The sequence below is a fragment of the Mesocricetus auratus genome, unplaced genomic scaffold, assembly GCF_017639785.1.
Source record: "Mesocricetus auratus isolate SY011 unplaced genomic scaffold, BCM_Maur_2.0 Super-Scaffold_100006, whole genome shotgun sequence".
NCBI lineage: Eukaryota > Metazoa > Chordata > Mammalia > Rodentia > Cricetidae > Mesocricetus > Mesocricetus auratus.
In genome coordinates this window covers 99086108-99228771 of record NW_024429190.1, presented here as the reverse complement: position 1 = coordinate 99228771, position 142664 = coordinate 99086108, and the positions used below count along the sequence as shown (strand labels likewise).

Here is a 142664-nt window from a genome sequence, read left to right as displayed (position 1 = left end):
AACCATCGACAAAGGAAAATTAGTTTTCCTCAGTGGAATCTCACCAGGTATATAAACCACACTTAAGGGTAGGCCCCAAGCCCAGTAGATGACTCACACAAAATTAACTCAACGGATTATTTTTGTTATTATATTGCTTTGTTTGGGCATTTTTAATCTTACTGATGTCTTGCTTGTATATTATAGTTTCTGATTTTGTGTTTTTATGGGTTTTGGGTTTTTGTGTATCTGTATGTATGTGTGTGCATCTGTGTGTATGAGTGTATGTGTGTATGAGTGTATATCTGTATGTGTGTATGTGTATGTATGAGTGTATGTCTGTATGTATGTGTAAGTGTGTGAATGTGTGTGTATGAATGTATGTCTGTATGTGTGTATCTGTGTGTATGAGTGTATGTCTGTGTGTGTGTATATATGTGTGTTTCTTATGCTTTCTCTTTGTTGTTGTTGTTTTTATTCTACTTTTTTATATTTGTCTGTTTTCTAAAGAGAGAGGGGAGTGCACAGAGATGGGTGGCGAGGGCTTGGGAGGGGGTGGGGAAATGAAATTGTGATCAGAATATATTGTGTGGAAGTTTATTTTCTTTTTTGGAGTTTGTTTTGTTTGTTTGCTTAAGACAAGATCTCTCTGTGTAGTCCTGGCTGTCCTGGAACTCGGTATGTAGACCAGGCTGGCCTTTAACTCACAGAAATATGTCTGCCTCTGCTTCCTGAGTACTAGGACTAAAAGTGTGTGCTACCAGGCCCCAGCCACCAAAATTCATTAAAAAAAAACTCACTAGGATTGGAATGTAAAAAATTTAGTTAATAAAAAGCAAAACCTCAAGAACCAAGCCGAGCTCTTTCTCCTGGTTCTAGCCTCCTTTTCTAAGAAGAGAGACCGTAAGGAGTTCCATCGTTTTCCATAGTTCTGTTGCTCTAGAACTGGGCACAAGATGGCAGTGGGTAATGGGTAGATAGCAAAACCACTGTCTACATACTTTAGACTTCAGAGGCCCAAACTGAGAAGCAAAGGCTGAGAAAGTGCAGGTCAGAGACATCTTTAAAAAGAAAGGTGTGTGTGTGTGTGTGTGTGTGTGTGTGTGTGTGTGAGAGAGAGAGAGAGAGAGAGAGAGAGAGAGAGAGAGAGAGAGAGAGAGAGAGAGAGAGAGAGAGAGAGAGAGGTTATGTAGAAGGCATGGAACACAGAATGCCCCCAAGGTAAAAGGCTTGTAAGTTAGTATGGCATGTAGGGAAGAAAACCACACAGCCTACAGGTCTGCAGCCCATTGTCTCTGACCACATGGGCAGAGACAATGGCCCTTCTCATTTAGTGAGCACCCTTGGTGCCCCACTATACCCATGGAGCAGGCTGCGGTTTCCACTATGGAGTAGGAACCCCAGGCTGCAGCTGACAGGGATGGGTCCACACCAGACCTTTTACTCTGGATCTCTCCCTGAGCCTCTGGATGTGCTCATCACAAAGGCCTCTGTGCTTCTTCTGCAGTGTGTGTGAGGCGAGGCCTAGCCCCAGACCCCCATCCCAGGAGAAAGAAAATTGTATTCCAATTCGAAGGCTCAGGAGGTATTTCTGGGCCAATTAAATCAGAGAGGCTGTTCTCGCTAATGTGTAATTGGTTTTAAAGCCAACAGACTCGCTGAGCTCTGGATGACAATATTTAAGCAGCACTTTGCCCCCTCCCTGAGTGGTCCTTGTAAACCATGACCACAGCCTCATGTAGCTGCAGCTGCCTTCTGTCGGCTCCCTCCTTGGAAGCAGTGCCTTGGCTCTAATTGGCTGCTGGGGATAAATATTTACGGGGCTGTGTAAAAGAGAGCATCCGCCTGTGAGGTCTGTTCCCAGGATTGCCACACAGTGCCCAGGAAAGCTGGAGGGCTCCGGGGGCTCTCCAGGCTAGCCATACTTCTCCTACAAATTGACAAGCGCTGTAGTCTTCCAGACTCAGGGCTGAATGTCTAATTAAATTTCCAGACGACGATAATGGTGTTAGCTCCTCCCGGGTTCAGGAGGCCACAGTTTCACAGTTGGATGGGGAGGAAGGTCCTCTAAGGATGAGCAGACCCTTCTGAGGCCCCAAGTTCATCTTCAGACTCCACCCTCCCCACCTGTAATATGCACCTCGGGCTGGGTAGCTGGGTGCCAGGTGCCCCCAGCCACTACCTCTAAGGCTAGGGCGCTGCACACAGAATCGTTATTTCAAAATGAAAGGCAAAATGAAAACTCTGGCAAAGGGCAGAAACACCCAGGTTGAGGCCAGAAACAAAATGAGGAGCTTGGTGTGTGGCTGAGGCTGATGTCTGAGTCAGTGGGTTCCAATCACAGCTTCACTCAGAAGGCGACAGTGTGCTTTTTAAGTGGAACCCTGGTCCTCTCCAACCCCACTGGAAAATCCCTGAGACTTGGGAATTGGTAGTCATGTATTTTTTTCAGCAGTGTTTGGGAGGGTTCTCGGGTCATCAGCTAACCTCACTGCGTGGCTTGCTGGGCCTCAGTTTCCACCGCCTCCTAGGCTGTGGCAGGCCAGGTGTGTGGCTCTACATTCCTTCAGGATGCTGTCTGAAATGTTTCTCCGGGTATAGCCTGGACACCCTGGCACCAAGGCCTCCTCGAGGACTGCTAGTATTGGCCCAGCGACTCCGGGGCTACCAGTGGTACTGCCCAGAGTATGGTGTCTGAGTGAACTTGGAAGGGGAAACATTGCAGGCATAGGAAAGGGAGGGACTTTGCAACAGGCAGTCTGCTCCCCTGAGTGGGCTGTGCCTCCAGGTGGTCTCTGGATCCTCATGAGCCGCACTCAATGTCAGGGCAGGGAGATGGGCTCATTGACCTGGGAGCTCACAGAGAGGCCAGTTCTAGTTGAGGACTATGTAGAGGGTCAAGGAAGGGTTTGGAAGTAGAAAGGCTGGCAGCATAAAGGGCTGAAGTGTCCAAGCTCCTGCCCCACTGGCTCTCAGCTGGCTGCAGGGGACTCATTTTGACTAGAGGGCACGTTTTCTATGAGCAGTGTCCATGGCCAGCCCCCTCTACCGGGCAGCGAAGCCGAGTGTCCACCCGTCTGCTGGACAGCACCTCCCTGGCCCTGTGCCAGCACATGAGAGGGAGGTGGGGCTCTCCGGCTTCAGCCGAGAGGTGGATCTATGACATCTGGAAACGGCTCAGTAACAACACTGAGTTACTTTGGCCAGTGACAGCCAGCTGGCAGGCTGCAACTTCCTGGACATTGCAGACTTAGGGCCATAGCTGCCGATGGCAATTCCTCTCATTCCCCATCTTCATGCAACCCCTAAGAGCACTCAGTCATAGCTCCCTGTCCTTTGTTACTTCCTGAACAATTCCTACGGCTCTTTGTGATGGGCTAGTTCCCAGCACAGCTAACCCGCCTGCGAATGCTCCATCCTTATGCTTCAGCGGAAGCCTGATGCTCCTCTCAAAGGTTCCTACCCTGTGCCCTGTGACAGGACACTACATCCATATATATCCAGGGCCAAGCTGGGTAGGTGCTTCTCAGCAATCCCTGTCCCTCCTCCCCTTCCATTTGGATCTAGAGCCTGTAATTATTTTTACACCCTCCACTGTCTCTCTGTAACACTGTAACAATCTCTTCCCAGCCTCTTATCTGAGTATCCCATCTTATCTGAGTATCCCATGTATCACCGCCCTCACCCTTTCTACTCTCATCCTCATTCCCCACAATTTTGTGGATGAAGCAGCCCATATCCTCTCCTTTCTATTCCTGGGCCCGCTCATCTCTGGCAGGGCAACCACAGCACCCATCGGGAACTTATCTCTATTAGAAGCACCTAGTCTAGAAGGCGCTAATTAACTTAAATGAGTTCTCATTAGCATAGATCCTAATCCAATCCTAATCCTTTAAAAGAAGCAGGAGGTTAGGACACAGACCCACACAGAAGAATGACCGCGTGGAGGCACAGGTTGAAGTTGTCACTCACAAGGCACAAAGAGAAAAGAGCCCTGTGGATCTCCTGACGGTGGTCTCCAGCCTCCTGCACTGTGACACAATCCACTCTGTTGTTAACCACAGCCTGGGGCACTTTGCCTTGGTGTCCTGAGCACACCACTATAGCAATTTGCTCGGATCAGATTCCGCTGCTCGCCTTACCAGTCTCCTGGTTACATTCAACAACGCTGCTAAGTCCAGGGGCTCACCTTTCCTGAGTCTCAGAAGTGGAGCTGTGCGTGCGTGTGTGCGTGCGTGCATGCATGCATGCATGCATGCGTGTGTGTAGGGACTCCTGTAATAATGCTAAGGAGTTTTCACTAAGATTGTTGATTCCCAAAACCCTCCTGTGTGGGCCCCAAAACAGTCAAAAAATGTCCATGTCCAGAGGAAGTTTCCTTCCCATTTCCCAAGAGGCTATTTACATATTTCTTCAGAACCCCACCCTCACTTCTAACTCACACTGTAATTCTGCCTATCCCTGACCAGAAGCCAGCCTGGGAGCCTCCTCCAACTCCACCATGGCAGCTGTGGACCCATGGGGACGGGTCTCAGACCTAACAAAGGTCTCCTGCTATCTGCCTCCGCCTCTGCAAACATCTCACACCCTCTCCCCCGGCAGTTTCCTCTCGCCCTCCCCTCCGTGGCACTTGCCTGCCCACACCTGTGTACTTGTCTTTCCCACTAGTGTCGCTTGCCTGGACCCTGTGCTCTTCCAAAATCGTCCTGCTGTTCTGCTCTCTTAAAAGTGCCCGTGTTTCTGAACGGTCACCCACACTTGCCGGATCTGGCCACTGACCGCTCCATCAACAATTCCCTGCTGCTGCTTCTACCCACATGTGCGCTGGCAATTCCTACCCTCTCGCCATAGCCTTAGCAAGCTCACGGACACCGCCAAGGGTGAAAAGCTCAGCAGCTCCTCCTTGGACTCTCCACAGCCTTCCTTGTGGCTGAACGCTCTCCCCTCCCCCCTTCCGTCTTTGACTCAGCTCCTGGCTCTCCTGTACTTGCCAGGCTATTTCTCACTCCCTTGCCTTTCTCCCTTGACCCCTGAGACCCTGTTCTGTCTCTAGATGATCTCATCCAGGCCCATAGCTTTAAATATTACTGAGGTTTTGATGCCTCTCTCTGTCTCTGGAGCTCCAGACACATAGATCTGACATGACACCTCCACTTAGATGACTCAGGGTGCCTCAAGATCTCTCCATTTTCAACCCCTTCCCCATCTCAGTAAATAATCCCAGTGTCCACTCGGTGGCTCAGATAAGAAGCTCGGGGCTCTTCCCCCACTCCCTTTCCTCCTGAGGACTTCTGCTCTGAGACCTGTCTAGACGTCGGAATCTTTTTATCCCCACTCACTCCTCGCCCATGCTGCCGTCATTCTTGGAAACAAATACTTCCTGAAATGGCTTCCCATCTCCCCTCCGCCGCTGTGGTCCTGGGCGCCCTTCTGGGAGGAACTGGTTTCCTGCTGTGAGGAGGACACTGCCAGCGGTGCTAATTGAATTAATTGATTTGCCCAAGGGGAGGTGTGTGTGTTCCCTTTCTGTGGAACTTCCTTTAAAAACAGCACTTCCATTGAGAAAGCCAGATCAAATGCCATTAGCAAATTAATTCTGATTAGTGCTGCCCAAGCACTCAGACCTTAAGGCAACCCCATTCAGTCATCTTGGGCCTGGCCGCCTAATAAAGTGGAAACTATCTAAGCAGCAGAGGCGATTATTTTGATGCCTGTCTCCATCCCCAGAGGGAAAAAGAGTAGGATGTGATTTTGCCATTGTCTCCTGAGGGAATTAACTACTTCCAAATTCTATGTTATTAATTCCCCAACACGGCAGTCATGTCCGTGAAAACAGATTTGGGCCACACATTTCTGCAGCCGTCTGTTTAGGACCAAGTATTCAGCAGGTGCTCAATATTTGGATGAAAGAATAATTAATTGGTAAGTGGCAAATATGTCTGCACCTAGTACCCTTACTAACCCTTCATCGATTTATTTGGTGTGTGTGGCTGCTCGGCTTCTGTGCTTGGCCTGGTAGATTGAAGTTAAACCAAACAGGGCCCTGTCCTACCAGACCTTCCAGATGGCGGCGGGGAGGCAGAACCTTGACCAAATGAGAGCAGAGCTTCCTTCAGCATGGCAAATCATTCAAGGTTAAAAATGAGTCAAGGGGACTGGGCTCAGGGCATAAGAGCATTTACTGTTTTCAGAGGACCTGAGTTGGCCCAGCACCCACCCATGTATGGTGGGTCGTAACTGCCTGTAACTCCAGTTCCAGGGATCTAATGCCTTCTTCCCATCTCTATGGATACCTGCACTCATGTGTCCATACTCTCTCTCTCTCTCTCTCTCTCTCTCTCTCTCTCTCCCTCTCTCTCTCTCTCTCTCACACACACACACACACACACACACACACACACACACACACACACCCAGGAGTGAGGGAGAGAGTAGAACAAATCTTTAAAAAGTGGATCAAGGGGGCTGGAGTTGACTCAATGATTAGAAGCACAGATTGTTTTTCCAGAGGTCCTGAGTTCAATTCCCAGCAACTGCAAGGTGGCTCACAACCATCTATATTGAAATTTAATGCCCTCTTCTGACATGTAAGCAGACCACTGTATACATAATAAATAAATAAATCTTTTTTTAAGTGGATCAAGGTGACAGCGTGCTGATAGCAAGGAAGAAAGCTTAGGGAGGGCCTGAGGCCCTGACACCAGAGTTGAGCTCGGCATGGTACGGGGCCGACCAACTCTGGCGGAAGCGCTTTCTAGGAAGAGGGCCTAGAAAGGTAAACGCTTATCATCCGGGAGCCAGAGCCCTGTATACCTGAGCAGCACAGGCGTCCTTGCTCACCAGCTGCTCTTGTGATTCCTAGGACAGGGCACCGTGTCCCCACAATGTGACCCACCTCGTCCACACCAATCTGTCTGCCTAGATGGCATCCTCCGCCCACCTGCATCTCTCACTCGCCGTCTCCCAACAAAGCCTTTCAATCCTGTTTGGAAGTGTTCCTTCTGTTCTCCAAAGCCCTGGGCCATTCACGTGGCACCTGCTCTCCTGTTCCTCAGATGGGTAAAGATGGCATTCCTGTGCCCCTGGGCTTCCCCCCAGGCCTCCTTTCACGGGTTGCATGGGGCCAGAGGCGTTGTCCTATCTGACTCTCACGCCCCAGGTGTGTCTCCTCAGTTACACAGAATCTGAGTCACTGCCTGGTCCTTTGCCACCCCTAGCAGTGAGCGAAGACTCCCAGAAGTCTGGTTTCTAGATACGTGACGTCCAAAGGAGTCAAGAAAGAAATGGTTTCCTTTCAAAGGTGGCTTCTAAAGGTGATTAAAGACTTAGACTCAGCTGGAGAGATAGTTGAACTGATAAAAATGTTTGCCTTGCAAACACGAGGACCAGTTTGATTCCACTGAACCCATGTAAAGCTGAATTAAAATACAAACATTCGAACGAACAGCAACAAGAACCCCCACCACACTGGGCATAGTATAACACACTTGTAATCTCAGCATGGGGAGAGGCAGAGGCAGGTGGATCTCTGGGGCTTTTCTGACCAGCCAGTCTTGCTTACTTTCTGAATTCCAGAACAGTGGGGGGGGAGGGGACAACACCCAATGAATGGCAGCTGGAGTTGTCCTCTGACCCTCATGTGTATCCATGCGTACACGTGCACCCTTGTGCACATGAACATGACCACACACGAGCGGGGTGGGGGTGGGTGGGGGTGGATGGATGGATAGCTGTATTTCTAATTTCACATGAACAGGAACACACGGGGCGGGGGCCGGGTGGGTAGCTGTATTTCTAATGGGGATGTTTAGAGGCTTCATAAGAACAGCCAGAGGAACAGGTGTCAGGTTGAAAATGAAAAGTCCTAGGACTAAGAGGCCAGGCCAAGAAGGAGCCAGCTATACTCCCAGACTGGGGCCCTACCAGATTCCCATCTGCCTTATCTTCCAGGGACTCGAGTCTCCAAATGAACACTACACAATCCACCAGTAAAACCCAGCTGCTGGCTGTCATCAGCACTGGTATACCCAGATGACCCACAATTCTAGGAATCCTTTCTTTCATGCAGAAAGTTAGAATATCATTCCAGAGAACGCAAAGGTACGACAGGCCCCTTCTGTTTCGAGGGGCCTCCCGACTGTCCCACCCTGAGCTGGAAGGGAGTGCTGAGCTCCCCACTATGGCTGATGGAGACAGAAGGAGCCTATGGGCGTGAGGATGAGATGGAGACAGAAGGAGCCTATGGGCGTGAGGATGAGATGGAGACAGAAGGAGCCTATGGGCGTGAGGATGAGATGGAGACAGAAGGAGCCTATGGGCGTGAGGATGAGATGGAGATGGGCTGGATGCTGCAGCTAACCTTTTAGGAGGACTGTCCTGGCCTTGGCCCACTCGCTCCTCCCGTCTGAAGTCAGCAGGCCGATTGGAGGTAAGCGTTCATCCTCGTTGGACGCCATTTTGACTATTTTTCTCAACTGAGTGAACAGATCACCCTCACTGAGACGGCGGAAATTAATGACAACGTCCAAGACAAAGAACTGTGGGGAAACAGGTCAAACACATCACTTGTGGCAGCCAGCTCAAGGCTCCAGGCCTTCACGGAGCCTTTACAAAGCTCAGGCCCAAGGTTCCCGGTGTGGTTAATGTTTCCAGGTTGTCTTATTTTGGAGAGCATCCAAAACTGTTAAATGTACCCTACTCCAAGCTCTCCCTAGTATGGGCCTGATTAAACCTAACTACAAGAAAGCCTTTTCCTACCTCCCTCCCTCTATCCTTTCCTCCCTCCCTCCCTCCTTCCTCCCTCCCTCCCTCCTCCCTCCCTCCCTCCTTCCTCCCTGCTTGCCTTTCTTCCTTCCATTTTTTTTGTGGTTTCTAGTGCATGCAAAACCATCGTGTTTGCAGAGAGTCAAGTGACTGGTGCAGCCACTGTTGGAAGGCTGCGCCCATCAAATCTAAAAGTGCGTGTCTATGACTCAGCAGCTGCACTCGTATACGCAGAGTTTAGCCTAGGGCTTAGGGAAGCACATTCATGTGTGTGGAAGAATATGATGGAGTGTGTGCAAATCGGACTTTTTTGTATTGGCAAAACAGTAGAGAAAGCCTGGGTGTTCTTTTGGAATAGAGTGGGTAAGTAAAAGTGTATTGTACAATGAACTAGAACAAGCAGCTACAGACAGCTGTGGGTATGGATCTAAACAACAGCAAACAAACAAAGCCAGCACACAAAATGCTGGGTGTATCTGTGCACACACACCTGTGTGAGCATGAGCTTGGCACACATGCCTCGTGGATTCTGTAATTGTGAAAGTCAGGGCCTTGGACTTGGTAAAGAGTCTCTCTCTTAGCACAGCCTGCTGCCTGCCTTTCAGCATATGGCCATGAGGGATTGCCCCACCCATCACCCTCAGTGAAGTCTGTGAAGTCTGGTCTATGGTTGTTTCTAGAGGCTTGGATAGTGTGTCGTATGGAGGCTGAGAAATGCTGTTTGACTTTCTTTGAATGAAGATGAAGAAAGGTTTCACTTTGTGGCTGGCTGGTCTCCGTGTCAGGTGGCTGTGGAGTGAGTACCCGGGTAACCTTTCAGCCTGAAAACAGTGGTCACAGCTACCCTCACACGACAGACATCCCCCAGCTCTCAATGTACTGACATGATCCCGGGAAGAAAACATTAGACACCAGGCAGACAGGGTGGGTAGGGTGGCAGGGATGGTTGTCAAACTCAGGCTGTCAATATAAGAAGTCAGGAAGACCCCCGAGCCCCCACTTTTGCCACAAGAAATATTTTGTGAAGGATCAGCATACATGATATGTAGTGTGGTGGGCACTGAGAGGGGTCGGTAGTCTTCATGCCCATCTTCTCTTGCCATGGGGACCCTTACTGGGCCTGTGGAACTGCGCCTGAAAACCTGAACTTTAGGATACAGAGCCTGACGTTGGCAGTTGGTAGGACTTGGAACCCTTCTTACACACACCAGGAACTTCCCTAAGCCTCACTCTCTCGCCTGTCAATGGAGACTCAAAGGCATCCTCCACAGGGTCATTGTGAATAAATACCAAAGTGAAACTAATAAATGCAGGCTCCTGACCCACAGTCTTGCATATGGGAGGCCTTCTCTGATCTCATTCTGCCCATCCATCTAGTCTCCAGGAAGGGCATGGACTATAGGGAAATGAGAAGCTGTGAAGGCGAAGGTTCATTAGATGCGTCTCCAGCCTGACTTGGCTTCTCAGGGATAAGAACCCTGGAGGTGCATTCCATAACTGAGTATTCTTTTTTTTTCTTAAAATACAGCTGACAGAAAGAAATGGATTGACTGAGTAGGGAATCCTATTGTGGGGGGGGTGTGCCCTGAGCTCACTGTATGACTCAGGAAACCAGCCTGCCCACTTGTGAAGGAGCAGGAATGGATGGGCACTATGTGCTCCATATATGTACCACTGTGTGTTCTACACCCTCTCCAAGTCTGAGAGCCTGTGGCAATGGGCCACTTACCTGGTTGCAGCAGGCCACAATGACATGCTCAGGTTCGGGCATGACGCTGCTCTTCTGGGCCACCAGTGTGTCCTGGGTATGGCCAGGAAGCCGGTAAGAGGAGAAGAGCCTGTAGTACTGCTTCATGCAGAGGGGCTGCCCTGAGAGCTGGCCCTTGGCCCAGTCAGTGGGGAGGGAGCGGCTGGAGGGGGAGAGCACAGAGAGGCAGGCAGGCGTGAGGGGAGGGAGGAGAGGAGGCACTGGGACGGGTCTATGGTGACCTTAGTTTTCCTTTTCGAAGGCTTTTGCAACGAACCCGTGGCTATGTGCGTGCTAGGCAAATGCTCTACCCCTGGGCTACGACCCCTGCCTTCTTGTGGTCAGGCTAAAGGCACGGCAAACGTACCACTGCACTGTGGCAGAGCTCTTCATTTTGTGAAGTAAGAACGTTCCGTCTGTGGCCCATGGAGCACCTCAGAATCCCCCACATCTCTACAGCTGCACCCTCTCCCCAGCCTCAGGTAACGCACAGGTAATGTCTGCCTTTGAGCGCCCTGTGCTCTGCTTACACCAACCTGTTCTTGGCACGCCTTTCCCTCCACCCTCGCACTCCATTGTCTTCTAGAAAACCCCTCCTTCAAGAGCCAATTCTTTTGTTTTGTTGTTGTTGTTTTGTTTTGGTTTTTGAGACAGGGTTTCTCTGTGTAGCTTTGGAGCCTTTCCTGGCACTTGCTCTGTAGACCAGGCTGGTCTCTGAACTCACCGAGATCCACCTGCATCTGCCTCCCGAGTACTGGGATTAAAGGCGCGTGCCACCACCACCTGGCTAAGAGCCAATTCTTTCTTATGCCTTCTTGAAACCTTCTCAAAGTTCAAAGTAGAAAGTTCTTCTGTCCTGTGGCTTCTGAATGGTATGTCTATTGTTCTGTCTATCCATCCATCCATCCATCCATCCATCCATCCATCATTATGTTTGCTGTCATCCATATACCCACTGCCAGTTTATCCACCAAATGTGTCAATTCATTCATTTATCTGTTTCTCCAAATATGCATCCGTCCACTACCACCATGTTTCCATACATACATACCTACAGACAGGCAGACATCATGCATCTATTCCTCTACCATTCAACCGCCCACACATCCACCATGCATCATCTATCTACCCACAGATACATCCACCATCCAACCACGGCCATCAGGCATCCATCCATACATCCGTCTATTGTGGAATATCGTTTCAACTGGGCAAAGATGTGTTTCATTTGTTTATGCTGCAGACTATTACTTTAACTGTGTAAAGGTGTGTTTGTACTTCACTTGTTTAACTATGTAAAGATGCATTGTATTTGTTTCACCTTGCCTGCCTAAGGCACCTGATTGGTCTAAAAAGGAGCTGAATGTCCAGTAGGTAGGCAGGAGAGAGATAGGCACCTGCCAGATAGAGAGAATAAATAGGAGAGGAAATCCAGGCTTGAGGAACGAACGAGAGATGGAGGAGGACAGAACCAGGGAGATGCCCAGGGCCAGCAGCCTCCAGGCAGCAGACGTGAGAAGCAGGGAAAGTAAGCTATACAAAAGGAAAGAAAATTTTAAAAATCCCTGAGGCAAGAAGTAGATAAAGAGAAACAGTTTAAGTTAAGAAGCTAGTCAGACACGAGCCTAAGCAAGACTGAACATTCAAAACTAGTAAGAAGTCTCTGTGTCATGATTTTGGAGCTGGCTTGGTGGCCAAAAAGAAAAAGCCTGGTAAGTCCATTTCCCTATCATGTATCATGTGTCTATACATGCTCTATTTAGTCTCAATCCATCTTCTGTCAATGTGTCTATTCATATACCATGATCATGCATTAACCCAGTGGTTTTCAACCTGTGGGTCACAACCCATGTGGGGGATCAAACAACCCTTCCGCAGGGTTCACCTAAGACCATCAGAAAACACAGACATTTACATTATGATTCATAACAGTAGCAAAATTACAGTTGTGAAGCAGCAGTGAAAACCATTTTGTCATTGGGGGTCACCACATCATAAGGAACGGCATTAAATGGCTGCAGCATTAGGAAGGTTTAGAACCACTGCATTAACCCATCCATACACCTATCAATTCACTATCCATGCACCCATCCACATGCATGTATACATTGATCTTATGTATCATCCATGCATCCATCCATCCATCCATCCATCCATCCATGCATCCACCCATCCATCCATCCATGCATCCATCCATGCATCCACTCATCTATCTACCACCCATCCATCACTAATTCACCATGTATCTGTCCTTTGTGGGTTGAATGAGACATGTTCCACCATGGGTTCATGCACTTGAACATTTGACCTCAAGGTGATGGCACTGTTGGGGGGGGATTATAGAACTTTTAGGAGGTTTAGAAATATATCATTGGGGGTGGGATTTATGAATTTATAGCTTCCCTCTACTTTCCTGAGCTCCCCCAACTCCTCTCTCTCTCTCTCTCTCCCTCCCTCTCTCTCTCTCTCTTCCTCCCTCCCTCCCTCTCCCTCTCTTCCTCCCTCCCTCCCTCTCCCTCTCTCTCCCTCCCTCTCTCTCCCTCTCTCTCTCATACATGCTGTTCAAATGTGTTCAGGCAGCTTTCTCCTTTATGTGGCTGTCTCTTTTCCATGCCTTCCTTGCCATCATGGACTCCCCCTCTGAAACCATAGGCCAAAACAAACCCGTTCTTCTGTGAGTTGCTTTTGATGGTGGCATTTTGTGACAGCAACGGAAAAGGAAGTCATTCATCTGCTGCTCTTCCATGCACCCATGCACCCACCATCCACCCACCATCCCTGTAACGACCCACCACCCGGCAATTCATCTACCACTCACCCCTCGGTTCAGCCATCCGTCCACCATGCCTGTGTGCACGCATGCAGTTGTCACCCATCCGTCCACCATCCATGCTTCCATCAAGTGTTTATCCATCACTATCTGCTACCCACTGAGCATCCAGTCACCTACCCACCAACCCATCTACCTACTGGCCTGTTCCCCACCCACAAACCCGTTTGCTCTTTTGCTCTTGCGGCTTTCAGATTCTGCTGGGCACTTCTATGCCAGACACTGTTCTGAGGTCTGGGGAAGATAATGTTAAACAGACATGATTTTCCCACTCTGATAGAGTGTGGGTCCTGGGATGTGTTGCTGGGGTGAATATCACAAATTGGCTATCAGGAGAATTTCAGGTAGGCTGAGTGGCTGGCAGGGGCAGGAGTCCAGGGCTAAGGAGATGTCTCATGAAGGCCTTGCTTAACTGAGCCGAGCCCAAAGCGTTAAGGAGCCTCCAGGTAAGTGGGCTAGGTGGAGTGCTCACAGCACTGCCACACAAAGTGAGGACACTGCATGGACATTTCATGACTGAACCCTGGTAAGGTGAGTGCCAGAATCCAGAAGCATCTGTAGCGATGGTGGGGATTTTTTGCTAACTGAATTCAGTACTAAACCATACAATCTTATAGCTTGCACCTTGGTCAACTTTGTGTAGTAGTGACTACTTTTTTGTTGTATTTCACAAAATTTGAAAATAAAGACCCTTCTCCGGAGATAGTTTGAGACTCACCAGTGGGTCAGTGGAAGGCAGAGTGAAGGCAGCAGGTTTGCAACTGAGTGAAGAGTGAAGAGAAGGCTACGACAATGGCAGGGACGGCCCCGGACTGTGGTGGCAGGGATGGCCCCAGACTGTGGTGGCAGGGACGGCCATGTCGGCGGCTTATGCTTGGTGCACGCCTCACCCATGCTAAGCACACACACCATCACGGAAACACAGCACTGGCTTTTGTGTGTGCGCACGTGCATGTGTGTGTGTGTGTGTGTGTGTGTGGTTTTGTTTTATTTTGTTTTGTTGTGTCCTGTAAGTACTGAAAACTAAACCCAAGGCCTCACCCATGCAAGGCAAGTGTTTTAGCACTGAGCTATATTCTCAGCACGCCCTGTCCTGTTTTGTTTTTTTAATGGCCTAGCTTCCGTAGGGAGAGGACCAATGTCTGTTCCAGGAAGCACCAGGAGGAAGGCTATAGCCAAGGTGGGAAAATAATGTGGTCCAGCTAGGAAGGATGTTTGGGAGCCAGCTGGGGTAGGTGGTAGCCGCTTCTGAGCACCATGGATGTCTTGCAGAGAGAAAGAGTGACCACAAGAGACTCAAGGATCTACCAATCCAGTTGTACTATTGCCTGGACTAAGAAGGCAGGAACCTAGCCTCTTCCCCTCTTCCCCAGAGAGAATGTGTGTCTGTCTTAGCTTCCATCCCAAGGTTGGCTAAACACCGGCCTGGACGCACACAGAAAGAGAGTGAGGGCTACCCCGTGCTGTCCTTGTCCTTCACTCCACTGCTGTGTGTCGTGGATAACTCACTCACCCTCTCTGAGCCTCAGTTTCTTATGTATGCATGGGACACTGCTGTCGCCCCTCCTTCCCTCCGGCCCCAGTGGCTCTTTGCTCTGCCCAGTGTCCCTAGTGTCCTGGGGCTGACTAGGAGGGGACCTTCCTTCTAGAAGTAAGGAGAACTCACTGCCTGCACAGCCCCCACCACCTCTAGGAGTAGCCCAGGTTCACTAAGCGAGGGTGGGCGTGTGGGCACTAAGGCTCAAAGTGTGGAGACCGCCGTGAGTCCTGCTGGCACGGTTCAGCTCACCACCGCCTCCTCCAACCTTGCTTCCTTCTCCACCCTTCCTGGAATCTCCAGACCCAAACTGTCTGATTCATGCCACAGCAGTAAAGAGGGGGCTGGGAGGGAGGGGCACTTTCAAAGGTCAGAGAAAGGCAGCGATTACTTAGGAAAAGGAATGCTTACTGAGGGCCATCCTGATGCTGGGCAGCCCGCAAGGGACACCATGCAGCGGGACGGGACGAAAGACCAACTCCCCGACCCTGGAGCTCCCAGCATCTCTCGGCAGGGAGGCCGATGTGGGAAAAGACGGTCACGCAGGGCCCTACCCCCTCCCAGGCTGGGCACCCAGCCTACCTGTCCACCAGAGCCTTGTAGCTGAGCACACCAGAGATGAGGCTGGCTGCAAACCTGCAGGGAGATAAGGAGGCTCCGTGAGCCAGCTGCCCTTCCCCCACCCCAGCCCCACTTTTCCTGCTTCCTTCCTAACTTCCTCTTCCCTCCCTTTCTCCTCCAGCGCTCTCCCTGCTCCTCTCTCTGCTTCAGACACACCTATCTATCGCCTGCCATATGCCAGGCCCCTGTGTGTGCTAACGGGATGTGGGTCGCGCTGCCCCTCCCCCAGGGCTGTCTCGGATTAAAAATGGTCTTTCGGTGAGGACTGGGAATGGCTTGTCTCTGGGGGCCGGGAGAGGAAGCCAGAATCACCTTGAGGAGGAAGAGGCGCCCGAAGGAAGGCACGGGGAATGAGTGGCAGGAAAGGAAAGGTGGGGGGTGGGGTTCCCCTGGGCAAGGCCAGCCCTGTGGCTGGGTCTTCTGGGAAATACAGTCTCCCCCGGGGGCAAGCCTGCAATTTGGATCCTTTTAGTGGCTAATGAAAAGGAAAGTGAGTCCTGCGAGGAAAGCCTCGGGGACCAGTGCCAGGGGACAGCGCTATCTTAACTGTCCGTGGATGATGAGGCCCGGCTTGATCGCACAGAGGAAATGCCTCTCAGATGCGATTTGGACAACTGTCCTCCGAATCCATCCGTCCTCATTCTTTCTTTTAGAGGAAAGGGGGCAAGTGGGAGCTAGTCCCGGGCTGTGCTTGTGCTCACCCCATGGAGACATGAAGAGGATGAAAACCCGGACAGACTCCAAAGAGGAGGCCCTCCTTTCCCGCCCCTACGGACCACGCCCACCATCTCAGCGCACCTAGAGCCCTTCCAGCGGCTCACTGAGCTCTGAAATTGCAGCAGATGGCAGCTGTGCAGGCAGGGACGTCCCTCCTCCAGGAGTCTGTCTGGAGCAAGGCTCCCGGGGACACAGGGGGACTCTCAGGCACCTGGAGCAGCATGTCCCAGCCAGTGCTGCTTTTAAATGACAGACAGCTCATCGGTCCAGCGGGGTCAAAACCGCTGTGGGGATCCCCACGGCCCCCATTAGTGCCACCAAAAAAAATGTGTTTGGGGCAGGACTGTGTTCATTGCTGAATGCTACCACGCCTAACTTCCCTCCTGGCCTGACGGTGCCCGGAGCTAATGTGTTGTATTGCTCGGCCCCAGCAAGCTCCAGCCAATGCACAAACTCTGTTCTCTCCTTCCTGACGGTGAGGCCAGGCCCCACATCTGGTGTGGGTTCCTCTGATGCACATCCAGGAGCACCATGGCCTCACCTTAGCTGGTCATTGGTGTCTTGGAAGTGCTGCCGAGCAAAGATCACAGCTGGGCTGGAGTTGACCGGCAGAGCCAGGCGATTATTGAGGTACATGTCATTCAGCCAGTATTCAGATACCTGCCAGGGAGGACAGGGGAGGGGGGTGCATGAGGTCATCTAACCCTACACACCCCTCCTAAACCATGCTAGCAGAGGTCAGCAGTCCTATTCTGCCTACCCTGGATCAGCACACCCATCCTCTGGATAGATCATTCATTCATTCATTCCCCAAATGCGCTAAGCTCCAGCTATGCGCTAAGCCTGCATCTTTCCAGTCCTCCAAGCCCCGCCCCTCATCTGCACCCCACATTGTCTCCTTTATTGCTTCCTCTTTTCTGATCTTTAGTGATGCACCCCTGCACTACCCGTCCTTGTTGAGCCTCAGACCTACCTGTCACCCCACTCTGCCTCCAACTAAGCTGGTCTCTGTCCCAGTCTCCCCCGTCCCTAGCTCTGGGCCCCATCTCTCCCGTCTTCCCATTCGCTGTCCTCTTTTCATCAGTCTTCTGCCTCTCTCCTTCGTGGCCACCCAACCTGTGCTGCCAGACCGTTCCCATCCGCCGCCCAACCCCCATCCCACCGACCTATCACCCTCACCCACATCCCCTCATCTGCCTCCTCCCCGCGCCAGGGACCTCTTGTCAGCTTCTGTCCAGTAACCCTTACCCAGTTGGCTGTCTTCTCCCGTCTCTCCAAGAGTTTTTCTTGCAGGGTCTCACCCAGCCCACCAGGGGCCCCAAACCGCTTCACAATGGCCTGGCTCTTCCTGAACTGCTCCTCAGGGACCAGGTGCTGCATGCATTGCAGGTAGGTGGCCAGTGTTTGCTGCAGTGGGGGCACTGGCAGTTTGGGTAGGTCCTGGAAAACAGGGTTCATGGGCGCTCACCCCCTTTCCTTAATGTGGTCCATACCTGCTGTTGAGTCAATGCCAGGACATGTCCCATTCTGTCCCACCCACTCCCCATTCTGTCCCACCCACTACCCATTCTGGAACCTGCTTATTGGGCTTAGTTCAGCAGAACTGTAAATTGAAAGTCCTTCTTTTGCTGTCCCTGCCCCCGCACTGTACCTGGGTCTCAGGAAGGCACAGAATGCAGCCAATAGGCCTGGACTCACCCCGCACCTGCTGATGTCATCAGACAGGCCTGGGTTCACACCCTGACCCTGAGGTTGGCATCAGACAGACCTGGGTTCACACCCTGACCCTGAGGTTGGCATCAGACAGACCTGGGTTCACACCATGACCCTGCTGTTGGCATCAGACAGGCCTGGGTTCACACCCTGACCCTGCTGTTGGCATCAGACAGGCCTGGGTTCACACCCTGACCCTGAGGTTGGCATCAGACAGGCCTGGGTTCACACCCTGACCCTGAGGTTGGCATCAGACAGACCTGGGTTCACACCCTGACCCTGAGGTTGGCATCAGACAGGCCTGGGTTCACACCCTGTCCCTGAGGTTGGCATCAGACAGGCCTGGGTTCACACTCTGACCCTGCTGTTGTCATCAGACAGACCTGGGTTCACACTCTGACCCTGCTGTTGTCATCAGACAGGCCTGGGTTTACACCCTGTCCCTGAGGTTGGCATCAGACAGACCTGGGTTCACACCCTGACCCTGCTGTTGGCATCAGACAGACCTGGGTTCACACCCTGACCCTGCTGTTGGCATCAGGCAGGCCCAGGGTTCGCACCCTGACCTTGCTGCTGATCGATGTATGTCCTTGGGAAAGTCTCTCCCTCTGCCTGGGCCGAGTTCTTCCTGTGACAAATGATCCTCTCACAGGAAGGAAGGGATGACAGATGGGAATGTGCTCTCAGCACATGAAGGATGGGTCTGGGATGAAAGATCATTGGTGAGATTGCTGACTGCTGGTCACTCTTCGTGTAGAACTCTTCCCAGCTGGTGCTCCAGGGTCTGAGTGCTCCCTGGACTGGAGGACTGCTCTTCTAGAGAGAGCCGAATGGGTGGAGACACGGCTTCCTGGGCAGGAGCTGTTTCTGCCCTGTGCTTCTTGTTCCATGCTTCGAGGTATGAAATCCAGGCAGGGGACTGGTTCCATGTGGGGACTAGAGTCAGGTTGGGGACAGTAGAAGTCTTTCTTGCCCAGATCTCTCCAAGCCTTGGGTCATTTCCACCCATTGGATACAAACAACATATCTTCCTACCTCATGGATCCCAAGAAAACAAATGAGAAAAATAACCCACTCCAATAAACATATATAAGGTTTGGTTAACTGGCCTTATCCGTCTAAAGGGAATCCCAAGAAGAAGCCTGCGGTCTCTGGGCTCCAGGTGAGGTGTGTCAGAAAGGAACCCCCATGGAACCCTACCACATGGGCATTGCCTGCTTCAGTTAATCAGCCATGGTTGACTAGGGGTCTTGTGTGTTTGTCTCCAACATGTTACATAGGCAGGGCAAAGATTTTTGTCATTACAGATGAGGAAACTGAGGTCCACAGTATGGAGAGACTAACTCTAGGACTCTAGGTCACGAAGTAAATTTTTTTTTTTTGGTTTTTACAAGACAGGGTTTCTCTGTATTGTTTTGGAGGCTGTCGGTCCAGCCTGGCCTCGAACTCACAGCGATCCGCCTCCTCTTCCTCCCGAGTGCTGGGATTAAAGGCGTGTGCCACCACCGCCCGGCCACGAAGTAATTTTAATTAATGTATTTTTCTTCCATCCTATCCCTCCCTTCATGTCCCCTCCCCTCCTTTCCCCTTCCCTCTTCTCCCCTCCCCTCTTATCCTCCCCTTCCCCCTTCTCTGTCACCTCCTCTCCCTCCCTCCCTGCCTCCCTCCCTCCCTCCCTCCCTCTCAGACCCTTGTACATGCAGGCAAGCACTACTGCCGAGCTCCACCCCCCACCCCCCCACCCCCCACCCCACCCCGGTCACTTCTCCTCCTTTCTCTGGGGATTTTCCTCTCCTCACAACTTTTCTGCTTTCCCTTCTGTTCCCCTCTCTCAGCCATTGATGACAGAAAAGCCAGATCATCGCTTAAATTGTTGGCACACAGCAGGGTTCCTTTCTTCAGGGGTTTCTTGTCTGGAAGATGGTGAGTGGTTTCCATAGGGTAGCCAAAGGCTCACCCGTCCTGGTGGGCTGCTGAGAGCACCTGTCCTCTCCTGAGGCTCAGCCCTGGGTGGGGGCAGGAGTACTGACGGGTAAATACTGTCTGCTGCTGTCTCTGGGGCTCACTACTTTGGCTGGAGGAGGAGTGTCAGCACGGACTTCTGGTGCTGCTGTCCTGGGGACACTACAAATACAAGGGTAGGTCTGGGCAGTGTCCCAGGTCCTCTAGCCCACTTCAGGCAAGCCAGGCCAACCTCCCCTCAGCCACTCCTGTTCCTCCTCTTAGATTTATGGGGGTCTGTGTGGATAGGCCGGGTGGTGGCCTGGCCAGGAGTGGTGGCAGGTTTGACTACAGTGTCTGGGCTTTCCCCTGTGCTGTGGCACAATCTGGGTGAGAGGGAAGCGGTGATGGGTAAGATGATCAAATCTCAGCTCCAGGTGTGCTCCCTCCTCTGACGGCTGTGGACCTCCAGCCCTGTGAAGACTTGCAATCCTGGAGCCCACATATTTCCTGGGAGGCTCCTGTGAGCTAGGTCCTGGACTGGTCTTAGAGACAGACGAGAAACAGAGTCTGCCCTCCAGGCAGCTACATCCCGAAGTAGGGGAAGAAGAGGGACGTGCCATGGGCTGCAGCAGCAACAGCGTGGTCAGCTTGAGGTTGGGGAAATATAAGGGGCAAGGTCAAGGGCAGAAGCTGGAAAGTTCTGACAAGGGGGGTGGGGTTTGACAAGAAAGGTGTGGCAGAGGGCCTAGCACATGCAGGGACTTGAAGGGAGATGCTCTGCTCTATCTCTGCAAGGATAGCTGTAGCAGGAGGGAGGGTGCCTTCTCAGAGAGGCTGCCCAGGGAGGGTAGTGTTGTTTCAGACCGGTGGAAAAGATGATGCTTAATGCTCTTGGGCTGAACCGCTGGCAGCAGTTGAAGATGGGACGAGCCAGCGATTGGGAAGGGGGTTCAGCCTTGCCTAGGCAAGCCCGTTGGGCTTGAAGCCATCTGAAGTAAAACTTGGGGTACAGTGAGGTTGGGAGGAGGTGAAGGAGATGATGCCTGACTGGTGCCATGGGTTCCCCTTGGACCTGAGACTCAGAAGTTGTCTGCATTCCCCAGCAGCCCGAGGCTACGACTCCTCACTTGACCCACAAGGTAATTACGAATGGGATGAAAGCCTGGTGCCTCTGCCTCCATTTTGAGTGTGTTCCGTTTACTTTGGGTGAGACTCCTGCCTGATTCTGCATGTGGGCATAATAACCACTCAAGGACTACCTGTCTTTAAAAACAACAACAACCAAAGAGACAACAACAGCAATACCTAACCTAACTCACCCCTCTACATGGGTGAAAGTACAAGGATAAAAGGAATTTAACTTAGCCCTGCGGTGGTGGTGGCGGTGGCAGCAGCGCGAACCTTTAATCCCAGCACTCGGGAGGCAGAGGCAGGTGGATCTCTGAGTTCAAGGCCAGCCTGGTCTACAGAGTGAGTTCCAGGACAGCCAGGGCTATTACACAGAGGAACCCTGTCTCGAAAAATAAAACAAAACAAAGAGAAACCTAAGCATCTCTCACGGGTTTTCCAGTGCTCCGGCCCCTCCAGTCATTGCTCTAAACACCAGTTATTTTGCATTCCCAAACAGCAGCATCCGAAGCCTTAGAGAGCAGACAACCCTTCAAATCAGGGCAATTATCCACAATAAGGGAGCTTCCCTCTGGGCCAAGAAAACATTGGAAACCAAACTGCCTCCCCCAAATGGTCACAGTAGCAACTTCTGACTGCCTTGCAGAACCCTAGCTGAGATAGTGATCCACCAGACCACATCTTTAGTCTTGACCATGACTGTTGGCCTCCACATATTCCTGCTCCTTCGCTGATTCTTCCTCTGAAACTTGCAGTTTATGGCCATGCCTTGAAGATAAGGTTAGGGTCACTGGGCCTCTTTACCTACTCATCTTCCCAAAGTGTCAACTGATTAAGTCTCTTTTCTCTACCTGTTTTACCAATCTTGCCTCCGGAATTGATATATTGAGGACAGATGGCTTAGTCTAGCCTGTAGGAACTACTAGAACCAGAACTGGGGCTTTTCCCCTAAGACCCCAGTAGCAGGGTACTAGCTCTTCAGGCCGGATCGCACTCATCTGAAGAAGAGGACGGGACTGCAGTCTGGCCTTCTGCCTAGGAGAACACAAAGTTAGGGAATAATCCAGGGACGAGTGCCACTCAAGACTGTTCTGGAAATAAGAGTGTGTGAGAGGAGAGATCAGGGATCAGACACATGGCTGAGAAAGTTGCTCACCAGCTCCTCCTCACTGCTAGAAGGTTTTGCAGCCATCTTTTGGGGGACCTTTTCCAGGATGGGCATCTTGGTGATTCTTGCTCCGGAGTAGCAGAGCTGTAGACCTTGAAGCAAAGGAGAGGCGGCATCACAATGAGCCATTTAGGCCAGAATGAATCCCTCACCTCCCATAGCATCACCTCCACACCAGAAGGAAACAGAGGCTGACACTAGTGTGCAGCGAACTCAGGGTTGCTATGACCACCACCTCAGACCTCAGCCCTGGGCCCCTGACCACAGTGACCCCTGTGAATCCCAAGGGGGGAGAGTGAATCCCGCCTTGAGCCACCAACCTGATGGCTCCCATGAAGCTGATGTGACTCAAGGCTGCCTGGCTATCACTTGCCCGCTCCCAACCTTCCAGGGTCAGAACAGCAGCTTTGCTTCACCTGGAACTCAACTGGTGCATGCTGTGCTGGCCTCAACTCTTACCCAAAACTGTAGCTCCTCAAGGGCAAAACCATACCAAACTGTGCTCATGTTTTTCTGCAGGATGCCTGGCCTGGGTCTGGTATGGAGTAGAGAGGATGTGAATTCAGGCCCCCGTCCCCCATCCTGTGTGTGTATGAGTATGTATGCATGTGTGCTTGAGTGCCCTCAAGTCTTCTAAGGCCCTGCATTCTGTGTGACATTCTGGACTGCTAGAGGACCACAGTGGTGACTTGGGTAGTCTCTGGGCAGCAACCTCCAAGGGCAGGCACAAGGGGACTGTGGAAGGACATGATCCCAAAGAGTAGGTAGTCAGGACCTCTAGGGTCTCCTGACCTGGGAAATTAAGACAATTTGGAAGGTGCATTAGAAATAAACTAGGCTAGGAAGAACACAGGCCAATTTTTTTCCAGAGCTGTGGGGTACATCTTCTGCTCCACTAACCCAAAACCTGCACAGATGCAGTCAAGATTTCTACCAGCCTACCCTTTAATCTCCCCCAAGAGGCTAAAGCTGATGCGTAGCCTGTTGGACCACACCAGCAGCAGCCTCACTGAGAGTCAAGCTCAGCCAGGTGCTGGTGTAAGGCTCTGTTTGTCTTGGGGAGACACGAATCGGAAAGGTGGAAGGGCCAGATCCAAGGATGGAAAAGTCTGGGAATGCCTGGCTTCACTGGACAGAGAACATAAAGGCCTCGCAGGATTTTACAGTGCACTCTCAACACAATAGTCCTTGAGCCCAACTGTGTCCAGAAACTGCCCGTGAACATGTACGTGTTTTGTTGATTATTTTGAGGGTTCAGCCAAGCCAAGGTCAAGCTGATAAAGGCTCTACAGATTATTCAGCCAATGCCACCTCAGTAGTGGGAAGGGGAAACCACTGGCCAGGCCCCAGCCACTTCATATTTTGGAGAGGAGAATGGACTCCTGCCAGCTGACATTCTGATGGGTATCCCCTCGTCTCCCCCAGTCCCCAACTCCTTACCTCCTTTACCCAGAGTTAGTGAGTTTGTATGTGTTTGCCTTCCTGTGCTTTGGTACCCTCCCATCTCTGCTTCTGCTGGCCTGGCTTGTGGGGTCTACTGGGAGAGATCTCTGCTCTGTCATGAAGGTCCAGCATAAGTCTGACCTGGCTGCCCAGGTTCTCTCTGCTGCCACTCCTGTAGAAATGCTACCTGCCCCGCCGGCACTCCCTACCTTCCCAAGAATGGCTGGAGAAAACTGGGGCCCAGGGATGACAGCAACAGCCCCTAGTATTGAACACCAAAACCACAGATCTTGGGCTTGGTAGACGTTAGGTGAAGTAAAAACAACGCAGGTGGGCGGGTAAAGATTAGGGGAGTCCCAAACCCTGATAATGAAGCCCTCCCAGACCAGGCATCCAGGAAGCAGAATCCTACAGTCTCCTGGATGTACCCCGACGACCACTGGTGCCCGGGAAGCTGAGAGTCTCCTGGGAGCTGTCCCTCCGTGGACAGCTCCTCCGGAGGGACAGTGCCTGAATCCGCAGCGCACCAAGGCTCAGCTCTTCGCGCCAGCGCAGGGCTGCTGCCCAGCGCTCCTCACCTGCTCTCCTGGGCTGTTCTGCGCCGCACTGGCGCTACTCCACACCAAGCAGGGTTGGGCTGGAGGCAGCTGTGTGAGCCAGAAGGACCAGAGAGGGGGGTGGCAGCTTTGCCAGAGATTGGGGCCGCCGCCTAGCTCTGTAGTAGAGCCTCCAACGACGTTGCCGGGTCCCAGCAGCTGCCCGACTGACAGCAAGCAAACCAGCCCCACCTCTCTCAACTCCCTCCCCTTCCTCCTCCCTCCCCTTCTCTTTTTCCCCTCCCTGGTCCCTCCCTCCTTCTCTTCCACCACCCCACACCCCGCCCTGCGATTCCCATCTTCTGTCCTCAAAACCTGCCTCGGACAGCTTCCCGGATGAGTTCGTGTGCTGGCATCGCATTTAGACCCTGGAGAGGGGCACAGAACATTGTCCTACTAATGCCCATAGCCCCACCCCAGCCTCCCCCCGGTCCCCACGTTACCCCATCTGCATGGTCTCCTGTGCAGCTGCTAATGCAGAACCCGGAGTGTTTGGATCAAAAGAAATTCTGCCCCTCCTAAGAAGCTAGACCAGGCTGGACCCTACTGCGCCCCTTTAAAATATTGTAGTTAATGAGTTTGTTGGCCATTCTGGCACCTCCCCTCCTTTCTTTTACCACCCCATCCCTTCAGGATCTAGAGGGAGGGAGGAGGATCAAGGGGACACAAACTTGGTCTACTCTGATGGCAGTCAGGGGTTGTTTGGGGACTCAACCAAAGGCCCGCAGACACTTCTCCCAGGCAAAGTGCACCCTCATTAATATATGGTATATATCTCACGCAAGCAGACTCATAGACAAGGACAGACAGACAGACAGACACACATACACACACACACACACACACAGTATGCACATACAGCTTACCCTAACCCACTCCTCTCCATGGACAGGCAGCAGGACCCAGGAATGAGAGCACTGCCTGCAACCCTTGCCTCCCCCGTCGGAAATGAAGGGTGGGAAACTGCCCTGACATCCCCGAATGGATGGCCGCTTTCATTTCACAGGGCAGGCTAGGGATCGGCACCAGTTCCCACATCCACACTCCTTCCCATCTCCATTCGGGCTGCCAGAGACTGAACAATGGCTCTCCCATTCCTCAGGTAATAGAGCTGTAAGGAACACTGTCCCCAGGCTGGAGCCCTAAAAGCCGGGCACTGCCTCTCCCTTCTCTGCAGAAAGTAGCTCCCTCCTGCTCCCTTCTTGACAAGATGAGATCCTGGTGTGTGGGGAAACCACCCCGTTCAGGCAGGGAGAGCTCCTGGTGCCCGCTGTGCTCCAAGGCCAGGCATATCTGCAGGCTCCCTCGGGTGGAACCTCCGGGTGCTGCACTAAGCTTGGAAAGGAGGGACTGTGTGTGTGTGTGTGTGTGTGTGTGTGTGTGTGTGTGTGTGTGTGCGTGTGCGTGTGTTTCTGGGTATCCATGGGGGAGAACCTTATTTGAGTTTCTTTTCTTTTACCAGGCAGCAAAGGAGCCTATGGGCTCCCATTCCTCCTCAGCCCTGGACTGAACCCGTGAAAGCCAGGCCAGCCTTCCCTCTGCTCAGGTTTTGACACCACCCATTCCTCATCAGTAAAGAGACGGCCTCCTCGGATAGATATGGTTTATTAATTCAGGCCGGAAGCACCGGGGTGCAGCAGACCAAGTTTGGCACTGGAAAGATCCGCAGGAAGGGACAGACAGTTGCATGGCTATTTTGGGGTGCTCGGTGGGTGATTGGCGATCGCCCGTACACCTCTTCACCTCTGCCAGGAGTCTAATAGCTTCTCATGCCTCCCTGCTCCATTCCCTCAACAGATAAGAGAGAGTGTAAGGGGGAGGGGCGGTTAGATCGAGATGGGCCACGGAAGTAGGGATTCCAGCAAGGGAATTCGAGACTGGGGAGGGTACTAGGGTACTCGCTGGAGGAGGTGGATCCCAAGTCATAGTAGGCCAGTGCTCTCGCAGAATGGCCACCTTGACCTAAACGGGGAGGGTAGGAGGCCTGGAGGTCTGCTAGCTGCGAGCGTAGTAGCTGTAGTCATCCTCGCACCCATCAAAAGGGCCAGGCGGGCTGCAAGGTTCGCCGCCGTCCGTGCCCTGCACCGAACGCTCACGCAGGCGCACCGCGTCGTACAGACCCTGCGGCGGTTCATCAAGCAACACGTCGCGCTCGGACCGCGAGCGTGTAAGGAGGCCCACATTACGCAGGAGCAGTAGGACCGGTGCGTAGAGCAAGTTGGCCAGGCCCATGCCAAGGCTGAGCTGCTCAAAGCCAAGCGAGTGAACGATATGGCCTGCCACTATGGGCCCGAGCGCGTAGGCCACAGAGTAGGAGATGTCAGCTATGGCATAGACGCTGCCATAGACTGATACGTGGCGCACGTCCACCAGGAAGGCGAGCGTAGGTAGCAGCGCCGTGTCCACCAACGCGATGCCGAAGCAGAGGCCGCAGAGCGAGACCACTAGCGGCGCGAAGGAGCGGCAGGCAGGCACGATGCACGAGCTCACGCCAATCACCGCTAACCCGAGAGCGCCGTACAACCACTGCAGGTGCGGGTAGCGCGCCGCTAGGCGCACTGTGAGATAGACGCCTAACACGTGCGGCACGAAAGCCGGCAGCCAGGCCATGCCCATCTCCCACTCGGATGCCGCCATTGTGTGCTTCATCCACGTGGCTATGGTGGGCTCGAGGAACGCAAGGGGAATGTTACAGGTCGTGAGCGCGCCGGCTACCACAGCGATGTAAGGGTCCAGCATGAGGCGGTGGATAGGTGTGCCCACCGGCAGGTTGGCCCGCGCTCGAGCCGCAGCCGAGAAAGGCTTAGCCACCGCCAGCAGCAGCAGCGCGTCGAAGAGCGAGACGGCAGCGAGCACTAGAAAGGGCACACGTTTGCCGGCGAACTCGTAGAGGATGCCCCCAAAGGGTGGCGCCACCAGACTTCCAAAGCTGATGAAGGCCAGCGCCACGCCCAGGGCACGGCTGCGCTCAGGCTCCTCGGGATACTTGTCGGCGATCATGGCGATGCCAGACGTGTCCGCGAAGGCTGAGCCCAGGCCCTGCAGACTGCGCGCAGCGAAAAGCGTGGCATAGTCCTCTGCAAAGGCAAACATGACTGTGGAGGCGAACATGACGCCCAGGCCAATAAGCAGCGGCACGTCGTAGCTCATGCGATCAATGAAAGGCCCGCTCAAGGGGTTCACCAGAAGCTGCAGGATGGCCTTGGAAGCAAACAGCACCCCTATCTTCACATCTTCACTTTCTGTGGGGTAGCGAGGCCGCAGGATTGACCGGCCAGACCCGGCAGCCGTCGGGGACGCCGAGGTGTTGGCCGAGTAGGCGCTGGCATTAGCCAGAGTGGGCGGCGGCAGGGTGGGTTCCCACACCTCCGAGGCCAGCGTAGGGCTCTCGCTGCCCCCTCGCATGTGGGCGATATAGTCGGGAACAATGGGGACGATGACCATGTACAACATGTTGTCCAGTAACAGTGCAACGCACACGATGACCAACACCAGGCGCCGCTGCCTCTGGGGCTCTTGTAACGCGGCTCCCACCGCTTCCGACAGCTTGGTGGCCGCCGCCCGGGCCTGACCGGTTGGTGCGCTGGGTTCCATGCCCCCACCCGCTGCTCTTCCGAAGATGCCTCTGCTGGAGTCGGGTGCCGGCGTCCCGCGGTGCAGAGGCTAGGGTACGGGACTTCGGGGGCGCGGTCCTAGCCGCGTAGCGCCCCCCTGTGCTTCAGGTGGCTGCGGGGCTCATATCCCCGAGCTCAGAGAAAAGCAAGGATTGTCCCGCGCGGCGCCGCTGCTCTCAGCTGCTCCGGGGACCAGTTGCGGCTGTTGCAAGTGCAACCGCGGAGGCGGGCAAGCAGAGGGGTTGAGGCGGGAGACCGGAGGCGCGATGCCCAGAGGACGCAGGAGCAGCCCCTGCAGCGCAGAGAGGCCGAGTGCGCCCGCCCAGGGGCATGCTGCCGCCGCCCGCCGTCTCTCCAGCCCGCCGCCGCGCTCCCCTCCCCGCGCGTCCGCTCTCGCCTCTTCCTCCGCCGCTTCTTTTTTTTTTTTTTTTCTCTCTCTCTCCACTTGGGGCTATGACGCGGTGAGTCTCGGCCCCCGAGTGGTGCCCCGGCCACTGGCGTCGCTCATGCTAATACGACGTCGTCGGGGCGGGGGCCGGGGGCGGGGCGCGTCCGGGCAGGGGTCCGCTTTCCCAGATGCGCCTAGGCTGGAAGCCAGGGGAAGGTGGTCTTTGGGAGCTAGAGTCCTAGACAAGCCCTTAGGGATGGTTGCGCCGTGGGAAGAACCGGTTCTCAGTCCCCCCCCCCCCCCCCCCCCCCCAGTTCTGGGACCCACAGGAGTGAGGCCCCCGTTCTTCCCCTACTTGGTAGAAGGGGTGCGGCAGCTGGTTCCCCGCAGCCTGGTGGGAGACGGGACAGCCGGGGGCTCTAGACCTCCTCCTCAGCCTGGACCTCGGCGCACAGCGGGCACGGAGCCCCCGAGGTGAGCCGTGCTGCCTCCATCTGTTCTCACAGCTGGAACGCGCAGCCGGGACCCCGGGGCACAGCGCGCGCATCCCCCCCCTTCCTCAACCCCGCCCCCAGCCCCTCTCATCCACTCCTCTGGGAAGGGAGGGGGAAGGCACAGAGACTTCGGGGTCTGATTTCGACCCACCTGCCCTTGGGCGGAATGTCTTGGCCGAGAATTCCCGACTGTGCGCGTGTGAGGATTGGAGGGAGGAGTCGTTCCCCGCACCCAGGGTCCTGGACGTCAGCGCCAACCCTTTTTGACCTCCCCCTGCCTGGATTCTCCCTTTCCGCTTTCCCGTTAGCCGGCCCCCCTTCCCCTCCCCAGCCCCGCCTCTTTTCCCTTCCTTTCTCTCCCTCTCCTCTTTCTTACTCCTCCCAGGTCCTCTTCTCTCCAGACCAAGCCCTCCCTCGGCTCTTGCGAGCCTCCACCCACTTTTCTGCATACCCTCCCCTCCCCCCCAGCCGCCTCCAGGCCCCGAGTGGGCTCACAAGTGGTGTGGTGCTGCTAAGAAGCCCTGCGTGGAAGCCTCTGGGACTCACGTGGCAGGGCCTCCACAGCTCTGCTGTCAGTAGAGACTCAGGAAGGCTCACCTTCCTTCCGGGAGGGCTGGCTGCACAGGCTGAGACTCCTGGTTTGCAGCCTACAAGCTGAAGCAGATCAGGCTATGCCCTCCGCCCGGTGTGTCCTCAGACGAACTTTGACCCTAGATGGCACGTGAGGCCCCTGTTCCAGTCTACAGACTGGCAGGAGAGACTGGAGGGGGTGGGAGCTGATGTTGAGATTGTACTTTGTCTTCCGGAGTCACAAGAGCCTTCAGATAGTTCTAGCATTTAGATCCCAAGCTAGCATGGGATCCAGCTTCCCACCGGGAAGGAGGCATCAAATCTGGGCTCCCCCGGAGTCAGACAGGATGACTTCCAGCTCTGCCACTTACTAGATAAAAGTGCCAAAGGAGCTATTGTTTCCTCCTTGTGTTCCACTGTCCCTCTATTTGTCTGTAAAATGGAACGGGAGTGCTCACAGCTTAAGGTGTGGTACGCGCATAAGGAGTCATCTTTACTTGTTAACACCAGCATTTGCTGTGATTGTCGAGCGTGGGCTGCCTTACGTTCATGTCCTGGGGGGAGTGTCCAGTGAAGAGCAGGAGCACCCGGACTCTCTGGCGTATCCCTCCGATATGGTAGGCGTTGTGAACCTGGGCTCTGTCTGGGCTGGTGGAAGATACAGAAAGAACTGGAAAGTTGGCTTCTATCCTTAAGCCAGCTGCAAGAAGAGGTGATGGAGACCAGAATGTCAGGATGAGAGGCAGCAGACTTGTGGTCCTCTCAACCCATGCACAGGTACCCATGAGAGGAAGAGAAACTCAAGTGTTTAGGCTGCTGCCAGCACAGGCTCTGTGAGGGATCTACTGCCCCTTAGATGAGGGAAGGAGCCTGAATATGGGGACAGCCATGGCTGTGGATGGCACTGGGCAAGTCACAGCTCCTCCGTGGTCACCTGGCCTCTGTTCATTAAGAGGTCACCAAAATACATATTGCAGAAAGTGCAGGAAAACTACTTTAAATGTTATCCCACACCCTGTATTCATTGCACACTCTCCAGAGACTAGTTTTCCCTCGGCTTGCTTCATGAACTTTTGTCACCTGCCTGGCCTTCCAGATGCCTGAGTTTAAGAATCCTGAGCTCTTCTGACTTTCCTCGTGGCTTTTAAAGAGTATCCCCCAACCTAGGTGACAGTGATTGCTTATTCAGATGTTGTTGCTCTGCCTGAATAAAATCAGGACACAGGATGAGACTGGAGGCACACAATGGAATCTTCCAGAAAAGAAACTTCCCAGTGCTGGCAAGCAGCAGACCTTCTCTCCCGTCTCTCCAGCCCACATAATAATCCATAGCTGTTCCCAAGAATGAAACCAGTTCATTTCGGAACTCACAGCTGACACTCCGCTCCGCCGTTCCTGTATGGTAGAATGTAGACTCTGTGTCAGGGCCGTGGATGGGTATCCTCTTCCTTCATCCTCCCCCAGTGCTGACACAGTGGCGATGGTACCCCCCCATAGGAAACCAGGCATGGAGAAAGAAGCTACTCCCTTGCCCGAGATCTCTGGCTGTTGAGACCTGTTCTCATCGCCCTCTTACTGCCTCTCTATTCCTTGTGTTTCATTATGCTTGTGCTACTCCATCAGCAATGGGCCACGCCTTGGCAGGGTGAGGGCAAGAGGCAGATAAAGACCGACCCCTTAAGGATCCCTAAATACCATTCTTTAGCTTCCAGTTAAGAAGGCAAGAGCCTTTCCATGTGGGCTGGGGTGCAGGGGTTACAGGTAGGGGAGGATCCCCTTCAGCAAAAAGCCCTCAGGACCAGAGAGCATCCCTCCTAGGAGGAACCGCTGGAGCTGTCCGTGGTGCTGGCCAGCTTGCTGCCAGGCTGCGGCCTCCAAGGGCTCCATCCCTGCTGTGTTTCTGTGCCTGCGGCTTCTTTCCCTCACCCCGGTGCTTGGCAAACTCCTTTCCAGAGACTCTTGCATCTGAGCATAACTTATAGACAAGAGGAAATTTCCTATTGATCCTGGAGGGGAAAATGCAAGCATTCCCCTCACCTCCTTTCTCAAAAATGTGGAAATGGTTACTACAGGATACATACATTGTGAGTTGACTGAGTGGAGGAAGGAGTTTATTTATTAAATCTGTAAAAAATGAGCTAGCAGTGTACTAAGCATGTACTAAATGGTTTGATCGCTTCACCAACATTCATATTGCCTTTCTATAGTCAGGGACACTGCAGCGAAGTAATGCATCCCGGTCAGACCCAACTCCCATGTCCATCTCCTAGTGACAGGGCCATCCCGCTGCAGCAGGGTACACAGCACAAGGGACTCGCCACACGGTCTCAGGGATCCATGCTCCCTCCCCAGTGGGAGCTGCATGATTACCTTGAATGGCTTCAGACGGCTTGGTGGGCTTAGTTTGAAAGAGCAAAATCTGTTCCGTTCTGGCTCAGTGCCAAGGGGAGCTGAGTGGAGAGTGGGGAGTCTGGGGAGAGTGGAAATGGAGTCACAGTGCACCAGTGCCTTCTTGAGGTCACGAGTCTGTAGGTGCTACTGTGGAGGGATGGGTCAGCCTGTCTTGACTTCATTTCTGAGATGGCCAAAGGGGCCGCAACAATTCCAGGTCTTCACCATTTGTGGTTCCCTGGAGAAATTCATCCCAGAGATGGGAACTGCTTGGGTATCTGAGAAGAAGCAGGTTGATGTGGTGGTTGGCAGTGTGTGGGCGGGGTGCCTAACCCTGATTTATTATTTCTTTGTCTCCGTGGAAGCACTTAAGTGCAGGCTTAGTTCCAATGACACTCATGAGCTTCTGGATTCCAGCACTGGAGGTGGGGGTGGGGTAGAGTGCTCTTAGGCCTCACTAACCCCTTCCCTGTGTGCTACAGCCTGGGGACGGCCTCGGGGCTTCAGCATTACTTAATTAATTTAGGCTTCCACAGCCACGTGTTCTCAGATTCAAAAGAACAGAGTGGCCCGTGTCAGCCTTTCCCGGAAACCTGTGAGTCTGGTGGCTGGAAGCCAGAGGACTATGTGTCTGCCTGGCTGCCCTTGGCCAGCCCATCACAATATAGTGGGCACAGTAGAGAAAAGGACAATGTCTCCTTTACTGTGAGTAGACCCGGTCTGCTCTCTACAGCTCCCACTGAAAGGACCTGGCCGACTGTGGCTTGTTGACTTATGGATGCCTCACACGCATTCTGAAGCCTGGCCTCAAATCGCCTTGGTTTTAGCCCTCATGTTTACCTTTCCTTTCAATTCAATGAGTCCCTCAGGTTCATTTCCCTCTTCTAAAACTTGCCATAAACAACAGTTCTCAACTTATGAGTCTCAACCCCTTCGGAAGTCGAACGACCCTTTCACGGGGATCACTTAAGAACAATGGAAGACATAGGTATTTAAACCATGATTTATAACAGTAGCAAAATTGCGGTTATGAAGTAGCAACAAAAATAATTTTATGGTTGGGGGGTCACCACCACATGAGGAGCTGTATTAAAGGGTCACAGCGTTAGGAAAGTTGAGAATCACGACTCTAGACTCCCCATCTTCCCCAAGGCTGGAACATTCAGCAGCTCTCCACGGGCCCCTTTCCTCCTCACCTGGCCAAGTCATACTTGCCCAACACCAAATTTACTTACTCTGTCAAACTTCAGGCAAATCCCCAGCTTGTCACCAGAGCCCCCACACCACCTGCTGCCTGGACCTAGTTTCTTCTCCTGGCACACTGGCCTTCCAGCCGTCCAGTTCTGGGACTTCCTTAATCAGCCCGGCAGCTCACACTCACCCGCTGGTGAGTCAGCCAGTTTGCTGTCATTAAGATCCTGGAACTCTCAAAAATGACCCTGCCTCAGCTTCCCAAGTGCCGGCATGTTGGGAGCTGCCCTCACAGCAGCCGGAGCTCCTCAGAGATGGGCTCTGCCTGTTAGGGACTCTCTACAAGTATTGGCCACAGCACTTTTCATGGGAGCTGGTGTGTTAGTGGGTTTCAAATCCACCTCTACATTCATTGAAATGAAAATAAGCCATACAAATAATGGGGGAATACATTCTGCTAGTGGGAGTCATAACATTATAGATATTTAGTGCCCCCGTTGCCACTACTGTTTTATGTGCATTTCCCAGCCCCTTCTAAGCTTCTCAGTGCATAGATATGAGCTCATATAAAATTTAACAAGCAACATTGTGTTAAGTATATTTTAATGTGTGTTGTTACATATGTGTCATTCTGGGGCTCTCTCATTTTCTACTAAAGTCCACTTTAGTTTATACAAAGGGGGTTTTGCTTTCTCCCTTGCTTTAAAGGTTTATTCATTTTTATGTACATGAGTGTTTTGCCTGCATGTATGTCTGTGCACTACATGCATGACTTGAGCTCATGGAGGTCAAAAGAGGGTGTCAGATCCCCCGGAACTGGACTTACAGATGTTTGTGAATTGCCTTGTGGGTGCTGGAACTGAACCCTGGTCCTCTGCAGGAATAGTAAGTGCTCTCAACTGTTCAACCATCTCTCCAGTCCTGAGCTCCATCTTCTTAGCTGCTATTAAACTCTGTGTTTTTTCTTGTAAAAAATATTATTAATTTCCCACTGATGTCCTACCTATAGATTCGCCTGAGTTTTTCCTGATTTGCTGATGTTACAGTGTTGCAATTAATGTTTTCCTCCTCTTTTTTTTTTTTTTTTTTTTTTTTTTTTTTGGTTTTTACGAGACAAGGTTTCTCTGTATTGTTTCGGAGGCTATCGGTCCAGCCCGGCCTTGAACTCACAGAGATCCGCCTGCCTCTGCCTCCCGAGTGCTGTTTTCCTCTTCTTGTGAAGATGTTTCTCCCACCGAAAAACAAATTGCCTAACCCAGTAATCTATGCGCATTATTTCATTTTATTTCTGTTTTTTTAAATTTTATTTATTTAAAATGCCTGCAGGCCAGAAGAGGGCACCAGATCTCATTAGAAATGGTTGCGAGCCACCATGTGGTTGCTGGGAACTCTTAACCTCTGAGCCATCTCTCCAGCTCCTCATTTTACTTCCAAGACTAGTCTCTTGTGTAGGTTGGGCTGGCTTGGAACTCATTCTGCAGTCCAAGCTGGCCTTGAACTCAGGAAGGATACCCCTGCCCACACCTCCTGAATGCTGCCTCGCACCAAGCATGTTTCAGACTTCACAAGAAATTTCCAAATTGCCTTCCAAATTGTTGCATAAAGCTTCACCCCCCAAGCCCATGTCAGCGCCGGTGCTTGTTCTTAGCAGTCTTTTCCTTTTGTCAGTCTGGTGAGAGAGTGTCATTTCAATCATTAAATGCTTAATTAGCTGAGAACCCTTTCATATGTTTGGAGGCCATTTGCATTCTTTTTTCATCTGTGTGTGTGTGTGTGTGTATGTGTGTGTATATGTGTGTCTCTCTGTGTGTGTATGTGTGTATGTGTGTGTATATGTGTGTGTCTCTCTGTGTGTGTGTGCCTCTCTCTGTGTGTGTCTCTGTGTGTGTATGTGTGTATATGTGTGTGTGTCTCTCTGTGTGTGTGTGAATCGCCTGTTGTTTCACTTCCTTATTTTTTTCTTTTAGGTTGTCCTTTTCTTCCTGGATCACAGGATTTTTAAGTGTGCCGTCTTTGCCCTGGGCATGCCCATTGTAGATGACAATTATTGCTAAACCTTCGCTCTAGATTTGGCAGTTTATACTGTTTTTTTTTTTTGCACAGGGTAAGTTAGAGTGAATGTGAGGCTGTTTGCATCAGTTAGAGCCCTAAGCGCCTCTTTGACAGGAGACAGTTCAAGTTCCTTAGCTTGATGTAAAAGTCCTCTATCTGATCCACCCACTGCCCGCTCTAATGCAGTGCCCAGATTTGATTACTGATTCTATCACATTCTGTCTCTCTGGAAAAACTTGCTTAAATGCTCTGGGTTTAGCATCTGTAGTTTTAAAAACCTTACAGAGCGGCTCCTTCTTTCCACAAGCTGTTCCTTCTTTGTGTGTGTGTGTCTGTGTGTGTGTGTGTAAACCTCTGACCTTGCACGACGTACTCAAGCTCACCAAACCTTACATACTGTTTATACAATGGGTGCATTGATGGTGCTCACAGAGTCTGCTACAGAGGCGCTGAGCTCACAGATGCCGTCCGTCACTCCTGCCTTCCTAGATGGCTTAGACTTGATGACTCAGTGTCAACCTCTGAGTAAAACTGATCTTCCTTTGCGTTGTGACCACGTGCCTATCACTGTGGGGATCACAGTATGCCACATCAATGTATACCATTTGCTCTAATAGACAATCACCCTTGTAGTGGGACCTAAGGTAGCTTAGCCTGGCTCTGTGGCTGGTGCAGAGCGTCCTCAACAGATGACTGTGGAATTTGCCTATTTCAAAAGCAATTAGGGATTTCTCATTTTGCCAAAGTGCTGTGGAGCCTTGAATAGACTGGGCAGGGGGCACTTAAGGAGAAGATGGCATGTCCCTGAAAAACAAATACCCTGGGTACATGGTGAGAAAAAGCAGGAAACATCTCCATAGATGGACTGTCGGGGAAAGCTAAAATATCAACAGGAAACTGCATTCTACAGTCTAGAGTTACCTTTGTTGGGGAAACAGAAGATAAACAGAAGCGGCCAGCCATCTCTCCTAGATTCCAAGACCTGCTGTGATTGGAAAAGAGATCTGATTAGGCACCATTGCTTTCATTTTTAGTATTGAAAAGTGTGGATTTAGGGCAGGGACTCTGGAGAACAGGGCCATGAGTCCCTCCATGTCCTAGAAGTGTGTAAATATCACAAGAACAGTGCAACACAGTGGGTTGGGTAATACTCTGAGCAGGTAGATAATGACTATCTACCAGCTATGTCCTGTTAATGTGGCCATAGTGTGAGATTGTCTGGGTCCTCTGAAATCCCGCTCCTCCAAGTATAGTCAGTAGAGACATAAGGATTAAGCTCCCTCTAGTGGCACGATGGTGTTTTGCAAAGCCTGCGCCTCATGCCCATCATCCTCACTGCAGCCTCTGAGCTGGGAACAGAATCCAGAGAAGGCAATTTTTCAATGAGTCTGGTTTTCTGAATGGCCTTCCAAAGGCCTCTGGCCGTGCCTTGTCCAGGCAAGTCCACTGAGAAAGAGACCAGCAATGGGAAAGACCCCAGCCGTGACCAGGGCCAGCCTCGTAGAAGATTTTTCCCTTACAGCTTTCTGTTGAGTCACCCCCTGGGAAGTTAGTTCCGCAAGGAACGTTTGACCAAGTTCAGATCAGCAGCACAAGTGTGGAGCACCAAAGCCACAGATGGTCTGACTTGCCCACTGTAGCTCAACTGCTTGGTCCTGTGTCCTTAGTGTCTTGGGATTTCCTGGGGTCCTCTGTGGGCTTCCCTTGATGTCCTCCTGGTCCCCTGTATGCAGTCTTATGGAAGTTCCAGCCAGCAAAGACTCAACCAGGCAACCAGAGAGGCCAGAAAACTTTATTTAATTTGTACATAGGCTGGGAGCCAAGCTCTTGTTTTGGAAAAACCCAGCAAAGTCCCATAATTTCTCGTAGCTTCCAGAGGCCCGGGTAACAGTTTGGCCTCCTGAGAGTGGCCTCCGTGTCTCATGTCTACTGAAATAAATTTCTATCATAGTTAGGTATGTTTACAGGAACAGCAAAAGCAGAAACAAATGTTTTCAGGTAAGTTTTTAGTAGGTAGCAATAAAAAACCTTGCAAACCTTTGTAGGGAACAATTTAAATAATTGTTTCCATAGCCACCAGGATTGATCCCCCCCCCCCCCCCGTTTTCACTCTTCCCCTCAGTTGCTTGACCATACCTCTTATTATTCCACATCTGTTTGTGCAGTAACACTATTCCTCATTTTAAAGTACAGAGTCCTTCTTGGTCAGCAAAGTTAAGCCTCTTCTAGTCTGGGAAACTGCCTCTGCAAAAGAGGCTACCTGGTCTCTTATTGTCCCTGGGCTACCTGTTCCATGTCCTGCATCACCCTTGTAACCAGCTGTTGATAGTGAATCCCAGAGAATGCCAGTCCTCCAATACCACTCTCTATTTCCATGCTATTTCCAAGTCCAGCCACAAAGATACAACCTGGACAGCTCTTCTAGTGCTTTCACATGCTCCTGGCATGGCGATCAGCTGGGGCATCCCAAGAGGCAGAAAAAGTCACTAGTACCTGTTAGGCTAAGATTTGACAAGCTTGGGAGCTGCAAAGTGGCATCCGGAAGCCCTTATGTCTGTCTATCGCATTCCAGGGCTAGGGAGTACAGATATCTATGTGTGTGTGAGCAACACTTGGATGTCAGACAGCAAGGGCACCCTACAGCGGGACAACATATGCCTTCTGGCTGTTGGCTGGAGTATAACATTTTCATCTGGAAACAGAAATTCTCACAGAGGGTAACGTCACGTGAGTTTTTAATGACGTGGGTCTGCTAAGTAGAAAACAGGTCAATGGGATTGTAACCCTGCTGTGTAAAACCTGAACAAGCCCTGCACAGTGTAGGACTCTGACTGGCCCAAGAGTTTTAGAAATCTGCTTTCATTGGGATGTAAGGCTAGCAGTCACGATGTGGGTATGAGCAGTCTTCGAAAGGCCTGAAACCTGGATGTATAACAAGACATCAACAGTTAGAGAAAGCAAGTCATTCCTCTTAGCAACCTTACTAGTTCTATATAAAGCATGGCTAGCATTATTCTCCGTGTCACTCTCCAGTCTCGGGGAGTCACGGTGACCAGTCCTACAGAAAGCAAAGTGGCCAGTATCACCATAACTCCCAGTGCAGCAAGGTGACATCAAGACCCCCATTACCGAACAACCAAATCAGGTTCCCCAGGGACCTGTTAGCTTGCTGGTTTGTCACATGAGCAGGGCTGCCCGGTACAGACTAGCCAGTTTCCAGGTGTGACTAAGGTGATGGCTACTCATTGTTTTGGGATGGTGACTCGGAAAGGTCGGTCTGGCTTGGGTTCTTGCAGTCCAGGTCTCTTTTTTCCTCTGCCATTTTAACCCATAAACGGCAGATCCACGGGGTAACACCTGCAGCTTTAACGGAAGTGGGAGCAACCAAAATCCCCATATGAGGGCCTGCCTTTCCTGGCTGTAGGTAGACACTGCTGTGTTGAATTGAGCCGAGGTCATGATGTCCTACAGCAGGGCAGAAATGTTCTCACAGAGAAGAAAATTGTTAGAGATAAATGATTCTTTATATAATCTCATGTGGTTGAGTATAATATCCAATTAAAGGACCATATCTAGCATTTAATCTTTGCTTTTACTTTCCTGTTGGGGATCTAAAACAGTATCGATGCCCAAAAGTAATCACTTGTTTTTGTTATCTGGCCTTCAGGGGTCACTTGTCCCTTCTGGGTCCTCTAACCAGTTTCTGGCATCCTCTGTCCAGTGTTTCAACTATATAACTGACCATCAAAGGCCTTGCTGGACCACGGCTTCCCTTGGAAGTATTGCGCAAATTACTCCTCTGCATTTTGTAGACTGGACACTGGTTAGAGTTCACCAGGTGGGAGCCTCCTACCCAGGAGAACAGGTGAGTCCCCACAGTTACAGAACTTGTCAAGAACTGTCCCACAGTCCCCTGGGACCTACCTGACCTTGGGGTGCAAGGGGAAAACATTCTCCCTTTTAGTCCCTCCATAGGGAAGAGATGCTTTTTTGTTACATATAATATAGAATTTCTCAAAGACAAAAATTCATTGTCTCATGACTTAAAATGGTAGACTGGGATTAAAACTGTATTTATTTCAAGCTGCCAGAAACCATATTAATTTTAATCTCGTAAGTTACTGGATTATAGGTGCCGCGGTTAGCGGCTGCCCTGCCTCCTGGTCCCTCTAGACTCTTCCAGGCCATTCTCACACACGGGGGCAGGCTTCTCAGACAGAGGTAGGTTAAAGGGCCCGTGACACAGCTTCCTTGGTGACACAGCTTCCTTGGGGGCCTGAGGACCTAATGGAGGGTTACGATGGCAGAAAGTAAAGAGGTGTCGAGTGAAACCAGAGCCGCCTCATTCTGAGCAGGACCCAGGGGTCCCCAGAGGGAGAGAGGCCACAGTGTCAAGTGACTCTGCTGTGTGGAAGGAAAAGAGATCGACGGGCCAGGAGCTCAGCCCCGGAGTTCAGAGAAGACAGACTTCAGGGAAAACAGTGAACCTGCAGGCAAGAGTGACCCCCAGGCCTGACCTTACAGATTTCCCCGTGTTCCCTTCCCATGTCGGTGATGTGAGACAGACAGACAAGATGAGGAGTCTCTTCCAGAGAGAAAACCGTTCAGCTACTCATCTGTCCTTGTCTCTTTATGGCACTTTGCCCATGCTTGGCTATAGTAGACTCAGTTTTCCATGATGCGCAGCCAGACTTTAATCTGGTGCCACCCTTAGACCATATGCATTCACCATGGTATTTCAGACGAGCCCTCATGAAATCCATAGCCTTATGGAGTCCTTTAAGGGCATGCCGTGGAGCTACAAACTTGAACCTGAAGTACAAGCCAGTGAGTCACACGCTCATTCAGAGGTCAATCATGTTCCCTTGCCCCTTTGGGAGGCTCCTGACCTGATGACCCTATAGTGACATCTTTATGATGTGATCAGGGCCCTCTTCTACCCCAAGAATGGGCCTGACTAGGACTCAGGGATTCTGTGCCTTAACTTATCCTGCAAGTTCTTCCTGTCAAGTTTGTCCCTCTCTCTATAGTGAGTCTGGTCAGGGAGGTCAACTGTCTGGAGAGTCAAGTACTGAGTCAGAGTGCTGCTTCTGAGGAATGCCAGGTAGTGCTTAGCACCTTCACTTGAAAGCCCTCACTCTGGCCTGACTGAGATGTTGTTTCCTCAGTACAAAGGGCCCGTGTGACTGGAATCTTGCTGGGGCCTCCAAATTATATTATGGGAGTTCCAACCAGGAAAGAAAACCATACAACCAGAGAGACAGAATTCTATTTGCATGCAGGTTGAGACTCCAAGCTAATGCTTTGGAGAGATCCAGAAGCATCTCATAATTTCTTACAGCTTTTAGAGGTCAAATAACAGTGTGGCCACCTGAGGGTGGTCTCTGGGGCCTGTGCTCACCAAAAGGAATTTGGCATGTTTGTAGTAACAGCAAAAGCAGGATCAAACATTTACAGGTAAATGTTTTGCAGGTAACACACACACACACACACACACATTTGTAGGAAGTAATAAAAACAATTTCTTTCTTAACAAATAAGATCTACAGTATAACTATGGGAATAGATAGCTATGGGAATCACTCCTTAATGAAGTTTCTTTCTGGTCTTTGCCTTCCCAAGATAAGGGGTAGGGACTTTAACAAGTAGCAGAAATCAGCACTTACGTGAAAACTTAATCCATTCTACTTCTGCAAAATCCTGTAGTTTCTGGGCAAAGATTTTCATTAGGTTAACATAACACAGAGTAATAACTTGATTTTGTTAGGTGCATGCATAGGAGTACAAGCGTAGGGGAACGTGTGGAAGGCAAACCCAAGCACTGAAGGGTAGAGACAGGCTGGTGTAGGGGTGTGTATAGAAGGTTCACCAGCTGGCCAGACTGCTCCATCCCCAACACAAAGCAGTGATGACTGGTGACGGTTCACGAAGCTGGATGACTCATAGGTCAGAGGTCACACTAGTGATGCAGCGGTGATCCATCGGAGGGAGCAACAGATCACATGCCTGAAGCGTGGACTGTTGTTGGTGAGGAGCTTTGGGTAGCAATGTCGGCATCGTGGTCCAGATGAGTGCTGTCCAATGCCTGATATCGTCCCACTGTGTCTGTAGCATCTAGTACCATTCCTGGCACATGTAGAGGCTCGCACAAGGAGGAAAATGTCCAGGATTCTGATTCTTTCTTGTTGAGGGTCTAAGTAATTAAGCCTACCTAAAGAATCTGAGTGCTTACACTGTGCCCACATGGCAAGAGGTCTCTGCAAGGCTGATGAACTGATAGTGTAGGGGGTCTATCTTCTAAACTCCTGCTAGCATTAGGCATGTGAAAACGCCCCCATCTAACTGGAATGAGAGCCTGGTGCAGGACAGCCCTGATGGACCTTGACCTTGACTGTACAGATCGGACACAAGTGTCAAGTTCCACTGCTAGACTTGACCCATGGGGGCTGGACAGAGGAAAGACTTCTCTGGAATGGTGCTAGAGCTCGGAGTGGTGACATGGGCAGGGACTGAGATTTTGTACTTGGAGACAGAAATGCAGGCATAGCCTGGTTCCCACACACACAGAGGCACTCTGATTCATATGAAAGCATGTGCCTAGAGCAATTGTTTACTGGCAATCATGATGCGATTGGTTAAGTTTCATTTAAAGCTAGTGTCTAATCATGGTGTGTCCATCCATCCATCATCCATTCATCCATCCATCCCAAAGGAGAGTGCCTGTCTCCCAAGCACCTGAGTGTGTGGTCCAGTGGGATGTGGTTGACCATTGGTTGGCTCCATGCCCTGCCAGGCAGCCTCTCAGAGTAAACTGTCCGTGGATGTGCAAATGACAGGTGTGTTTCCTCATTTGAATTTCTCAGATGCCATCTGGTAAGCAGAGCTCATGACCTGGAACTCTGTCATTGATCCCAGATACTGAGTCAGTTCCAGACTCCCTTGTGGAGTGTTCAGTCGGCATGGTGGCTGATTGGTCCTGACACCCTCTGAGTGAGTGGACAGAGAACAGAAGGGTCGTGCTCCTGTGGGACTGACCCTTTTAAGTCACCCTCAGAGAAGGGACGGGATTACTGAGAGTGTCCAGAGCTCAAGAGGGACCCAGGCAGTACCCTACAAGGAAGGTTCCCAAGAAAGGCTGGCCCAAGCTGTCCTCCCTTTCTATGAGACCCCTGTAGGAGAGATTCAGAGGACCCCCTGGTCCTGAACTGAGGGCATTTATACAAAGAGGGCTGAAGAAGAAAACTCTCTCCTAAGGGGCAGAGTTCCTCCAGTCCTCATTTTAGATTGTTTATGCTCTCAACAGAGTGGCTCTTTGATATTGTCCCCTGGCTCCTGTCCCCTGGCTCCTGAGCCACCACCCTCTTGGATAAGGCCTGGCCTCAGGGGGTTCTGCCCGTGTGAGCTCTTTGAGCAAATCAAAATCAGGGGCTCCTTGGGCAGCCACCTTAGCTTTCTGGAAAGGAGCCATTGGGCCTGGCTCCCCTCTCTAGGTTTGTCCTCTACCCCCAACAGCCAAAATGGGTCTCCTAATGGTGCATTTGGGAGGTCTGGAGACCCCAGAAGTCGGGAGATCCTGCAAAGCCATCATGCTTCTGCCCCAGCCACCAGGAGGAGGGCCACCATCGGGTCTATCCCCAAGGGTAAGGGCCAACAGGGTCCCTTCCTTTGGCATCAAGAATGGAGCCAAGTGCTGTGACAAGTGAGCTTGCCTTTCTCCTGAGTGCAGGGAGGAGGAACGAGGAGGGCATGGCGGCCTGGGCCAGCTTGTGGCTGATGTGGAATGAAGGACACCATTTGAAGATGTGTCAGGGCAAGGGAGCACCAGACCAGCTAGCAAGACAGTTAGAAACCCGCTATCCCACGGGGACCGTGCATGCCAGGAGGATGCTCTGAAGATCAGGGAGGCAAAGGTGATTTGGAGCCACGGGGAGGGGAGTGCTGCTTACCACATGGGCCAGGGCAGAGCCATGCCAGCAACATCAGCAGCACAACCAGCACTGTGCCTCGTAAGTGATCGGGACCACCCTGTGTGGGAGCCTCAAAGATCCACAAATCCCTCTTGGAGACTCTGGACCTTCATTGATTTGGGGATGGGGCACCTTAAATGTTTTAGGGAAATAAGTTGTGTATGTACAACATGTAGTATACCTTGCATACTTCCCCCACAAGATTTGGGGTAATTCACCTAAAATCAAATGCTTGATGTGTATGCAGAGAAGTGGACACTTATTCCTATTTTGGAAGCTCAAGAGTGCATAAATAGACTCATGTCATTTCAGGTCAGGTTTTGGCACCAAATGATGTTTAAGTCCAGACAGTGTTGGGAGCCATGAGTCACAAGAAGTGTCCCGGCTTCCGGTGCCTCTTGAGTTGGCATTGCAGCTAAAGGGTTGCTGGTCTGTACCGTCCCCACACAGGGATGGAGTGAAGAGTAACTCAGCAAAGCAGGCAGAGCCGGGGCACAACGGGACTAACTGCATTGTGGAAATATTAAGCTGCACAAAGTAGGGGTGTCCTGTGGTATTTTATTGAGGGAGAAGTCACTTACATGAGAAATCAAGAAAGCCGAGAACCAAAGGTCGGCACGCTGCTCTCTGGGATGCAACCGGAACTCAAAGAGCTCATCTCCTTCCCCCCAAATCTTTTATCCCCTCGCCCCGTACTTTCTACATACCCGGGACCACGCCCAGATGGGCGTGGTCAGTGCTATGGGTACATAACATCTCTCCCTACAGAACTGTTTTCAGAGACCCCTTCCTCCATGTCATGAAGATAGAAGGCCATCAAATCTACCCATCATCTAAGAGGGCTTTGAGACCCCAGTATGAGTCTATCCTGCTGACCAACAGTGATCAAATTACTCAATAAAGACACCAGACACCTGTTCTTAGAGCCCAGAAAAGTTAGCTTTCTCCCTTTACCGGAGCAGAAAGATGGGAGGCACGCCTGGGACCTGGGACTTCCTACAAGAGGAGAGCGGCAATCCTGCAGGTCTGAATAGAGCACGGAGAAGGCCCACGTGAGCAGGGCTTTAGGAAAAGAGTCGTACTAGGCAGAAGCCAGTTGGGTTCCAGTCCTCCAAAAGCGCAGTTATATCCGTCTGCCATGCTGGGTCCGAGGCATCACCGAGGCCTTGACAGCTGGGTAGGAACTGAAACCACTTCTCCGAGCCTTGGTGCCTGCTGGCTCCTCCAAACGCCCTCCGGACAGCCCTCTCTGGCCATCTGTGGCTTCAGAGAACAGAATTTCTCAGCACGACGTCCTAGCAGCTTTCCCCGTGTCCTGCTCCAGAGCTCCCAAAGCCACCTGCAGGTTTTCAGTAACTGTCCCAGACCTTGAATGTCAGAGCAGCAGAGGCCAGCAGAAGAATCAGTTTTTAAGCTGAAGCAATCATCTTACGGGAACAGGCACATCTTCTCAAGTCTTGGTGTCACTTTGAACAACGGAAGCTTAATGCTCAACCACACTATAGTTCTTGACCAAGATTGATTCATTCTGTGTCCTGCTGCTCCCTGTCCCAGTTATTCCTCTACTTAAGCCAAAGTTAATGTCATTCCCCCAAAGATGGCTTGGAACACCTGAACTCCTTATTCCCATTGTGCCCACACTGACTGAGGCTCCCTTTCACACACTGCTCTTCTCTTTGGCTGGTGGACTGTGACAGGTAGCCGAGCTTAATCATTTGGGACTCTGAAAACTTAGGCTCTTATCTGAAAGTCCAAGTAATACTTCATTTAGAAGGGGAGGTAGCATCCTGTGTCCCACAGGTCCAGCCAACTAGTGTGCTGGTTTTCGTGCGTGTCCTATACCCTGTAGACATTCACACCTGTCACCCAGCTTCACAAGGTCTGACAAAATGGACATATCGGTCCCTAGACTGCCAGGCATGGGAACACACTGTTTCCTGAGAGAAGGGGAGACATCTCAGGAACCTACAAGCGTTGCCAAAACAGCTAAAGAATAGCAAGAGCATGGCTTTGCTTCTGTTTTACAGCTGAGGTTTGGTGATTTGGGCAAACCCCGCCCTAAGTAGCGGGGCTAAAACTAGGGTAGGTCCGCCTTCCTCAGAGCAACGTTCTGTCCTCTTCTGGTAATGCTGTCAACCAGTCCCCAGCCAGCATGGGTAGACAGCCCACTTTGGGCAAGTGCTGGGGTGGGGGAGGGGATGGGAATGGGGGCACTGGGAGCCACCAGACATTTGGAGGAGGAACCAAGGAAGAGATGGTTGTATATGAGGGCCAAGTCCAGACTTCTGCTCCAGTCTATTCGTTAGGATACTATGGAAAGAGAGAACTCCACGGAGGGTAACCTTCAGAAGGAGTCAAGGCACAAAAATACAGAGCCAGACTCCTACCCAAGATAGAATGACAAGTCCACCATTAGGTAGTCAGGTGTCAAGGCAGAAAGGGCTGTAGGCTTGAGGGGAGTGGCCACATCACCCAGGCAGGAGGACTCGGGACTCCATCCTTACCCGTCCCTAGCCTAGATGAGGTTCAGCATAGCAGGCAGATTCTCAGAGGGCTGGCTGCATTGTTTTTTTTTTTTTCAAAACTAAGCCGTTTCTTGGCTGGGCAGAGGCTGTTGATAAAGAAATCCATAGTCAATTCTGAAGATAGTGCTTGGTGATTCTGGGGAAAACCAGAGGTGCTTGGGAGTCTGGGAGAACCTGGGTTTGAGACTTTGACAGTGCCTGGGGAGGACAGCGCCACTGCTAGTCTTTAGTGCCACCGTGTGGTCACAGTGGAGAATGACAGGTTTTTCCTTTGACTAATAAGTGTCTGCTCACCCAGTTTCATTTTAATCTGTGTTTCATAACAAGTAAATTCTCTTCCTTGTATGTTTCCCACTGAATACTTGATTTATCCATAGACTTTACATCCTTGTACAACTTCAGCCTCCGATTTTTCTTTATGTATGATTATTTATCCCATTCTGGCAATTAAAGTTGAATCTATGCTTTTAAAATTAACATTCAAAATAAGGGGTTTTAGTGTTGGGTTGCCTTTAATCCCAGCACTCGGGAGGCAGAAGCAGGTGAATCTCTGTGAGTTCAAGGGCAGCCCGGTCTACAGAGTGAGTTCCAGGATAGCCAAGGATACACAGAGAAACCCTGTCTCCAAAAAATTAAAAAGGGGGGGGGGCTTTAGTGCTAATTTCGTATGTTCTTTGCTTGTATCTACCCTCATTGTTACCTCTTGTCCCCATTCCCTTCTAAGTTGTTGTATTCACTGTAATTGGTGCTATTTGTACCATCTCTTCTTTCTCCTCCAGGTAATTTGGTCAAAATCAGAATCTCAGAAATGTAAACCCTGTATTTGAATTCAGGAATTCCTGGTTTTCTTGAAAAGGAAGCAAGTTTCCACCTGCTTTAACCCCTGGTTATAGAAGAGGTTTGGGGCCTGAAGAGACCTGGGCTGTCTCCCTCTGGGCTAGCCTGTGCTGTGTTTTCACTGAAGCATAGCCACAGAGATTGAGTACCACTGGGAGACTTTACTCTGATTTGCGCAGGTGAGTGTGGGACCCTGCTCATCCTGGCTCCCTCAGCACGCGCACAGGTAGAGTGCAGAAGAGCCATGCGGCTCTGGTCCATGGGCTGTGGGACTTGCTTGCCACTTATGCAGGGAAACAAAGGAGTTTTGCCTGCATCCCTTCCTGGGCAATTGGACCAAGCTTTAATAACCCTTGGGGTAATGTTGCAACCTCTTCCCCTAGGGAAAATGTGTGGGTCTACAGTGACAGTCCTTAACCCTACCTCTGCTTATTCCCTGCCCCCAGGCAGAATTTCAGAATGGGAATCTCTATGTCTTTACAGAACTCACTCTAGTTGGCCCAAGAGCAGAGCAGGGACTGCAGGAATGAGATTCCACAGATGTGCCTCCTCCTCTGTCACAGCAGGTTTGCAGATCATCTTTGAGAAAATTCCCAGGTCTTGATGTGCCTCAAGGAAGGACATGTGAAAGACTAAGCAGGCTTCTGTGTACAGTAGGGGAGTCATTTGTGCTGTTATACAAAATGCTCAAGGCTAGGTCTTTTCATAAACAGCTCACACTTGTTTCTCAGAAACTTACTTAAGTGTTAGACACTGGAATGGTCCATGATAGATGTGGTGTCTGGTAGAGGCCCAGTCTCTGCTTCCAGAATTATGCCGTTGTAGGTGGCTTCACGCGTTGGAAGGCATGTAAAAGAGGGCTCTCTTAATAAAAGACAGTTAATTCCATTAGTGAGGGCAGAGCTCTCCTGGCCTCACCATCCCTTACAGGTACCACTCCTTAATACTGTTGCATGGAGGATCAGTTTTCAAACCACAGCAAAGGCGCTTTCCCCAGAGCCCTCTGTATAAGCATCTTCATACCCTTTGGGGAAATGGTAGCTCTCAATGCCAAACCATAAAAGTTGAAAATTGGCTCTGGGTCACTTACCTTTGAGCTCCCGAGCCCTTCAGTTTCTGCAATGGGGGCATTACTTTCTGGTGTGACTTCTCTGGGGCTACCTGCCTCTGTCTCAGACACTGACAAAGCTTGAGATCAGGGTCAGGGACCGAGGTCACCCTAAGCAGACGGAAAGGCTTGCCGGGCAGTTGTGCTGTGTGTTTACCTTAGAACATCTCTGAAGTTTTGTTTGTTCTTTCCAAACTTGTTTAAAGCTTCAGCACTTTTATTCTTTTAAGGGAGTAAATTCTGAAAAGCAGTGGGAGGGTGGTGTGGAGGGCACACTGGGGCGTCTTTTAGAGGACTGGCCTTGGCACCTGCCTGTGTTCTGAGGCCTCCTGATGGAGACTTTATGCATCATGAATAAAAAAAAACAGAGACAGATATTGGGGTTCTTGCTGAAGATCAGAGAAGCAAAGCGGCCATCCACTAGAGAGTTCTCACACCTACCAATGCTCAGACCTAAGGAGTGATTGCATCTCCAGACTGCTCTCCACCAGCCCTCAGAGTGTGTCTTTCTGAGACTGCACTGAGCTCCTTCTAAACTCTCTAGTACTGGCATTAAAGGCGTGAGATCTATTAATCTTTCAGACGGAGTCATTCTCGTGTAGTCCTGGGTGTCCTTGAACTCAAATCCATCTGCTTTTTATCTCCTGAGCCCTGGGATTAAAGGTGTGTGCCACCACTGCCCAGTTTCTATGGCTGTGGCTAGCTTTGTGTTCTGATCCTTCAGACAAGCTTTATTAAATCATAAATAATATATCACCAGGACTTCATCTTTTTCTCTTTGACCCATAACCTTTTCTAGGTCATTCTCAGCCCAAATGTGGGGACAATAAGAAATTTCTGACCCTATGAGCAGCCTAGAAAGTCATTCCCAAGGGACAAGTGGGTCTGATGGCTGTATTGTCGAGGGGGCCCTCATTTTGTAGACCCCTGCCTGAGTGAGTGTGTTGGGTCACTCCGCTTTGCTTCTGAGATCTCCAAGTCCTCCTCCCTTCTCCCCTTGTATGTGCTCAAGCATAAACCATGTGCTATAAACCTTGTTACTTATTTTATTTTGTTTGGGAGAAAAGATCCAGTGTCAGTCTCACGAATCTGGATTTCCACCCGAGTACATTGTCAGATGTCAACAGCACAAGCAATGTGCTAATGTTAGAGCAGGAATTGACAGTGGGAATTCGGGTTTGCGGGGCTGGTTTGTTTTGATCTTTGGATGAATGTGAAGACACCTTGGCTGCTGTACCACAGAGCTGGGATGCTGAATTATTCTCCAGTGTGAGGAAGCTTCCTCTGTGAGATTCAGAGTCATGTCTAAACCGAAGGGTGGAGGGAGGAAGAGAGCCTTCTTCTCTGCTAGCTTCCCCCACCCCCACCATCACATCTGCTGCCTTATTTTTTAGGAGGTTTATTTATTTATTATGTGTATAGTGTTCTCTCTGCATGTTTCCCTGCAGGCCAGAAGAGGGTACCAGGTCTCATTATAGATGGTTGTGAGCCACCATGTGGTTGCTGGGAACTGAACTCAGGATTTCTAGAAGATCAGTCAGTGCTCTTAACCTCTGAGCCATCTCTCCAACCCCAGCCCCTGCCCCTGCCTTATAAACCAAGTCCTCACTGTGAAACTGAACACTGCAAGTGTCTGTACCTGGGCTTGCAGGGGCATCAGAAGCCTTCTTCCTGACAACATTTTTTTTTCTTCCATCCTGTAGCTTCCTAATTAATTTTCGTGATTTTTGTAAAATTGTAACTATCCAAGTTCTGCTTCCTACACTTTAAGAACTTTAATCTGAAGTTTAAATTGAAGACGCTGTCTGTAGACTTACCACCAGCAGATGCCCAGCTGCTGTGACACATCCTTGAGTGTTCTCTAAGAAGAGGATGCTGGCCGTCGCTACAGCTTCAGCACCTCCTGACTTCTGATGCTTGATTCTCTTTGCTGATCTCAGCTTCCTGGATTCTCCTCTCTTGGTCCCCTCTCACCCTTTTCTATGTAGGTGCTACGATGAGAGAAATAACTTTTGTCCCCCATTTGCACACCACATGTGCATGTCAAGTTTTATCATTGCAATTAAGAGTATTTTTTATTTTTTTCCTTTTCCTTTCTTTTTCTTTAAGTCTGGCTTTCCTTAACAATTAAAACAATTCCATTCAAAACAAAACTCTCTAAATCCAACCAGACTGGTTGCATCAGTATTAGAATAACAAAACAACAGTTTTCATGCCAGGCAGGGGTGTTGCACACCTTTAATCCCAGCACTTGGGAAGGAGAGGCAGGTGGATCTCTGAGTTTGAGGACAGCCTGGTCTACAGAGTGAGTTCCAGGACGGCCTGGGCTACGCAGAGAAATCCTGTCTGGAATAAAGAAAGAAAGGGAGAGAGAGAGAGAGAGAGAGAGAGAGAGAGAGAGAGAGAGAGAGAGAGAGAGAGAGAGAGAGAGAGAGAGAGAGAGAAGCAGAGTTCAGATAAAAGGCGAGGTCAATTAGCCAAGGAAAGACAACAATTATAAACATGTACAGCAACATACAGAACACACAGGAGGATATTTTATTGCAGGGTATATATTCTTCTCAAGTAGATCTATAGTGTTTTCTGGAACACATCATATTTTGGGTGAGGAATCAAGTCACAGTAAGTTTTAAAAGTTTGAAGACTTACCAAGTGTCATTCCTGACTGTTTCAATGAAACAGGAGAAGGGGGAAATCACAAAGGTCACAAATAACATGTGCCTGAAAAAGCATGCACTTAACTAAGAGATGCCCGAATCACAGAGAAACTAGGAAACACTCACAGATGAACGAAAGCATTAACACAGTGTACCAAAGCTCACAGGGTGCACAAAAGCAGTGCTCAGGGTCAAATGTACACCATGAATACACACATTAAACAGGAATGGGGCGGGGGGGCGGGGGCGGGGGCGGGGGCCGGGGCGGGGGCGGGGGGCGGGGCTCGGCTAGCAACGTGCTTGCTGCACAAGTGTGAGACCAGAGTCCAGAATCCAGCACCCACATAGGTGTGCAAGGTAAGTGTGAGACGGCCCGTCTGCGACTCTAGCACTCAGAAGGAAGAGTCTGCGGCCCAGTGAGCAAGCTGGCTAGCGGCACTAGTTGTACCAGTGAGTTCCGGGTTCAAATGAGAGGTCCTGCCCCAACACATAACGAAGAGAGTGATTGAGGAACGCGCCCAGAACAAAGACGAGGGAGAGGCTGGAGCAGCCTGCACTGGCTGGAGTCCAGACAGACTGACAGCGGAGGCTAAACCAAGAAAGGCGAAGAGCTGGGATGGGCATGAGACCAAGCCAGCAGCTCCACGATGTCACTGCAGAAACAGCACAAGGGAACTGGGCTGTGGCATCGTCAGTTCCCAGCGTAGCCAATGTTCTGGGTTGACTCTGAAATCTCAAGACCCACTGAGGTCTGAAGACCTCAGACACTGCTGTGTGCTCCTGACTGCGGTCTTTGGCTGTCACAGAGCTCAGGCATTAGACCAACTTTGGAGTGTCAGAGAATTCAAAGCAATGTGTGTAATGTATTCGGATTCTCTGGTTTCTCTAACTTTGGAAAATACAGTGTGGAATCTTATTTAGCCAGGCAGAGTTTTATTTGCATGTCAAACGTTAAATGTCACTAGAGCTTTTTTTTTTTTTTTTTTTTTTTTTTGGTTTTTACGAGACAGGGTTTCTCTGTATTGTTTTGGAGGCTGTCGGTCCAGCCTGGCCTCAAACTCACAGAGATCCGCCTGCCTCTGCCTCCCGAGTGCTGGGATTAAAGGCGTGCGCCACCACCGCCCGGCTCACTAGAGCTTTGAGGGGAAGCGGGTGGAAGAGGAGAGTGAAATAGGCACTGAGGGGAGAGATACGTGATGAGTGTTATGTCACAGAGAACCTGATTTGAAAAGGCTAATTTATCACCTGATTTAATTATCTCGCTGTCTCTAGATCTGCTGTGCATATGCGCTCTCTCTCTCTTACACACACACACCACAGAGTTAAGTAATTAAAGTTCATGATTACAAGTGCATGGTTTGTTTGTTTTAATTATTATGGTTTGTTAAAAATGGGAGACGTGATAGAAACCCTTGGAGCTATTTTAAAATACTGCCATTCTGCTTCCTCCCTTATAAGTGACCCGTGACTGAAGCTTCACTCAGAAGTCTCTGCTGAGCAGCGGCTGTGGAGACGGGGCTTCCCTCGGTGAAGCACGCTCCTGGTATCCTACTGAGCTTTTGGTCCACTGGTGAAAACTCTGGCTAACAGGAGGACCTTTGCCAGCTGTCTTCTCCCTTCCCATTTTTCTCTCTTATTTGATCCATCCTGGCCTCCTCCACCGACTGCCTCCCAGTGCCTGGTGCCCCCCGGTGCTCCCACCGGGCTTTACGAGAGATCCAGTGCTCTGCCTACCGTAAAGCCCTTGGCTAATTGGGAGTGGCTCACAGTGCTTCCAGGTGGCTTCGAAAACATCTGGCTTCACTTCCCCTCTTCCCCACCATCCATTCATCCCATGGCAGGTGGCAGTGTCCCTCTTACCAAAGCCATCCAATGGTTTTCTATTAATTCTAGAAGAAAATTTAAACAATGAGGACTCTGTAGCTGTGCCCTAGGTATATGTCAAGTTGACACAAGCTATAGTCATCTGAGAGGAGGGACCCTCTAATGAGAAAACGCCTCCGTAAGGCTGGGCTGTAGGCAAGCCATCTTCTTAATTGTTGATTAATGGGAGAAGGGCCCAGCCCATTGTGGGAGGTGTCATCCCTGGGCTGGTGGGTTCCATAAGACAGCAGGCTGAGCACAGCATGAGGAACAAGCCAGTAAAATCGCCTGCATCAGCTCCCGTCTCCAGGTTGCTGCCCTGTCCTGACTTCCTTCGATGATGAACAGGATGTGGAAGTGTAAGACAAGTAAACCCTCCCCCAAGCTGCCTTGGTCACGGTGTTTCATCACAGCAACAGGAGACGAGACTAGGACCAGCTCGAAGACACCGTGTGATCCCATCACACCCATGTCTCCAATCATTTTTCCCATTCCCCCTTCCTCACCCCACTGCTTCCCTCTGTTATTGAATTCAGTGCCCTCCCTTGTCCATGGCTTTACTTCCTGCAGTCATTACTCACTATAACTCATGCTTTAAAATATTAAGCGGATGAGTCTAAAAATAAACAATTGGTAATTCTTAGGTTGCGGCCATTCTGACTGGCTTAATGAAATCTTACTTCATACTACTCTGCCCCATTCAGACATAAGTCATCCCTTTGTACAGTTTATATGGGCTGTATACACTACCCATTCATTAGTCATTTAGTAGCCATCTTGGTGATCGATCAGATCATTTGTCATGGTTTGGTACAGCCCCAGAGCCCAAGAACACTGATGCTGATAATTCAAATATATCAAAGAAAAGCCGTGAAGTGCTTGGTGTAAGGAAAAATGCACAAGTTTTCAATTTAGTAAGGAAAATAAAAAATGCTGCTATTGTTAAGATGTGCAATACAGAGCTGAGAGTTGGTGGCGCTCGCCTTTAATCCCAGCACTCGGATGCAGAGGCATGTGGATCTCTGTGAGTTCGAGATCAGCCTGATCTACAGAGCGAGTTCCAGGATGGGAACACTGTCTCAACCCTCCACAAAGTGCAATACATGAAGATATTGAGAGTGATAGTATATACATATAACATACGATATTACCCTAATTCTATTTTACCATTAGCTATACTGTTAATCCCTTGCTGTGACTAAATTCTGACCTAAGCTATCATACGAAAGTATAATAGGATGCAGACTGTTTCAGGCACCCACTAGGGTGCTGGGACACATTCCTACAGACTGCGGGGAGGAGCCTCTCTGTCCATGCCTCACTAGAGCTTCCCGGGCTGACTTCCTCTTGGTGATCAAGCCTCACTTGAAAACACACCTGTCAGTAGTTTTCCTTCACTATGCTATTCAAGTCCCCTCTAGTCTGACTACCTAAGGTCTCTCTGTCGTCATCACAGCATCCGTCACTGTCTGGCCTGATTTGATTGCATTTATTCACATGACAGAGCAGAGAGAGGTTGTGTTGTTGTGACTTGCTATTGTGCCCTCAGCATCAAGACGGGGTGAGTGGGCGTGGCGAGGGGGGGAGGCATAGCAATCACAAGTCACGGGACAGCACCAGAGCGAGGAAATGGTGGCTTGGTGATGTTAGGAAGGCTGCACGTTGGCACCTGACCCAGGACACCAACCTGAGTGTATTGCCACGTTGGTTCCAAACCTCCTGCTCTTTTGACCATCACAGAGGGAGAGTCCCTTTGTGAGGAAGACAGCACAATGGGGCATTCTTGCCAAGGGCTTTCAGGGTAAACCAGGGTACCCCATGCCAGCACTGCTCAAGCTTCCCTTAGTGTGACTATCAGTCTACTTCCTGTTGCTGCAAGATGGATGTAGGACTCTCAGCTCCAGCACCACGTCTGCCTGTCGCTATGCTCCCCTTCATGATCATAACAGACTGAACCTCTGCAACTGTAAGCAAGTCCCCTTCATTAAATGTTTTCCTTATGAGAGTTGCTGTGGTCATGGCGTCTCTTCACAGCTATAAAAACACTAAGACAGGGCCATACTGTTTATTGTGGCGAATAGAGGGAGGGTCCATTGCAGCAGTTCAAAAACTGAGAAACAACTGGGAATGTGCACTTCAGAAAGCTGTGGCACCGTTTGCTCTGGAATCTTAGGGTTCCTAGAGTTGGAAATTTCATTGCTCCTTCCTTCCCTCCCTCCCTTCTTTCCTTCCTCCCTTCTTCCCTTCCTCCTCCCTTCCTCCCTCCCTTCCTTCTGCCTTCATTTCTTTTTTGGAGATTTGTATTTTCTCTGTGTATATGTCCCACACTAGCTCGAGCTTGTAGTCTTCCTGCCTCAGTGTCCTGAGTGCTGGGATTACAGGTGTGTAATACCATTCCTGGTTTAGAGACTCGCACTCGCTTATGGAAACACCATCCTCCAGAACTTCTCTGAAGTACAGGAGGGCTGCTAAGGGAACACGATTCCTCTCCCCCACACTGCCCTAGTCTTGCTTTAGTAGTCGCCCAATTCTCTTCCCACAAGTGGTCAATAGCACCCAGGAGACAGCACTGTCACCTCCTCTTTGCTGGGACAGTATGCTCAGGATTCAGCCACACCCACACACATGGGTGGGTCCTGCCTTTTGTCATCGGAGAGTACACATCCCCATCAGGCCACAGCTCTGTATTCTTCTAGCTCTGTGATGTCAAAGACAACTCATTAGGTAGACGCTAGCTTTACTGATTAATCTTACTTATGCACGTCGTATTTCTCCCTGAAGGCTTGCTGGGAGCGTTCATTTCTGCTACACTAGGAGCAAAACCACAGGAAGATCCCTGGAGTGTTGCATACTGCCGACTCCATCTCTTTGGTCCTCCACATTAATTTACTTCAAATGACACCAAGGGGCCGATATGTTGCACACATACCTTTACTTTGATGAATTTTTTTTTGCTTTCATTTCTAACCATTTGTATAAAAAGCTTTAGTTTTGGTTTGTTTAGACCTTTTGGGCAGGGAATTGAGGTCTTCCAAATCACTTCCAAATTGCTCCCACTCTGAAAACTTGCTGAGGTTGGCATTTTCTTTGCTGGACCAAAAGCTTCAGTGCCTTCATCCATCAGAAAACAATACTCACCACACAGGCTGCGATTCCCAATTCACACCCCCCATAGGCTTTAAATGAGTGGTTCCCAACCTTCCTAATGCTGTGTGACCCTTTAGTACAGTTCTCATGTTGTAGTGACACCAACCATAAATTATTTCATTGCTGCTTCACAACTGTCATTTTGCTACTGTTATGAATCATAATGTAAGTATCTGATGGCAGGATATCTGATATGTGACCATAAAGGGGTCGTGGCCCACAGCCTGAGAACCACTGCTTTAAATATTTTATTTAAACCTGGGGTCCCTGGTGTTTGAGAGGATTTTGTTGATGCAACTGGGGCTTTCCCTGGGATATTTGCTGATTTCTGCACCCTGACTCCTGTTTCCAGCCTGTGTCACTGTTAGTTACAGGTAGGAATGTTATATTTCTCCAGTGAGAAATGTCAAAGGCTTCAGAGGAAAAAAACTACCATGTCTGGACAGCAACTATTCTGAAGAGCAAGACAGGCCAAGAGAGCAATAGAGGAAGTACAGAGAGTGTAGGGAACACTGGACACACCAGGGAAGCCACTCTGCAAGGAAGAGTTGCCAGAGGACAGACAGGTACCACGGCACCTGGCTGGATTCTGGGGGGCCACCTCTCAGTGTCCCAGCTATCCAGAGAGCTAGCGAGCAAGGCCTGCCCTTGCCAACCCTAGGGATTCTGCTTCTAGTGGCCAGAGAGGGCCTGGGAATATGTGCTTGATTGTGGCAGAAATAATGACTGATGTTTTATGACAGCTTTGTACCAGAGATCATCTAAGAATTCACATAGAGGATGTAATGATTTTCAGCTTTATACCAGTGTAAGCAATAACTTACACATCAGGTTTTGAATTTTGATCTTTTTTGTTTTTTGTTTTTTTTGTTTTTATGAGACAGGGTTTCTCTGTATTGTTTTGGAGATCCGCCTGCCTCTGCCTCCCGAGTGCTGGGATTAAAGGCGTGCGCCACCACCGCCCGGCTGAATTTTGATCTTTTCTGGAGCTAATAATGCACAGTACTTTTTTTTTTCTGTGCTCTCTGGGAGCTTTGGCTGCCAGTCAGCCACATCATCGGGGGAGTAAACTGCTGATACTATACAGCACACTACGTGCGAAACTAGGCTGTCCACTGTGATGTCTTCTATATGTGATGGTCTTTGTGATGCCTTCTATATGTGATGGTCTTTGTGATGCAACCCCATTAGGATTTAGGACTTGTGGCAGGCTAGTGGCCTGTGGTTGGCAGCGATGTGTCTTCAGAAGTAAACTCTTGGGAGTTGAAGTGTCTACTTGTCTGATCTGTTACGGCAATAATGATGACTGCAATGACTGTGGTATGTAACGTGTTGCCTTCCCCGCCTTCTGCCTGGGCCCTGTCACAGTTGCAGTCCCCAAATGACACACAGGACACTGTATTAATTATGAAGCTGTTGGCCGTTTGCTCGTTTCTTACTGGCTAGCTCTGACTTAAGTATTTAACCCATCTAAGTATTTCTCTTACTGGAGAAAAGGGTCCCGACTTCTTCCTGTGGCGGGCTACATGGTATCTGTGTCTCTTTTTCCCAGAATCCTCCTCTACTCCTTGTCTCACCTATCTTGCTTCCCTATTGGCCAACAGTGCTTTATTCAAACCAATCAGACACATTTTTACAGACTGACACCTCCCAACAGTGGTATAAGATGGTCCTTTAAAACACAGGGAGTTTCCCCTTATTTTCCATTTCTAAAGACCTTACCGTGGCCCTTTGGAAGAGCAGCCAGTGCTCTTAACTGTTGAGCCATTGGCGGATGAATTGTGTTTACTTTTAATCATATTTGAGCATTTACCAAGAGAAAATGGGAAGTATAGTTCTGCTCGACCTGGAAACCAGAGAGTCCTTCCCCCGCTCCCTGCCCAGTTTTTGTTTTGTGGCTGGACTGATAACAACAAAATACAAATACAAAATTAATTAATTTTAGTGAATTGCACTTGAGATCTGAACTCTGGTTGGGAGAGGATGTGAGTCTGGACCACTGGAATGGGAACACTTGGTCAGACCCAGAAGCTTCTGTCGAGCTTGAACCTCCAAATGGTTCTGCTACCTGAAAACACCAGCCTGCTTCTGAGGGAAACTCCGGGGCTGCCCTACTTGAGGCAGATGCCTGAAGAGGCAGTTCTACCCTTCTCAAGACCGAAGGCGCCGGCTGTTGCCACTGGACCCAGAGCTGGCTTCAGATGGCGGCGTGCTCCAGCTGCGCACACTGTAGGGAGCTACTTTTCACGTCCTTGTAACAGCAGCGCCGGCGGAAGAAACTTAGAAGGGGAAGAATTTATTTTGGCTCCTGGTTTCCGGGAGGGAAGTCCATCATGGCAGGAGAGGTATGTCAAAGAAGCTTCCTGTGTGACAGGATTAGTCGGGACCTTTCTCCATATCTTGCCCAACCAGGAAGCAGAGACAGGACTGGCAGGCAGCAGGGTCAGGTTTTTATCCTCAAGAGCCCGCCTTTAGTAACCTCCCTCTACCCAAAGGGCCCACAACCTCTCAAAATGGTGCCGTCAACTAAGAGCCAGGCATTTCACATGCATATTTACACTCTCACCCCCAACAGCTTACACACTGAAAGAATTTCAAGGTTTTGGCAGTGAGTATCAGAGGCCTGGAAAAGGTGCTGGTGGATCCTAAGGATGCTAGACCCAAGAGGGGGGCATAGATAGCATCAGCTGTAACCCATGGATGCAGGTGCATACCAATGGAAGCCATAACAGAGTCTTTCTCACAGTCTTTCTCTTTGGTTGAGTGAAATGTCACCAGTGGACACAATAAATGCTACCCTACATTTAATGAAGATGAAATCCTACGGCTTCCCTAGCATGATGCAAAGATGGGAATGCAAAATCCCAGGAGATAAGATTTATCATGTGCAAACTGTAACATCTGCCTCACTAATGCTCCCAGTGAGGGCCCCAGCAGACATGTCCTACACAAAGGCGTTGATAAATGCCGAAGTGAACGCGACATCTGCCCTTCCTAGCAGCTGTGTGTTCATTCTCTTTGTAGGTCAGCTATATCCATAGGATTGTTAATGCTGCAGTGAGCTCTCCCTTCTCAACTGCGAGCCCAGAACAGTAGCAGTAAAGAGACTTTTACTGCAGGAATAATACTAATGCAGTCAGAATTCCCTGCTCCAAAGAGATCTGTGGCAGTGACCAATTCTTCATGATATTCCCAGAAATTAATAGGGGGACATGCTACTATAGTACTATTTGATGATATAAAATATTCTTTAAAATTTTTTTAGATTTATTTATTTAGTATACAGCATCTGTCTGTGTGTTCGCACTCCAGAAGAGGGTGCCAGATCTCATTACAGATGGTTGTGAGCCACCATGTGGTTGCTGGGAATTGAACTCAGGTCCTCTGGAAGAACAGCCAGTGTTCTTAACTGCTGAGCCATCTCTCTGGCCCCAATATAAAATATTCTTTTTTTTTTTTTGGTTTTACGAGACAGGGTTTCTCTGTATTGTTTTGGAGGCTGTCGGTCCAGCCTAGCCTCGAACTCACAGAGATCCACCTGCCTCTGCCTCCCGAGTGCTGGGATTAAAGGCGTGTGCCACCACTGCCCGGCAATATAAAATATTCTAAGTCCAGTATCTAAGAGTAAATCTTATGTTGTGCCATCTCCAAAAGATCCTGTTTATTAGAGTGGTGGCCTTTGAAAAGAGGACATTTCTAGGTCTTTCCAAGACAACTACACGTTAACTAGGAGTTGGTTCTGAGTCCTGGGAATGTAAGATACCTGGTGACCCACCAGTTAGAGTGAGGGCTGAGGGTCATTGGGAAGTAGAATTTGAGCCCAAGTCTGACTCACAGTGGGCCTGGTGAATCCACAGACAGCAACCCGAATGTTCCCCATTTCTTGCGTGGATAATTACAACACATATGCAGAACACAGGAAAATTCCCACAGAGTTCCATGAGATGAAGATCATTGTGACAGGGGTGTGGACCAGTCTCTTCAGTCATAAGCTGGTGTAAGCTGGTATTCCATACACCCAGAGGATTCTATGTCCTCCCACAGAGACACCTGCTCGTTTATGTTTATTGCTTCTCTTTTCATAATAGTAGGGCAATGGAGTCAGCCCAGACGTCCATCAGCAGATGGAAAATGAAAACATTTTATTCGGTTGTAGAGAAAGGTGGAATTTACAGGAAATGACAAATATTATACGGAGTGAGATAACACAGACTCAGAAAAACAAATATTACTTGTTCTCTCTCATAAATGGATCTTTCTAATTGCCGTGTTTGTATGTTTAGGTGGGAGTAAGTGTTGTCAGAGGCTACAGAACTAGAAAGGACCCTCGAGATGTAAGAAGGGAGTAAGGAGAGTAATAGAACATGTGTGATAAGAAAGTAGAAGGGGGAATGCCAGGGGACAGGAGGGACAGGGGGGACAAGGGGGACAGGGGGGACAGGGGGGTCAGGGTGGCAGGGTGGCAGGCAGAGGAGCTGAGTGGTGGAGAGGATCAACCAGAACTGGGTATGAGAGTGCCATAAAAAAATCTGTCACATTGGATGCTAAATAAAAATGAAAAGGAATGTTTCTATTGAATACAGCATGTTAATTTTTTTTGGTGTTTCGAGATAGGGTTTCTCTGTGGCTTTGGAGGCTGTCCTGGAACTAGCTCTTGTAGACCAGGCTTGTCTGGAACTCACAGAGATCTGCCTGCCTCTGCCTCCCAGGTGCTGGAATTAAAGGTGTGCACCACCACCACCTGGCTACAGAATGTTAATGTATATTTAAAAAAAGATAATAAGCTGGAAGCAATACTATACCCTTGGAAGAACTTTAGAAAGTGATGATGCTATATAATATTGAAGAGAAACGGGAGTGATGATAGCTCTCACATTCCCATGGAGCTCATCAAACTGACCTAGAAAAAATTCCAAAGGAGCCAGTTGGGTATGCTGGCACATGTCCCCTGTCTCAGCATGCTAGAAGCTGAGGCAGGGTGCTTGTGAGCTCCAGGACAGGATGGGCATAGAAAGACCCCATCTGAAGTAAGAAAACGGAAGGAGCTGGAGAATGGATGAGACTGTTGTGGATTGTTGTAAATTATAGATAGTTTTCCAAGGTACACGGCTCTACTAGACAATCACAGCATCTGGTTGTTCTAGAGCTGTCAACTAGCACCTTTGACCCCATCTGTTGCTATGCTTTGCCTATAGTTTGAGCGTCCTGAAAATGCCCTTGCGGAAGTTTTTAGTCGTTTTTCTCCCTAGTGCTGCTACTGGGAGATGTGGAGGCCCTCAGGAGGTTCCTAGGCGCTGTGCAACCCCAGCTGTCCTCCTCTGCGCTCCCATTGAAGGCGGAACCGCTTGCTCTGACATGAGCTCCTTCCTCTGCCATGTAGCCGCCACAGGAAGAGGCAGAAGCAGGGCCCTTCAGCTTCCAAGGCTGCCTCCGTGGTTGCCACAGAAATGTGAAACTCACAAATGTATCTCCTTATTGGAGTCAACGGAAATGGTTAGCTATTAACTGCCAGGGCCAATAACATACAGACTTACACCTCTCCCCTCAAAACCCTGTCAATTCTGCTTTTCTGTCTCATTGACAAAATTATGCTAACTAGATTTGATGACCAAGAGCCAGAAGTTCTTTAAATGTGTATCTGTCTGTCTGTCTGTCTGTCTGTCTGTCTATCTATTTATCTATCTATCTACAGTCTATCTATCTGCACACACACACACACACACACACACACACACACACACATGCCTGGAAGTCAGATATACATGGATCTCTATGATTGTGAAGCCATGCTGATCTATGTAATCATCATGGCAACATTTGTCCAATGTACTTATTGATAGAATAAGTGTTTCTTTTCATAGACACACACACATATAGAACATGAGAGAGAGACAGAGAGACCAACATACACACACACATACACACACATACACAGAGAGAGAGAGAGAGAGAGAAAGAGAGAAAGAGAGAGAACACAAAAATCAGTATGACGACTTGGTTGAAGAAAATACGAGGGAAGCAACTTATAACAAAGAATAATAATTTCAACACACAAATGCTCGTAAAGGCCTATACTCAGTGAGAAAATGAGCAGCGAGTTGCATGTGCCTGTGCGTAGAGTCATAGTAGAGTCTGCACTGCCAGGCTCCAGTGCAGACTGATAGCAGTGAGGAGCTGTAGGTACTAGAAAGATGCTACCACTGCAGATGTGGTTTTAAAATGATGCCAGCGGTGGTGCCTGCTTGTGACCCTAACACTTGGAGGTTGAGGAAGGAGGGTTGCAAGTGCCAGGCCAGTCTGGGCTACTTAAGACACTGCCTCAAAACAAAACATCCTTCCTGACTTCCAGATCACCTCTGTTCATGAAGTTGCCTTACAAAGTGAATCCCCAGTGCTGTGGTGTGGGGAAGAGAGCCCTTGGATGAGCTGATCGGGTCATAGGAGCTCTTCTCTTGGGCTGACGCTGTGGTTGGAGGACTGGGTTAGTTACAGCCAAAGTAGGCTTATTATAATGGCGAGTTCGGCAACAGGAAGCCATTGCCAGATGCCAGACCCTGATTTTGGATTGGATGTCCAGACTCCAGAACTCTAGGAAACAAATGTCTGTTTGTTAAAAATTACCCCATGCGTGGTATTCTTTTATGGTAGTGCAAAACAAAGACCAACCAGCAAACTGGAATAGTTCCTGCAGAATTAGTTACTAAGAAATATCATAATGGGGATTTCACTAGCTTGCAAATTATACCCAGGAGGAGGCGTGCTCTGTGGCCTCCTTTCTGCTGGCCTTACACTTTGCTAAAACACATCACTGGTGTGTGACACTTTCATTATTTACTGCTCTGAGGCTCAGAGAGCAGAGCAGCCAGGCTGGTCTCCACTCACTCGTTCATTAGTTTTAATTAAAGCCTCTAATTTTATTTATGCTGCCACAAACTGATTAACAATTTGCCAGTACAGAGCAGGAAGCCTTAAAAAGTACCTTGAGGAATCTGCGGGTCTCTAACCACAGACCTTACAGGAGTGAGGGGGGCTGTGGAGGGTCTCCTCCACAGCCCAGCCAAGCGCTGCAGTGTGGTCCTGGACAGAAAACCAGGAAGACTTCAGACAGCCTGAAGGTATTGGAAAGCTTCCCAAAGGCGAGCCATGAGGGGCTGAACCATGGAGGACTCGCAGAGCATCCTAGACTGACAACTTGTCAGGAAGAAAGTGAGCAGACTCAAACATTTGTCCCTTCACTCTCCGAGGTACAGGCACAGTGCTAGCTCCAGACATTAGGGAAAGGAAATGAATGAGAATGAAACAGGCTGGACAGGGAAGTTTTAATCCAGCCATATGCAACTGTGGCTATGTACACATCCTGAGCTGATCTGGTACCCACTCCAGTGATAGCGGTGACTTGGCTCATTCACATGGAGCCCGTCACACGAGAAAGCCCTGGCAGTTCTTACAAAGTGGAAGTGATCCAGTTTTCTCCTGCTGTGCATGCTCTGGGATCATATCTAAGGACCCATGGTCAAGTCCAAGGTCACAATTGCATTCCCAAGCTTTCTTTAAAGGTTTTATTGTGTTAGTACTCATGTTTAGCTCTTTGATTCATCTTGAATTATTTTTTTATTGTAGTGTGAGATAGGATCCCAAGTTAATTCTGTTTTGAATGTTTTCACTTCCCTTTATCCTCTCTTCCATTTTCAATTCTTTGGCATTGCTGAAGAGACTAATTTCTCCATTGAATGAATGGGTTTGGTACCTTTGCTGAAACCCAGTTGAAAATGGGTGTATGAGTTCTATTTTATTGATCTATATGACTATGCTTATACCAGAATACTGTCTTCTAAATGTAAATTCAATCACGTCTCTTCTTTACTTAGTGAATAAAATAATCTAAATCTCATGTCCAGCTTACAGAATTTAAGATTCCGGTCTTTCCTTACCCTGGCTTACGTCAGGGGCCCAGTGTCTCGTCTGTAAACGGGCCGGCTTGTTCTTGCCCAGCTTCTTTGTATCGCTGCATCCTGTCGAGAATCCTTTTCCATTCAGCCTTCTCCTAGCTGTCTTCAGGAATGTCTGTCACTCAAACTGCTGCAGTGTCTCCTACTTAAATGCCACTTCATACTCACTGTAGTAGCGTGAATGTTCCCCTCACGTTCACGTGCTGAGACATTAATCTTAAGGCAACCGTGTTGACAGGCAGGGTCTTGGAGAGGTGATCAGGATGAATTAAGAGATGAATGGATTGATGTTTCCCAAGGCATGGGTTTGTTACAAAGGCAAGTTCATCCTCTTCCTGCTTTCTCGCCCTTCTGCCTTCTGCCGTGGGGGAACACATCAGGAAGGCCCTCACCAGATGTGAGTGCTGTGGTGTTGGACCTCCTCCAGAGCCCCAAGAAAGAAACTGGTATTATTTATAATAATCTCAGCTCAGATATTCTGTTATATCAGCACAGACCAACATCTCTACCAAAAGTTAGCTAGTTACCGTGGTCCTGTCTCATGGTCCTTCGTAACCTTTTTCACTTAGACTTCTCAGCCTTCAGAAATTTGAGAAATAAGTGTCCATCAATGTTGTGGAATAATCTTTTTGTATACTGTAAAGATGTGTCACTCTGATTGGTTTAATAAAGATATAAACTGTCAATAGCCAGGCAGGATTTCCAGGCAGAGAGGACACTGAGAAGCAGAAGGTAGAGTCAGCAGCCAGACAGAGAGGAAGCAGGGTGGGCAGTAACCAAGCCACGTTAAAGAACATAGATTAAAAGATATGGGTAAATTTAACTTATAAGAACTAGTTAGGAACAAGCCTGAGCTTGTTAATTAATAAGTGTCCGTGTCATTTTTTTGTGAGCTGGTGGCTCAAAGAAAAGTCTGTCCACACATAAAGCCACTGAGAAGTGCACAGTGTGTATTTAGGAGCCTCGGAAGAATAGCAGAGCTCAGGACACTCCCTGGCCTATCCCATTTTTGTTTCCAGGCTCAGCACTGGGAGTCACAGGCTCAGCATTGGGAGCCACAGGGACTTTGAGCACCCTGGTCCTGAGTCATGAACTTTTCTCAGTCTATGTGCAGAACTGACAAGGCAATGGATTTCCCTAAACTATCCAGGCAGTTCAGTGTTAGGGAGCAAAGCACACGCTTACGTATTCAGGTGGTAAGTAGTCTGAAGACAGAACAAATGACTCAAGGTGAGTAGGGCTAGCTGTCAAACCATGCAGGGATTCCGGGGCTGGCTTTGAATTGGAAGTCAGACATGTCTGAAAAACAAGTCCTGGTCTCAGACCTCACAGTGTCATTGGTGAGCTCCTGAGGAACAGCCACTGACGTGAACAATCATGTAATATGGTGAGTACACATGTGCGTGTATACATGTGTGTGTGCCTGTGGGGGAACTGGCATGGTAGAGCTTTCCTGTGAGCAATACATTTTTGTGTATGAAGCTAGAGATGGGCACATATCTGTGGACTGAAGATTCAAGCAGAAGTGCTATGAACTCAGGCAATAAAAACAGTAGGGGTCAGCCAGGTGGTGGTAGCACACACCTTTAATTCCAGCACCCGGGAGGCAGAGACAGGTGGATCTCTGTGAGTTCGAGGCCAGCCTGGTCTACAAGAGCTAGTTCCAGGGCAGCGTCCAAAGCCACAGTAGTTCTTTCCTATGAACTTTGTAAATAACAATGTCATGCCACAGTGTCAAAAGATTGCGCATGCCTACTAAAGCATGTGAGAGTGACAGGTCATGCTGAAGGAGGCCAGAGCAGACACCTGGAGTGTGACACCCAAACTCCAGAAATGACTAGTGAGATTGATGGTGAGGTCACAAGTGAAGATATCAGCAGTTAGGAGGGTTAGGTGAGACACTTTCACACTCTGCTATGAAGACACACTTGTCTACCATAGTGCGCAAAGGAACGGTCAGCACGTAACACACTACTAATGGTTTGTTCTGAGTTAGCTGCCTCTCAGCCCGAGGCCCCTGGGGGAGTTCAAGGTTGATACCAACAACAGCCAACTTGACTCAGCATGTCAAGAAGTTATAGAGTCCAAGCATCCAGAGTGAGGGAAGAGTGCCAGCGATGCTAACCAGAGAAGCACAGGCATCACAAGTCTGAAAATCATGGCTCACCACCTGGCCAGAGGGGCAAGCCTGAGCCTAGAATCATTAACTGCCTTTGCCCCCCCCCCTTTCCACATACAATCTGCAGGCTGGAGAGTAATGGAAGGTTGATCTCTCTGATGCTCACCTACCGTCTTCTCATATTGCTGGCTCTCTGAACAAAGTATAGATCTAGGATTAAATTCCTTCTGGGTAGTGGTGGTGCCTACATCTAATCCCAGCACTTGGGAGGCAGAGGAAGGTCAGTCTCTGAGTTTGAGGCCAGCCTGGTCTACCGAGTGAGTTCCAGGATAGCCAGGATTGTTATACAGAGAAACCCAGTCCTCAAGCAACAAAAACAAAGATTAAATTCCTGTCTTTGCTTATTGGCTTTTGTAAGTGACAGCACAAACCAAGTTCTGGTTACAAAGACAGGTAGGTGTCTCTAGTACTCAGGTGGGCACAGGAGTCATCCAGTCTGATTTCTCATTCTTTAGGGGACCTTACTGTTACCTACAGACAGGGCAGCAGAAACAGGGCTTGGAGTAGGCATGTATATTTTTTTACTGAATGTGTATTCTCTGTTTGGGGCCCTCTCCCCACCCACCTCTGTTCTAGAGGCTGACTTAAATTCCCATGCATCAACAGGTGCAGGCTTCCGGTTGGGTTTGACAATGAGAAGCAGAGCAAATGAACTGTGGAGGAAACAGGTCAGTACATTTATATCAAGAGGTCGTCTGCGTTCTGTCCTTCTCTTTGCTTCCTGTCCTTCCTTTCCAACTGTACCCTCGCCACCCCGTCAGGCTTACTAGCTAGGGCGACTGAAGTATTGACTGACTGGCTCAAACAACATAAATCTACTTTCCCCTGGTTCTGGAGGCTGAAGTCTTGAGTTTAGGCTGTTGGCAGGGTTACTCTATGCAGATGCCTCACTCCATGTCCCCCACATGGGCTTTCCCCATGCAAATGTACTGTCCTTTCAATATCTCATTACTTCAGAAAAAGCAGAATAACAGAGTCACTGTTAATTCAGTAAAGCTTTTTAACCCCCCCCCCAACCAGGCAGGGTTTCTCTGTGTAACAGCATTGGCTGTCCTGGAACTAGCTTGTTGTTCCAGGTTCGAGGAATCCCAGAGACCAACCCAAGGAGTTGACACTTGTGATGCAAAAGCAAAAGGTTTCTTTTTATTGTTCAAGCAGGTGGGGAAATGAGACACCAGCCAGCCTAAAAGAGAAGCTTTTAAAGGGAAAATGAGGAGGGGCAGTCCTGAGAGTGTAAGTCTCAGTTCCCACAGTTTCCACACAAGGTTATCATGAAAGGAAGGGCCTTGAAGAAGGCAGTAACTGTCACCTGGTTAGGTAAAATTAATTGGCACATCTGTGGGCTAGGGCTTACCACCAGAGCACATCCTGCGATCTAAAAGTTTTATGACCGGGAGGTCAAGAGGCTATCTCGTTCCCAGTCTTCTCAAGACAAGGGGTAGGGGCAGATGTTGGCGCAGCTGCTGGTGAGTTTGAGCTTCTGGTCGCATACTCCATGATCAGAGGGCTCTCTCTTTCTTAGTCACAGCCTAAACGTTTATGTTTTTTTAGTTATTAATTTTTCCGTCACAGCTCTGTAGACCAGACTGGCTTCAAACTCACAGAGATCTGCCTGCCTCTGCCTCCCGAGTGCTGGCATTAAAGGCGTGCACCACCACCTCCTGGCTTAATTCAGTAAAGCTTTTAAAATGGACTTACATTCAGTAAAAAATATACACGCTTACCTACTCTAACCCTGTTTCTGCTGCCCTGTCTAGAGTAACAGTAAGATCCCTTACGTAATGAGAAGTCAGACTGGATGACTCCCGAACCCACTGAGTACTAGAGATGCCTGTCTTTTTAATCAGAACATCAGAACTTGGTTTGTGCTACCTGTCACTTACAAAAACCAATAAGCAAGGACAGGAATTTAAAGTTGCACTGTGTTCATTAACCATCACCCTCTCCCATATTTTATTGAAGCGATTAGAACTCTCATTTCTTTTTAAAATGCATTACATTTTCATGTGGGATGATCACACACAGACGTCCGGTATAGCAGGGGTCGGGGGTAACAGAAGTGATAAAATGGCATTGTTAGGTGGCTGGTTAAGTATTTGGCTGGAGGACACTAGAGCTGGATTCTGTTGGATCAGGACTGATCTAGGCCAGCAGTTCTCAACTTGTGGGACACAACCCCTTTCGTAACCCTTTCATGGGAGATAGTATATCAGATATCCTGAATATTAGATATTTACATTACTATGCATAACAGTAGCAAAATTATAGTTATGAAGTAGCAACGAAAATAGTTTTATGGTTGGGGGTCAGGACAACATGGGGAGTTGTATTAAAGAGTTGTAGTATTAGGAAGGTTGAGAATCACTGCTCTAGGCAATGTGAAGATAAAAGTAAGGAGAAGTAAGGAGAGCCCCCTCACCAGAAGTGTGGGCCTCCTTTTTTTTTTTTTTTTTTTTTTTTTGAGAGAGGACAGGGTTTCTCTGTGGCTTCGGAGGCTGTCCTGGAACTTGCTTTTGTAGACCAGACTGGTCTCGAACTCACAGAGATCCACCTGCCTCTGCCTCCTGAGTGCTAGGATTAAAGCTGTGCACCACCAATGCCTTCTTTTATTAGAACAATGAAGGGCAGCAGCCTCCTCAGAAGTGGAGACTGCACCATGTTCAGGGGCCTAGCAAGCTTTATAGGACAGAACAGGCAACTTCAGAGGCAGAAGGATCTGGTGCCCTGATAAATTGACCTTGTTGGGAATTTCCCAGATCCTAGCTCCAATAGGCAGATGTGATCAGTCTGTCAGCTTCTTATCAGGAGTTTCTCAACTTGCCTTAGGCTTTTAGGTCACTAACCCTTCAGAGCCCCCCCTCATCATCAACAGCTGTAAAAACAAGGACTTGATTGGGATTGGTAAGAAGCATAGGACCTGAGCCATCTCTATGACCCTGGGAGAAGACACCGCATCCTGAACTGCATGCAAGGCCGTTAGTAAATAAATATCTAAACTTGTTTTCAGAAGATCTTTCCTGAAAGAGTTAAACCAGAAAGGCCTGTCAACCACCTGGACAGGACAAAGACCCTCAGGCAAGCTGTGTGTTCTAGAGACTTTAGAAATAGCAATAAAGTCTGCCTGAGATGCAGCCTGGAGCAGCAGTCCCTTCGGCCATTGCCCATGCATTCCTTGATGGGGTCCTCTGCTCTACACTGCAGCTTACTGTGTTCTATGAGAACACTCTAAACTGTTTCACAAGGGCTGGGAAGTTAGGGGGACTTCAGACCAAGACCCTTGGGGCTGTGTTACTGGGCGTGGTTAAGCCTCCTTCCCAACTCTCTTTCCTCATGTGGGGTTCAAAGTGAGGCAGATACATATTACTGCCCGAAACAAGACATGTCATTAGGGAAGTTAGGGCTCTCAGCCATGTTAATTAAAGAATTTTGAAGCAGACTACAAAGGGAAGCTTGAGGACAATTGAAGAGAAAAGCAGGGCAGGAATGCTGTTAACCTCAGCCAGTGCTGTGAGAAGGGAGACAGGAAAAAGGGAGAAAGCCTTACGGCTTGCAAAGGAAGCCCAGGATTCATCACACGCTTAGGTGGGGCAAGCTTTAAGAGAATGAACGACAAAGCCCAGAGTGTCAGCAAAAGCATGGAGGCAAAACTTTGGTCAGTATGCAAAAGAAAAAGAGAGAAGAAAAAAAAGGAAAATTATACTTTTTTGAGTAACTCAAAAAAATGGTGCGGGCCACACAATGGAAGCTCTGCAAGCGACCCAAGTGAGAAGGTTTCCTGAAGTCCAAGCGTGTAATCTCATTAAGGGGTAATGACCCAACCTATCTCATTACATGATGATTCACCCTTCCTGAGGAGTGGTTTCTTGGTCAGGTGACTGACAGGCCCAGCTGGACTAAATTTTAAGGTAGGAGACAATGTATGTAATGTTCTAGTTTTTGGAGCAGATCAGGATTTAACCCATTTTCAACATGAAAATCCAGAGATTCAATTTCAAAATGTTTACCTAAGGGATGGGTGCTGGACTATAGTTTGAATTGTATCCTTGCACACAGACTCCAGGAAGTATGTTGGTTTAGGAGAAGAGAAATAAGGAAAAAAACAGGCAGGCCTCCCTTCTCCTGGCCAGGCAGAGCAGAGATATTTTAGCTTAAACAATTGTGGCATCTTTGGCCTATGACAAGGATGAAGCTACTGACAGGCCCAGGATATTTCTGACTTTTAGCCAAGGCTCTCTGAAAAAAGCACAACTTTAAGATTAAATCCCTATCTCTGCTTCTTGGCTTTTTTAAGTGACAGGTAGCACAAAGACAGGTGTCTGTAGTCCTCAGGTGGGCACAGGAGTCATCCATCCTCTTACCATAAACTACCCTCCTTCTCTTCTTCTTTTGATTTTTTTTGAGACAGGGCTTCTATGTATAGCTCTGGCTGTCTTGTTGCTCGCTCTGTAGACCAGGCTGGCCTGGAACTCACAGAGATCCTCCTGCCTCTGCCTCCCAAGTGCTGGGGTTAAAGGCGTGCGCCACCACCGCCTGCTCAGATCACCATTATTAATGTTGCATAGGGTTGTCAGGTGATGCAGTTAGGCTCCATCAGACCTATCTACGGCACCTCACAGGTGCAGCTGTGGCTGTATTTGTGTTAATGTCCTGGTGCAGCTAGGAAAGGAAGTCCTTGCCCGCTGTGCATATCCAAGGAGTGCCAGCAAGAGGAAAGTAAGGGAGAAGTGGTATGGGAGTCGCTGAGCAAGGGAAACGATCCCATCTCTCTAGGAGCAGGCAGGGGTTCACATGGCTTAGTATTACAAGGCCTAGGCGGAGACCAGGAGGAGAACAAAGATCCTTTTAATGCATGGAGGTCAGAGGACAAGCTGTGGGAGTTGGAAACAGAAACCAGGTCCTAAGGCTTTGTGGCAAGAGTCTTTTACCCCTTTGGCCTCCTGGCCAGCTCAGCCTCCATTTTTATTTTAAGATTCTGTTTAAGACATCCCAGAGTTACCCTATAATCTCGTTTATTAAGAGAAGGAGAAAGGGGGGAGGGGACAGAATTCGTAGCTATCTTTTGAGATGTAATATTACAAGGCCAATACGAAGACAATCACGACTCTTCGAGAAGTCCACTCATGTCCTCATGCATGTCTTTCTTCTGACAGACTCTCCTGTTCTTAAGTTTTGAGCTTAAGCTCTTATGGAAATATCTTTAATAAATTCTTTCAGCTGGTTGTTGGTGGCGCACGCCTTTAATCCCATCACTCGGGAGGCAGAGGCAGGCGGGTCTCCGTGAGTTCGAGGTCAGCCTGGTCTACAGAGCGAGTTCCAGGACAGTCTCCAAAACAATACAGAGAAAGCCTGTCTCGAAAAACCAATCCCCCCCAAAAAAAAACCCCTTTCAGCTGTTTCATAAACTGGCTACTTTTGAAATTCCTTTCAGCGCTGAAGGCAAGAATCCTAGTTTAGCCTGAGTCTAGGTGCCTTGGGCTGCTGAGGATGGCAGGTGGAGCCTGTCACAGCCGACACTATGCAGTCCCAAACATTCCTCCCTCAATCAAGTCCATCCACACAGGACTTTGTGCTTTGGAGCCAGACGATTCCACCTTTTCCATTTTTTGGCATTCCTGGGCTGAAAAGTTCCCAGTTTAGCACAGCTACTTCATGGGAAGTCTCTTTATTTTTGTAAATTCTCCAAACTGGAATTCTTGGCTGGGTCAAGAATTCTCTCTACTATCGAGTATTGGGGACAAATATTGAACAACTTAATGCCATCAAGTTATATATGTGGGCCGGACGTTGGTGGCGCACGCCTTTAATCCCAGCACTCAGGAGGCAGAGGCAGGCGGATCTCTGTGAGTTCGAGGCCAGCCTGGTCTACAAAGTGAGTTCCAGGACAGCTTCCAGAGCTACAAAGAAACCCTGTCTCGAAAAACCAAAAAAAAAAAAAAAGTTATATACGTGGATCCACTGTGCCTGAAATTCATGCACCCAGAAGCCCTGCCCAGGTGTGTGTGGTGTGTGTGTGTGTGTGCATAGTGAAGTTAACGGAGGGTAATTCAAGTCACTCGAAAGGCCACAGGTCGACCTAGCCCGGGGGACAAAGGCCGAGTGTCGCTCGCTCTCTCGGGTCGATGCACGTGGCACGCCCTTGCTTACAAACAAACGGCAGATCGCGGCGCATGCGCCATTGGCCCTGCCGGGGGAGGGGGGGCGGAGCTGCTCACAGGCCTAGGGCGCGTGCGCCGAAGTCTCGACTGACGCTCCGCCGCCGCGGAGGCGACTCGGCTTTCGTCTGGGCAGCCGCGTGGTCCTGGGTGAGTGTTCGGCAGCCGGGCGGGCGGGCAGGGAGGGGTGCCTGCGCCTCGGGCTCCCTGTGCGGCCGAGGCCCCGCGCCGTGGGCGTCTCGCCTTCCGCCGCGGAGCCCATCGGAGCCACTGATGGGTTCTACAGCCCCCGGGCCGGCTGTCTTCCGGCGGGCTCACCTGCAGCCGGAAGTGACGCGTGGCGCACGCTCTCACCTGCGGGGCGGGGGCTGCCGCGGCGCCGGGCGGGCTCCTGGGTTTGTGAGTGGGGCTGGGCGAGCAGGGCCGGCCGGACGCTGTCGGGTCTGGATGGCGGTAATGGCGTCCCTCGAGGGTCGGAGTGGTGCGTGCCCGGCCCCTTCCGCCCCGATGCAGAGTTGAGTGGGAAGCGCTGGGCTGTGACCTGGGTTCCTCCCGTCGTGCGTCGTCTTCACCGCTGCCCCCGTCTTCCAAGCGCTCGTCGCTTTTCTCCCGATCAGTTCCTATTAGCCTTTGCCACACCACCTCCCGAAGCACAGTTGCCGCTTCTCCAGCACAGTGGCCCAGCTCGTCTTTGACGATGTTAACTGGGTCCCGCCCTTGTCGCTCATCTTAGAACGTTTTGAGAGCTGCTGTTTTCAGCGCTCTTTTTTACCCTCAGATCGGCGCGACTTGGCCCTTCTTGCCTGCCTGTTCTCAAAACGGTGCTTACTTACAAGTAACTCTCCAGACCCTAATCCAGCCCGATTGTGGCCACACAAATCCCAAGACGATGTTTGTGTTCCCAGCCTTGTGAGTCTGGGATGTGTCTGAAGCGATTCTGTAAGGTTTAAACAAACAGTGAGACTACAATCAGCTATCTAACTTCTTTACAAACAAGTTCTCACCGTGTTCCAGCCTCTTTCACTATCTCATTGCAAGATATTAACTCTTCAGTGAGCTCTTTTCACTATCTCATTGCAGGATATTAACTTTTCTGTTAACTCTTGATTAAATCCCATTCATTCCCTTCCTTCACGGTTTCACCAGCGTCTCTTTTACTGTAGAGTTCCGTACTTTCTTTTTATAGCCGTCCACAATTGCACTCGTATATATCTATACTAATGCCATTGTTTTTTAATGCCTGGCCTCCCGAGAGATCTAAACTGTGCACAGAGAGCTAGTGTGCCAAAGCCTTGTGTAATTGAGTCAGTCAGTAGCAGTTTGTGTGTGTGATTTATGTCACCTCTGAAACTGGAGCACTTCCATCAAAGCCTTCAAGTTCACGCCACGCCGCCCCCCCTTATAACTTTTCTGGCTATAGCTAGAAGCTAAATGACTTCTGCCCGCTTCCAGTTCCTTTCTGACTAAAACTAAGAGAAACCAAAAGCTCCGCCCACTGTGAACTCAGCTGCTTCGGTTGCTCTTCTTGGCATCTTCAATTTTTATCCCTTTGTTTCACACTCCCAACTGCGAGCATCCCGAGAACTGCTCATGCGCGAGACAGAACTGGGCGATGCTGGAGGTGTTGGCCATCCATGTCTTCACACACCTGCGGCGTTCAGTGCTGCTGTCCTTACAGGCGCTTGTCCCAGACCCTCATCCTTACACCTCGTCCTCACTGTGACTGCTGAGGAGCGTCCAGGCTTCTTCCCTATGGAGGGGTGCTCTCCGTGGTCCTCAGCTTCCTTTTGCATCTGTAGACTGTTACATCAAGAATCGCTCTGCAGCCAGAGGCAGATAAACGCGTGCCGTGTGTTCTGGTCATTTCTACGCGGGACCGTCCCTGGTTGCCGCACAGTTTTCTGTTGTCTCCTTATGTCCTCTCCACCCATCATATTACTTTGTTTTCTTCCCATATTTTTTCCCCTTCACTTTCCAACAAAACCATGCGTTATTTTATCACTACGTCTTTCTCCCCTCTGTAGCCAATGTTCTTAAAGCGTAGGTTGTCTCCCTGCTGACCTCAGACAGCCAGGTTTTCAGTGTTTGTGTCCTGTTACTTCACTGATTTGTTCATTCATTTCCCCCCTTTGTTCTTGTTGCTTGTTTTCAAATAGTGTGTGTGTATGTATATATTCAGGGTTTTCAAATGGGACTATATATACATGTATATATAGTCCACTGACAACAAGATATATATGTATGTATGTGTATATATATGTGTGTGTGTGTTTATTCAGGGTTTTCAAATGGGACTATATATACATGTATATATAGTCCACTGACAAGATATATATGTATGTATGTATATATGTGTATAAATATATACATATATATCTATTCAAGCTGGCCCTGAACTCACTGTCCTCCTGCTCCAACTTCTTAAGTGCTTGCTGGGATTACAGTGTGTGCCACCATGCCCAACTAGAAACTTCTTTTACCGGTGCCCATTGAGCTCTCAGTGTCCTAATCTACTGAATCCCGCTTTCCTTATGTCATCTACTCAATTCGTTTCTCTTACTCATTACCTTATTCTGTTTAAAAATTACATTTCTTCACGGGGTGGTGGTGGCACGCACCTTTAATCCCAGCACTCAGGATGGAGAGGCAGGTGAATCTCCATGAGTTCAAGGCTGGTCTGGTCTACAGAGTGAGCTCCAGGACAGGCTCCAAAGCTACACAGGGAAACTCTGTCTCAAAACCAACCAACCAAACAAACAAACAAACAAAAAAACCAAACAAGTCACGTTTCCTCAAAATGTTATTTGTTAACTTATCTTTAGGACTATAATAACACTATTGATAATTTTGGTTTACTTGATGTATTTTAATTTCTGAGTATGTGTATTTTGAATTAAAGCTTACAAGGCTCTGAACCAGAATTTCACCCTTCTGTGGGAGGGCAACTTTTCCTCTGAATGTAGTCAGAAAGTCCCCAAAGGGAGGAATATCCTCTTTTGATGCTAACTTTCACCATTCAGTGTTTACTGTTCTTCTTACTCTCCTCAGTGATGATCTCTGGCACCTGTCAGCTTTGGGACTTCTGCGGCTGCTTGCTCTTAGAACCGTGTCCACATCTGCCCAGCCCTTCCCCCTCCCCCATGAGCTGGGATTTGCATTCAGACCACACGGTTATCAGTGTTATGACTTGCAGCAGACTCAGCCGCTCGCCCTGCACCCCTTCAGCTTCCTGTCTGCTTCCTTTCTGAATCTTCTTGTGATTAAATTCACTTGTGACTCAGTCACCTAGGCTGCTTTATTTCAGACCACTCTCTAAGCCTGCCTTCCTTTCAGCAAATATTGAATGCTCCTCACAGTACGCCATGGCTCATCTCTGGTATTCTTGTCCTAGAGAAGGTGCTTGGTTCCTGTCCCTGAGCTCATGTGTCTAGTCCACGCTCCCACCAACTGACTGGTGCTGATTGGCTACTCTAGAAAGTGAGCCACCAAAGGCAGAGCTGCTCAGTCGTTGGCATTTTTATATCCTAGTGTTTGGTTGCTGGGGTGTTTTATTCCATGAGGAATGAGTGGGTTGCTGGGCTTGTGGGAATAGAATTTATGGCCATTTCTTAGTAATAAAGCTTCAGTGCCTAAAGAAAGTTTATTAGTCTTTCTACAACTCAGTAGAAAGCATGACTGTCTCTTGGTTGTAATACAGTGAGTATGTTCTCTTGTGAGCAGCTCCTGAGCATGCGGTAAGATGTGAAAGGTCTTTCCCCCTCACTGCTCCTGAAGCATCCTCTAGCTGTGGCAGCTGTAGAATGGGTCCTTTTAGATGTTCTGTATGCACTCTTTAACATAGATGCACGCCTACCATCGCCTACCATACCCATGGCCTTTTCACTCTACATGGCTTCTACCTACACCACAGTGAATAGCTGGTACCTTCGTGTTACCCTAGGCATTCTTGTGCCTGTGTGTGAGTGGGGCAGCCTCTGTCTCGTGACTTACATACCCTTGATGTGATGGTGGGGTGAAGCTGAGCATCTTCAGATGAGACTGCACTTTGAATTTGAGTCTTCTCAAGCTGGGTGGTATGTGGCCCACTTCTCTCTCAGTGATGCTGGGCAGTGGCAGTGAACTGCAGTTTCCACTCAGCCGCATGACCCTGGGGTGAACAACCAAAGCCAGCTGAAACAAGCCGAAAATAGTGTTTTGTGTTTATCTGGGATAAATGTCTAGAACTGGGATTGCTGGGAAAGGTTGGGTACATTTAAACTTTTGCTTGATATTTCAAAATTGACTCTGAAAAGACCTATACTAATGTATATTCCCACTAACAGCTTGTGAAGTGATTCTTTTTGCTTATAATAGTGTCTGTTGTGCCTGCCAGCCTGATAGGTGACAAGTGATATTGTGCATTAAAATTGAATTATTTAAAAAATTAGTGTTAAAAATTTTTAAGTACTGTCTCTTCTAACTTCCCCAGATCATTTCCACCTCTCTACCCTCCCAACCTAATGTTTTTCTCTCAAAAAATAAAACCGAGAAAATAAGAAACAAAAAACAAAAGTCAAAGTAGACAAACTAAAAACACATCAGTCAGATGAAGCAATAACAGAAGGAAAGTGCATGGGTCTGCTCTGTGTGCAGCCGCTACTCCCGGGCCTGGGCCTGCACTGCAGTGAGGTTGCGGGACCCAGTGACAAGCATTGAAGAAAACGGAGTTTCCCCCTTCCTAGCAGGCATTTTGCAAGTAGCTTCTTGGTTAGGGGTGGGATTTGTGTCTCCGTCCCCTTCTTAGAGCTGGGATTTTCTCTGGTTTCAGCCTGTGCAGGTTTTGTGCGTACGGTCAGTTTCTGAGTTCACGTGAGTGTCAGTCCTGCTGTGTCTGAAGACACTGTTTCTCTGGGTCGCCCACCACCTTTAGTGGAAACTTTCTGCTCCACATAGATCCCTGAGCCCTGAGGGTGGAGACTGAGAAAGACATGTGGAATGGAGCTCTCTCTTGAGGATGTTTACTTAGCCTTTGCGATTCCCGTATGCTCCATTTGCTGGGTGGGTGTCCAATGTAGAAGTTTCTGCTGCGATTCCTCCAGAAGGTCTCGTTGCTGATGCTGTGCAGCACAGTTGGCCGTGCCACTGTAACATAGGCATTAGTGTCACAGCCCATCAGCAATGCCAAGTGGAAAGGCAGCAGCTGGTCCTTTCCCCTGCCTTAGAACGTTCTGTGGGTGTCCCTCAGGATCAGGCTGCTGCTGGCTTTCTCCACCACTCTCTCTTGCTGCTGTTACTGTATTTATTTTGGTGAGTTTTTCTTGTTTATCGTCATTTGTACTCTTTAAAGAAGTTAACGCTTGGAAACTTGAATTTACTTACTTGGAAGGTTATTAATGTTTTGAGAAACCTTACATTTAACATATTTAAGAAATTGTATACTGATCAATTCTATATAACCAAAAGGCTCATTAGTGTTTTTCTTTTCCTTTTAGATAGTTTGTAGAGGATGCCCTATGAGGACATCCCCACCTCACCTCAGCCTCAGGAGCAAGACTGTTCACCAAGTCAGCATGCCGGTGCTAGCGAAGACTTGCCGGTTGGGCAGGAGAGTGGTGGGGACTCAGAGGCTGGGGCGTGCCTCTCTCCTTCCCTCGAGGAGTATGGGCCAGCCACATCTGCTGAAGCCTGTGTGTTGGCCGCCACGAGGCGGGGCCCAGGCCTGCTACACATCGATCGGCATCAGATCCCCGCAGTGGAGCGCAGTGCTCAGGCCCCGGAGCTGCAGGGCCTGGGTGTGGACGTCTATGACCAGGCTGTCCTGGAGCAAGGCGTGCTTCAGCAGGTGGACAGTGCCATGCTCGAGGCCAGCCGTGCCGCCCAGTCTGCTGACGCGGAGAAGGAGTATCAGTCAGTCCTGGATGACCTCGTGTGAGTGCCGGCCTTCTTTTCTCAGGGTTTTATTGAAACAGGACGGGAAAATCAAGGTAACAGAAAGCCGAGATCTCATTTGGGAAACAGAGCTGGCTAGGACAGTCATCGGTTTGCATTTTGAGCTCCTGTCCCTCCCTTCAGGGACGGCATTGCCTGTAGTTAGGGGCTCAGATCAGCTACTGAATCCTGTCCTGGCCTAGGATCTTGAAGAGCAAGGCTGCTCGAAAGCGCTTGTGGAGCGCTCTTAGGAGATAAATGGGAGAGTTCCATACTGGGACACCAGGGAGACTTGTCACCCGTCATCACCTTCCTCTCTCTCCTGTAGTTCATAGTTTGCTGTTCCCAAACCTCATGTTTATTCTTTTGGCAGTTTTTCATGTATAAAAATATTGAAAATAAACTCCTGTCCTTTATTTCCTCTGTCCTATTTTTGGCTCTGAAGAAAGATTCAGTCTCTGGAGACTTCATTTGTCTTACAGAGAATGGCACTAGTACTTATGCTTCTAACCTGTTCGTCGCTCTGAAGAGTGCACTCTGCTTTAGGTTTCTGATGTTTCAGATCATAAGTAAAATAGGTGCATTTTTACCATTTTCTCTACTTTTTGCTATGAAACGTTACCATGGAGAAAAACAGGTAATTCTTCTTATTTTTCAGGTCATGTACAACATCCCTGAAGCAAATCAATAAAATTATAGAGCAACTTGGCCCTCAAGCTGCCACTAACAGAGATGTCAACAGGAAACTAGATTCTGTAAAACGACAGAAGTATAACAAGGTGATGCTAAATGACTGCTAAGAACTACATTATAAAGGTTGTAATTCGAGATCATTTAACAGTTTAGGGAGTAACGCGTGTTAGTGAAACGATGCTATAATAGAGAAACATTTTTTAAAAGGTTTATTTTTAAGTGTATGCGTGTTTTGCCTGCATTTATGTCTGTGCACCATGTATGTGCCTAGTGCCTGCAGAGGCTAGAAGGGGACATTGGATCCCTTGTCACTCGAGTTACAGATGGTTGTGAGACACCATATGGGTGCTGGGAACTGAACCTGGGTCATCTGTAAGAGTAGTAATTGCTCTTAATCCTTGAGCTACCACTAGCCTTACAATAGAAAAATTTGGGGTGTCTTTTATATGTGTGATCTGACAACTCTGCTGTGTAGTATTTTTAATAGCCCATATATATAGACACAAACCTGTGTCCTTACAGACACACACCTGTATAATACAGACACACACCTGTGTACACACAGACACACACCTGTGTCCTTACAGACACACACCTGTGTACACACAGACACACACCTGTGTAATACAGACACACACCTGTGTAATACAGACACACCTGTGTAATACAGACACACACCTGTGTAATACAGACACACACCTGTGTACACACAGACACACACCTGTGTAATACAGACACACACCTGTGTCCTTACAGACACACACCTGTGTACACACACACACCTGTGTACACACAGACACACACCTGTGTACACACAGACACACACCTGTATCCTTACAGACACACACCTGTGTACACACACACACACCTGTGTAATACAGACACACACCTGTGTACACACAGACACACACCTGTGTCCTTACAGACACACACCTGTGTACACACAGACACACACCTGTGTACACACAGACACACACCTGTGTACACACAGACACACACCTGTGTAATACAGACACACACCTGTGTCCTTACAGACACACCTGTGTACACACGTGTGTGTACACACCCATCCGTACGCACTCGGGAGTAGCTCTTTTGTGGTCTTGCATGCTCCCTTACTTGTTTGCTCTTTCGTGGTCTTCCCTGTCACACTTTTGCTCTGCCGTTCCAGCCTCTGATTGGGATCTGGCCTCTCATTCAGTCCCTTTGTCTTGTCTGGACTTTTCTGTCCTGCTTAGGTCTTGCTCACCCGAGAGTCTTCCCTTTGTTTCCTGTGGATGCAGCCATCACCCCTCACAGGCTCCATCTCTATCTCCTTTGGGTATAGTCAGCACACCCACATTGTGGCTGCCTTTAGAGGGTAGAAAGGGTCTCTTACCTAGGATCCTGCTTTTTCTGAGGCGTGAAACTTTAAAGAGTAGGATTATATACATCCTTGTGAGAATTCCCTTGGTAACTAGGGGTGACTGGTGTTGATGGCTTCCGTTCTCTGCTTGCATTGATTCTTTGTAGCACACGACACACTTGTGCTCTTAAGTCCCATGTGAAGGCTGTGTGTAGACTCAGTTCATGTATTTTCCATGTCCTAGTCCATTATTCCACCCAGACGGCAGAGCTGACAGCAGTTCAGTGCAGAGGGAGCCTTCATAAATCAGTAAGGGGACATTTGGCTTCTTGTGGGTTGGGATTTTAAGGGTGGAGAAGACCAAACTTTAGGTGACTGGGTCATGGTGTGACCTAATTAAATTTCCCCATCTTTCTTTAGCAAGACTTTGGTGTCTGGGATTTTTCAGGGGAAGTTTTTTTAAAGTAGGCTGTTCTTGCCGAGAAGAAGACTGAGAAAACAGCAACCGCAGGTCATGGTAGCATGCTGCTGCTTGTGTTCACCATTGTTTCCCTTGCCCCCACCCCAGTGCTAAAGATCAAACCCAGGGCCTTGTGTGTGCTAGGCAAGAGCTCTTTCTCCATGAAGACCGTTGAAGCACTTAAGTCTGGTTAATCGAGAGGCTTTAGTTCTGAATTCTGATAATGTCAAGGGTCAAACAAGGAGTCTGAGGTACATGGGAAAAAAAAGGTATAACACCATGTCTTCAAAGTTTTTGAGGGGGTAGAGTACTGTAAAGGATGCCGTTTGTGGCCAGTTCTCAATGGGCATCGTTTTTAACTGTTTAAGAGTTTGTATTTTTATTTCTTATCATACCAGACTATTGCATGCCATAACCTTTTGGCTGCCAGGGTCAGAAACACAGTTTAGTGATGTTTCTAGAGTGTAAAGTGGGAACCCAGAGAAAATTTCCACCTCCCATGTCAGTCATACGATCTCAGTGCTCAGGCCCAAGAGTGAGTGCGGCCTGTGCTTGTGGCTGGCTGCCCAGGAACACTCAAGGCTAGCGTGCTGCAGGACAGTGGGATTGCTCAGATATGGCTCTCTAGTGATGTTACTGTGTGGGGTTCTGTTTCCTGTTTATCTTACTCTTGATTAAAGTTTTAAACTTTTGTGGTGCAATCTTTCTTATTTAACAATAAATCACTGTAGTTTATATCTTGTGTTTGGGGTTTACAATTCAAGGAACAACAACTAAAGAAGATAACTGCAAAACAGAAACGTCTCCAGGCCATCCTCGGAGGGGCCGGGGTCCAAGTAGAACGGAATCATGCCAGCCTGGAGGAGGAAGACGCAGGTGAGGATGCTGGGGACATGTGCCATGCTCTCAGTTGATGCTTGGTGCCTGTGTTTAGGCAAGTGCTGGGTGAGTCTTTCTGAGTTTTGAGAGTAACGCATTGCTTTCCTTCGTGTCAGATGGGCCTGGGGTATCTTGTCCTCCTGCAGAGTATCGAGTACAAGTGACAGGAGCTTGTAGAGACTGAAATAAAATGTTAACCTGGGTTCTCTGTCTGATGCATAGTTAGTGGTAAGCTTAACAGATTGGAAATGTAACTATTCTTATGTGTGGTACTTGATAAAGGGAACTAGCATTGTGATTGAGTACATTTTGTAATCCCAGCATCGTCAGGCAGCTCTGTAGATGCTCTCACTGTCCAGCATCGTCAGGCAGCCTTCGTAGAATTGCTCTCACTTATCTTTAAGGTGCATGGTGGACTTTCCAAGTATTGGTTCTGTTAGGGAAAGACTTTCAGGTTAGACCATGGCCAGGATTCCTTTAAAGTACTCTTCAGAGTGGTTGTGCTTTGGAAAATTTCTTGGAAAAAATGTATAAACTCTGGACTAAATAGTTTTTTCTTTGTGTTTGTATTTTCACACTGTTGGCTGTTGCTTGACCAGTGCCTGCTTGAAATGTAAAGACTGAAGCTTAGACTTTAGCTGATGAAGCAAACATTTTCTGTTGGCTCCTAGAATGTTTTCTTCATGTAGACAAGAGGATTGATGTAACAATGGACAACAGAAAACAATGATAAGTGTCCTTTCCTCCCCATCTCTCTCTTAACAAGATCTCCCTGTAGTCCAGGCTAGTCTCAGAATTGTGATCTGCCTGCCTTGTGTGAGTCCTCACTGCTGGCCTTACATTAGAGTTCGGTCTCGTGTAATCCATTAGTCTTAGGTAGTGCTTTCTGCCACTTGGGCCCCAGCTCTCCCACTAGAAAGGAAATCTATTCTGTCTGTTGTCGAAAGCCGACTGGCTTTAGTTCTCTTGATGGTTTAAGAAAGCTGGGTGCAGAGGTGATAGATAGCTCCCCATCCTGAAGCCTCCTTTCCCCTCTGCTGAGTTCAGCTGTTGACAGCAGTGGGTACTGCCTGTGCCTTGAGAGGGTCAGACCCCTGTCTCCTGGCTGCTTTTCTGCCCTCTGTTAGTCCTGGTTAGTTATTTTGGTTAGCTTATCCAGCAGTATCTTAAATGCTGATATTGCTTGTTCAGTGCTCCTGCTCGGTTCCCTCTGCCTGGCTAGCTCATCCATTTCCCGTGAGTTTTACAGTAACCTAGGATCTGATGTCTTACAGATCTGTAGCCCCTCCACCCCCCCCCCCTTTTTTATGAACTCGGGGTTCCCAGGATACTTTTCCATTTGACCACTAGCCATCACTGCAGATTGGTTCTTCTCTTTGTCCTTGGCCTATCTGCAGAGACCATAGAGCTGAATGCCAGAGTGGCCAGGCTTTGGGGTCCAACTCTGTATTGCTGGGTGTGGACCTCTCTCATCCCATCAGGGTCAGGGAAGTGTGCTGCCCACATGCTTCCCTGAGGTCTTTCCATGCGGTGACTATGAGGCTTGAAAAGCAGTCCTTTCCTGGATGTAGGTGAGACAGATTACAGACAGTCGCCTGGCTTTGCCCGTGTGATCTGGAGGGCAACAGGCATGCTTGCTCACCTTCTCTTGTTCAGCAGCAGCCTGGGTACTGGAGGATAAAGGTGGGAGAGAAAGAATCCATCATTCTCCATAGCCCTGTGATGGCTCATATAGGAGAGTCCAAAGAATCTATGTGGAACCACCCCATGGCTTTTAGTAATAGCGTTGACTATGTAGGGCATAGAAATTAGTAATTTTTGTATGCCAGGAAAAATGAAAGATAAAACTTAATAAAGGTGCCAGTTGTAATCCAAGAATCTAGAAATAGATCTTAGTAAAAATGGTAGTTCTGCAATGTCTTAAACACATAACGTTATTGACAAAGAGAAACCCCAGTAAATGGGAAGATGCTGTGTGGTTGATACAGGGTTATAAAGATGTCATTTCTAGCCATTTGTAGTTTCAGTGCTACCCCAATACAGATATGAGCCTTTTTTTTTTTTAAATAGCAAATGGCATGTTGTATAAGACATGTAGGCTGAAGGTAGAAGCCATTAACAAGCTGATGCTAAAATCTTCAATCTCAGCTTCTGGGCGGCTGAATCAGGAGGATTGCTGTGAATTTGAGGCCAGCCTAGCTTACAGAGTAAGACCTTATCTAACCCTTACCCAAGAAAAGAGAAAAAACACGATGCCAAGCTCTATTATAAAACCATGGTGATTAAGACTGTGTGGTATTGGCATACGGCTACTCAGACAGGCCGATGGATGGAGTAGAAGATTTAGGAAACAGGCCCACCTATGTATAATCACTTGGATTATGACAAAGATGGTAAGCAGTGCTATGGTGAACAGTCTGTTGATCAATGATACTAATCTACCTGCAAATAGAATTAAATAGAATTAATCTTGACCCATTACATTGTGTATAAAAATATATCTCAAACAGATCATAGATCTGAATGTAATGATGAAAAGCTTTGAGAACATAACACAGGGAAAGCATTATCACGATCCTGAGGGTAGGGGAGGCAAAGACAGAAGCTGGACCAAGATGGCGTTTAGACTGGGAGAAGGGAGTTGCAGGTAGGTGGGAGAAGGTATGTGTAGAATATGCAAAGGGCTTGAATTTATAATGCATAAAAAACACCTAGGAAAAAGGTTAAAGACAGAAAGTAAGAACAGAGGGTTCATGATTTAGCACACAAAAGCAGTTATCCATAGGGCCAGTGGATCTGAAAGGCCTTCTGTCTTCAGTGGGAGTCAGTGAAATGATGGAATGGCAAGGATGTGGGCCATTTAGAACTCTCCAACACTTGGAAATGAAGCTAGTGCCTCCTGGCAAATCTACTCAGCAGTGTCTACTAAAGCTTAACATACTAAAGAATTAGATGCACCTTGCTACCAAAGGACGTATACCAGAGTATTCATGGCAGCCTTCTTCTAAAATCTAGCAGCCCCAACATGGACACCACCCAAACTACGTTAATAGTAGAAAGAGGAAATTGTAGTACAATCACAGAATAGTAGTAAGTTCAACTCAATTTAAAAAGTCAGTGTGGATCTCATATGAGAATACCAGTCATAGCTGGCAGACGTAAACACAGCCTGGAATGAGTCATCCTTAGAGTCAGGTCTGTCAGTATCTCAGGAGGCTGGAGGTTGACGGTGGCATGGAGGGTGCTCCAGGAATACTAGTAATTTCTACTACTTCATCTGGATGCTGATATATAACTGTAGATCTTGTTTTTGTGTGGATATTTGTGGACCTTATGATTTGGATATTCGGATGTATATTTTATTGCAGTGCAAGATTGGTGGTGACATTGTCCTGGTAGGCTCACTCTTTCTTTCTTTCTTTCTTTCTTTCTTTCTTTCTTTCTTTCTTTCTTTCTTTCTTTCTTCCTTCCTTCCTTCCTTCCTTCCTTCCTTCCTTTCTTTCTTTCTTTTTTGATTAAGATTAGTGGTGACATTGTCCTGGTAGGTTTTTTTCTTTCTTTTCTTTTTTTTTTCTTTGTGGATTACTTGATAAAGTATTTTGCTGCAGGTCAGCTTCAGTTAGTGAGAGGGTTAGTTTCTGGGTAACTATACTTGGCATATCTTCATGTTTAGTTCATCTTTTCATGTTCTTCACATCACATGTCTAGCATGGTGCCATCCAGTAGATCTCTGCGTGTGAGGGGTGTGTGTGTACTTGCATATGGAGATCAGAGAGGATATCAGGACTTCCCCCTGTCATTCTCTACCCTGTTTCTTGAGACAACGTTTCTCATTGAATCCGGGGCTTGCTGTTGGAGCTAGGCAGTGAGCCTGCAGGATCCCCTTGCCTCTGCTCTGATGCTGGGGTATAGCACTTGTGACCATGCCTGGCTCCCATGGGTACTGAGGAGTTAAACTTACATCCTCATGTTTTCATAGCAAGCCGTCTTCCCAGCTCCTGATGGACCTTTCTGCAGTGAGGGGAATCTTTTTGTTGGTCAGTGTGCTGGCCATTAGTCAATATAGCTATTGAGCACTCACTGTATCGCAACCGTGGAATCCAGTTTTCCCGTACTGGAAGTGAGCCAGGCATGTGTCCTGTGGGCCACATGCGTCCCAGGGTAGCTAAGAATGCAGCCCAACATTCGTAGATGCCGGTGCCTTGCGGCACTGTCAGAAGGTTAGGCAGTCTGCTACAAGTGACTGGTGGTGGCATGGAGACAGTGCAGAGTTAGTACTTTATGGCTCTGTTAGGTAGGCATGCTGACTCCATGAACTGAGATCCATCTGAAAGCTGGCCAAAGCAATGATACGGAAACGTGGGGATCGTTCTCATGGACTACTTCTTAACTGATAAGGAAACAACTAACTTGTCTATAGCCAATAACGTGTAGGTGAGTCTGCCTTTGTACAGAGACTCTGACTGTCGTACACTTTTTATTCGAATTCAAAGTAAGACAAAAGAGCTAGTGTGTAGTCAGGTAAACATTTAGTGTATTTGTGAGTGTTGGGATATTTAGTGCATATGTATTGTGCAGTGTAAATTAGGTTAAAAATAGCCGTCTTCCCAAACATTTGCTTTTTTTAAATGGTGAAAACATCTGGAACCCTATCGCAGCTACTGACACTCACTGGCTGTAGTGTCTGCACTCCTCCTGCTGTGGGATGGCCCTGCAGACTTGTGCGTCTGTTTGCCTGGGGTCGAGTCCCATGGGTCAGCCTCTCTGTCCTCCCCAGGGTTTGTCTCAGCCCTTGATGGGCTTCCGTGAGGCAGCTCCTTTAGACCCCACAGACGAGGGGAGCACACAGGACTGCCCTTCTAGCCTGGCGCTCCATTTCCCAGTCTCCAATTCTGTGTTGCAATGGGTATAATAATTTCAAAATCTTTTGGAAAAATGGCTGCATAGTGTTCCGCGGTATACCTGTACCTTAGTGATACGGTGTCATATTTTGGGGACGGGTCACTGAGAAATTACCTTTTTAAAGAGGAATATATTACACGTGGGCTGTAGATGCCATAAAAACCTTTGCTCTGTGCTTTGTCCACTGATGTATTTTGTGAGCTATTGGGAGTTCTTACTGTCTGTGAATGAGTGATTGTTTTTGAGTTTTACTTGAGTCTTCATGTTTCCCTTTCAGAGCCGGGGCCATCATGCCTTGGCAGTATGCTCATGCCTGCCCAGGAGGCCGCCTGGGAAGAGCTTATCCGCACTGGCCAGATGACACCGTTTGGTACCCCGGCTCCGCAGAAACAGGAGAAAAAGCCTAGAAAAATAATGCTCAATGAAGTATCAGGCTTTGAAAAATACTTGGCTGACCAAGCACAACTGTCTTTTGAAAGGAAGAAACGAGCTGCTCACAAAAGAGCAGCTAAGAAAGCTGTGGGACCAAATGAGATCAAACCAGGCCAGACTGGCCGAGGCCTCTCCCAAGCAGATGAGCGCTTGAAGAAGCGTATCAGGAAGCTCCAGAAGAGGGCGCTGCAGTTCCAGGGGAAAACGGGACTGTCCCGGGGGAGGAAACCTCTGGAGCCCGAGGTGAGGCCCGAGGCAGAGGGAGATACAGAAGGGGAGGCGTCTGGGGAGGAGGAGGAGGAGGAAGAGCAAGAGGAGGAAGAGGAGGAGGAAGGGGTGGCCAACCTGTCTTCCGATGACGTCAGCTATGAACTGAGGCCTCTGCGGAAGGGCCGGAAACACCAGAAGAAAGTCCCAGCGCAGGCGGTTGATGATGACTTTTTCCCAAGTTCTGGGGAAGAAGATGAAGCTGTGGAAGGAAGAGGAGGTCGCAGGGTGGCGAGATGCCCAGATGACGGCAATGAAGAGTACTATAAGCAGCGGCTAAGGTTAGTGCGGGCTTGCGGCACGTGCTGGGTTCGGAGGCGGCCTTTTGACATTGTAGATCCGTGTTGCACCAGACACCCCTATGTGCAGAAGCTGGGCTTGCTGCAAGCCTTAGCCGCGAGAAGCGGACGCGGACTCCTTAGTGGAGTCTTTATGCCAGAGGCTGGTCTGGGATGCGGAGCCGAGGGGAAGGCTGGACAGGAGCTCAGAGGTCTTTACTCAGAGTAGTCACGGTGCAGGCCGTGTCGGAAAGGAAAGTGCTTCCCTGCCTTTGGTTTTCTCCTTACGAGGTAGGCTATTCTTTCAGAGAAATTCCCTTCAGAGAAAGCTGAAGCGCGCTGACTCTCAAATCCCCCTTCCTCGATTTTGAGGAAATAGTTGTCTACAGAATTATAGCCCACCATACTGCTGAAGATGAAAACCCTGTGCCCGGCACGGCTCCCCTTGCTACCCTTTGACCTTGCTAAGACTGAGTTGACTTTTACCTTCTTTGTCAATGTGAGAGGAGGGGGGGTGAATGCCGCATGAAGTTACAGTCGCCCTCTCTGGGTAGTTTGTGTGAGCCAGGAAAAGCACTCCGTATCCCGACAGCACAAGGTTTCTATGTGAGCTCTGTAGGAAGTCTGCAGAGGTCAGAGGAGCAGGAACCCAGCATTTTTTAAATTAGTTACTATTGGGATGGCTTTGGCCAGTCAGCGGTGCTTTTATTTTCAATGAGAGGAGATCCAGTTGATAGTGTTTCCAGTAGATTGATTTCCATTGGCTCTCCTGGATGAAAGTTGACCTACTGATTTTCTTTAGTTCAGAACTGCTGTAACTGTAGTCCACGCTCCACATACGTTGCATAACCGATTCAGAGTTTCTTTTTCTGCAAGACAGCGTTTCTCTGTGTAGCCCTGGCTGTCCTGGAACTCACTTTGTAGACCAGACTGGCCTCTAACTCAAAGAGATTGGCCTGCCTCTGCCTTCCCATTGCTGGCATTGAAGGCGTGCGCCACCATGCCGTTTCTTAAAAATAACTCGAGGCCCAGTGACGCTGTCATTTTAGTAACTCCTTGTGTGGCGGTGCATTGATGGAGAGGGCCTTCCTTATGTTGTCATTTCTCACTATGACATTACTTAGTGTGCACACCTAACTAATAGTTGTAATGTTTGAAGAACACTGTCAATACTTTCAAGTAGTGAATAGTGTAATCTTTACTGCAGAAAATTAGTAAGTGTTAATCTTAACATATTGATTATAAATGGAGCAATATATAGTCTTCTCATTAAACTGGGTCAATATTAAATATATTTTAAACATAGCAATTTATTTTGATTGAATTTTAAATATGAATACAGTTTAATTTCATGGCAATAAGTTTTTCTTAATAATGTTAAGATTGTAAAACAATTTATTATTTCTAAAGCCATATCATAATCCTTTTTTTTTTGCTAAAGTTACAGCAAAATCTCAGATGAATTTTAGAAATATCAATAACTCTTAATTGCCACCAAAATACGATAGCTCTTAAAATTTTATAGCTAGTTATTAAGGCTGTTAAGCTGCAGATATACACATTGAAATGTTTATATTACATCTCCTTTGGTGCGCTTTCAATTGGGGGATGTTAAAAGAAAAGAAAATGCTAAGTATTGAGAAGCATATTAATGTTTGAAATTTGTCAGTCACTGAATTCTGTTATGTGTTGCTCATTTTATTAGACAGATTGAATTGTAGTAGTAGTCCTTGGACTGCAAAAGAACTTCAGGGTTGCTAATCATAGAATGACTAGGGCAATCCTAATAAATCCATAGTTTTCAGTGTAGAAAACATTTTTTTTAAAGTGGTTAAAATTTAAGCATATGTAACTAGGCTAAGAACTTCATATAGAATTTAACAAGTACAACATAGCTGGCTCCTTACAGTGCTGTTATACTCTTGGATGTGAGGGTAGGAAACTTCTAGAATGAACATCTCAGGCTGTAGGTTTTCTCAGCTTGAGAGTCATAGCCTTCTTTCTCACTAGCTCCTGGCTTATCTTTTCATCCCTCTTTGTTTAGTTCTCAACCTTCTAATGCTGTGACCCTTTAACACAGTTCATGTTGTGGTGACCCCCAAATGTAAAATTATTTTGTTACTACTTCATAACTGCAATTTTGCTACTATTATGAGTCATGATGTAAATATCTGATATGCAGAATATCTGATATGTGACCCCTGTGAGGGTTGTTGGACCCCCAGAGGGAGGGGTCTCGACCCACAGGTTGGATGCCCTGTAAGAATCTCTTAGGCCATTTCTGCGGTGTGACCTCTAGACGGCAGTCACGGTTCTCCTTTCTCTGATGTCAGTGTGAGATGGTCTCACCTTTGTGAAGTGTCCGCACTGACCCTTCCCGTGTGCGTCTTATCCTTATGCACCGAGATCCTCGGGTGGGACCTGGAGCTGCCTTAGATCCAGTCTGTGAATGCTCTAAGCAGGAGCTGCGCTTGGAGTCAGTGTTGGATGCTCTTACTCTTTCTGGAAATGTGCAGGTTTCCACTAGGGTTATCTCTCACCATGATGCTGGTGTTTCAGAGGTCTCCAGTAGATAGACTTTCTGGAGCTGATACACCGTCCACACTCTAATTATCTGTCCTGCAAGATGCAGATCCGCTTGTCTAGTCAAGCCTGGACGCTGGGGCCTGAGTGAACTTTCCCAGCACGGTGGCCAAGCCAGCTGTCCCTGTGCCTGGCACTTGCTACCTGGTGTTGTGTACTCACTTCCCAGTTGTGACAAGGAGGGCAGCATGTCTGTACCCAGGCTTTGAGGATGTCTGGCAGGGAGTCCATAGGCTGTTAGTGGACAAGCACGATCCACAGCCTAGCTGAGAGTGAAGGGAGGAGCAGTGAAGTTGGGTCGGGTGCGGGGGAGACTTGCTGGAGGACGTGCATTGCAGAGCAGGGAGGCCCTGTCTATTCACCAGCTCGAACATGTTGCTGTGGTCCTTGTGGTATGTGTTAAATTTGCCCCTGAGTCTCAAATGTGTCACCAGAAGGGAGATGCTTCATGGCAGTGACAGTAAGGAGACACAGCCCAACACTGCTACCTCTCAGTAAGTGACAGTAAGGAGATACAGCCCAACACTGCTACCTCTCAGTAAGTGACAGTAAGGAGACACAGCCCAACACTGCTACCTCTCAGTAAGTGACAGTAAGGAGACACAGCCCAACACTGCTACCTCTCAGGGATCTCACTCAGTTAAGTCAAACTCTTGAGTACACCACAGAAAAACATCCGAGGACAAGTCAGCGAAGCCAATTTAGCATGTTTAGAGTGAAGATACGGGGCCGTACACACTTCTCATTTCAGCATGATGGACAGAGATGTTTAAGCAAGCACCAGTGTCCCTGAGACATGCGTTTGGCTTCTCAATAGAGAGACGAGCCTTTAGGTGTCTTTGCAGTTTTTATGTATGTGGCTTTGTGGGTTTCTAAATTACATTATTCAGGGATACACTTTGTAAGGATTAAAGATTAAGTAGTTTAAAAATGCATGAATTGGTTTACTTATTTCTATAAAGAATTTCCATTTGTATATGAAGTTGTACTGTAGTTTGTGTAGGGGTGTGCTGTTTGTGTTTAAGGAGGAGGGAGGAATGTTGATACTGTTAAATCAAAGTTAAGATGCTCTGGCCTTGAGGAAGCATGGCTTATTTGTTCTTTATGTTTCTTGACTGTCAGCCAGAGGCAGCTGAGATTCCCGCCTGAGGGGCTTCTTTCCTTCCCGTGTCCCTGTAGTTTGTTTTCTTTCTGTTCTGCTTCACTTTGTGCCTTGGAGGCCAACAGCTCCTCAGCGTCTGATTTGTGTTCTTAGAGACGGGGTGATGGAGGTGATCTGTGGAGAGCACTGGTACCCAGCCCTCCCCAGCAGGACAGAAACTCAGCACCCCTGGTCCTGCCAGCTCCAGCCTCTGCGAGTGCTTGTTTGTTTTCCGGGCGATCTGGGCCTTCTCGGGGGCTGGGGAACAATGCTGTTGTCCATCAGTGCTGTCTATCCTGGCTCCACTGGGTGGTAAGGGACATCAGCATTCCTGCCAGCTCTTTAACCTGGAGATGGTAAACAGAATGTCCCTGGCTCTGCCCTCCTTCCCCAGCAGTAGTCAGCGCTGCTCAGATAGGGGCGAGAGCATGAACTTCCAGATACTTTTTGTTGTTGGTTTCTGCCGGTGGGAGCAGGGTTAGCATTTATCATTTACTCACACCCAGGAGCTCTTAGCTCTGTTCTGGCCAGCAGTGATTTAAGTTATCTAGCAAACTGCCTGTGCATCCTTAGTAAGGAGGAGACACCAGAGCAGAGCTTAGCAGCACACGGGCTGGATTTGCAAGACCACTGGGAGCTCTTCTTCCAGAGATGACTGTGCAGATCTAACATGGGAATTCCACCCCCGAGTTTGTCCAGGCGTGCCATGGGTGGCACTGCCTGAGCTGGAAACTTAAGATGTGTATGTTAGTTACTGTTTGCCTTGTTTTCCTACAATCATTCCTTGTGTGCCTTGATAATTGTGGGTGTGTAAGGGAGGGTCTGGGGTAGAGGAGAGTCTCTGCCATTGGGAAAAACTGGTAAGGACATTGGGCTTTGAGGTGCAATGCTTTCTCTGTTCAACCCTAAAGCAATATGACATTGCTTTTGAGCTAACCTTCCAGCCCTCACCTTCAGTCAGTCCGACGCAGGAGAGGCCAGAAGCATACTGTTTCAAGTGCTGATCTCCTCGGCCCATCTGGCACACTGGGCTGCAGCCTGAAGTTGGTTCCAGTTGATCCCCTGCTGGGCTTACAGGCTTTGTCTTGCCCCACTACTTTTTAATTGTAAATACATCGCAGTATTAAGATGGGGAAATCTTTACATATTTTTCTTCATTATTCCAGTCTTTGAGTTTGCACATGCATGTTTTTTCCTTGTTACAGTCATAGTGACCCTCACAAATACGTTATAATCAAAGTGCTCATGGTGTCACTGCTGAGCTCAGGCTGGAAGCTGGGCACTGTTGAAAATGTTTCCTTCCTTTGTGGGGGTGGTGGAAAGTGCAGTGTTGACATGTGACCACAAGGTGGTGCCAAGAAGCAGCACATAGCTGCCTCTTGGGCCGAGAAAGCAAACCAGGAACCTGGAACCTGGGAGCTGGAGATGGTTTAGGGAGGTGGCTTAAGCTCTGCTCACAGTCAGTGAAGGAAAGCGCTCTTACCTCTAACGAACAACAGAGGCGGTGCATTTCAGAGTCTAACATGAGAGCTGGTGGCTCAGAAACAGATGTAACTCGCTTTAGTGCATTCTTTTAGATTTTATACTCATATATATATATATATTATCTTTAGATTTAAATTTAACTTAGAAACAAGGTTGCTTTACATGTCAATTCCAGGCCCCTCTCCGTTTCCCTCCCCTCCTCCCGTGCCCTCCCACCAACCCCTCCAATATCCCCTCATCTCCCCAGGGAGGGTGAGGCCCTCCATGAGGGTGTCCATAGTCTGTCATTTCATCCAGGGCAGGGCCTAGACCCTCCCCCAAGAGTCCAGGGTGAGAGTGCATCTCCCATTGTTGGATGGTAGATTTTATACTCTTATGTCCCATTTTTTTACCTTATTTTATGTGAATAAACTAGAGTTGAAATTGCTGATAAAGGCTCCATTCATTGTGTAAATGTTACAAAACGGCGTCTAGTTGTCACAGGCTTTGTCATTCGGGAGGCTAATGTTCCCTGCTGCCCTTCCCTGGGCACTGACTGGGCTTCTGTGGGGTGGGTAAGTTTGGTCCTAGTATAGAGATGTGACCTTGCACATGGAAGTCTCTGGGGAGAAACAGGTTGTCCCCTGTGCTGCCAAGGGTCAGTCAGGTTCTGAAAGGGTTCAAGTAAGCTGGGGGCCCTGGAAGGGGAGTCCAGGCGCATCTGGGGCTGCTGCAGAGGACTCCCGATATTGTTCCAAGATGGATTTTCTCCTCACAGGTTGGGGGGTGGGGTGCTCAGCTCTGCCCTGTCTGGGCTCCAGTTCCTGTTGAAGACAGGTGCTCTCGGAAGGCCTGCTCTCCCAGCCTCGGTGCTGTGGGGCCTCTTTCTCCCCTTGCGCCAACTTTCAGTTTGCATTGGATTGTCTCTGTGTCTTCCTCAGTTGGCTCCTTGCTCTGAGGAGGGCATGGTGGGAATTCCACAGTTTTAGACTGGACATACTTAAGCAAAAGCCAAATTGCTTTCCCTGTAGAAAGATGTAAGTTTGATTTCTGAAAATCTAAGATTAAAGTTTAATCTAGATTTGTTCTAGAAACCTAAATATAACAGTTTGAAGATTGTTCTTTGCATGTTTCCAGGAGCTCAATTGTCAAAGAAATAAGCTTTTTTTTTTAAAACTTTCTTTATAGGAATCTAGATTTTAAAGAGAAAAGAATGCCCCCCAACATGTTTTCTTAGAGAGCATGTGGGCTTTGAAATGACAAAACCAAGACACAAATGAAGACTAATTTCACTTTCTGCTCTGTGCACACCTTTCATTCTTGGCTCGGGGCATAATTGTCTGCATCAGTCTTAATTTACCCCGTGAGGTCTGGACTCCTAACTGAGGGCATTTCATCTGCTCAGATGTACCAATTAAGTCCACCCAGATAGACTATAAGAAGGGAGATAGGGAAAGTAAAACCCTGAGTCCCTAAATTTGCAAATGAGGCTACTCTGCAAGGGAGTTTTAGCTGTCTGAAATGGAGAACCCATCGCAGTACACAAAAGCAAGCTGTAGTTAATACCCAGCTTGGTGTCTGGATATACCTTCAAAACCCAGATCTTACTCATTGTGCTGCCGTTGTAGAATTTCCTCCATGGAAACTGCAGTAAGTGGAGAATGGTCTTGAGTTTGAAATTTCACAGTATTAACAGTGACTTGACTGTATGTGTTTTTCCCCCTTCCAGTCTTAAAATGGTGCTGGGCCCAGTGATCCTTGTGTCGTAAAAAGAGTGTAGAGACTAGGGCAGTGAGTTGGGGCGTGGAGCTTGGGAGGGGCGTGCTTGTGTCTGACTGGACAACCCGAGGCTCCTTATGTTGCCGGTTCCCGTTAATAGGCGTACTTTGTCCTGTTAGTGGGCTGGTGTAGGCAGTTGTGTCCATCGATTTGTCTGGTGTTAAGTGTGTCTCGTGGGATGGTTCAGCTCAGATCATCTGTAGTCAGAACTGCCAGGCAGCTTTTGTTACTTTGAAGAGTCTGTCGGTGTCAGATGACAGTGGGTTGTGACTTTCCCTGTGCCTTGGTAAGTGGGGGCCAAGTCGTGCTCCTGCACAGAAGCAATCTGTAGTGTTGCTGATTTTTTTTTTATTTTTTATTTTTTATTTTTTTTTATTTTTTGGTTTTACGAGATAGGGCTGTTCTCAGACACTGTGCATTGAGGTGACTGTTCTCAGATACTGCATTTGAGGGGACTGTTCTCAGACACTGTGCATTTGAGGTGACTATTCTCAGACACTGCATTTGAGGTGACTGTTGTCAGACACTGCATTTGAAGTTTTGAGGTGACTGTCCTCAAGTAGAAGCAACTTACCAATTACACGTATTATGGGTAAATATTAGTTGTTACAAACTTAGTTCTTCTAAGGAATACCCCCTTGAGGTCTTCTGAGGTCTTCTGTGGCTTGATTTCCAGACCCCTTGCCATCTTTGATGTAGGATGGCATGCCTGCAATGTCCTGCCCATTTCACAGTCTGAGATGGAGTGGAGTACCAGGGCAGTGTTCTATTCTTAGGGACCTGGTTCGAATCCCACAGACCCAGACTTGCATTGCATAGTTGTTGTTGTTTACTTTTTTCTTTTCTATTTTGAGACAGGCTCGGGTAGATCAGACTGGCCCCAAACTATGTATTTGAGGCCACCTTGAACTCCTGACCTTCCCTGCTCTACTTCCTAAGTGCTGGGGCTAGGGGCCTGCTGCAATAGGTGTTTTGATAGTTATTTGTTGTTCATGTTTCAACTACACTTAACTAATGTTTCTTGATTTTACTGTGTGTGTGTTGTTTCGTTTTTTAATGAGCTGGAGAGATGGCTTAGCAGAAGAGAGTAACTGATCTCCAGAGGACCTGGGTTCTGTTCCTGGCAGGCAGGACACCTTCTTGTGGCCTCTGTGGGCCTGAAGTGTGTAAGTGCTGCACAGACAGATATAAAATAAAGATAAAGTGAAGGTTCAAAAAAATTAAAGCTGGGTAATGGCGGCACATGCTTGTAATCCTAGCACTCGGGAGGCAGAGGCAGGCAGATCTCTGAGTTTCAGGCCAGCCTGGTCTACAAAGCAAGTTCCAGGACAGCCAGAGCTGTTACCCCGAGAAACCGTGTCTAGGAAAAAAAAATCCAAAAACCAAACAAAAACAAAAAATTAAATTAAAAACTTTAAAACGATTTGTTTTGTTTGGCTGAATAATGTATGTGTACCACGTATGTGCCTGGTACCCGTGGAGGTCAGGAGAGGGCGCTGTTGCCTGGAGCTGGAGTTACAGATGATTGTGATCCAGCACGTGGGTACTGGGAACTGAACCCAGATTTCCTGCAAGAGCAAGAAGTGCTCTTAACTGCCAACATCTCTCTAGACCTTGATTACATAGTAGACGTGTCAGATAGCATCCACTATGTGTGTGGTTTCTTTGGTATTTTCTGTACACAGTCCTATTTCATTTTGTCTTCATAACAGACCACTGTTTGGCTCATTGGTCAAGGACATAAGTGCAGCAGCAGAGAATGACATTTTCTGAGTGTAGACCTCCCCTCCCCAGTTGAAGGCCTCTAAAACAAAACAGCTGCTGTCTGCATCTGGTCTTCTCGTCTCGGTGCTTGTCTCCATGGGTCCTTCTCTAGTGGCCACCACTGGAGAAGGTGGGGGTTACAGGAAGTAGGACCCCCCCACGAGAACACAATACCCACATGGTTGGGTTTGCTTGCAGTGGTGTCCGTTACCAGAATGTCATAACGGAAAACATGAGGATGAGCCCCTCAGCAGCGTCATTCCCTTTCTATAGAGTCAGATAAACATGGGTCAGGGCTAGCAATTCATTCTATCCCAAGAATTCTTTTTGAAGTAGAGGAATATTTTACCCATCCTTTTTTATTGATTCTGGAAAAGCTTGGAATCAAAATTGGGGCCCCGAGTCTTCCTTCTGTCTGGGGTACAGAAACCAGTTTTGTTACCAAGTAGACCCATTGGGGAATCCGAAAATGGAACTCAGTTTAGAAAATAAGAAATTTTGTTTTATGTATTTTATTTTTAATTGCTGAAAGTAATAAGCTTTACTTACCTCTTTCTAAATTATTATCATTATTATCCTAGATTCTAAGTTACGATTGTCTCTGATAATGTAGCTAGCTGCCCTCTTCATGGACCAGGCTTTGTCCCAGACTGTATTCATGCTTGTCTAGTAAGCAAAGTAAGGTATGGGGCCTTAGGATAAGGTGGGATTAAGGAAGCAAGCAAGAGACAGTTTCTCAATGAGGTGGTAGAACAGGAAGTTTCTAGAAACAATTCTGGATGACCCATTTAGATAATTTTCTAATCAGGCTTCTCTGCCTCTGTCTTCCTTGTCCCGAGCCCAATTCTGAACATCATTCATTGCTCAGCATTTCTTGAGCGTCTGCTGTGAGCTCTAGGGCATCATACCATTCTCTGGCTTTTGATGGCTCCCACTGGAGATGGATAAAGACCTCATTATATGCAGGCACTCTGGGCACTGTGGAGGAGACTCCTGGTGAGCCAGGGAGGTTGTAGTAATGATTAGAATGGTAGACAGGATGCCTAACTAGTTGATCAGAAAAACTTCCTCCAAGGGAAGGAAGCATGGTGTCTGAAGGGTCTGCCGAGTGTGAGGATGCAGGTGTTGGAGGACTCGGCTGGGCACTGGATATGCCGTTGAAGACAATCCAAGCCACATACAAGATGTGGCAGAGTGCACTGTACTTTTCCTCTTACATAATTTCACTGTCCTTGGAATACTAGACATTCTAAAACTGACAGTAAATGGTGGCACTTAGCTTGCAAGTATATTCTTAGGGTTCCATGACAGAGCACCCCAGTAGTTTATGTGAGCCCTGGTGTAGTTCAGCCAGTTATTCTGGGTTTGGATTGCTTCTGACAAACATTATTGCAGCATCAGCCCCAGGCCCCAGAACCTGGGCCAGGGTCTCATTCCTGCAGGCACATAGGGAAGCCAAGGAGTGTTTTCTGTGCCTGCATCTGATGAGAATTTAAGGTTAGTGACTGCCAGTGGAGTCCACAGCGGGCTGAGCATGGCAGTTGTATGAGGGTTAGACGCTCTGCCAGGGAACACCAGGCACTTTCACTTTATGTGGCTGCAGCTGTGACTATTACACGTGTGGAGTTTTTATATGAGAGGATGGAGAATGAAAAAGTTATTCTTCTCGGAAAAACATAGATGTTGGACCATTTATTGCCACCAGCCAGTTAGTAATTTTGCATGCGTCTTTTGTTACTGTCATATAAAAGTCAGCTGTAATTCAGACAGTACACAAATGTTTGGTCAAATTTTTATTTCTGTTTTTGGTGCTGGGGAGTCAGAGCCTTGTGCATTCCTAGAATGTGCTCTGCCACTGAACTATCCCTAGTCTGCGGTAAAAAAATTTAATCTAGGTCTCCCCCAGGTGTCTTCTGAAGGGTAGGGGTCATTGTTTGGTCACGGCATTGACAATAATTTGCTGTGCATGCATGTGACCAGCTGTCGCAGTTTTCACTGATGTACATTCCTTGTAGTTCTGTGAAACCTTGAGGGCCATTGTATTACCGCATATAGATTGTACGGAAATGCATACTGCTTCTGCTGCTTCTCTTAAACTAGTGGTAGTTCCCTTTACAGAGTGAGCATGATGATTTCAACAAGCATGCGTGATACATGCAACTGTGTTTTAGTGAAACACTTAAAGACTCTCACTCTTGTGTGGACGGCTTTGCCTGTGGCCCCTCACTCCGTCCTTCGTGTAGCCTAGTGGAGCAGGCGTCACTGCTCAACTTTCTAAGGCTCTTTGGGACACTTAGTTGGCATGGTTAAGTTTCTTGTTGAGGGTTAAGGGTGCCTGTCATGGTTGGAGCTGGAATGTTCTCCAGAGATTTATGTGTGTAGAAGCTTGATGCCCTATAGCAATGCTCAGAGGTAGGGTTTTGGAGAAGTTTCATCTGTTGACTGTCAGTCATAATTTGATGGGTTATTGAGAGGGTGGAACCTAGTTGAGGGGAATAAGCAATGCCTTGTCCCTGCTGCCTTCCTGTCCTTTCTGTTTCCTGGCTGCTTTCACCATGAGATGAGCTACTTGCCCCACCTTATGCTCTGTGCCACTATGCCTTTCCAAGAAACATGAGTCACGTGACCAGACCCTGACCCTGACGCCATGAATCAAAATGAGTTTCCCTCTTTTCAGTTGGTTTTTCTTAGTTTTTGTTTGTTTTCGTGACAGAAAACATCATTAGTAAATGCAGCAGGGTTTGCTTCTAGCCAGTCTGTGCCCAGATGGAGTGGGGGCCTGGGCTTCTGCCTCCCTGTGCTGGACATTCATAGCACAGCTAGCCCCTTCACATCTGCTGGCCAGACAGATTGCTCAGCCTGTCAGACTGCAGGACAAGCTGGACTCTAGAGGTCATGCTAAGCAGGGCACTCCTCAGATGATTCTTGGGTTGGTACGATGGCTTGGGAGGTGAAACTGCTCGCAGCAGCCTGACCGTCTGTGTTTGACCCCTTATGTGTGGAAGGAGAGAACCCATCAGAGAAAGCTGTTGTCTGACCTCCGCTTGCACACCACAGCGCATGTGTATCTGCACTTTTAACAGCAGAAAGACTCTTGACAGCACTTCAGATGTTCCTCTGCTCTGCTCTCCCTTTTCCTTGAAGAACTGGTGTAGAACCAAGGCCTCCACTCCCAAGCACCCGATCACTACGCAACACCGTTCTCCTGTCTTTCCTGGCTGTGCGTGTGCTTCTTGTGGGCCCTCCTTAGATGGTGATCCCCAAGCCACTCAAGGAAACACTGCCATTTTCTGTCTTGATTGTCCTCAGGTGATTTGTCTTCACAGCGGTGCTTGTTGACCATGATGATTTATTCCCAGCATCTTCAGTCACTCTTTGGCCAAGCTGAATGAACGCTAAGGGCTTTCATCTTTCTTTATGAAGCGGAAGGCTCTGGGATGTAATCATTTCTGTGGTGGCTTATGTGGTTTCCAAGGTGCTGAGTTCTGTGGCAACATGATGCCTGTATATTTTAGAGACTAGAAGGCGAGAGGAGAAGATGCAGTCTTGTCAATGCAGGATGGTGTGGTGGGACATTAAACAGCCCCAAGCGTTGAGTGGTAGAGTTTAAGGAAATAGCTGTCACGTGTGAGTGAAATGTTCTGTGCAATATGGAAAAGCCGTTGTTCGTCTTGGGCTAACTGCTAACGCCAGTACCTTCTGGGATTTCTATTTGCCTCCTTGTCAAATTACTGAAGAAAAAGGTCAGCTTTTGTGATTCTTGGAATGTCACCTTACCGACAGGATTAACTGAGCAGAGGCATCTTTATAGATATTTGATGCTTAGTTCTAACGCTCAAGGTTTGTGTACCAAGGATTATCTCATTACCTGAAACTGTGGATGTGCATCAGGAGAATGGCTATGCATTTCCAGTGCCTTCTCTGGACATTCCTGCACACGAGGCTTTCTTGATGTTTTGGTATGTGAGGTAGTTATGTGACATTTTTACTGGAAGATTGACTTGTCCTAAGTCTGGTCTGCCATCATGGCTTAACTTGTCTATGGTCTCTTCATCTGAGACTTGAACCCCAGTTGGTCAGGGAATAGTCGGTGTATTCCTGAGGAGGTCACGTGATAGCATGCCCAGCAGTTTTGGGCCCCCCTCCCCCCAGGAGGCCTTGATAATGACCAGGTATGTCTCCAGGCATGCAGGACACCATTGACGCGAAAGCTGAAGGAACAGCAGACTGTGTGGCCTCCTAGAGGACTCACGTGGTCATTGCGTCGAGGTCTCTTTAAGGAAGGAGAGGTGGCCTTTGCCAGTGTTTTGTGTAAAGAAGGGCCATAGTGTGTGACAGCTGTTTGTTCCTCTGGGCTTGGCTGCATGTGCCTCTGCCATTTGCCACTCTTCTCTGGAAACTGCTGCTAGGACTTGGTTGGCTTTTTGCTAAGTAAGTTCCCACTGCAGAGAGCAGTTCCTCATCACCGTCTAGTGCTTTCTTACTGAGCACAAGTGTGGGTTACTTTGAGGAGCTGGAGTTTTGGAGGATCTTCTTTACCACCTGCTAGCAGCTTTCTGGGTGGGTTGCCCATCGCTGGCTTGGCCCGGAAGCTTTTGATTGGTTCTCCAGCCAGCACTGTGCCTGTCTTACCCCTCATATTTTCTTTGCCTCCCCTCAGACAGTCTCTGCTGCTCTTGCATAGTCAGTGGAGTTAGAAGACTGTGTGTGCTGCTGTCCTGTGAGCTTGGAGTTCCAACGTTTACTGGTCCATGCTTTATCCCATCTTTACCACTTGGGTCAATTGTATGCATGCTAAGAAAATACTTAAAAGCATAACAGGAATCCAAGGTTATTTGTTTTGTAATTGTTTTTCTTTTTGCTTACAACATCAGAGTTCATTATAGTTGTGGGAATATGAAATTAGCCTCGTTAAATGGCTGACCCCCTGCACAGCTGTGGAGTGTTGCAGGACCTCCATAGCTCGTTTGCACAGCTGGCACCAGCTGGCACTGTCTGAACAAACATGGCATTATTCTTCTGCAATACAAATGTTCCTCTTTTTAAAAATTTGTTTATCTGGCCGGGCGGTGGCCTTTAATCCCAGCACTCGGGAGGCAGAGGCAGGTGGATCTCTGTGAGTTCGAGGCCAAGCTGGACCGACAGCCTCCAAAACAATACAGAGAAACCCTGTCTCGTAAAACCAAAAAAAAAAAAAATTGTTTATCTGATAACACATTCTGGGTGGTGTGATTGTCAGTACAATGGCATCTTTGATCCTCTTCAGTTGAATAATTAGAAAAAATACCGGAAACAGCAATTTTGAACAAAAATTCTTTTTATTTTTCTTTTTTGGTTTTTCGAGATAGGGTTTCTCTGTGGCTTTGGAAGCTGTCCTGGAACTTGCACTTGTAGACCAGGCAGGCTGGTCTTGAATTCACAGAGATCCGCCTGCCTCTGTCTCCTGAGTGCTGGGATTAAAGGCATGCTCCACCAACAAGCAACTCATTTTTTTTTCAAAATAGTATGTTTTTTATTTGGTGACTATCATTTTTAGCAGAGAAACACCAGTTCTAAATAAAATATGTTCTTGTTAAACTGTATTACCATTTGGAAATGCTCAGTTACACTGAAAATTTCCTGAGTCTGTTCCAGGATGAAGGTCATGTATCTTAGAAGCTAGCAGAGAAGTCTCCCCTTAGGGTGTGCTGAAGAGGAGTAAGTGGTTTGATAATGAAATGAGAGATACAGGAATCTTTCTTGAGGAGTTGTAATAATTCAAGTAAGAGTTGACTTGAGAGGGCAGGAGGGAGAGTTGGTTTCCTGGACTGTTAGTACTGGGGTAGTGATGGCAGCAGAGGCCGCAGAGGCCATTCTGATTTGCCCGTTTCTTCCCAGGGCATAATCCAGAGCTGTCTATTTTAATCTAGTTTATAATCAAGATAATGGAAATGTGATTTCTTTTTCACTGTAGGAGGTGGAATAAACTGAGGCTGCAGGACAAAGAGAAACGCCTGAAGCTTGAAGATGATTCTGAGGAAAGCGATGCCGAGTTTGATGAAGGATTCAAAGTGCCGGGTTTCCTGTTCAAAAAGCTCTTTAAGTATGTGCCATTTGTCCTGTCCTTTATGTTTGTCATCGAGCCATTATGTGCAAATTAACACTTACAAACTACACAGTAGTTACCTGTGGGTCCTTAAGGTTCTTGCAGCAATTTATTGCAAATCCAGACACTGTCAAATGAAATTTTAGCCACATGCTGTTCATTAAAATTAGATGATAATAAATTGACTAAGGTGCGCATTGGGTACGTTTGTAAACTGATGAATCTGTATGGACTTGTCTCAGCAGACTAAAAACAACACATTTAAAAGCCTCTGCATCAAATTATGATTTTGTTCTTAGTAATTCTAAGGCACCAACCCTCTCATTTTAAAAATTGGATTAATTTATTTAAGAAGACTTGTATATTAAAATCACTAAGAGGGCTTATGTATATTAACATCAAACCTTGGGGAGAATTTTTGCTTTTTGTTTTCTCTTCTTTGTGGAAATAAAAATCGTTGATTGTTTTCTGAGGATCTTATGTCATACCTATGGGTATAATATTTTTGGGCTGACCAAATGTGCATCTAAATATTTTATGTGGATGTCTTTCTGCATAATGTCAACCAATAAGACATAGACAACACCTCAGAGTTTTAAGTTGCTGTTGGAAGCTGACTTTAGTTTCGTGTGTACATGGCCGAGTGCCGCAGCCACGTGACCACCAGGTGCTGCATGATAGATGCATGCTTAGTGGTCTGCGTGGCTGGCAGTTGTCCCGTGGGGGTGCAGATGCCGAGGGACATTTCCAGTCCCCTCACTGGTGGACGACTTCACAAGATGCTTTAGGAAGGCTTCCTTAGAGGTGTAGTGGAAGCTAAGCCACCAGAGAGCTTATTTCCTTTTTGCATCCTCAGTTCAGAGAGCAGAGTGCAGACTTCTCTCTGTGAGAGGATGAAGTTTAACATCCTTTATACATTCCACTGTCAGCCCTTGACTTAGGAATGATATTGACTTAAAAATAGCATGATCTTCCTGCTTCCTCTCAAAGAGCTTTTTTTCTATGTGCATGGGGTGTATATGTGTATGTACATGAGAAGCACTGTACTACTGAGTCACATCACCAGGCAAGATCAAGACCTACAAATAATATTTATTTACTCAATTATTGTGCCAAGGTGATGGAATCTGGGTTTGCTCGGGGTAGGCGAGTGCTCTACCACTCAGCCTCCTCCGTATTATAGTTTTATGTTATAATTTTAATTTCTCTTTGCATTGGAGACATTTGGGGTGGGGGATTTATTTTATTCCATTAAACATAGTAAAACCGGGTCCTGCCGAACTGACATGCCTGGGTGGCCTGGCTAGATTAAGATGTCAGTCAGTTCATAGCCCAGGAAGGCCAATAGCTTGTTTATTTCTATGTCCTGGTAAATATTAACTGTAGAAAGGTAAATGAAGACTACATTTATTGGCAATTCTTTTTCTCTGAAGTAGTTGCTTATTAAGGAACAAGTATAATAGTGTCCATGTTGTACTAGCAAAAAGAAGCACCCAAATCATGGGCTAAGCTAACTTTACAAGGACGGGCGTTTTCCGCCTGCTTAGTGACCGAGCAAATGTCCCCGACAGTCAGGGTGGAGGGGCGGTTTTGTGTAAGTGCCAGATTTTCTAGCACAGAGGTGTCACAGGTAGCAGAACCAAGCTCTACTTTACTGAGTGGATGTTTAGAGTCACCGTATTGGCTATAAACTGTATTTTAGTTAATATAAATACATGCTTGTTAGTGATTTAAATTTGTCTAAATTATCTTTCTGGGAAGTATTTTGTTTTATACCCACAAAAATAATTTAAAATACTTTATAAATGTTTCTAGATTTCACATCTTCTATTGAAAGAAAAAGGAGAACAAAGAGAATCTCTGTTTTTAAAAACTTTATTTCATGTGTCTGAGTGTTTTGCCTACATGTATGTATACCATGTACATGTAGTGCCCACAGAGGCCAGAGGATGGCGCAAGGAGCCCTGGAAATGACTCACAGCCAGCTGTGAGCTTCTGTGTGGGTGTTGGAAACCAAACCCAGGTCCTCTGCCAGAGCAGCAAGTGCTCCTAACTGCTGAGCCAGCTCTCCAGCCCTCATCTCTACCTTTTTTATGATTAAGCTTTAGGCAGGTCAGTTTACTTTTAAGTTGTGGATATATTTTTATTCTATTTACTACGCTCAGTGGAACTGAATTAATGGAGTATAGTTGCACCCTAGGGAGTCAGGAGGCACAGTTTTCCCATTTAAGTGCTATTTTCTGCAAGATAATGTTTAACTTCTGAATTTCAGTTTTGAAAGTTTGCCCAGCAAATGTATTCATCTGTATAATTTAACAGCCTCATGACAAACTTCAATTTGTTTTGACCTTACCTTCTACCAAACTAGTAAATGCAATCTTGGGTTAGTGTGACAATGCCAAGATCCCGCAATTATCTGTGGTTATTTTCTGATGCTTTGGTCCCATGGGGATAAGTTTAGTAATTTCTTTACTGTTGTACAGTAACTTAAAAAATGAATTAACTTCCTAAGGAGTAAATTTTATATGCTTCTCAAAGTTTTGAAAACTAGATTCTATACCATGTTATCATTTTAACCGTGTAGTTGTTCTATAGTATTTATATTTAGGTTGTAACGCAGTAAAACTCAGAGCATGTACTAGTTCTGAGAGAGCCCGAGCCCAGGCCTTGCATTCCTTGCTCATCACACACCATTCTGACCGGAGGGTGGATGCCCCTCCACTATCAGTGGATACTTTCCAGCGGAAGCCTGAGGGTCTGTGATGGCGTGTACCCTTCTCAGCCCTTGTATAATCTTTGGCTGTTGAGACGCAGTTCCTAGGCTTGCGTTATTTCTGTAGTACTTCTCACTGTCTTGTAAACACATCATTCTATACCCTGTGAAAACCTTGGAGTTTGAGGGTAGGAAATGTCCAAGCACCTAGCCCACCGTTGCTGATTCTCCAGGGTCGAGTGGAATGCAGTGTCCAGTTCACTTCCAGATTCCTTCTGAGAGTCATTGGCCTGTGTTGGGGAAACTGATTTCAGGGTGGTCACAAGGCGGTCCATTGCCTGCTTGGAGCTGCTCCCATGGCTTCTCTGCTTTGGTAGGAGAAGGCCGATGGCTAGAATCCAGACATTCTGGAATTTTGTTTTGTTTTTAATTCTGGTTTTTTGAAACAGGTATCACCATGTAGCTTAGTGTGGCCTGACGCTTGGAAGCCTCCGCCTTAGCCTCTGTGTGTTGGGATTACAGGTGTGCAGAGCCCGTTCAGTCAGGGCTGCCTCAGCCTTGGCACATTTGACATTTTAGACCAAATAATTTTCTGTAGGGACTGACCGCAGCATTAGAGAATGAATAGCTTCTCTGGCTTTTGCCCATTAGACCCTAATTGTTCTTTTCCACTTGAAAAAAAAAAATCTGTAGACACTGCCAAATGTCCCCAGGGAACAAATTATCCCTGGCCAGGGCTGCTTTGCTGGAACCCTTCTCCGGTGGGGTCACGTTGGAGTCACGCAGTTCTGGATTTCAGTTTTGCTCACCTATGTCTTGTTTGTGTGTGTGTCACTCCCTCTCCTCCCTCTCCTGTCCCCTCTCCACCTCCTCTTCTCTCCTCTGTGTCCCTGCCTTTCCTGAGCCTTTGCTTCCTGCCTATAAAATCTGCCACTAACACTCCTGTGCAGGTTGATGGTGAGGGTGTTCTGACTGCTGTGCAGAGCCTCACTGCGCATGGGAGCCATTGTCCTCTGGGACATACCAGTGCATTTATGGAGCTTGTCTTTCCTCAAATTAATCGGTCCTCTCCTCATACTGCATCGGGTTTTGATTTTTATCCTTTTCTCCAACGTGCATCTTCAGTGTACTTATTATAATTAGCCAAACTAATAAGCAGGAAACATCCCAAAGTTTTTCTTATACTATAGGCAATGACGTTACCACCTAGAGTCATACTGTTAAAGTTGACTTACAAGATACTGGGAGAAAGTTAACGATGGCCCGTCTACTGAAAGGAGGTTAAGTAACAGCACCAGGAGCTGAGGTCCACAATGAGATGACGTATTTGTCTGTCACCTGTCTCCACCCCCTCACTTCTTCCCTTCTTCCTTTCAAGACAGGCCTGGAACTTCTGGAATTCTCCTGCCGTAGCCTCCCAAGTGTTGAGATTACAGATAGGTTCAACCATACCTGGCTCGGAAGATTTTAAGTACAGAGAGCAGATCTGATTGGTGAACTCTGGGGCAATAAGTCAGGAATAGTGACCCTCCGTCTCTTAGGTGTAGCGCTATGGCCATGCTGTTTTCTTTGGGTGGGATTGTCCTTTGCCATTTATCATAAGTGGGTTTTGCTTTAAGTCATTTACGTTGGCATATAATCATCATGCCATTCCATGATATCAGGTCTTTATTCACTCCCGAAAATGTTTTTGCTTTATTAACTAACAAACAAAAAACCTTCGAGATTGATAGAGTTGAACATGTGGTTGGTGAAGAAAGGAAAATATCAGTTGTATATTTTTTCTTTCTTTTTCTCTTTGAGAGAGAGAGAAGTGAGGGAGTTAGGGTTTCTTTTTTTTTTTCCATTTATTTAAAATTTTAATAGCCCCAATCTTGTATTTTTGATAAAATCCTTGAATCAGTTGTGCTTTAAAATACTAAGAGAGCTGGGCAGTGGTGGCGCACGCCTTTAATCCTAGCACTCGGGAGGCAGAGGCAGGCGGATCTCTGTGAGTTTGAGGCCAGCCTGGTCTACAGAGTGAGTTCCAAGACAGGCTCCAAAACTATACAGAAGAAACCCTGTCTCGAAAAACCAAAAACATACATACATACATATATGTATACATACATACATACATACATACATACATACATACATACATACTAAGAGACCTCTTATGCTGTTTGGCTTCTATAGTTCATTTTTACATCTGTTAAACATGCAATAGTATCATTTGTTATACACTGATTTTTAAGAACAGCCCCATTACTCATACTTGTTTATGGCTTTAAATTTTAATTTAATTTTCCCTATAAAAAGATAATATGACTACAAAGTGACTTTACAACTGTGTATGCCATAAATTGTGGTGTTCTCTGCCCTGCTTTTTTGATGCTATTTAGATTAAGAAGAAGTATCACTTCTTTTTTTGTAGAAATACTTGTGGAACTTTATATGCTTAGACTATTTGAAATTCTTATTTTTCCAGAAAGTGAATTAAAGCTAGTAAGTTTATACTTGTTTATCAAGCTATATCTAATGTTGAAAAAGAAATAAAATAGTCCTTAATTACCCCATCTATCAGTTTAATTAGAAATGTGTTAACATTCTATAACAAAAAATTACGATTTTTTAATGTCTAAGTGATGAAAAATGTATGACCTTATAAATATAATAATCATATAAAACACGCATCCGGCACTTTTCTCTGACTGGTACTAGAACCTAGCCAAATGATTAATTCATGAGTACTTTCTGTTACAATCTGTATCACCCACCATTTGCCATTTTCTCTTTTCTTGTTGGTGTTTGTTGTTGTAGGTATCAGCAGACAGGTGTTAGGTGGCTGTGGGAATTGCACTGCCAGCAGGCAGGAGGAATTCTGGGAGACGAAATGGGATTGGGCAAGACCATCCAGATAATTGCCTTCTTGGCAGGTCTGAGCTACAGCAAGATCAGGACTCGCGGTTCAAATTACAGGCAAGTGCTCCTCTGCAGACTGTCAGTCTGTGGAGCTCAATTAATATTTCATCAGATGTATTGCTGTGGAGGAGGGTCTCGTGAATTATTGATGACATTTCAATTACAATATTCCTTTAATTCTTTTAGTGGGGGACATCAAAGAAAAAATTTTACGAGACAATGGAGCTGTAGGGCAGGAGAAATTAAACATGTAACACTTGTAATGAATTCCAGGCGTTGGTGCTTCATTTTGCAGATGGGCCCCACTAGATATTTTGGGTCAATACAATGTCTAAGGTTAGCTCTTGCAAATGGATTGTTTACAAACTCAATTATGTTAATATCAATAGTTTACACAATATGGAATTTTAAATTAGACATAATACCTTTAGTCCCATTTATTAAATTTTACATTAAAATATTTGTTCTGGCAGAAGACCAGGTGAGCATTACAGTAAGTACAAGTCTGCTCATGGGCAAAGTTGGATCTTTGAAGAAGCCGTTCTCTGTGGTTTCTTTAGAGTCTCTGTGCATGATATCATTTACAGGCATGCTTGCTCTTTTGGACTGAAGTTTCTTAATCTTTTCCATATGTTTTAGACTCATCTCCCAAGGTCAACACCTACATGACTTCCTAAACGCGTAGGAAATAATCTTAGTTTTTTTCTGCTTGTATTCTAATATACTGCTAAAGTGCTAGTATTTTGAAAGAGTAAATGTTTAATCTGTTTGGAGGTAACACTGGTATGTTTGTTCTTGCAATAAAGGACTGTGAATAGCCTTGTTTAAGTTGTAAATTAGCTTCATGGAATCTGTATTGGTAAAAATGTTGCTAGATAAATTTTGTAGGATGTCTCATCTTGAACACAGATAAGCTAGAGCTCCCTACCTTTCAGTAGGTTATCTAAGGAGCAGCAGTGATGGAGTTACCAAGTGGATCTGTGTTCTATGACTTGAGGCACTCATGGTATACAGTTGGGAGATATCTTTGAAACAGTGTTGATGTGTTCAAAGTCCACAGCTGCAGAATGCTATTGCCCACATTCCAAGGAACTGGCACAGAAGTGTACAGCAGAAAGCTTATATGGACCATAACATAAACTCCAGCCTAAAGACTATCATGGAGTCTCCCAAGTATCCTGGTTTGCTTTTATTTGTTACTCTTTTTTTAAAAATGTTGTACTATTTTGCTTGGTTGTCAGGTCAACACTTCTTGTGGGCAGTGTTTCAATTTTTCAGATTTTTAAAAAAATATTTACTTTTAGTGTGTCTGTGTGTACATGTACCTGTGTGTATGTGCTGGGGGTATGTGCATATGCCTGTGGAGTCCAGAAGAGGGCGTTGCATCCTCTGGAGCTGGAGTCGTAGGAGGTGGGTGCTGGGAACTGAACTGAGATCCTCTGCAAAAACACTGTGTGCTTTTAACCAATGAGCCACCTCTCACCCCTGGATATTTTTGAAAGCCTCCTGCAGGAGGAGGAAATGTGTTAAAAAAGAATTTAAAAAACCAAACCTCCTCCTGTTGCTACAGGGCAGTTGTACTGAAGCAGAAGAACCTCTGTAGCTAACAGGATACTTAGATGTAGGGTAGATTTTTACCTGGAAGCAGGAAAGCATTCCAGCCCAAGAAAAAAGTCAACTGAAAATGACCTATCTGTGACTGTCATTTAGCATTTAACGATGACTTTTTCTGTACAGATAGACTTGGTCTCCGCAGCTCTTGAGGTTGCTGGTGACTGGAATGTCCTGACTGTCCCAGGTGTTTCTAGGCCTTTTTCTCCTTAAGCGATTTCTGCAGTTTTCACATTTCCCTATTTCCTTCTTGTTTTCCTGTCTTATTATAACGACCCTTGTGTGGAGTCTTAACATTCTGGGCATAGGAGACCTCATTCATCCCTGCAGTGTAGTTTTGATCTAAAAATTAAAACATGTTCTCTTGAGTGGTAGCAGTTCTACGAGGAGTGAAGTAGGGCTTGTAATGAGCATCAGCTGCAATCAATTAACTATCAATGCTCACATTCTCTTTCCATAATGAAATAGTGTGGCATATTGGACTAGCGCCCAGATTGTCATTATTAAAATAGTTTTGGTGGAACTGACTTCTGAGAAGTGGCAACGTATCAGCCAAACTGCAGGGCTGGCTGAAGAGGGTGTGTTGAGGAGCTCCATCAGGAAAGATTGGGTAACATGTCCTCCTGTAGTGGGTGAACTTACGTCTTAAAGAAAAATGGCCTTAAAGCAACAGGAACATCTGTGTAAGCTGGGATTGCCTTGTTGGCTATGTAGCTTTTTTTTTTTTTTTTAATCTTGCAAGTTAGAAATGTTGGAGTCCTAATTGGAGGTGGGGACCTAATTTTAAGGTCTGTGAACACTGTGAAACTGCAAGTCTCTGTGATATCAAGAAACTGTGGTAAAAAGCAGTTTTTTGTATTCGTTTATGTTTTGAGGGAAGCCGCACAAGTGCTTTAGAGGGGGAAGCAGCGTATCACCTGAATGAACATGTGATTATGGGCAGCTGTGTTCCCAGGTCCCAGCGGATACACTGACTTTTTACTTGGCTGTTCTTATAGGGATGTGCCCTCTGCATTTTATAACGGAGAAGATGTAAATGATTTACCTCTCACATTTCAGTTAATACTTGACTTGGTTGTTATTTAATTAAATTTCTACAAAGAGTTAATGTTCTAAAAAAGCAAACAGACTTTGGAAGGTAAAGCATTATAATTTGTAATGCCCCATAAGTTCTAGGCCATAACTAGTAGGTTTCCCACTCATAAGTTGAAGTATTTGACCATGGAGCTATTGACTTGTCCTAAATTCATTAAGTAATCAATGATAATCAAAGATGAAAGGAGCTATAGTATGTTTGGTAATTGATGCTAATCACTCCAGTACATTTAGCCATTTCGTATCATCTCACCGGTATTGAGGCTGGGAAAGTGGTTCACTTGCCTGTTAATGGTTTTGATTGCTCCCTCTGTGGTCCAGGAATAGCCTGCCTCGGCTGTGGGATTTCAACTCAGCATGAACAACTCCATGTTATTCTAACAGAGGGGGAGTTAGAAAGTAAAGGACAGCCAGCAGTTCAGCTGGGGTTAAACAGTGGCCTTAAGTGAGCAAGTATGTCATCATCCTAGCAGTGTATACAAGGTATAAAGGAGAAACGTGCCTACAGCCTGAAAAGTTTCAGACTGCTTCTTTAGACAGCTGTTGATTGGCTGTTTCCTAATCCCTGCCAAGTACATATTGATGACAACTCCCTTTTAGTCTTACTGGAGGATATAAAGGAAGTTGCACATTTAATCTTTTAAAGAAGGAATGCTGTTGTGGAAGGGACCAGGGGCCAGGGCAGAGTCCTGTTCTACCCAGAGAGAGTGAGAAACACCTGTCTGACCCCTGCCTTTGGTGACAACATGGCTTGGAAATTCTGTGGGAAGGGTTGCGTTTGTTATGACCTCTGGATTCTCTGTTCCAACCTTGTGGGCCAGGGGACAGTGATCACCTACAGCAGAAATAAAGGGTTCATGAGTGGACATAGCATTCGTAAGGGTTCACCAGCATTCTGTCACATTGGATGGAATGCAAGGATAAAGCTTGTAGTTAGAGCCAGGCAGTGGTGGTGCACGTGTTTAATTCCAGCATTTAGGAGGCAGAGGTAGGTGGATCTCTGTGAGCCCGAGGCCTGTCTGGTCTACAGAGTGAGTTCCATGACAGCTAGGACTGTTTCACAGAGAAACACTGTCTAGAAAAGCCACGAAGAAAAAAAAAGTTTGTAGTTAGTGTTGGCCCAGTATCTTACTTTTCTGTTACACCAATTATTTTTTGAGTTATATAGATGATTTTTAAAATTTTAAGTTCTGTGTGGCTAACATTGAAATTTTAAACATTTTAAGTTTAGGAATCATTTCCTAAGTATAACAAGAAAATAAAAATTATGCATGTCCTTCCAACTTAAAAATAATCTCTCTCCCACTTTTACATTTCCTTGCAGTCTTTAAATACACGTTGTCATGTTCATCCTTTATGTGCTGTGTGCTAGGCCCTGAGGTCACACCATAAAGAGATCGTGCAGACTTATGAAGAGCTGAAGAGGGGTGCTGCACGTTAGCAGGGGTAGCGTGGGCGCGCCACGGAAGGCTCATCTGCCTGTCTGGAGAGAAAGGCAGCTCTAGCTGTGTGGCGGGAGGAGGGAGAAGAGGCCAAGGTCTAGAAGACAGAGTGTGCTACATAGGCCTAGGGCAGTACAAGCTGGTAGAGTTCAACAGTGCTAACTGTTGTGTTAGTAGTAAGAGAGGCAAAGCAGGAGCCAGATTGCTTGGCTTCAGGGCCAGGCCAGGGTTGTAGATGCTGTTCCAAGAGCAGTGTGCAGCCATTGGAGGCCTTGAGGGGAGGGCCTGGGACATTCCAGATTTTACTTCCAGAAAGTGCCAGAAGATGCTAGAACATAGACGAGACCATACTGGCTGCAACTGGAATGGTGACACCCACTGTACAGGGAAGGAGATGGTGACTTGTGGAGAGACTTAGGATGTGAAAGCGCTGTGAATTTGTGCGGTATCTTATGGTGGGAAACGAGGACTGACGAGAGAACAAGAGAGACTTCTGGTGTGGTGTGCTGAAGACTGGGTGACAGTGGTGTCCTTTGGGTTGGAGAGCTGTGAGGGAGAGGTGGCATGTGGAGATGTCACTACTGACTTTTGACGTGTGCTTCATCTGAGGCACCAGACAGCACCCACACACACAGGATGGAGCACCCCCACACACAGGATGGAGCACTCACACACACAGGATGGAGCACCCACACACACGGGATGGAGCACCCACACACACAGGATGGAGCGTCCACACACACAGGATGGAGCACCCACACACACAGGATGGAGCACCCACACACACAGGATGGAGCACCCGCACACATGGGATGGAGCACCCACACACACGGGATGGAGCACCCACACACACAGGATGGAGCACTCACACACACAGGATGGAGCACTCACACACACAGGATGGAACACTCACACACGCAGGATGGAGCACTCACACACAGGATGGAGCACCCACACACACAGGATGGAGCACTCACACACACGGGATGGAGCACCCACACACATGGGATGGAGCACCCACACACACAGGATGGAGCACTCACACACACGGGATGGAGAGAGAGAAATGACCTCTTTAACCTCGAGTGCGCACCCTCCTCCTGCAGGCGTTCCAGGTTATGCCGTGCTGTTGGGTTGTGGATAGATGGGGTCCCAGCTTCGTGCATACCAGCACTTAGGACCCCACAAAATAAGTCTTTCTTGTGCTTCCGGTGGGGTAAAGGAAGCAAGGCAGGAGAGAAGACGACCATGGTGGCCAGTGCCTCCTCCCGCCTCCCTCTGCTCCGCTATTAGGAAGTTGCAGTCATCTGTAAGGTTTTGTTTTTTTTTTAACTTTACTATAAGCATTTTCTAGGGCTATTAAATAATTTTCAAAAACTATTTTAATGGTTACCTAATACTGCCTTATTTAATAAACCCTTTTAGTATTTACTAAATGACACTGGTGTAAGCATTTCACAGGGTTAGTTGTTTCACCATCTAACAGAGGGAGAAAATGTTTTGCTGTGTAGTCTTTGTTTTTCCCTCCACTATAGATGTTGACTTCTGAGTGTGTCATCTGCTCCTCTTAGTCCCTGCACCCACCAGTCATGAGTGGTTCATACAGGCTCCAGTTTCCCTGAGCCTCAGCACCTTCCTCCTCATAGAAAGCACCACTAAACTCGGCACTTTCCTCCTCATAGAAAGCACCACTAAATCTCCTTGGGTTATGGCTGTTGGTCACTTTCTCCACTGCCTCTCATGGTTGAATTTTCTTGGACTTTTGGGTGCAGGTTCGAGGGGCTGGGCCCCACTATAATTGTCTGCCCAACGACAGTGATGCATCAGTGGGTAAAAGAATTCCACACGTGGTGGCCTCCATTCAGAGTGGCAATTCTGCATGAAACAGGTTCCTATGCCCACAAAAAGGTAATGTTACAGTACGTGACTGCTTTTGTTTGACCTCTACATATTTGCATTTCTTAAATGTATCTGTGTATGTTTCTTTCATTGTAATTTATTTAATTATTGACTTGAAGCTTCATATCATCACACAGATATGAACAAAGGCTTTCTTGAATAATCTAGCAGTGGTGTGGTATTTTGACATCCAACAAAAGATAGCTGGGCGTAGGCAGGGACAACAAGGCTGATTGTGTGCACAGGCTCACACATCAGGTGGTCTGTGACATGGCAGTTGGCTGGGGGGACTTGATCATTAGAAGCTGTAAACAGTTTGAGAAGAGTGGGTTTGAAAAGTAACGTGCAGAAAGCATCCCCAATCAGAAGTCTGCAATGCTCCAAAGCCGGAAACTACTGAAAGAGTCCATACCTGATTCATGACAGGCCACCCTGAAAATACAGGTACACCAAAAGTATTGTATTACACACTGCCAGCAGGCAACCTGTAGAAGATCTGTATGAGACTTTTGTAATGAATTTGTGCTTAGGCTAGGTTCTGTATCCAAGGCACCTTAGCACATTACATGCAGTTACTCTAAAGTCTGATATACCACTGGTCTCAGTGCATCCTGAAATAAGATATTTAACCTTGATTAATAAATGCGTCTGCAGTTATGTTTTTCAAATATGTTCCTGATGCAGGAGAGGCAACTTGCTACTTTGAGACTTTCCCAGATACAGATAGTGTAGGTTTTGTGCTTTGTACAGGATCACAGTGTCCTGGGCATTGTAGTTCCTCCCTTGCTTGAAGATTTGGTAACATACCTTTCTGGCTTTCATTCTTTTTGACTCTTTTTTCTTTTTGTTTTTATTTCCTTTTGTGACAGGGTCTCTACATAGTTCTGGGTATCCTGGAACTCACTCTGTAGAGCAGGGTGCCCTCAAACTCACAGAGATCACCTGCCTCTGCCTCCCCCGAGTGCTAGGGTTAAAGGTGTGCGCCCCCACACCTGGCTACAGGCAGATATTTCAGAAAGCAGGCTTACCTTTGCTTCTAAATTCTGTACATGTATTGTGCTAGGCTGCTTTTTCCCCACCTGTCTTAATGTCTGGATTATGGAGTAGATACTGCGTATCTCAAGCACAGTAAATATTGGCTTGATAAATAGTATAAATAATAGCCTCAGTCCTACTGTGTGCTTTCAGATTGTAGCACTGTCAGGTGGCAGTGTGTTCCACTGTGTCTCGGGTTCAATATTTCCTGAGTGAGCTCCCCCGCACCACCATGCAGTGTCAACTGTGAGGGCCGTGGATGTTTCTCCTTACCTAGAGGTGTTCTGCAGACACCAAACTACTGGACCTTCATAATTTTGCTGTGTTTTTTTTTTTCCTGAAAATTCTCATGTACTCATGATTTTGGCTAAGCAGAATTTTTGATAGAAGTAGATATACCTATGATGTAGTTTCTCAGATAAGGTGAGTTGGAGTCTCACTTATAACAGCCAACTGCCTTTGCCCAGGATTTTAAAAGATAAGTAGAAAACAAATTGAGTTGAAAGAATTAGGAAAATAGAGCAAGTGCTGTCTATGATTTAAAAGAAATGATTTTTAGCAGTATGAAAGTAGAAACGGTTTAGGTTGTTCTTTTAGTCAAACTCAGCTGCTAACTGCCATGGTTTCACCCATGTGAAACAAACTAGTGGAAACATAATTGGCAATGAGCCTATTGGGAAAACTTGGGACCCTTACCTGTCCGGTGGGCAAAACCTAAGGGATAATGCTCCCCTTGGTGTACAGTAGTTGCAGCTGCTTTGCTGCTTTCATTAGTGGGGTGTGCTGTTTTTTGAGCTAGAGTCTTGTTTTGTAGTCTTGGGTGTCCTTGAGCTGCCTCCCTGCCCTCCTCCTCCATGTTGAGGTTTCCCTGCAAAGGAAGTTTCACCCACCCTCATGGGCATGCTCATGACTACTCTTCTTCTTCTTCTTCTTCTTCTTCTTCTTCTTCTTCTTCTTCTTCTTCTTCTTCTTCTTCTTCTTCTTCTTCTTCTTCTTCTTCTTCTTCTTCTTCTTCTTCTTCTTCTTCTTCTTCTTCTTCTTCTTCTTCTTCTTCTTCTTCTTCTTCTTCTTCTTCTTCTTCTTCTCCTTCTCCTCCTCCTCCTCCTCCTCCTCCTCCTCCTCCTCCTCCTCCTCCTCCTCCTCCTCCTCCTCCTCCTCCTCCTCCTCCTCCTCCTCCTCCTCCTCCTCCTCCTCCTCCTCCTCCTCCTCCTTCTTCTTTTCATTACAGTTTATGATTCTCCTTTTTTCTTACAAAAAATAGTGTATGAGTTGGTAAATATTTATTTGTGGAACAGCTATAAATGTTGTATTGGAGGTGTTTCATATTGTTAGGGCTCAGAGAGAATGAGGATGCGTTTTTAATTAACCTTGAAAAGCCAACTCTTGTCTTGAAAAGAACATCCTCGAGAGATAATAAAGGAAGGCAGTCTGGGGTGCTTAGCCCACTCACAGTGGGTGGCGGCTTCATTAGCGCTGTGCTGAAAAGCTTACTTAACAATTAAGGAGCCTCTTTTCAGTTTGCTGGAGAAGTGTACTGATTGCTTGTATTCTGAAAACAACTGTCACTGGCTCCCACCTTTTCCTGACAGGTAGGGTCTAGTCATTTTGTGGACATTTTAGATAATCCAGAGTTTTGTCTCATTTTGATCAACTCAAGCCACTAGAGTCCTAGAAGTGAAAAACAAATCAAAACAAAAAGCATACACCCTCTCCCTAAAGTTTTAGAAGGACAAGGTCTGTTTACCACAGCAGGGTTTGAGCTACACACCTGCCGTCATGGAAATATGAAACTGGTGGTTTCTTCGGCATCTCTGAGCCTGGTGACGTCTGCTGAGTAGGAGTTTTGATAGTCTTATGAAGGGTTATTGGGTTGGTGTACATGCATGAAAAACATTGTGTGTTCCCTGGTAAGTTACTCAGTTACTTCTTGATAGTAACATAGCATATCACAAGCTTTGATATTAATTGGTTGACAGAGGTGGCCTTGCTGACTATTCAGTACACATTCTAGATAGAAAAATGTGCATGGCCGATGTCTAGATGTTTTTTCTCAGGTCCTAAGGGGAAAGAGTGCATTAGAACGCTACAGTTCTTTTTGGAAAGCACAAGGTTAGGAATGGTTCAAAAGTAAATCACAACAGTGCTCGGTCATCAGATGGAACTGCCCACTTGTGTTCTTTAAAAAGACTTGTGTTCTGCAACAGCAGCCAGGCACTTGACTTACAAAGTACAACGGGAGGGCTGCTAGAGGTCAGTGGGGGCTTCCACACAGTTAGTGTCAGAGCTCTGTCCCGGGATCTCACATCACAGGGTGGCAGGCAGGCAGGCAGGCAGACAGACAGACAGACAGACAGACAGACACACACACACACACACACACACACACACACACACACACAGTAACTGTGCAAAGGCAGAGGGGAAATGAAAAGAACAAGTGAGAATGAAAACCGTGACCATGTGTCCCATCAGGCATCCTGAACATTTCAGACCCCTCCTAGCACAGGACTGAAAAGCACAGTGTGTTTCCTGTTAACTTAGAGTCGCTATGTGAACCCGATAGAGGAGGCCAAAGATGCTCGGTTTATTGTGTGAGGAATACTGTAAAATTACGTTGCTGGAGCCGTTTTTTTCCATTGTCAGCACAAATCCTTGTTTATTAAAGATTTAGCTTGAAGGAAGTTTTAATTAATTACAGGTGCAGTAAGTCCTGCCTGGAAGCTGCCTCGCGTGTTTACTGTGAATGGCCTTCATGTGCCGGTGCTTCTCTGTTCTCCCCGCTGCCTGACAGTGTGATTTATGGCTGTTGTTTTCCGCCAGTCCACTGTTTGCCCTCTAGGAGGGATTGGTCTCCTGAGCCTCCATAATAACAGCAGCACTTCCTCAGACATCCTTTAATGACAACAGCACTACATTCAGTAAGTCAGGCTAATTGCAGATGTACCCTATTAATTGCAAAAACTAGGAGAGGTTACATATTTTACAAGCTTTTAATTTGAAACCGCCCGAGATGATTTGTCTTAAGTGTTTGGATTGAGACGTCCATAATATTCAACAATTCACTGTTATTGAAACTCCAGTCCAGGCAGTCGTAGAGCTCTGAGACTGAATCAGGTGAACATCAATAGTCATAAATGGATTGTTTCCCAGTGGAGACTGTGTTTTCATTGTGAACATTTTGTACAACTTCTTGTTGTTTCTGTAAAGCATCTTCTTAATTCTTTATAATCGTTATACATCTTTGTGGACATAGTAGAAATAGGAATTCTGTGGTTCTAGCTAACATGTAGAGTGCCCACAAGAAGCTTCACATTGCTCGAGTGGCATACATTTAGCAGGCTCAATGTCTTGTTAACTGTGATAAAGCTTCTAACTACGTCAAATGATTCCAAGAACTCATTTTGGGGTTGGGCACACTTTGGGGTGAGTAGGGTGACTATGGCGAGCCTGTGCAACAGTTGGAAGCCCCAGGGTCCATGAGCAAGTGAACCCGCATTAGCAGGGTTCACAGTCGATGAATGCTTCATAAATGTGAGTGGTGCTTTAACTGCTCTTGTTTCAAGCCCCAGGCAACTGTACTTGGTGCCCCCCCCCCATGTGCGTGTGGCTGACACCTGGGCAGCAGTCAGTCACAGAGTACTCCATTGCTGTTACTTCATGCTCGTACTCTCATGGCTTTGGGTGTCCCTGCTCTCCTAGAGGGAAACGGGGAAATCAGGAGTGCTGCCTGCCCAGAGGCCTGGTAGGACATGTGCACATGGAGGAGCTGAGGGAACTAGCTCTAACATCTCAGAGTTGCAGGGCTCAAGGGGAGGCTGGGACGCAGTCTGCCCCTTGGGTGGCTCTTTTCTGCACTGTCCGCTAGCAGCTGAAGGAGGGGGACGGGGTGAGTTCTCTGCCCATGTTTTCCAGGCTGACTACCACAGTAATTGACCTGTCCATCTGATTATCAAACCGAGGAACTGGTTCAGTAAAGCAGGTGTGGCCTTTGGTGTGGTGTTACATGCAGTAGACATGGGACTTTTCAATGTGGTAAAAGAGTACTCACGGTAATAATGAAGGAAGGTCACACTCCTGGGTCTTTACTCTGCCTTTGGTTTGTAGTCTAAACAGCAATTTTGTTAGCTCCTTAAATGCCTTGTGTGTTATACACATAAACAGATAATTTCCCACTTCTCCTTCTCTTCTCTTCTCTTCTCTTCTCTCTCTCTCTCTCTCTCTCTCTCTCTCTCTCTCTCTCTCTCTCTCTCTCTCTCTCTCTCTCTCTCTCTCTCTCTCTCCCCCTTCCCTCCCTCCCCCTCTCTCTCTACACACACACACACACACACACACACACACACACCATGTATTGTCTACATACCTTGTTTGAGACCGGGCCTCACTGTGTAGCTGAGGACAAACTTGAACTTCTAATTCTCCAGCCTCCATCCCCTACTGCTGGAATTACTGGTGTGCACCAACCAAGCCCAGTTTATTTGGTTCTGGGAATTGAACCCAGGCTTTGTGTATGTTAGGCAAGCACCCACCGGCTGAGCTCCCTGCCCACCCGATGTAATTTTTGTGTGTGTGTGTGTGTGTGTGTGTGTGTGTGTGTGTGTGTGTGTAAGTGAGCTTGTGTGTGTGCCATGGTACTGTGTTTGTGTGTGTGTGATGGGGGGGTGAGAACAGGTTGTGGGATTTGGGGATTGAACTCAGGTCGTCAGTCTTAGCAGGAAGTGCCTTTACCCACTGAACCATTCTCCTCCTTTCTTTGAGCTAGGGTTTTGCTATGTAGTGCAGACTGGACTTGAACTTGTAAGCCTCCTGCTTCAGCCTTCTAAGAATTGCAGTTACAGATGTGTACCACCATGCCTGGCCTAAGAAATTTTAAACACCTAGTTCCTTGAGATGACATTAATAAAATTACCTCTTTTTGAAGATTTTTGAATTACAAGCAAGGTATGAGTATTATTAGATTTTCTCACATTTAGCTTTTTGGCATCCCTATGAGAAACCCTATGAAGTTGGCGTATTGCTGAACTTACCTTTCATCTATAACGTAATAGCTGTAGCTTGGAGTATATGTGCTGTTGTCAGTTTGGAGAAATGGGTTGTGCTAGCTTTATAGCACCAGGTGGAGCTTGACATTTGGAGATGTTTTTCTCCACACACTTAGGTCTCCTGGTTGTGTGAGATTTTTTTCTCTATTTTTCGTTAAGTCATTGTCTTTACATCTTTTCTGCCCTCACCCCGATACCACATTGTGTCTTTTATCTTTGGAGCTTTCTTTCATTTCCTTGCTTTTCTTGTAAGATAATCTTTCTTTGTCAACCTTGTTTTTAAGATGTAACAGGGCAGACAGAAGGGCGATTTAGAAAAGTAACAATTGACTAGATGATTAATTACAGTGTTATAAGCTGCCTTCTTTGAGGGCAAGGCTTCAGGGTGCTGACTGTTGTGTGGGCTAGCCAAATGCAAAGCACTGGTGTGTGCTGTGAGCGTGAGTGTTTGTCCATTCTTAGAGTGTGCTTTCGGTGGCCTCACAGCGATCTAAGCACATTGTCACTGTAGGTCATGTGGTTTGGGGGGGTTGTTTGTTTGTTTTTCTTTGCTTCTTACTTAAATCTGCCCTTGTATGTCATTATAGGAGAGGTTGATCAGAGATATTGTTCACTGTCATGGAGTTTTGATAACTTCTTATTCCTACATCCGACTGATGCAAGATGACATTAGCAGACATGACTGGCACTATGTGATCTTAGATGAAGGACACAAAATCCGAAATCCAAATGCTGCAGTCACCCTTGCTTGCAAACAGGTATGGCTGCCTACAGTGAGGGGATTTCCAGTGGGCAGTGGTATTTAATTTTAGAATAGGCTGTTTGCTTTATGAATATGTTTACTGAATTCCGTCTTAATATAGAAAATATTTTTATGCCTGTCCTTTAGATTTTCATTGTTCAGATTTTTTTATAAAGCTCAGCTGTTAGAATGTAACCACACCCAACTCTAATAGGTGGTGTTCATCTTGATTCTTCCAGTGTTTTCATCCACGTGCAGTTAGAAAATTGGACAAAATATCCACACTTTGGGAGGACCAAACTAATTGACAAACAAAAGTGATAACTAGACTATTACTTGGGGGTATTTTGGGGTTGGATGGCATTCATCTGTTACAAAGCCAATTCATAAGAAAGGATGTCTCCTTTCCCAACTAGTTCCGCACACCTCACCGGATCATCTTGTCTGGCTCACCGATGCAGAATAACCTCCGAGAGCTGTGGTCACTCTTCGACTTCATCTTCCCAGGAAAGCTAGGCACATTGCCTGTGTTTATGGAGCAGTTCTCTGTCCCCATCACTATGGGAGGCTATTCCAATGCTTCCCCAGTGCAGGTAATGTGGCAGCCAGTGACGACACTTTTGACATTTCCCCAAATACTATACTTTATAGCCAAGTCATTGATAATGTAAGGGAAATGGCCAGGCTTATAAATTGGTGTCTAATAAAATCAGAAATTATCTTTATTCAGTTGATTGTATTTTTGCAGATGAAGTTTAAAAAAAAAATCAAGTACACCATTTATTTAAGGAAAGCCCTAGACTAAAACTTCTCTTTTCACAGTAGGAATGAAATATTTTTCTTTCGGCTTTTCCTGGGAAGTATCTCTCAGATGAGATGTTAAAAATAGTTTTGGAAGTGAGCACAAGAGCATTGAGAAACCATGTAAAAGATTGAGCAGTTCTGGGCAGTGTACATTGTAGTGCCAACCAGGTAGCCTGCCTTTCACAGTGAGGAGGGGTGGGCTGTGTGTGAGCTCAGTCGTGCTCTGTGGCTGGGGCAGCTTAAGAGTCTGCTGGACTGTGTTAGAAATGGTTTTCTCCTCATCTCCTTAGAGTAGGTATGGGAAGGCTGGAACTAGGGGCCTCGGGAAGGGAGTTAGTGGTTGTTAAGGGGCAGCAGGAAGCTATTTGGGCTGGCGGATAGAAGATGGGAGTTCTTAGAGTTGCTTGGGCTGAAAGTGGTCCTGCGGAGGCTGGCATTCAAGGACTTGGAGCTTCTGAGGGAGAAGCGAGGAAGTAGAGTAAGACTTAGGTGGTGGTCTAAGAATAACGCAGTAATGGGTACAAGATCCAGGCGACATTCCAGGCAGGGTAAGCAAGATGTAGATGCTGACCGAATGAAGGAAGCAGGATTGGGAAGGAAGCTTGCTGTGACCGAGTGAGGCTTTATGCCTAGGTCACAGGTAGTTTTGGGTTATTACAGACTTTCAGGGGGTGGCACTCTCCTGAGGGCAGTCTGTGACCTATGGGAGCAGACTCCAACCTTGGAGTGAAGTAGGGTATCTGCGCATGCCTGTTCAGATGGGGTGTGCCTCGTGGGTCCTGGCTGGGCCAAGAATAAAGCTCTCCTCCAAAGATACGTGATCTTGTGTTTTGGAATATTTAATTACAAAAGCCATTTCATACCTTTAAAACAAGAGGCTTGTCTAAACCAATAATTGCTTTATCTTTTGTCATTAAATGGTTACTAATGCACTTGTAAGTACTCCCCTTCTCTGAATCTTTGCTGTGTCCTGTGTTAATGTTGTTGTTGTAATTTTAACTTTCCATTTTAGAATCGTTTCAAACGGAAGATAAAGTTGGAAGAACTATAATATAGAATAATCTGCATTTCACCCAGATGTAACATTTCACTAATGTTTCAGGGCATTTGCCTTACCACCCCCTATCCTATCCACCTACTCACCACACACACACAATAGTGTGCAAATACTTTCTTTTCAGAAGTGATCGTTTGAGAATAAGTTCAAGCGTGATACCTATTCTCCAACTCCAGTGTAGGTTTTGGGGTGGATCTTTTTTGACTTTTGATATTTTAATTTATGTGTGTGAGTGTTTGCCTGCATGATGTCTTTGTTCCCATGTGTGCAGTACTAAAGGGGATGGAGGAGGGCGTTGGATCCCCTGGGACCAGAGCTATAGACTGTTGGGAGCCATGCTGTGGGTGCTGGGATTTAAACCTGGATCCCGTGGAAGCAGCCAGTGAGCGCTCTGTTAGGTGTGGCCCCGTCTCTCCAGCCCTTCAGCAAGCCTTTTCACAGCAATGGCAGCCTCTTACTTGCCACGGTAATGACACCCATCAGGAGGCAGGTCAGGGTGTTGTCGCTAGCCTTTCTAGCCTTGTTCTTCACTCTCTGCCAGTGGTGTCTGATATCCCTGCATGTCTATCCTCTCTTATTGAGGAAACACTTCTAAACGTCCTTGCCTGTTGTGGCCTTGATAGTTTTGAAGGCTGTAGGCCTGTTACTTGTGAAGTATATCCTCCTCTTTGGGTCTATCATGGCTTCCATGTTGTGTTTAAGCTACACGTTTGTGGCAGGAGCGTCTTTTTCTCAGTATGTAGAATCTGGTGCTTTGTCCTGTTACTGAGGACTGCTTGGTAAAGTTGTCTGGGCTGGATTACTAAACTCTGGATTTAATATTTCTGCTTGGGAATTAACAGGTCATTTGTGGGGAGACAGCCTCAGAACAAGGGCATATAGTGTATCTCTTGAAACCCTTGTCTCGGGTGTGCGTGCAGCAGTGCCTCCTCGTGTGCAGGAGACACATGTCTTCAAATGTGTCTCCTGGAATGCCTGGAGTTGGGGATGCTGTCACTCGCTCTCCGCAAGCCCCGTGCTACAGGATGGGCAGTCTGATACCTGAACCCACTCCTGGTGACTAATGGGTGTCATACCCAGTGGGATACACTGGGCAGAGGAATGATTTGTGTCTTGGATAGAATAGAACAGCACTGCACAGGATTTTATTAAACTACATAAACAACACACAATTTAAAGTTAGTGAACTGTTTCCTTCCGTAATTTTCCATGGAATATTTTTGGGTAGCAGTTTAGCTTCACAGAAAGCAAAACTGGGTAAGAAGAAATTGGCTGAGCATATTGTTCTTAGTTCTAGATGGCAAGATCCTGTGAAAGGGACATTGCTTTTATTTGTTCATTTTGCTTAAGGCCGTGTTTTCCGTATGCTTTTGCGTCCTGTGAAGATAGTCTGCCCACAGGTAGTCACGTGTCAGACGGATGGGCGATGGCTAGAAACGCAGTGGCATGCAGCTAGGAGACTGTGTCGGGGGACACCTAGAACAAGGCAGTGAGGACTGTAACTGCAGGAGATGTTACTTCCGGCCCTATAGACGTTATCAGTTAGCCTGCTTGTCTTCAGGTACTGCCTGGGTTTCATTCATGCCCATTCACACAGCACCTGCATGGAGATAGGTGTGTGCATGATGCAGACATGAGTGAGGAGTACTCAGGTTCTTTCCAAATGCTATCTTTTTAACATGTTAATGTGCTTAATTTGAATTTCTCTGTGTTTATTGTGCTCAAGTTTCTCTTAAAGCTAAATTTCTTACCTTTAAATTTTAGATTTTTTTGTTCTATGAAATGTTAATTTGCTAAATTATTCAATCTATTTAGAATTTTTTAAAGTATCAATAATTAATTGAAGCCTTTGCTTGCCCGTAAGTGAATTGCAGAGGGTGTGGCTTCCTGGGCTATGGTCTTTGTTTTCCTATGTGCAGTTAATACCCTCTCATGTGGCTGTGTCCATTACGGAGCCATATGCTCCATTTTAGGCCAGAGTGACCTTCCATTTCTGGGATCATAGGACTCCCCTTGAACTCATTCCCTGAAGCCTAATCTCCCTTATTAGCTGGTGGCTCCCACTGCTCCCGCTCTCCCCACACTTGGCTTTTGATCTCTGCCCTTGCGAGGCCAGCTCTTTGTAGCTTTAGGAGAATACAAGATTATAAATAGGGATTGGCTTGAAACTAGTTTTTCCCCTAGAGGGTGGTCAGTAACCAAATAAATCTCTACTTTTGGTCCTAACTAAATAGTACAGTAATAATTAAAACAAGTGTAGAAGAGGAGATAAAGCATGGTTAAACAGGTTTTCTTTCTTGTTGTTTTGGTAATTTTTCTGATTTTTTTTCTGATATTTTGAGAGGTATTGTCCCCGGAACATGTAGAACTTAATTGACTTTTTCTAAGTTGAATTTATATACCAGTTGATCATTCTTTAATTTTGAAGACATGGAATCAATCTAGAAAAACAAATGTATTCCTTAAGCTAACCTCTCTTTTTTCTTTTACTGAAGGTTAAAACTGCCTATAAGTGTGCATGTGTCTTAAGAGACACCATTAACCCATACCTGCTGCGGAGAATGAAGTCAGATGTCAAGATGAGCCTTTCTCTGCCAGATAAAAACGAACAGGTCTGTTGGTCTGGGCGGTGACCAAGCATTCCTCGTGCATGAGTGTGTCTGTGTAACTGACCAGGTCTACAGCTCTGGTCCTGGGGCTGTGGACAGCCTGCTCTGCCAGTGACTATCCATTTGTGGTATCTTCCTGGCTGCATTTTCCTCAGTCCACAGGCTTTGGTTTTCCTCTGTTAACACATGGACCTAACCCAACAACTGCTTGAAAACAGTTCCATGATTTTAAGCCTCATGCATTCCTACCACACATTGTACTAATTAAGCTCAGCAGTGAGCAGAGCAATCTTGTTACCGTAAACCTAGTAGAGTCACAAATAGGTAAGGTGGTGGGGGTTATGTGGGTGTGGAAGGAGTAGATGTTCTCTAATGGATGGTCAGAGGAGACCTTTGCTCTGCTAATTGTGCTGAGGCCTAAGGAAGGTCAAAGAACGAGCTGTTTGGGATCTAGAGAAAGAATTGCAGGTGACGGCTGGGGTGTGTGTTGGTACTCATGGGCCAGCAGGGGTGCCAGGGTGGCTGAAGCCAGAAGCAAAAAGGGGGTAGTCACATGGCCACCTAGATGTCAGATTTGGGGTTCTGCTGGTTATAAGAAAGGCGACTTTTACTTTTTGTGAATATATTCCTGAAAATACACTATGGGAGGGGCTGATGGCATCTGCGTTGGTTTTACAAGGATGACACTGAGTCCTTCCTGGTGTTCTGTAATCTTAATAGATGATTGCACCTTCTGCTCAGGGCCTTCACACATTGTAGCTTTTTTTTGTTTTGTTTTGTTTTTTTGGTTTTACTAGACAGGGTTTCTCTGTATTGTTTTGGAGGCTGTCGATCCAGCCTGGCCTTAACTCACAGAGATCCGCCTGCCTCTGCCTCCCGAGTGCTGGGATTAAAGGCGTGTGCTACCACTGCCCAGCTACACATTGTAGATTTTTATGTTGAAGGATCTCAGACATCTGTCCCCAAGGCCACCTTCATCCATGCTTCTTCTCCCCCCACATCCCATCTTATTTTATCTTGGTGTCCTCTCAAAGTCCTTAGACACTGGGATGGGTCTGCTGTGATAGAGGTTTCCAGAGGCCATCCAGTTGATGAGTTTAGTTTAGGATATGCTGAAGTACTTTGACAGCATCCACTCACATAAGAAGTTGAGAACCGAGAGAAGGGTCTAGGCTGGTCATAGGTGACAGTGAGCTGGTGAGGTATTAACAGTTCTGAGCAGGGTGTGTGTGCTGCTCTCCTCAGCAGCATTAGAGCAGAGGGCAGGAAACGAGGAACTAGCTGGGAAGATGGGAGAGGCCAGCAGACAGGCTGAAGTAGCTAGGGCTGGAGCTGGGGTAGAGGAGGGCAGGCAGCTGAAGTGGCCAGAGCCTGGTGCACATGGCAGGTCTGAGGTCGGCTCTGATGCTTTGAGCATTTTCAGTGGCATGGGTGACGTGGCCCAGGTGCCGGTGTGGGCAGCAGCTGACAGGTGAGGTGCCCCATGTTTTCTCAGGATGCTCCCTTCTGTAGAGAGCCTTGTGGGTAGAGGACTGTCTGAGGAAGACAGGTAGGTGGGTGCTGAGATTCAGTGCTGAGGTTAAAGGATTGGTACTGCACTGGACTGTCTTACTCACTTAGGTGAGACAGATGCAAAAGTAGAGCCGTTTTAGGGATGGGAACCAAGCCCCTAGGGATACAGATCAATCCTGGTAGCTTCAAATCTGGTTTTGTTTTTTTCTTGTCTGATTGTTTGTGTGCAGATGTTGAGACAAAGATGGCTGGTAGATGAGTAGCTTAGGAAGCCCCAGGGCATTAGCACAACTCTTTGGGTGTGTGGGGAGGTGCCTCTTGGGACAGACAGTGGTCGGCTGCTGCAGGATTGGGGTGCTAACAGTCAGAGTGGGCGTGTGACTTGGATGGCTCTGGAAGCTTGTAGGGCAGGTGGGGGTGATGGTGCACGTGGGTGGCACAGGGGTAGTTAAAATACATCCCATGAGAATCTGGTGGGCTGTGAAGAAAGTCAAACCTTGAGGTGGCGGGGGGGGGGGGTAGAGAGAAGGGACTGAAAGACAGGAAGTGGGCAATGTGGACTGGGGGGCGAGGGTAGGGGCTGCTGTTAGGGCCTGGTAACCTTGGTTCCAGGTGAGGTAAAGATTACTGCAAAGTCAGCCAACAAGAGTATGGGTGAGGGGCGTGGGGGACAGTCTCTCATCGCATTGAGCTGAAATGAGACATGGCTGTGCACCTGGGTCCTCAGGCTGCCTATGAGCAGGAAGTCAGTCTGGAGGGACGGCTGGGTGACAGCTAGGAGGTTAATGGTTATGGAAAGTGGAGAGATCTCTTTAGCTGAGAGATGTGTCGTCGTACCTAAAATTGTGTACATTGTACCACTTTTTTAGGAAATTTTACTGATTATTAATGTATTTTTTAAACTATTGTCTCTTTTCTTTTCCCTTGAAGGTCTTATTTTGTCGTCTAACTGATGAGCAGCATAAAGTCTACCAGAATTTCATTGATTCCAAAGAAGTTTACAGGATTCTCAATGGAGACAACCAGGTCAGCCAGTGAGCATCAGACGGCAGAGAAATTAGCCGTTAGCAAGGAGGGTGGGGCAGAAAAGGAAGCTGGTGTGGAATGTTCCAGGCTTTCTGTGCCATCTCCCTTTGTGCACTGATCTGTGGTGGCTGCGGAGTCACAACCACAGCTGGGCAAAGGTGTGGTGTAGGAGCAGGGTCACTGGCGTGCGGGTGGGACCCTAAGCTGGGAAGCTGTGGCCGTGAGTCCTGCCACCTGAGGCTCTTAGCCTGGCAGGGGTGGTGTGCAGCACTGTGCTGGATTTCTCAGAAATAATGACCAAAATTACAAAGATCTGTAGATTGTACGGCTTCTCAGTGAGTCTCGTGCCCAATAAATGCTGCCGAGCGCTGCCGTTTTAGAAACCAGACAGAACTCTGAATGGATTTCTCAGGCTCTAACTCTTACTGTCCCTGGTGCATGAGAGGAACTTATTTACTCATTTTACCCTTCAGTACTGTGAAAGCACTTCCTAGTGTTGTAGACAGATTGGTATGTGTTTTTAAGGTACGTTAGTTTTTTATATCAGATTTACAATGCTGTAAACTAAATACCTTTTTCTAGTGGGGGAAACTGAGTTATCAGCAGTTGACTGTGACCTCTGTGTACATGCTCAGTCCACTGGAATTGTTCTCTTCCCGGGAAGTTGTCCAGTCAGGGTTGTTGTTCTTTTGCTTAAGTTAAAGATGAGTGCTATGGAACCAGGAGATACATTAGCTATGGAGTTTATTGAGGGGGAGGAGAGAGCGGGAGGAGGGAGGGGCAGAGTAAGAGAGCAAGCAAAGAGAGGAGGGCCAAAGGAAGAGAGGAGAGCAAAGACAGAGCATGGGGGCGGGGCTGTCCTTTAAAGGGTCCTTTGCACCTGCGTGCAGACTAGACAGTCATGGAACCCTGGGCTCCTGAGTGCATTCTGCCAGGTGACCGGGGCAGGCCAGCATAATCCCCGAATCCTTACAAGGGTAATGACATGAGGGAAAGTTAATTTCTTCCAGCTGTGTTGGTCAGTTTTCTGTCACTATGACAAAATACTTGAGGAAATCAGCTTAAAGGAAGGAAGGTTTCGGGGTTTTCAGCCTGTGCTCACTTAGCTGTTGTCTGTGGCCCTGGTGGAACCGAACGCCATTGTAGGAAGCACAGGTGAAGGAGACTGCTCGCTTCATGAGAGGGTAGGGGTCAGCTCGTTCCCTCCTCATCAGATTATGGCCTGTCAATGGATCAGTCTGTTGATGAGGTCAGAGCCTTCACGGGCCAGTCATCTCTGAAAAGTCCCATATGTAGACACTTCTACACCGGGGACCAAGCCTTCAGCACAGGACATTCAGGATCCAGACTGTTTCTGGTAGAAAGCAAGCTGGTAAAAGTGTCTGTAGTCCTTGTAACATGTCTCCCTCCTCTCCTTTTGTCTACACAGGGTAATCTGAGCTCATATGTGTCATTATTGTTTTAATCACAGATTTTCTCTGGACTTGTAGCTTTGAGGAAGATCTGCAACCACCCTGATCTCTTTTCTGGTGGTCCCAAGAATCTCAGTGGTCTTCCAGAAGATGAGCTAGAAGAAGACCAGTTTGGTTACTGGAAACGTTCTGGGAAGATGATCGTGGTTGAGTCTTTGCTGAAGATATGGCATAAGCAGGGCCAGCGAGTGCTGCTCTTCTCCCAGTCGAGGCAGGTGCGTGCTCAAGCTCAGACAAGTCACTTCTTAGGGCTTGTGATGTCACCTGAAGTGAGATCTGCCACACGGCTGAGGTGGCAGCCCAGCGGTCACTTCCAGGACTGTGTGGGAGTTTGGCCGTAAGAGTCAGCTTTTTTTAAACAAACCTCACAGCAGGGTTCTGGTATCCTAGTAAGGTTGGAATACTTAGATCATAAGGGATTAGCAAAAATTCTTTTATAGCAGTATTATTTCTCTTCCTCAAAGCAAGCAACGCTTTCAGTGTAGGCCCACTGGGGAAGGCACACTTACGTAGGAGAAGCGCGCGCTTGGAGTATATTTGGTTTGCAGACTGTTTCCCTCATCCCCCAACAGATGCTGCACATACTAGAAGTGTTCCTGAGAGCCCACAAGTATTCCTACCTCAAAATGGATGGGACCACTACCATAGCGTCAAGACAGCCACTGATTACAAAATACAATGAGGTAACGAGGGTTGTGACAGGAAGCAGCAGGGGCGACAGCGTGTGGAGAGAAAGGCGTGTGCATGTCTGCTCTCACAGCCCCTGAAAGGTCTTCGTGTCTGGCTAGCAGGTGAAGTGGGAGGGACATAATCCTTCTGGGTGTTTTGTTTTCTGTGAGACAGGATCTCACTGTGTAGCCCTTACTGGTGTGGAACTTACTATGTAGACCAGGCTGGCCTCAAACTCAGAGATCCACCTGCCTCTGCCCTCCAAGTGTTGGGATTAAAGGTGTGTGCCACCACGCCTGGTGAATTTGCCTTTGGCTGGGCACGTTAGGGTTTGAGAAGTGGGCATACAATACTTAGAAAGGAAATGCTGATATTTGAGGAGAAACTAAGAGTCTAGTGAAGCATGGCGAGGAGAATGTCTGTGCATGTGTCTGTACTTGACACAGTTACTGAAAACTGTCAAGTGGGAGCTCCAAGATGAGAACTTGCATCCCAGAGGATTCGGGACGTGAGGTTTGGGTGTGTTGTAACCAGCAGAGCCTGTGGTAGGACCTGGGTTGGGGCATGCAGAGTTGCAGCGCTCTCAGCTGTGCCCAATCTCTTCTGGATCTTTCCTGTAGGACACATCCATCTTCGTCTTTCTTCTGACCACACGGGTGGGTGGCATAGGAGTGAACCTGACCGGGGCCAACAGAGTCATCATCTACGACCCTGACTGGAACCCGAGCACTGACACACAGGTCTGTTGATTCCATGAAGCGAAGGCGCCCTCAGAAAGACAGCTTGCTGTTAGCTGTTTTCATCAGTGTCTGCTCTTTGGTCACATCATGCTCTCTCGCATGAAGGAACATAGTCGGTTGTACAGACTGGGAAAGCCCTCAGATGCTTATCCACAGCATCCACTGCAAGCCATGGTGTAAAAAGTGCTCACAAGGAGCTGGAGAGATGGCTCAGAGGTTAAGAGCACCGACTGCTCTCCCAGAGGTCCTGAGTTCAATTCCCAGCAAACATATGGTGGCTCACAACCATCTGTAATGAGATCTGGTGCCCTCTTTTGGCGTGCAGGCATACATGGAGGCAGAATGTTGTATTCATAATAAATAAATAAATCTTTTAAAAAAGGTGCTCACAAAAAGTCGGATAATTTTTTCAGTCAGGCCATCTTGGTTCTCTTCTGTTACCTGACTTCATCCACTTGCATAGGCCTCAAGTGTGTGTTTCTTCTCAGACAGAACTCTGACTAGGCAGTGATCAGTTACTGTTTTCTCTGACTGGCCCTTGCTCTGGAAGAGCCCTGGTTAATGTACCTCTCTTTGCCTCAGGCCCGGGAACGAGCATGGAGGATAGGTCAGAAGAAGCAGGTAACTGTCTACAGGCTCCTGACGGCTGGCACCATTGAGGAAAAGATCTACCACCGGTCAGTACAGACGGCTGAAGAGCCCCAGACTCCTAACCAAGAAGGGTTGTTATTATTTCCAAGTGTTGGTTTAAAAGACTCTTTCATCTTAAAGGAATGATCACTATCACTTAAGGGGTATCATGACTGTTTTGCACTTTTATTTTTTCTTTGCCATTAAAATATGTTTAATATTGGCATAAAATGTATGTATTGCCAATACATATTTGATGTATATTTACTCTTTATTTATTTGTTTGTTTTTTGAAATAGGATCTTACTGTGTACCCTTGGCTAGCCTACAACTCACTCTGTAGACCAGGCTGTCCTCGAACTCAGATCCGTTTACCTCTGCCTCCTGGGTGCTGGGATTAAAGACGTGAGCTACCACGGCCAGACAACCTTACTGTGTTTTAAAAATATTGTTCCATAATCTAAACCAGGGACTTCTCATCTGTGAATTGGATACTGTTTTCTGGAAGGAGCATTCTGACTTATTACAGTGTGCCACTTGGAATAACCCAGAAGTAGCGAAGTGAAGCAGGGCGCTCAGATGGCCTTTGGAGAGGCTGGCAGCCCACGTCCCTCCCTCCTCTCCTGTACCCAGACAGCTTGAAGCAGTGGTGCGGAGAGGGAGAGTCCAGAGATTGCCAGCATCTCCTGTGCTCCTCAGACTTCATTCTTGTCCCATACCCCAGAGCCTGCACCAACACTGGGCTGTTCCCAAAACATTTTGTGTCGTTAGGGGTGTACTGTAGGCCCTGGAGGAGATGTGAGTCTTAGGGGGAAAAGCTTTAGCCTGAAACACAATTGGAGAGGAGGGAATGGTGTTGCTGTGTGGTAGTGCCTGTGTGGAGAAGGACAACAGTGCGTGACCTCAAGCACAGCAGCAGCTGAGGGCTGGGAGCAGGGAGGCGAGGGCTGTGCAATGCCCTGAGCCCATCACAAGAGGGCACCACGCGGGGCAGGGCAGGGCAGGGCAGGGCGGCTGGCTGACTCCTCACAGCTTGTAGAGGGTGGGCACATACATGTGAAAGGTGGGTTTGAAATGTGATAGGCAGAAGCAATAGCATCATTTCTACTTTAAAATTCATAAAACTTGTGAACCCAACTGATGTATTACATGTGTTGAGTTGTAATTTTCCATGGCTGAAAGTTTGGGTTTTTTTAATCATTCATAGATCTGCTGTTAGCATCTGTCTCTCACACACAAACACGTAATAATAATAACCTGCCAGGTGTTTGTAGCACACACCTGTAATTCCAGCACTTGGGAATCAGAGGCAGGCGATCTCAGTGAGTTTGAGGCCAGCCTGGTCTACAAAGTGAGTTCCAGGACAGCCAGGACTGTCACACAGAGAAACCCTGTCTCGAAACAAACACCGCCCCACGAAAGAAAACCCTTCATTTTTAGGTGTAGGTTTTCTATACGCATTTATGTCTGTTCACAGTGTTCATGAAGTGCCTGCAGAGGCCAGAAGAAGGCATTACATTCCCTGACTGGAGTTACAGGTGCTGTGAGCTGCCCTGTGTGTCCTGGGAACTGAACCCAGATGCTGAGACATTTCTCTAGCCCCATCTCTCGTGTTTTATAACTGGAATTTTGAATTACAGCTAAACATTGTTTCATACCCGTGTAATTTTCTCTTTTTAGCCAAATCTTCAAGCAATTTTTAACAAACAGAGTGCTGAAAGACCCAAAACAAAGGCGCTTCTTCAAATCCAATGACCTTTATGAGCTGTTCACCCTGAGTAGTCCTGACGCATCCCAGAGCACTGAAACGAGTGCCATTTTTGCAGGTATGACACTAAGTCGTTTAATTTAGCCAGTAGTATAATATAACAATTCTGCAGTGTGACATTAGCCGTGTTTTCCCTGTTATAGGAACTGGCTCCGATGTTCAGACACACAAATGCCATTTAAAAAAAAAGACTCCACCAGCCCTCGGAATAGATCCCAAATGCAAGAAACTCCCCTTTTCTGGCACATCTGCAAATGGTGCCATCCTGACTGAAGAATCTAAGGCGACAGGGCCTTCAGGAAGTGCAGCTTCTAGAGAAGGTGGCCCTTTGAAGGGTGACTGTCACCCGAGTAGCAGCAGAGCTGACAGTGCCGCATTTGGAGAAGAGAGGGGTGCAGAGCCCGAGCTGGAGGAGGTGTCAGAGATGAGTGGAGATGGGCAGTGTGCAGACTCTGCAGCAGTCGAGCAAACATCCGGACCATCTGGTGAGGCAGGCACCAGTGAGAAGCGGGGTCCTTCCTACAAAGGGGAGTGCTGCCAGGTGCAGACAGAACCTGTGTGCCTGAGTGAGCAAACAGAAGGCCATTTCTGTAAGCACAAATCAAAAAGGAAACACGATGTAGCAAAGGAAGAAACGCCAGAGAAACGCCCTCAGCCCAAACAAAAGGCCAAGACCTCCAAGCATTGCAGAGATGCCAAGTTTGAGGGAACTCGAGTTCCATACCTGGTGAAGAAAAGGCGATACCGCCAGGAAAGCTCTGAGCAGGAGAATAAGGCCAAGGAACAAAGCAGTGACGACTATGTTCTGGAAAAGCTTTTCAAAAAATCAGGTAATGGTTTTGATGGAACTCTGACCTGGGTGCCAGGAACTGTGGATATGGGATTCTTTCCTAGCACAGTAGTCTTTACTAATGGTGCTGACAATTTAAAAATTGCATTTATCTCCCTTTCTGCAGACCTGAAGAATCTGAAACTTTAGGAAACAATAATGCTTAACATATGGCCATTTATATGAGATGAGATACCACAAATAGACATGTGCTGCCTGGATGTTGAAGGCAGTCTCCTCACATGCTGTGTTTAGATGCTTTTCCAGCTACAGGAGGGTGGAGAGACAGGTGATGGGGGAGAGGCGGGGCTGTGGCTAGGGCGGCAGGGAGAGAAGCATTAGAGACGTCAACTAACAATTGCATGTGTCAGTCTGAAGAAATGCTGGTAAAGAACATTACAAATTAGATGAAAGCTGTATATCCACACATTGAAGCTTAATAAGACCCAAACCTGGAAAGAGAAAAACGTACCAAGGCGTGATAATAAAGTGGCCAAGGCAGGCGGTAAAGAGAAACAGTGAAATGCCAGAGGCAGGGAAGAGTTTAGAAAAAACCAAGTCGTGAGCCTTGGAAACAAAGATAGTAAGTCGCCTCTAGAATAAAGGAGGAGGCCACATGTCTTATCTACAGGGGGGTGGATGTGGAAGAATGAGGTCCACGTGCCATGGGCCCTAAAGAGGACTTTGCGAGTCATGGTATCATCGCCTAGATGGTAGTCGCTCTATGGTGGATCCTTGTCAGACCTTGTCATGGTGTATGTTTTAAGCGGGTGTGCCTCATGGTGCCCCGTATACTTCAGTAAATCCCATGAAGCTAAACAAAGATCCGATACTGTTCTGTCTTGTTTTCATCAACATTGTGGAGCTCTCTGCCCATGTGTTAGATGGCCTTCTTCCGGAGGGAGAGAATTCTTGACCATCATTCTTCTCATGATGACATTTATACCATCATACTATGCACTGTATTAGAATATATAGCCCATACCACCACAACAAAAAAGCCACACTAACAAAAGTTTAATATTTATTTATACTTTGTTTCCAATCTGAAGTTTTTAGTCAAAACACTGTTAAAAGCTTCTTACTTTTTTCTCCTTTTCATAGACTAATTTATTTGTGTCTGATTCAGGGTTTCTCTTGTGCTTCTTGGTGTTACTGTGTTTCACTTTTCCAGTTTGTAGCTGTACCTTTACCAGCTACCCCCAATGCTCCTTGTTTATCCCGAGTATGGTTGACGTCTCCTTCCTGTTTCTTTTTGTCAGATAGGCGTGTGTGTAACTTCACATTCTCTTATTGTGACACAAAAGGCTATTCACTGTGTGTCCTCCTTTTAAAAACCGTGCATGATGGGCAGTGGTGGTGCATGCCTTTAATCCCAGCACTCGAGAGGCAGAGGCAGGCGGATCTCTGTGAGTTTGAGGCCAGCCTGGTCTACAGAGCCAGTGCCAGTGCCAGTGCCAGGACAGCCTCCAAAGCTACACAGAGAAACTTTGTCTCGAGAAAAAAAAAAAAAAAAAGAAAAGACAAGAAAACCTTGCGGATCCTGACAGTCCCTTCATGTTAGTTCTGCCCTTCTCCCTTTCTGTGGCTGTTGCATGGCACGCCAGAGTTTCTTCCATTGAGCACTTAGAGTGCTAGCTCAGCTTTCTTCAGTCATAGCGTTGTGATGAATAACCTGTGTCCATGTGCTCTGCTCTTAGACTCACAACATCAGAAGATAGACACACAGGACATTTTTAGATTTTGAAATGATGCTACTCCCCCCCACCCAAAAGGGGGGATACATATTAGCATTTGTCCTCAGCAGTCTGTCTCCATAGCTGTGTCAGGACTGTGTGTTCTTATTTTTTATTATTATTATTTAAGTTAGAAACAAGCTTGTTTCACATGTCAATCTCAGCTCCCTCTCCCTCCTCTCCTCCCCTGCCCTCCCCACCAGGCCCCCAGTCCCCCACCCAATTTCCACTCCTACCCCAGGGAGGGTGAGACCCTCCTTGGTGGATCTCCAGAGTCTGTCGTTTCATCCAGGGCAGGGCCTAGGCCCTCCCCTAAGAGTCCCGGCTGAGAGAGCATCCCTCATTGTGGCATGGGCACTCAAAGTCTATTTGTACGCCAGGGATAAGTACTACCCAAGGCCCCATAGATTACCTAGGCCTCCTCACTGACACCCACATTCAGGAGGTCTGGGTGAGTCCTATGCTTTCCACACAGCTATCAATCTTGAATCCAAGAGCTCCCCCCTTGTTCAGGTCAACTGTGGGTTAAACCACCCCACTCTTGACTCCTTTGCCCATCAGTTCTCTCTTTCTGACACTGGATTCCAGGAGTTCAGTTCAGTGTTTGTCTGTGGGTATCTGCCTCTGCTTTCATCAGACGCTGGATGAAGGTTCTGTTTCCCAGACTCTCTGGCAGTGGGATTGTAGGCTGGCACTCCCCAGATCTATGTCTAAAGTCCACTTATGAGTGAGTACATACCATGTTTCTCTTTTGTGACTGGGTTACCTCACTCTGGATGGTTTCTTCAGTGCCGTCAGTTTTTGACGGTGTAAATACATGAAGCCAGGAGCTGTGGCGCATGCCGTTAATCTCAACACTTGAGAGGCAGAGACTAGCGAACCCTGTGAGTTCCAGGCCAGCCAGAGCTGCAGAGATTATCTCAGATCACGATAAATAGATGATAGATAGAAAGATAGAAGTCTATGTGGAAGGAGATAAATAGGCAGATGGACAGATAGACAGAAGTCCATGTCTGATGGGCAGAGGCAGGAAATACAGCTCCCACTTGGCAACCACAGCAGTCTGAGGAATTCCCTTAATCTTTTAGGGACCACACAGATTAAGCTGAGATTGGTGGCTCATGAGTTCTAGCCGGTATAAAGGAGGGTTAGGGTTTAATAAAGCTACTTTAATCTAGGCTTAAGCAGGGGTTCTATGAGAAAGAGAGTTGCTCAAAGGAAAGCAAGGTACTGAGAGCACCGATTCAGGCTTTGAGTGGTCACAGCTGTCTGTCTCCTTAAGCAGTAGTGATGCGTAGGGTTCAGATGGATTTGAATTTACTATCTTCAAAGAGTCGTTAAGAAACCAGAATGAGCCCCCAGCCCCCACCCAATCCCCACATCATTCCCCAGGGAGGGTGAGGCCATCCTTGGGGGGGATCTCTAAAGTCTGTCATTTCATCCAGGGAAGAACCTAGGCCCTTCCCCATGTGTCCAGGCTGAGAGAGCATCCCTCTATTTGGAATGGGCTCCCAAAGCTCATTCATAAATCATGGTAAACACTGATCTACTACCCAAGGGGACTGGTGGAGGGACAAGGGAGGAGGGGTGGGAGAAGCAGCTGGGACTGACATGTGAAACATTCACATTTCTAATTTAAATAAAAACATATATTGAGGAAAAAAAAGAAAGAAGCCAGAATGAGACCACCAGGTGGTTCCTGAGGGCAGCTGTCAAATTGTAGTTGCTGACAAGGTTAGAATTTCTTCCTGTAAACAAAGGTAACAATTTTGTTTGAGTTGCTCAGGTGCTCTGGGAGAAGGATGAGGCCACAGCCGAGAGTTCTTACACATCAGGTCTCAAGCCAGGGTCCCTGTTATTTGTCATAAAGTAGGTGTGTACGAAGGCACATTCATTGTGTCCACAGCTTATAAGGCAAGTGTGGATTGTCTAGGGCTCTTACTTCTGAGTGGGAGAGAGGCCACAGTCAATCCGGAGTGGGAAGGCTACCTTCTTTCTCTTCTGTGTTCCTGTAAGTTTTATTTTAATTTGCATTTATTAGTGAAATTGAATAAAAGTAATCCATCCATTCATACCTTTTTGTTCTTACATGAATTGTTTTATGTTCATTGTTATTGTATGTGGAAATCCTCCACCATTGTGTTCCTTAGCTGCTTTTTAATTGGAAGGCTATAGGTTTATTTTATATCTCCTTTCCTGAATGATTTTACTGTTTTCACTTTATCATGGATGATCTAGCATCCTCTAGATTTGTATCCATTAAAACTTCAAAAGAGAGGAACTGGAGTTGTGTATTGATCAATGGCAGAACACTTACCTAGCATGCACGAAGCCCCAGGTCCCATCTCTACTTAGAAAGAAATAAGGAGAAGGGAGGAAGGGAGAGGAGGGGAAAGAACTAACTCTAAAAAGGAAAATTGTGCTTTTTCACTTTCTGTCACATCTTTGGTTTTTTATTATTAGTTTAATAGCCAATAATGCTATCAGAATGCTATGTAAGTGTTGGGGGTGCTGGACATGACTACAGTAGAAATAACCTGTAGTGTTTGCTCATTAAGATTCTGTAGTTAGGGTCAGGCTCTGGACATGACTACAGTAGAAATAACTTGTGGTGTTTGTTCATTAAGATTCTGTAGTTAGGGTAAGGCATGTGCTTAGGTGTATTTTGGTTCTGAGATGTAGCTTCACACTAAATGTTAATCTGCTTGAAATTCTGTATTTCCGGTTTATGTTTTCCCTTCACTGAAGTGTTTATTAATATTTCAATTTTCTCACAACATAGGAAGAGATTAAATGTTAAGATTATGATTAAAAGCATTTTGCTTCAGGTATTTTAAAACAAGGATAATTCATACCTGCCCCTTGTAGGATAGTGGTGGGTGAACAGAAAGCATTTGTGATGTTCCCAAGTCATAACTGCCACCCAGAAGATAGCGGCTAAAGGTGTTGTGGGTTTTTTTCTTTTCTCCTGTGACTAGTTTTACAGTGTGTGGACTAAGTTCACTGTCGTTCTTTCCTGACTCTGGTTAGTGGGAGTGCACAGTGTTGTGAAACATGACGCCATCATGGATGGGACCAACCCGGATTATGTGCTGGTGGAGGCCGAAGCCACCCGAGTGGCTCAGGATGCCTTGAAAGCTCTCAAGTTTTCTCGTCAGCAGTGCCTGGGGGCAGCATCTGGTGTTCCCACCTGGACTGGCCACAGGGGTGTTTCTGGTGCACCAGCAGGAATAAAGTAAGAGACCACCCCGGCATGCTCGCCAGGAGCCAGTCAAGGGGGGACAAGAAGTTCCCTCAGGATCGTGTGGATCAGGCTTGAGTGACTTGGGAAAGTACCGTTGTCTTTCTTCCCTCCCATTTCCTGCTTTCTTGAGACAACTTTTCAGGGGAAGAAGTGACCAGTTTTGCTTGAGAGATGATGTTTAAAATAATGAGAAATAAATAATGACTAAATGTTAATAAGACAGCCAGTTTATATCCATCAGTAATACTCATGCCGATTATAATATTATCATATTATTATGCAGTTATTATCTGGGATGCTGAGTAGCTGTCACTGAGAGGAAGCGCTCACACCCCTCAAGAGTGTAGCCGTCAGAGTGGGTAGAGCAGGAGTGTGGGGATCTGAAGGCAGCGGTTTTCCCAGGAAGAGTTCAGTTGTTGAAAGCACTGTGTATGGCAGAGCTAACCCTCTGTCCACCTGACCTGACTGTCTTCCTTATTTAGGAATAGGTTCGGTAAGAAGAGGAACTCCAGCCTCCCCGTGCATCGTCCTTCATCACTCACAGAAAAGCATCAGGTAACGGGAGCCTGGCTGCCTTCTGTGTTTGAGATCTGCTGGGATGCCAGGGAAGGTCATTTAGATGTGAAGAAAGCAGTTGTAACTGATCCTGTAGGCTCCGGGTTGTGGTGTACTTTCCTTTGTGTCTAAGGGCCAGCCAGCTTCCCAGAACACAGTCTGTCAGATTCTCTGCTCAGAGCTTAGACTTAATACGCGCCTAACTGGAGGGGGCGTGCCAGCTCTAGAGGCACCACTGTCCAAGCCGAATGGCCAGAGAAACCTTCTTGAATGTTGGGCAAAGCACCCATCCTAAACCACACTAGCAATGGCAAAAGTGGGAGAAGACCACTCTGTCTTGCTCAGACTTAACTCCCAGGCTACGACTCTGGTTCTAAGACCCCCGTGGCCTCCGTTAGGAACAGACACCTGTCCCCGTCCCCGTGTTCCGTGCTGTTAGCAGCAGGGGCCTGAGGCACTGTCCAGTCAGATCTGGGTGGTTTCAAGGAAGCACTTGAGAGGCAGGAGAGAAAAGAGGCTGAAAAGGGAAGAGGGTAGCAGCTGCTCCTTGTCCCACTGTGTGAGAAAGAGCAGGACAAGCCCGTGGCCATTGGACGCTGTCCTAGGCCTCCAGAAGACCTCAGGCACTGGGCCTGCAAGGCAGGGCCTCCCTCAGCTCCTCTGTTCTCATCTGCATCGAGGAAATGGCTTCATTTCCTTCCTTCCTGCTTATGTCTTTAGGAAATGCCCTTTACAAATGGGCAGATCTATGTCCACACCCTTTACCTTGGCATTAGGTGGGGTCCCAGTCTTTCCCTCACACCTCACCACGTGGCATTTGGATTGTGCTGTGGGTCCTCGCAGCCTTTGGGGAACTCGGTGGGGGAGGAAGCTGGAAGTTCAGTTTGCTAATGTGTGGTCCTCCTCCAGGACCACGTGAAACAGGAGGGGAGAGTCCCCGCTCCCCAGCACTTCAGTGGCAAAGAAGATGGAGCAGCGCCCTTGTCTGGGGCCCCCAGTTCCTCCTCACTCTTGGCCAGAATGCGAGCGAGAAACCACCTCATCCTGCCGGAGCGCTTGGAGAGTGACAGCGGGCACCTTGCGGAGGCTGCTGCCCTGCCTCCCTCTGGCACGGAACACGACGACCTTCTGGTGGAGATGAGGAACTTCATTGCTTTCCAGGCCCAGGTGGACGGGCAGGCCAGCACTCAGGAGATCCTCCAGGAGTTTGAATCCAAGCTGTCTGTGGCACAGTCCTGTGTCTTCCGAGAACTACTGAGAAATCTGTGCAATTTTCATAGAACTCCTGGTGGTGAAGGGATTTGGAAACTGAAGCCAGAGTACTGCTGAAGAGTGATGCTTCCTGGACTTTTTCAAATGGGAATCTTGACTCACCAATCCTGTGATGAGTGAGTGAGTGAGTGTGTGTGTGTGTGTGTGAGTGTGTGTGTATGTGTGAGTGTGTGTGAGTGTGTGTGTATGTGTGTGTGTGTGAGAGTGTGTATGTGTGTGTGTGTGGGCATGGCTGCAGTTGATATTTACTGTGTCATCTACCTCAAGACTAAAACTTGAAGAAGAAAATACTTGGAGAATTTTTTGTTTTGGTTTTTATTTTGATGGCACTATAAATTATGTCATAAAACAGGGACCTAGCAGTTGCTTATTGGAGCAAATATATTTCCTAACCCAAAAGATGCTGTCAGGGAGCACATACTACTTAAGAATAGAAGCCTCGGGTTTTACAGGTGCTGGGAACATGTCTTCTGTTTATCCCACCCCCCGCCCGTAAGTCAGCTCATCAGCGACTGGTCACCTCAGTACCTTGCTGATTCAGAACTGTCATGTTTCTGTCCTACTGGCCACATCAGAAAGAGATTTGCTATCTGTCAAATCAACCACCTGTAAGTAATTCTTAGCAGCACTTGGTTTTTGTTGTTCGTTTGTTTTAAATGGTGCTGGAGACTGGTGTCTTGTGTATGCTAAGCCCGTGCTTTACCAGCAGTTTCCACGCCGGTTCTACACACACACACACACACACACACACACACACACACACACACCTCCAAGAAGGAAAGAAGGGTCTTTTTTTCTGTCCTGTGTCATTATGTAAAAATTGTAGAAGAGGTTTGTTTAAATGGGTCAATAAGTGAAGGAAGTCCCAACACTGTTTGTTTGGGGGGGGGCTTTGTTTATTTTTCTCTGGCCGTTATCCTGCAGGGAAGCGACGATGCCCTTGCTCTTGGGCTGAAGTGCTAACCTGACTTGTCAGTGTGGAGCATTACTGCATTGTGCCCGTAATGTCTGAGCCTGAGAAGGTGTAGACGTCCCTTTAGTTAACTGTGGCTAAGTCCACGTCCCGGCTCTGCCACTGCCCTGCCCATGCTTACAGAGCACTGTCTCTGGGCAGTGCTCTGTAAGCATGGCCATCCAGCCAACCTGGGAGACGCTTAGAGACCACCTCTAAGTTAGAATAGTCTTTAATAATACACAGCACCTTCATAAATTGAGCCGCAACCTGAGCTTCTGAACATTAAATACTTTGTGCAGTGTAAATAGATTAAATGTACTAAATACGTATAATTATAAATAAAGGATTTTTAAAGATACCAGCTCTTTACTGTCTCGTCGCTGTTGAAAGCCCTCAAACAGTCTCGACGTTCCCACAGTCTTGCTGTGTGCCGGAGTCCTGTGCAGTTGTCCGGGGGTTTTTACATGGTTGCGGGTGCGGGCTGCTCCTTCCCGTGCCATCTGAGTTTTACCTGGACACATGACTGCTAATAATTGCTTCTCAGCTTCCCAGGCAGGTGGTTGTGACTACATGACAGTTCCAGGCAGTGAGCTGGAAGCCTTCCAGCGTGAAGCTTAAACAGAGTCATGCTGTGCACTTGCTGAAAGTCCCCTGTTTGGCTAACTGGGATGCGTGAGAGCCTCAGTGGGGATCCTGGTGTTTCAAGAGAGGGTGTGAGTATTGAGGTCTGAGTACTTGGTCTACCAGTCAAGAACATCTGTCTTTGACCTGTTACTTAGGAGGGAAATGAAGAAATACTTGTTTAACACTGTTTTAGAGATGGTTTTAACACCTAATTTGTTTAATGTATGTCACATATTAATGGAATAAAGTGTTCCTGTTATATCTTACACAGTATACAGTGATACTTTCACTGAACAGCTCAGGTCTAAACCCATTACAGGCTCTGTTTCCCACTACTTGTCCACAGCAGGTAGTTTCCATCTTGGTAGAGTGATTTATTTATATTTATTTATTTTGGTTATTTGAGACAGAGTTTCTCTATATTATTTTTGGAGGTGTCCTGATCTGCCTCCCGAGTGCTAGGATTAAAGGCGGGTGCCACCAACGCCCAGCTAAAGTCAGTCTTGTGATTGAAAATGACCTTATTTTAATCTGAATTTCCCTGACTTTTTGAACACTGGATATTTCCATGTTTGTTGGTTATGTGCAGACCTTTGCTTTATCTTGCTTGTTCATAACGAGTTTTCTAAACAGAAATGAGAAGTCGTAATAGAGTAGTCCATTCCTCACCCGTTCAAAACATCTTTTGAGTCATCACACGGCGCTTCATACAGAGCTGATGTCAAACCCATGTTTTTCCCTTCACTCTACACGCTGCCCTTTGGTTTTGCTGCCTATGGAAAAGTCTTGTTTTTTCTCTCTTGTATGTCGTTTCTGTGCGTTTTCTGTTCCCAGCAAATGATAAAATTCGCTTATTAAGTTCCACGAAAGTCGTTTTGCTCTTTTGGCCAGGATTGCATTAGTTTATCCACTAATTGGAGGATAATAGACTTCCTCATAATTAATATAATTTTCCCATTAGTATTGTGATAGGCCTCATTTTATTTAAGTCCTTTATATGCTTGGATAACATTCCTCATAAGGATTTTGCACATTTTATGTTAGTTTTAAAGACTTTTAGTTTAGGTTAAGGATCATTTACTTTCACATAAAAAGCTGGGTAATTGGGACATTCCTGTATGAACTTTATGTTGCTCGTTACCCAGAAGCTTCTACATTTAGCTTTTTTCTGTTTTGTCTCATTAAGATCCCACTATTTAGCTGTGTACTGGTGGTGCACGCCTTTAATCCCAGCACTCGGGAGGCAGAGGCAGGCGGATCTCTGTGAGTTCAAGGCCAGGTGGTCTACAGAGTGAATTCCAGGACAGCCAGGGCTAAACAGAAACTGTGTCTTGGAAAACAAGGTCATAAATACAATCTCATAAGTGCCCTTGTTAGTTACCCATGTGGTTTCAATGTGAAGTGCCCCACCATAGTGTCATATGTTTGAACAC

At 47.5% G+C, this 142664-nt stretch overlaps 3 protein-coding genes across 5 annotated transcripts in view; 1 reads left to right on the top strand and 2 right to left on the bottom strand.

The window, feature by feature from the left end:
- Positions 1–24363, bottom strand: part of Chat (choline O-acetyltransferase) — a 54314-nt gene extending 29951 nt beyond the window's left edge. For both annotated transcript variants that reach the window (XM_040747740.1, XM_005077653.4), the window contains exons 1-7: positions 24169–24363; positions 22136–22239; positions 17443–17634; positions 16736–16854; positions 15439–15492; positions 10472–10652; positions 8339–8516 (exon numbers count right to left, since the gene is read on the bottom strand). In XM_040747740.1, the coding sequence (XP_040603674.1) occupies positions 8339–8516; positions 10472–10652; positions 15439–15492; positions 16736–16854; positions 17443–17634; positions 22136–22201 (790 nt within the window). In that variant the 5' untranslated portion in view covers positions 22202–22239; positions 24169–24363. The remainder of the gene's footprint in view (positions 1–8338; positions 8517–10471; positions 10653–15438; positions 15493–16735; positions 16855–17442; positions 17635–22135; positions 22240–24168) is intronic.
- Positions 24364–25775: 1412 nt separating this feature from the next.
- Positions 25776–28133, bottom strand: Slc18a3 (solute carrier family 18 member A3). The gene has a single exon (XM_005077652.4). The coding sequence runs from the start codon at positions 27778–27780 to the stop codon at positions 26182–26184; it is 1599 nt and encodes a 532-aa protein (XP_005077709.1). The 5' UTR covers positions 27781–28133; the 3' UTR covers positions 25776–26181.
- A 43185-nt stretch (positions 28134–71318) lies between these two features.
- Positions 71319–140965, top strand: Ercc6 (ERCC excision repair 6, chromatin remodeling factor). Of its 2 annotated transcripts, none has more exons than XM_040747738.1 (21): positions 71319–71420; positions 76742–77177; positions 77836–77956; positions 80440–80551; positions 85734–86436; positions 101118–101246; positions 106765–106923; positions 112787–112922; positions 119575–119745; positions 120146–120322; positions 124086–124202; positions 126642–126737; positions 128209–128424; positions 128782–128892; positions 129499–129618; positions 130201–130295; positions 131929–132074; positions 132160–132846; positions 137612–137816; positions 138308–138380; positions 139290–140965. In XM_040747738.1, the coding sequence occupies exons 2-21, from the start codon at positions 76756–76758 to the stop codon at positions 139707–139709; spliced, it is 4416 nt and encodes a 1471-aa protein (XP_040603672.1). In that variant the 5' UTR covers positions 71319–71420; positions 76742–76755; the 3' UTR covers positions 139710–140965. The 2 variants fall into 2 exon arrangements, with proteins under 2 accessions (XP_040603672.1, XP_040603673.1); XM_040747739.1 differs by having other exon boundaries at positions 71333–71420; positions 76746–77177.
- The last annotated feature ends 1699 nt before the right edge of the window (positions 140966–142664 follow it).

Bases quoted from the DNA above. Each gene is read 5' to 3' on its own strand.
- Slc18a3 (XM_005077652.4), bottom strand. From the start codon at position 27,780: ATGGAACCCAGCGCACCAACCGGTCAGGCCCGGGCGGCGGCCACCAAG.
- Ercc6 (XM_040747738.1), top strand. From the start codon at position 76,756: ATGCCCTATGAGGACATCCCCACCTCACCTCAGCCTCAGGAGCAAGAC. The intron at 77,178-77,835 runs GTGAGTGCCGGC...CTTATTTTTCAG, and splicing joins TCAGTCCTGGATGACCTCGT to GTCATGTACAACATCCCTGA. The intron at 138,381-139,289 runs GTAACGGGAGCC...GTCCTCCTCCAG, and splicing joins CACTCACAGAAAAGCATCAG to GACCACGTGAAACAGGAGGG.